The sequence below is a fragment of the Trachurus japonicus genome, chromosome 16 (genome assembly GCF_045865225.1).
Source record: "Trachurus japonicus isolate A0001 chromosome 16, Traja_1.0".
NCBI lineage: Eukaryota > Metazoa > Chordata > Actinopteri > Carangiformes > Carangidae > Trachurus > Trachurus japonicus.
Genome location: NC_140922.1, coordinates 24,794,297 through 24,938,475, shown reverse-complemented (window position 1 = coordinate 24,938,475; position 144,179 = coordinate 24,794,297). Strand labels below are relative to the sequence as shown.

The following is a 144,179-nucleotide window of genomic DNA, read 5'->3' as shown; positions in this document are numbered from 1 at the left end:
ACATGACAAGTCAAGACTGGAAAAAATAAGAATTTCCCCTTGAGGGGAAAAATACAATGAAGTAATAAAATAAACATAGAAACTGAACAGTGCTGATTCACCACCGCTAATAATTGAGGTTGATAAGACCTGGTCAGGGAGCGATTGTGGGTGTCTACATCAACATTTCCAAAGGTCTCACTTTTAGCCCGTCCAGTATGATGCAATGCCAGAGTTTCCAAAGGCAAACAGGGAAGCTTTTCCAAAATTCTCAGTTTTTAGAGTTTGAAAAACAATATAGTGTGAATGCAGTCTGAGAGACTCCAAATAGAGCTTTAAAGTTCAAATTTGCACTATACAGTCACTCTCTATAATCACTTCTCATTATAATATTTACAATGAAACAAAATCCAGCATAAGCCTTCCTATTCATGCATATTTTTAGTCATGTAGTGAAGTCTGCTGCAACACTCACAGCACAAACTTCTCTCAGTGTAATATACAACAGAACTTCTAAAGCATCCTTTCCAACATGGCAGTACACTCACTCTGCTAACAGGCCTACTAGCACACAACTCACCTGAAAGCTCCCACATTCAGACCAACACCCACCTGTCACACTCCCTCCTGTTGCTGATGGGGCCTGTTGAGGCCACAGCCTGCCAAATAACAACAGTGTGCATATGCTTCACTCACATCGTTTATTTTATGGGAGATAAATGTCTGTAATATAATCTATTATATGACTTAATATATTATTATTACCTTTGAGACATCAGCGCCACCGGTGACTGCTTGCCAAGATAAGATTTCCAGCTGGTCTTGTCCACCTTGAGCTGGCTCTCATATCCCAGAAAATGCTGGAGCGGAGATTGGAATCCAAACTGCTGCACATTACTTAATATGAGATTTTTAGAATAACTGAAATTTACCTGCATATTTCAAATTAGGAAACAAAATCGAGGGGGAAAAAGTAGAAAAAAGTTTCATTAATGCAATCCATATAGGGTTTAATTATTGAATTACCTCAATACAAATACAATTTTGCAGCACTGAGATGATAGCTGGAAATGATATAACCCTGGAAAAAACACCACATCACAATATTGTTGCCCCCCCCCCCCCAATGTACAGCCAACGTCAGTGGTCATAAGATCATAACATCCAAGACTGAAAACAATGATGAAATACATTTATCTGCTGACATTCAGTAGAAGTGGAGCTATTTTCAGAAAGAGTTACACGGTCTTTAACATTTAGATCAACAGGAAACCATAGTGCACTGACCTGTGTTCTGTGCTTCATGTTTCATTGAATGATACAATTATTCTCACATGCTCTGGGTGATATACAATACATAGAGTACTTCCAGTATAAATCCCCCTATTCTTATTTCTTTTCTACTCAAGGGGAAACAGTTAGAGAGAAAGCAAAAAGGAGAGGATGAAATAACATTTGCATACTATACAATAATGATCCCCAGGTTATGCTTGTCGAGAGACTTCTGGTGGAAGATAGATTGTGAGATTCCATGTTTTCTGTGGTCTCTAGATGTGATGAATCCAAAATGTCCACATATTTTCCCAGATACTCTATCTCTTTCGTACTGCAGTCCGACCAGCAGGCCATGTGTATGGGGCTTCACGCTTCCCAAGCCCCTTGCCTGGCTTCTACAGACCACGACTTCCTACCACAGGACCCCTGCCGTTCGGTGAGGCCCTTAGGCCAGACCACTCGTCTATTCAACACTAATGGCTCTGTTTAGTAACTCGGAGCCTTTCACAGTTGAGCCAAGCGCTCTCCAGGAGTCAAATTTGACATGGAGACCTGGAGCACATTCTCACAGATTCCACAAAAGTGAAACAGGTCAAATCACTCTGTCCACCACAGTCTGTTTATTCAACAACTTGCTAATTGTTATGTCGACTTTAAGGTTGAAATGTGTCCTGAAAGGACTCTTGAGGGACCACCACAACGAGCGAGAGTCAAGCTTTCAGCTCCAAACTGAAACAGCTGATTGCACCTCCTCATGCTTTGAGCCATACTAAGAGCATGTCTGGCATGACATGACTGTCAGTCTGTCATCGGCTGTTATCCAGAATGAAATATCATGAATAGCTGAACTTCTGTGCAAACATTTGTGGTCCTCAGAAGATGAAATTTGACAATGGTGATCCTCTGGTTTTTCCTGTAACATACCTACTGTATGAGGTTGACGACATTGTTGGTTTTTGGAGCAATATCTTGAAAACAGATGGATGTGAATTTGCATGACATTTTGTCGAGGTATGATTTCACAGACGCACTTTTACTGCAGCACCACAAAGAAAATGTTTCAACATCTACCAGATGGATTGGCATCAATTTTTGTTCAGCCATCCATGAATTACCAGAGGATGGTGGTGTGGTAACTGTGGTGATCCCTTGACTTTTCGTCTCATCTCATAGGTCTCAGTAATTGCATTGCCTTTTAATTACCGGCTTTGGTTAATTACCAAATAGGGGTAAAAACCCATGACACTCCCATCAGCCTCCGATGTACTTTGGGTTTAATTACTAATTACCAAATCTTACATTGCTAACATGCGAGACTAGGATGGTGGCCATGATCTACATTGCTCACTGAATTTTAGCATTGCCAGCTTTAGCATGTTCACCTCCCTGTATGGCTAAGCAGCCTCACACAGCATCTAGCCTAGAGGCCCTATTAGACCCAACACGAAGTGTCACAAAGCACAATGTAAATGTCTTTGCTAGTTTCAGATTCAAGCTTTTTTCAAGGCACATTATTACATTACATTATTAATATAGTGATATGTGCATCACAGGGACAACAGATGAAAATTAGCCATTGTGGCTAACTCTGGCATATTTACATTGATGGTAGAACTGACATGTTGATTGATGTGCACTGTCCCTGTTCAATAAATAAATAAATAAAAATAAATATGTGCCGGGACTACCGGTCAGTCACAATATGTATTCAGTTATCCACAAACAGAATTTATGGCTGACTTTTAAAATGAGAGATGGCACTCTGGTTGGTTTACTGCATGTTAACGCCCAACACACTCCCATGATTAATTAAGAGGCAGCCCAACCCGAGGCTTAGTCCTGTGCCAACCAGAGTTTGAGACCTGCCTCCCTTTGCAGCATGCCATCCCCTCTCTCTTTGCCTGACACACCGTTAATATATAAATAGAGGGGGGAAAAAAACTTTTTAAAAAGAGAGTAACCATATGTGGTACAGCAACTGTTTTTTTACCATTAAAATAGCTTAAGAGGATATGGACACGCCTAAATGCACTTTTTTTAGATGAAAGACTCTATTAACTATTTAAGTAACTGAAATCAATAAACTGTACACCATAGCATAGTATTGTCGTGAACATTTTGTCTACTGCTAATCTTTAGTGCCAATTAGTGCCCAATGACACTCACATGGTCATACTAAATATTGTCTAACACAGAATAAGGTTTGCAATTTTGAGAGTCCTAATCTGGATTCACATTCACACCATAACTGTCACATCTCACTTAGTCCAGCTTGGGTATTTCATTTTGCAGGACCACCATGATCAGACTGTGTTCAGTATGTGTGACGCGACTGCCAAGCCTCAGCAAAGAAAGCGTGACGAAAGTGTCTGGATCCAAGGGTGCATGAGTTTAATAGTGGACTATGGTTTTGTCAGCTCATCAGCACATGGTCATTTATTCTGAAGAAAAAGGAAAAACAAACTATAGAAATGTGCTCATATGGTCAAAATAAGCAACTGCTGTTGTTGATTCTCAGAAATATAATTCAAAGAATGTATGAACACAGTGGTGTTGACTCACTGCTTTAAGTCCGTGTCAACAGATCAAGAAAATTCTTGGAAACATCTTGTTGGATCCTCAGACAGCACTTTGACACTTCCTGTATTGAGCCATTGGGGTTATTGAAGGGGCCATGACGGATGTTGAATTGATTTCTCTGTGCGGTCAGGAACATACACACAGTTCCAGGAAACCAAAAATTCCCAGGAGGTTTACTTACTAATTCTGCTTATTACATGACAGCTTTTATTTATTTTGATGACACATCAAATCTAGATAATTATTTTCTGAGAGCATTCGTCAGCCAATGAAAGGTCCCTGGGATGGTGGCACAGTTTTACAAGCTTGTGTGGAAATGTGCTATTTGTTTGAGTCATTCCATTCAAAACTTATACAATCTGCCAGCGAGCAGCTCTGTTGGGTTTATGCTTGATTTCACTGTGTGAAAATACAAATATGGTGTCAAATATGCTACTGCTGGCACACTGGCTCTGATATTTATCAATGCACTAGAGTGAATGGCAAAAAAAGGCGAAATATGGATGACCATTTGATGATAGAAAATTGGGTTAGGGTTACACATTCATTTTTTTAACTTTTAACTTTGAAAAAAAAATTAGTCAGAACATGATATTTGATTCATCCAAAATGTAGCAGTTAAAAGCATAAGAAACAGAAGATTATTATCATCAGAAGGAGTTGCATCTGTTACTCAAACATCACTGCTGCTGCACTTTTTTGCTACAACTAAAAATAACAGTACCAGCAGCTGGGGATTCGCAGCCGCTGGCTTGTTGTCATTCTAACCCTCTCCACTTCGGCATCCATATAAAGCTCTGGCTTCCCACTTGACTGGCTGACGATGAGTGACAGCATCCCTGATTCCCAGACTCCAGAGCCAGCCAACAAGGAGAGAGGAGCGTGGGCTGAGATGCCAGTGAGCTGGATCAGGGCATCTGTTCTGGATGATTTGGTACAGGCTGGACTGGACAGCCATGAACAAATCACTGCTTCTTTGCCTGCTGATGATGGACCATTTGCTTTTCTTATTTTACTGTTAACAGACAAGGAGCATTCGATCCAAACTCCCCCCCAAAAAGAGGCTTAGTAACATTTAACCCTTGTGGCAATCGGAGTGGGTGATGGTGGCAATGACGTCTGTAGTAGCAGTGAGGAAAAGTAATGAGATGGAATGTCTCACCAGGGAGAGTTATTTATTCCAGTGAAATATACCTAAAGTGCCAACCCTTGATCTGTCAGGTTGAATTATGGTGGTGTCTGTGGGAGAGTGTCTGCAGGATTGAGCCTGTATCATTAATCTCCAGGGACCAGCTCCTAGCCAAAAGGGACCAGCATGGGTCCTTTTACCCTTCAGATGTATGGCATATGAATTCAGCTGATCAGTGGGAGGAAGAGGTCAACCCACCCCCTCATTCATTCCCCCTCAGACCAATTAAGTTCAACCCATTCCCCCATTTTTTACAAACACAAGTCAAATTCGGCTTTCAATTCAAATGTAGATATACCACAGTCCAAGTTTATGTTACCATCTGCTCTAATTGTGATTTAGAGAAGAGAAAGGCATTTTGTCTTTCCTGCTTCAAGTGTGCCCACCAAGCATTCAGGTAGACTTGCAGACTCTACTCCTTCCAGGGTTTGATAACACTCCAACAATGTATCAAAAGAAAATAAGAACCATAAGAGTGTTGACGCACAAGGGCAAAACAGTAATGCTCTTAGTCAAGAAACTTAATAGTTTCGGTTATTTAATCCAACTCGCTGAGACCTCTCGGAGGAAAAATAGTCCAATTTGGGCTGCAAGGAAACCGGACCGGTCTCGATCTTGGACTGAATCATAGCCTCCACAACAAAACAAATTTGCATCAATGATTATTTTCCAAGGAGGGAGCAAATTCGTGCAGAAAGTTTCCAGAGGTATATAGAGTGTAATTATTGACAAACAGTCACCACAAAGGTAACCCTACCCTTCTGACGAGTATGCATCACTCAGCATGTGATATGCATTACTTATACCCAGATCTTTACAAGTGTTGCGCTCGTGTAGGGTGCAGTGTTCTTAATGTGAGCGGGCAGTGGCAATTGAGATTATTGAGCTCTGCTAAAGTGTCTCAGTTGCCAAAGAGAAGGTAAACTTTATTGGACCTTGCAGAATTTGATCCCGTAAAGTGGAACCTGATCTCCGCTTTCTCTTTCTGTGGTGTTGTTGATACTCCTGGATGTGCTGATACATTGCTGCAATATCCAGACTGGTGTCGTGTAAGTGATTCTGCTTAAAACCTGGTGATAATATTCCTTCAAAAGATGGTTTACAGTCTAAATGTTGTTGTTCAGTGGCAGAAGAAGAAGTCTGATACAAAAACAGAAAGAAAAACTCTTTATCGTAAAACCCCTGCATTTCAAAGTACTTAAGTATTATCAGCAGTAAAAACATGGACATGATATATCCCATGTTTAAAATTATTTGATTAACATAGGCATAATGATTATTTTTAAACCTCACACAGTTATTATATTTATTATCTGATAAAACTTTTTCTGTCAGGTTTTTTTTTCACATGAACAATTGAGTGCAACACTATAAATGTGTGTCTAGAAGTGTAAGCCATTACCCTTATATTTGGTGATTATCACATCTTGCCCCGCATTGTTCCCCTCGCCCTCACGTTTGGCGATCCACAGCTGTCATAAACACGTCTGCCAGATATGGTGAAACAACAACACATCATATAAACAAGTTATTTTCCAACACAACGGAAATATGTCAGGGTGCCCGAACAAGCCAGTAAGGGGGCCGCTGGTTTAATCTTTAACGATGTGTTATTGTAAATAAATGTTTTAGATGCAGAAGTGAAATATTTTCCTGTCTGAACTGAAAGGTGGTAGAAGTATTAAGCATAAAAAGGATGTGCTGAAAGGGCGAGAAGGTTTAAATTGCGCATACTTTCCTACTTGCACTTACACCACAGTACCATGTACTTTGCCTCATAAATGGCCAGCTAACCTGTGGAAACATTTGCGTTTGTCGTGAAACAACAATGTCACATACTGTATGCTTTCTGCCTCCAGGTCGTCTATATTTATTCCCTTTCTTCGCCGCTTTTGATGCAAAACTGATGAATAATTAAAAGCGGCCAAAGTGGATCACTGCCAATATTGATCTTAATGCTTTATCTTCTCTTCAAAGTGCAATACAACAGCAGTGTTGAACATGTTAATCAACTGCAACGAGACGAGCCTGTGAAATCCTCCATGCAGCACCTTCATAATGTGTTTTCATGTGAAAAAACCCACTTTGACCTAAGAGGAGTGTGTGGTGAAATTAGACTCTATGGTTTGGCTCTCACAGAAAGTGAAGTAAAAACCTGCAAACTTCAGCCAATACTAATACTGGGGGAAGGTCACGGGGGCAACTGCAATTTAGCTGATCAACTGTGTCCTTTAATATAGGAAATGTAATGATTTATATGGGAGAATTTACACCTACTGTATATTAGATTGAAGAAACATGATGTTGGATAAATGCCTGTAACTTAAATGTGATCAGATTTAACAAGTATCATTAGTGGCCCTATGAATATCTGGATGTTTTAGTGTTCCTGAAATAGAGAAGTGCGTAATTAAGAGTGTTTGCTGTCTACAGGCCAGATGAACAAAGTGTCCATTAAAATGCTGCCATAGGTAATGGATTTGTAGCCTCGGCTTTATATACTCTGGCAGGGATTCTAACTATTCATTTTGTTGAGGACCCAGCTCATAAACCAGTTCTTTTATTTTGTTTTTCTGTTTTTCTATTAGTCTGTTGGCTATCGCTCTCAGTTTCAAGCTTCTCTCTGTGTTTCTGTTCCTTTCTTAACATGTCTCCAAGAGCAAAAGAATCATCCACAAGCAGAACTCTCCCCCAATTAGCATTTATTAAAAAATCCCTACCTGGAAGTGTTGTGCGGAAACTGGCTCTAAGATTTACATGGGTAAGAGCTGTATGAATAAGAGATTCTGTTTGGTTTACAAAAACTACGTAAATGTCTGAGAAATGTTACAGTAGCTGCCAGCAAACTGGAGAAGCACTTTGTCGTTGTGCCGTGGCCCACGTTGTACAAAGTCCAAATGCTGCGGACTGAAGAGTCTACTGCTGTCTGGGAGATAGAGACTGAGTGGAACCCATCACTATTACCTTGGCTGTTTGTGGTCGCCCGCCTGCCATATCCCTCTCCCCACAAGCAGATGGTAGCATCGCTAGCCTGCCAAGTTTACACTGACGAGAATGTGCGTGTGTGACACGAGTATCCGCTGGTGCATATGTGTGTGCGTGACCGCACATAAAATTGTACGTGGCAATAACACGGTAGAGTTCATTCCCATCCATCGCAAAAGGCAACTTGAAAATTTCCCCTTATCTTCCACAACAGAGGGTGCACTGTATGTTTTTCGTGTCTAATACAGATCATGTCACGGGGAAAGAAAGTGATGGGTCTTGACTGGATGTATGTGAGAAAGGATGTAATATGGTAACCTTACTATTTTGCAAAATGAGACAGCAAGTGAACGTCATGGAAGTGAATAAAGTCAAAGCAAGTCAGCAGACCACATTGCATGTCAGTATGTCCTGCAGATGGAGGTCTGAATCCCTCACTGATGCCATAATTTACACATTTCACACAACACCGGGCTGAGTCAGACCTTTTCACTTGGAGAACTTTGTGTTTATTAAACCCCTCAGTGTTTGCCAGTTATCATAGTTGGGGAAATTAACCAGACCGGCCACCCCAGGGGCAGTGGAGCAGACAAATGGCTACCATGAGGACAGAGGAACCAGCCAACTGATAAATTAAGCCATGCATGGCCGCAGCACACATGGATGCAATTAATAACAATATCGTTTGAATCGTATTGTCGATTAGCCTACTGAAAAGGAAAAACACAGAGGTAGAGCAAAATGCTTTGGAATAAATGGACCTGAGCCTTAAGCCCCAACCTCATGGTGTGTAACAGGTATCCTACTGGAGGGATGCTGAGTCAGGAGCTGAAAGCATGCAGTGGTGTGTGAAGAATTCACATTTGTTACTTAAATGAATAGTTTGGGAAATATTGACTCGCTTTCTGGCAGAGATTGATATGAGAAGATTGATACCACTGTCATATCTGTCAAATATAAGTCAAAGAAGCCTTTTTTTTATCAGTCTTTAAATATCCGTCTAAGTGTTCTTGGACCTCTGAATGATCTGTGCGGCTTCTCTACATATTTAGGGCAGGTGGGAAATTTATGGCCTGTCAGATCGGCCAAGGTGAATGCAAAAAGCGGTTTAAATGAATAGTTGGCCATTTTGGGGAAACACTCTGAGTCCCTTTCTTGGTAAGAGTTAGATGAGAATGATACCACTCCTGTGTCTAAATGTGTTGCTAGAGCCAGCAGCTTATCTTAATTTAGCTTAGCATAAAGATGTGAGACATAGCTAACTTGGCAGTGTCCCACGCTAATTACATCTAAAAACAAAGATATCTGAAGTTCATAAACACAATTCACCTCCTCACATTGACGTAAACTAAATGCAAAACTACAGCTAACAGAAACAGGGCAACAACTGGCCTGTTACTGCCCGGAGCCAACGAAATCTATCTACCAGCCTCTTTGCAGATCACTTACAAGCTTTTTAATTTGGTTTCTTGCTAGGGTTTATCTGAAAAGATTGATACCAATGCCATAGATGTCAACAAAAGCCTAGCAGTTGATTTAGTTTGGCAAGACTAGAAATGGGGAGCTGGTCTGGGTTTTTGTCCAAGGCTAACAATATCTACCGACTCTTAAACTCAAGCTCTTAACAAGCTCTTGGACTTGATTGTCATCTGCACAAAAAGTGAAATGCAGAAACACAAACGTCTGGCTTTTACTGGATAGTAGCAAGCTAACTTCACCAGCTTGCATCTATGTTCTCAAAAAAACTAAACAAAAAAACTCTTGCAGCTATACAAATGCATTTCTATAAAAAATTATAATATTTGTCAATCACATTTTCCTGTACTGTAGAGGCATGTAGTGCGGAAATGGTAAAGTTATGTACTTGAGTGTAGCTATTTAGTTGCAGTCATATACACCATGGTATGTGGGTAATCAAAATCTAAGAAGGAAAGTGTTCCCACACTATCTGTACAGGAATGTGTGTCCCATTGTTCCCAGGTGTCATAATGCCATATTCCTTTGACAACATTATAGTACAGTTGTGTTTACCATCCATGGATGGTATTATCAGTGTGAGATCTCACAGTGCCTATGGAATAAAATAACATGTTATTGCTTGTTTGTATTCATAAGCCCATGTAAAGCCTTGTCTGTACAACTCCAAGCCTCCCCTACTTCCACATACTCCAAGTCTCTGCTGCCTCCCTCTCAGGATATAAAATATCCCTCTGTGGTTGCCATTAACATTCACCCAGGAAGCTCAATCAGTAGCCAATTCTGGTTTTCCCTCCTTTTTGTAATTAGGCCCCGGGCCTTGTGTGGGGTAAGCTCGTGCATTCTGGCTGAGAAGACGCTCTGAGTGGGGATTTGCGGTTTGGGAAGCCTGGGCTGGAAAGAACAACTGTCTTTTGGAGCCAGCAACTTGCCCCTCTCTGATTTGACACATGCGCTACACTGTGACAGAGTCTGCAGGCAGGATGCAGCCTCAACATGTGCACGGGTCGAGGCCTCTGCCAGAGAGCCTAGAGCGGAGAAGCCGGAGCAACAACCAGAAAGGCCTGTGGAGGCCGCAGAATATCCTCTGGAAAGAGATCGCAGCAGTCTGGAGCCTCCTGGTCAAGAGGCTTAGGAGTACAAGCACTGCCTGAAGCCAATAGTTTTAATTCCATGGGCAAAAGCTCTTCATATTGCTGAAATTACCACATAGTCTCACACACACTCTCACGCGCACACAAACTCAAGCTGACACAAAGGCATGCCTGCACATTGTCTGAACATTTTATAATCACACTTTCATAACCACATATTCTCTCCCTCTCCCTCTCCCTCTGTCTCTCTCCTTCTCTCTCTCTCACACACACAAAATCTTTGCTCAGGGATGTTCTCTTGCCTTGAGAGGAAATTATTTCCCAGCATTGATGCCCTTGGAGAAAAAATTAAGTTTGCATTCATGCTGGTGCAATTGTGTAGGGGGGAAAAAAAAATAAGACAGAAACTACAAGGAAACATTGTGCAACGACCAGAAAGAAAAGCATCAGTTTGCCAGGTGACCGTACGGCTTTCATGGTGCATGCATCTCATTATGCAACACGAAACTCCCCCTTTCCACGTAAACATCCCACCTCCTTATCAGTATGTAGTAAAGCGGTTTAGATGATTTGAATGGATAAATGAAATGTGGTCAACTCTCAGCACTGTATCCAAAAGGAGAAAAAAAATAAACCTTCCTTTGATGAATGCATGCCTGTCAAACATTATTTTCCACAAAATGTATTCCATCATGAAAACCCAGTTAATATGACATGACAAGCCAAGCAAGTCCTAGTGAAAAAAAAAAACACCAAAGAAATGAATGTGCATTTATTGCGGAGTGCATGTGTTAATATTCAAACCTAATTGAAACGGATCAAAAGCTTTGAAGTGCTCATACTTGCAGATTACTGTGCGTTTGTCAAGCGAGTTCTGGATGGCCAATGGCATGACAAATGGAGCAGTTGCGTATCTGTTCACAACTCTCCTCTACATGTCAGGTGCTATTTGACTGATCCATCCTCGCCGATCCAACTCTCTGATTCTCCTGCATCTCCATTCCCAGAAAAGAGGGAGTGGGTCAGGCTGTCCCTACTCGCAGCCAAAACACTATTTCATCACCAGGCAAGTTTGTGTGACTGGACAGGGCAGGATTTAGCACTGCATGCCTCATCCATCTTTAGCACTCCCAGCATCTACCCCCTAAAACAGACAGAGACTGATGAGCTAGCTGGAGCCTTGTTCCCCTTTTCCACTCCACTCCTTCACCTTGGGAAACTTACTCAGCTTCCATCCTGAGCATCGTAGAGCAGCTTGTTCCTTCCTCTGTCATGCTATACTTTCTTGTTCCTTCACCTTTTCTCAAATCCCAACTCTCACTGAATCATCTCTTCTACTTTGAGCTTGCTTTTCCCCCCTCCTACTTCAGCCTTTTCCTTAGCACTGATTTCAAATAACAAGAGTCTACTTGCAGTGCTAGCACATCTGTCAGCCAGTGGCTCTGAAGCTCACTCAGGTCTGTGGTTTAAATCCTGGCGCTTCCTGTCTACATGTTCACATCTTGTATATTGTCCCAGTGCAAAACAATGATCCTATGATTCTTTGGATTAAAGTGCTTCAACACAGTCCCTTTAAGCCAGCGGATCACCAAAATCTTTACGATCCATGAAGACCATGAATGTCTGTACAAATTTCTGCGTCAATCCATCAGCAGATGTTGTCATATTTTATTGGTTAAGTGAGAGCGTTGACCTTCTGCTGGTGCTACAGGGAAAGTCAGGGGATAATCAAAGTCTTCAAGGGTCGTCCTGTGGACACCGTAGATATCCAGAGTACAAAGTTCAATGGCGGTTCATCCAGTTGTTATTAAGACATGTGACTGCTTTAATAAGCTAACCTGCTAGAGACAATGTAGTAAAAGTCAAGTGATCAGAAAATCCAGTAGAAACGTCTGTGCAAAATTTCAAGGCAATCCATCTGATAATTGCTGTAATATTTCAGTCTGGACCAAAGTGGTGGACTAACAGACCAACATTGCCATCCACAGAGCCTGAAATATGCACAGCAGCCTTCCAGGAGCATCTATTCGTGTGTGCAAATCATCCTTATTTGACAGTTGTGTGGTTTCACAGGAAACGTTACTTATTTCAAAGGCCAAGATGAAAACTTTTTTTTGCCTCCCGCTTCAATATTTGTCAGTCAACTTGTCCAGAAAATGGTAAACAAGACCAATGTGCAATGAGAAATCTGTTGTAATTTGACATGTCTCTTATAATTATTTTAATATTAAAAAGATTAATATTTCCAAAGAGAATAGACCTAAATAGACAAGTGTTTTTGTACTACTGGAGGAATATTTTAATTTCTGTGTCAATATAAGTCTTGGACAGATGTGCACTGACATCACCACTCACTTTTGATAAATAGGCTGATCAGGCACAACCCTATACCAGTGTAAGCCTATCATCCAGGGGCTCATCCTGTTCAGCTCACCTTGCCTCCGCTGCTGAGGACAAGCAAACCCTCTCCAGGGGCTAATCTCCCAGGGAATCCAGGATTATGGGCAGCAACTCCCTTACATACATTAAGCTGAGCCAGCAGCTTAGTGGGGTTAGACGGCTCTGTCCTCGCCTCGCCGTCTTTTGCGCTGGCTCTGTTGACCAGGTATGGACAAAGGGTGAAAAAGGCACTGGGCGGCTGAAGGTGCGAAGTGATGCTCAGAATCGTTCTTGACTCTGCAGTACATGCAAACGGCCAAGGTGCTGTTTTTCTTGACTCTACAAGGATATGTTTGGAAAGCACAGCTGATTGCAAGGAGATTTATGAAATGCATGACTGATGAATGGTACATAGCCCCCTTTTTTTTTTTGCCTTGCTCAGCAAATCAGAGCAGCACAGGCAAGAAATAGCATTACATTTAGGTTAAGTTAAGTAGTTGACAGTTGTCACCTGCCTCTGCATGCAATGCCGTCACTCACTGCTGCACACAGTTAAAGGCTTCACCCAAATACACAAGTTCTTCATCCCGTCTACAGATGGCACTATTGCCTCAGTATGGTTGGCACTCGAGTGCAGTATCTCATATTGATGACTCACCAAACTGATTGACAACCTTTATTCTTCCTTTACAAGTTCATAAGCGACCTTTGCAAGTACAGCAATATTTACATGGGAGCAACAACAAAAAAGAACCCACTCTGTTTGAAATCAAACAGCTTTCACCCTGCAACTCTTCAAACTTCAACTCTTCATTTAGTCTCAGCCCTTTTCCTGTAAAAATAACTCAAGTCAGTTTATGCTCAAACGTCCCCTGGCTTTCATTGGTTCCGCCAGATTGGTGAGGCAAATCAAATGCAGACACATTCATCCACTGACCACGGCCAGAAAGTATTAAAAACTTGAGAAAACGGCTTTCCACACTCCAGGCTTTGAGCTGGTGACCTCTCTCAATTTAAAGGCTGTCCAAAAAGGACCATAAACTCAACGCTCAAGTTTTCCATCAGCCGAAGAGTGAAATTACGAGACAATTGCCATGACTTAATAAACAAAAGAAATGGAAGTAACAGCTGACCCTGCACGGGTGAGCGACAACTTAGGATGATCATTTGGATCGATTCAGATTTGAGAATTACTGGACCGAGTGAACCGAGTGTCCTGCTTTGACGGCAGAGGAAACCAGGCCCGTCTCTCTCGCAGCACTAAGATGTCTTTCTTCCTCCGCCTGTCATGCGTGTTCCCAGATTCATGAATAGATTTTTTTTTTCTTTCCAACTTGTGGCGTGTTAATTACTGGCAGCGTTCTCCGAGGCTCTTTAAACTGAAATGACAGAGGTGTTCTTCACTGTGCTGAAGTTGGTTCAGCTGCTGTCCGGGGTAATTGAAAGGCAGGATTTCCCAGCTGGAATCACTAGGAATGGAGAGGCCCCTGTTGTTGCCACTGCTGCCTTCATAATGACAAATGTCTCTTATGCTTTTCCAGGGTAGTTATGACAGGTTCAAATGTGTCAATAAGCGTCACTGCCGAGGACAACGTGACTATTAAGATACATGGAAAACCAGAGAAACAAACTGCTAACTCAGCTCCTACATGGCTACGAACACTCACAAAGAAAATGCATTTTTCACTCAGCAATCAGTCCTACTTGTATTAAGACATTTAGATACATTTGACAAAAGAAAAAAAAGTGTTTTTTATTAAAGATGATTCATTTACAGATAGTATGGGAGGAAAAAAAAAGGACCTCAGTGCAGACAGGTACTGTCTTTATAAATATCAGTTACTGTACAGTTTGTTATCTTTTCTGGTCACATGGTAATAGCCTTGATGTGGATGCAGTTATTAGTGATATCAGTTCAAGGTTAAACTCAAAGACAGTGTGGGATGGGGAGGGGTAGTATAGACCTGAGAGCTAGGTTAATACTATGCAGAACTAGGTTAAATAAAGTTGTAGTAGTTTGATTCTATTGTTCTAAGTACCTAATGGGTGGGGGGAAAAAAACTTTACGCTCGCGGGGAAGACGTGTCTTCTATCGTCCATGTCAAGTTCACTCAATTACCGAACCAAACTTGAAGAGGAAAAGAAGATTTTGTATAAGATCTGGTTCTGGTCACATTAAAAGGCTTATTTGAGCTGCCATGTTGCTCCGAGTGACGGTGTGTGAACAGAAGGGAGGAAGAAAGGTGTGGACGAGGGGGAAACCTAGGACATGGTGATCTGCATGGACTCCAGCATCTCCTCCACCGCCTTCATGGAGCATTTGTTCTCCTTGGTCCCACGACCGGCCAGCTGCATGTCAGAGAGGGAAGGTGAAAGGCAGAGAGACAGTGAGGGAGAGAAAGAGAGCAGGGGAGAGGAAAAGAGAACATCAGCTCATTAGAGTTTCTGCCAACTAAAGTAACGGAGAGCCAAACTCACTTGAAGACAGCCTCATGGAGGCATCGATGCCCTCATCCTTCCTGTACCCAACAACGACTGAAGCCATGACGATAATTAGACCGAAATGATCAACAAGTCATGCAAAGTGAAACGCTATCTCTAAATTAAGGATTTTTCCTCCTCTGTTAAGTAACTGCCATTTTAGTAAGTGTGCATTGTGTATGTGTGTGTGAAGCCCACATTAGTCCACTTCCATCGCCTCTAGTACAGGAGTACATAACACTGAACGCTAATTTTAACACTGTCCACGGGGTTTCACCGGAAGTGCCGCAAATTATAATCCACAAACACATACATGATTACTCACGCATGCACATAACAGGCACACACTTTTTCTACCCAATTAAACTTTTTGCAAAAGGGATGTGGCATCCCCTGAAAACATACCAAAGAAGAAACACGACTTCCTGAACCTTAGGCAGGAGAGCAGGGAGATGATACAGGGTCAGTGAATCTGACCTCGCCTCACCCACATTTATAGATCCGACACGAATCGTTATGAAATCCTTCCAAAATTATATAAAACTATATTAGGGCTGACCCGATTATCATATTTTGATCATCGAAGCTTCGCGGACATAAAATCGATTTTAATCGAAGCTTCGACAGCCGGCAGGGTGCGCTATCGGGGGGGAGGGGGGGGGGGGGCGACCGTAACATCTGACCGGGGGGGGGGGGGGTAATGAAAGTAATGGCAAACAAACACTGCATATATCCATCTGGCAGGTTTCCAGGATGCCAAGTAGCCTATTCATTGTAATGTAACAAGTGCCGATGAGAACCGGTTTCAAAAAGGAAAAAAGGAAGAAAAGAAAAAACAATCGATCATGGACTTCATGATCGATTTTCCATGACAACGAACGAAGCTTCGAAGCTTCGATTTTTTTGGGTCAGCCCTAAACTATATGCTACAATATTATAACGCATATCAACATGCAGCCTTCATTATGATATGAGATGATATGGCCTGCAGTTCCACCATATGTTTTTCTTATTTTCCATTGTGGTCAAGTTTTAGTGCAAGTGAGATGGAAATTAAAGCTGCACTGAGAATAAACAAACAAGGCTATAATAACCACAGCCATGTACTTGAACACAGCAGTGCTTCAATCTGAAGGCTAACATGCATATAATGCCTATGCCAACATAATAATGCACTGATGCCATGTCTTTCATCTTCACTATCTAAGATTTGCATTTTATCAAGCCAACATTTTTGGTAATTGGCTCTAAATACAAACATAATAAAATCTAGAAGACAAAAAAATAAAAAATAAAAAGTGTAAAATGTCACTTTAAACTTTAGAGTCTTCTACAAATTGGTAGTATCACGAACAAGGTTCAGTGGCTGATAGCAGCAGACACTGATACATCGCTGGCAATTTAAGACCTGTGTAAGTAAGATCCCTGGAACAATTTGCTGCTCAGCTCTGACAGATCGCTGCAGCGCATCGGTCAGCGTTTCCCCCTTGAGGTACACGACGTAGAATAATATCTGCTGCTCTGTAAAGGATGTGTCATCAACAGCTTTGACTCAGCTGGACAGCAAAGGACAAACAGGAGGCAAACGGCATCGCAGGGTCCTTTGAATTAAATCATTATGAAAACACCATTACCCCCCCACCCTAAGTCCAACACAGGCGGGGGGGGGGTTCCGTTTCAACCACATGGCAACACTACCTCTGGACAACAGAGCACATTCTTCATGTCCAAGGTGAGAGATGAGCCCCAAGAGAGTGTGTGCACACTCGGTCAGACAGAGGCACCACCGGCACACACACACACACACACACACACATGCACACTCTAAACACAACAATTTCAATACTTGAACACACACAGCTCTTTTTATATTCCAACATAATCAAAGCAATCCTGCATTTATAACAAGGTGCTGAATTTAATACTGCAACACATTTATTCATTCAACCTTTGGCCCAGCCTCGGATTCTGCAAACAGGGACCAACTGTAGCTGAAACCAAACTGATACTCCATTTCCATCCATGGCAAAACTTTTTTTTTCCCTTTCTCTTTTGCCCAACTCCAGCTTAAGAGAGGGCAGCTGGCTAAGGTGTGCAATCGGCTACGCAATTTCCAGTGGTGACTCATTCTTCTAGATTTAGGGTGTGTGTGTGTGTGTGGTGGGGTAGCTATAATGATCAGTGCATTTCATTGCCTTGCTGCCTAATGCGCCATTACTCCGGGCCCAGTAGTCAATTATGTCCTCAGCCTGAGGTGAGACCACCGCATTAACTCTTGCCCTGTTCTACAACAGTAGGAGTAGACCAGACAGCTCCACGTCTATTTAGAGCGTCTGATAATAGAGTCATGACGCGATGGGAGCCCGTGGTCCGTGACAGAGGAGCTAATCAGAGAATCTGTTTAGAGAGTCAGGGCAGGAGGGCAAGTCATGTAGGGCTGCTTAAAAGACCCCTGCACCTACAAGCCACACATCTCCAGGTCTTTCACATGTCAGTTGACCCCCACTATGGCAATTACATTTTTTTTTTTTTTAAGTTAGTCGTGACCTCTCGCTGACGTCTGCTCCCACTTGCACTCACCTGCCCACCTTTTTCTCACACTGAGGTATGACAATCACCAGGTACTGGGGCCTAATAAAAGCGGACGACTGACACGAGCAACACTTTAAAGGGGCCATCAATCAGCCAGCGCTGGCCCACAGCAGCCTGCAGCTGTCTGACGGAGGCCCACACCGCCGCTCCCTTTAAAGATCTCTGAAGTCATTTAACTGGAGGTGTTGGGGGGGGCAAAAAAAAAAACGCACACCTTTTCATTTAACTCGTCTCACACAGCAACCGAAAAATAAAACACATCTACAAGTGCACATGTGCGTGATGCCAAGCTTGCATACGCATACTGTACAAACACACACCAGTTGAAATCCCAACAACTTCACTATTACTAGGCAACTTAAACAAATACAAGAGGTTGTAGACGAGCGCAGAAAAAAGGTGGGGGAGGGATGCAGCTCCCGTCATGTTTCACCGAGGACAAAGGTGTGACTGTATGTGAAGTATCTCTTTATTATCACCAGGGGATCAGAACCTCACACACTCCGACTGTTCAACACTTCGGCTTTGTCCACGGGTCTTTTACAGCAGCTCAACAATTTCAGTCTGTCATCATAACAACTCTGCCAAAACTATTTTCCTCTGGGCGACTAGAGCACTGACATCTACGCTGTTTCATCTGTTAATAACGAATATCAGCGTGTAAGTGATATACACTAAGATGTGTGCTCCCTGTCAGTGAGTCAACCATCTTCCACACCTTCCTGGCAACAAAGAAAATACTTAAGCATTGAAACACACACTGGTTAAGATACTGTCTCATCCCTTATGTACGGTAAATCCCTATAGTAAAAACTTTAAGGTTGGTATCGATACATTTCTGAGCGTGTCTTTCTTTCTAGCAACTGCCAATGATCAGAATTATGAACCTGAATTATATATGAGTTATTATAGATCAGTGAGTTTTATAAACAAATAAAACTTGGTGTATTTAGTGTAATATGTCCACAGGGAATAGGTAGGGTATTATCTGGCTGGCAGCCCTTTCTCTTGTCCTTCAAAATGTCAGCCATCCCCTCAAAGCACGATGCCTCTCGGATTTCATTTCTATCCTCCAGATATTCGGACCATACCAAGTTTCCTCCAGATATGATTTTTTATTTTTACCACTTTGTGCCATCCCTCCCCCCCTTCTATGGGCCTCCTGTCTTGTGATCAAAGGTTTCCACTTTGAGATATCCATCTTGTCTCCTGTTGGGATCAAAGACTTCATAGGACAGCGAGGTACGGTCAGCAAGTGTACTGATCAAAGTGAGGAGTATTGCACACACTTGATGGGCCAGTTTTGTTGGCCGAAGCCACCTCTGCATTTCTCTGTTTATTAAAGAGATCTATCTCTGTATATTAAGGTATAAACCTGATAAAAGAAATAAGTTGAACCTCTTTATTCCACCTTAAATCAAACCTAAATGAGCAAGCAGACGTTTAGAGCTTCTCTACGACACTTCTTCACTCCAAACGGGAAAAGCCACTAACTGTAATGTTTCTTACATGCACACTCACTTGCAACAGCACGCGCTCGACACGTGAAATGTGTCTATGAGGCAAAGAGAGCCGAGTGTGGTGAGACGAGGTCTTTAGAGGCTCAGCAGGGAACCTCTCTCTCAACAGGACCCACACATGCTGAGCTAGGAACCACTTATTACACGTTTTAACTGTCGATGCCCAAATAAGCAACACATATGGCTCGTATGGGAAATAAGTTTTCTCTTAAATATGCTTTAATACCTAGGTTGCCATGACGACGGCATAAACCATTTTAGTGATACCATCTGAGGCGCTCCTCACTTTTTCCCCTCTTTACTTTGCATTTTTGCAGATGCTAATATGCAGGCGTGTGTGCATTTTTTTTTATCATCATTTATCTGTCCTATTTGCCCACATTCTTCAAACTTTCTCTGGCAACAGGTCAGAGACAAAGCAGATACCTAAAGTTAGTCTGGTGTGATTGTTGTCCTCGGAGAATCAGATTGTGGTTTTGCGAGAGGATCATCCGTGAAGCCAGGGTGTGGGATAAAGTCTTAGCAGACATTGTGGCCCTAAGTCAACACATTAATAGTAAATGTACCCAGACACACCAGAAAGACACCAGGGCGGTTATTCCAAGACTGCGAGTCTAAGGCATCCTTCAGGATTGCGTTGCATTCAGGGGTCATTTGCTGGCGGTGAATGCTGTTTGCATACTATGCAAATGAAGGGGATTTCTGGACGTCGGGATGTTGTGTGCAAATATCCCACGAAAGCTAAAACACAACAGAGCAGTCCTATGACTGGTGGTTTCAAGTGTCTGACGAAATGAAGGCTGATGTGGGAAAAAGTAAAAAGATGTTTCTCAGTAGAGGACAGAGACACCAAAGATATGAAGGCAAGGATAAAATGCATAACAAAGCTAGATGCTTTTACATTAAGCCTCATGACGACAAACTATATGTGACTCACCTTATAGGCCCTATTTATTTGAGTGGCAGCCCAGGCAGCATACTTCATATTGTCCTTCTTCACCTTGGCACTGACTTTGGGACTGGCAGCGATGTGACTTGCAGACTAGAGGAAAAAACGAGAGGAAGAAACAAAATGAGAGAAGAGGGGAAGGGGTGTTCTTATATCAAAACTTGGTGAAACAGCAATAAAAGCATAATTGAGATGAATGTGCAACCACTCTTACCATCTACCACTCCACTAGTCATTGTGGCAGAATGAAGAGAAAAAACAGACCTAGGCCTGATGACACAGGAGAAATCATTTATGGGGGGAAAAAGTGAGTGTTTTAATGCTTCGTACGTAAATTGTCACTTAACGGGGCCTAATTTCTCCAACACCATTGATTCCTGGTGATGAAAGGACCTTGTATGTCTTCGAAAAAGGAAAACCCGGCGCGCATTGAGAGCAGAGCCGTGTGAATCACGGTCTCTGCCTGCACCGACAGCTCCCCTCCGAACCACAAATCCCATGTCTTTCCCATGTTCCTGCCATCATCTCCACACAGCAAACCCCAGAGGGCTTACCCTGCCTGCACTTCAAAGCCCTCCCTACCAGTGTGCTGAAACTTTAACTACACACCAATCAACCTGGCCCTGGTTTTTTTCTATAAAATGGTTTGGCTTCTGTATTTTTTTTAGTAAGCATTTTCTTTATTTCTATTTTTTTTATTTTTTTCAACTCGAGAGAAACCTCAGTTTAGATGATGTCAACCCAGACAGGCTATCCCCGAATAACAGCGTGCACCATTATGGAGGGGAATCCCCACGCAAGTGTTGTGAGTAACTAACCCACAACCAGACTGTGGTCAGTGCTACCAGGTCGTCTGTGGGACTGGCTGAGATGGTCTGAGATGGTGAAAGTTTCATGACCTCACACTGAACTTCTTGCACCTGTCAGGAGCTCAACCACCGAGACGAGCTGACAATCCGCAAAACACACACACACACACACGCATACACATACACATACACACACACACTCCTTGGACAGATCTGTGCCTGATAAAGAATAAACTCCCACCCGAAGTATCCACTAAAGAGCGGAGTGTCAGTAGATGACTTGTCAGGAAGTCGTACAGGGCCTGCTCTGTCTCCAGACGCATAGTGAGATTTAACAGAAGCGAAACGTCTGGCTTTGACCCTGCCCTGTTCCTCCTGTACTCTGCCTAGTACACCTCACAGCCGTTTCCCAAAGTACGGGCTGCTGTGAGGTGTTTGGAGTACCTGAGGAATACCAGTGCAGCATGAAGGAAAACACTGGGGCTCTCTGTGTTAGACCTGCTTCCCCTCTCCCACCTTTTATTCCCTGCACCGCTTTGTTTGTGTTTTTATGTCAGGTCTCACTTACATATGATGCATTGGCGCGAGCAGACAACATCCTGTTTAAACAAATATGTAGATGAAAGTGCTGTTCGGACCAAGACTGCATCCAACTGGCACCTGGTTGGATAATTTGCCAGTGACAAAATGCTTACAGCAGTTGTTCTGCTCTCTCTCTCTCTTTTCTCTCCCTCTCTCTGTCTCTGGTGCTTTTTTTTTTTTTTTTTAACTCCGTGCCTACTTTATTTATTCAAGTCATAAACATAAAGATGGTCTCACCAAAGGGGTATTATTACTTAAATAAAGAGCTCCAGAGGGGCAGACTTTTCCGATGCTGGAGTTCACCGTCTGAGTCAGCAATGAGCTGACCTGTCTGAGAGCCCCTTCTTCGCTCCCCCCCAAAAACACACTTACACACACACACACACACACTACAGTCTTGCTTGACACACTCAGTGGGCAGCCTCAACCTTGACAAACCACAGGGTTACAAAAAAGGTTCTACTGTTTTTTTTTCTCCTTCTTCTTCTTCTTATTTCTCTTCCCACTTTCTCTCCATGCAAAGCAGTACTCACCATGTACAGACCAAACAATGCCCTCATGTTTCGGTTGTTCAGCCTCAGCGCCTGGGCAAAATACTTTCTGGACAGCTCCAAGTTTTCCAGGCCCCCCTGAGTGTACTTCACCTGTGTTCGGGAGGCATTAAAACACGACCAATAAGCTGTGTTAAAGAGGCAGTTCACGCAATGACAGCACGGCATCTGAATAAGCAACACGTGACAACCCCATATAAACACATCTCCTTTCATGAGCCTATATTCCCAATGACGTTAAGTGTGCGTCGCTGACTCTCTGTGTTACAGAGAGGCACCATTCACAGAGAGCTAACATTTATTCCACGGTTTGCCCCCCCCATGCTTGATGACGGACGTCCAACCTACCTCAGCGTACTGCTCACAGTACAAGTGATTGTGAGGATTGGTCATCATCAGCTCCTCCAGACAAAACGCAGCTTTTCCATAGCTGTGGAAATGACAAGGGGAAACAGTAAGGCGATTGATACAGCTGTGGATGTCTCATCCTCTAGCTTGCTCAACTGTGAAGCACAACATCTATAAACTAGCAGGTATAAATCTTAAATTGAAAACTACACGGGAGGGATGCAGGTCAGTTTATACGTGACAGACTTATAGCCGATGTTGCAGATATCTGTAAAGATCTTCCACGTTACATAAAGTTTATTTAAAGGTTTACAGTAAAGGTTACCCTGTCCAGACAGCTGGCAAAGGTAGAAGCCTATCTAGTGTGGTGATTCTCCCTCCTTTGGGGACACCGAGGATCAATCTTGTCCGTCTGTGTGTTTTTTCAGCCTTTAATGTGTAGTTAACTACCTTCCTGAGGTCAGCACTACAGTAAAAGCTGGCACACTGTGCCTATACTCAGATGAGATCACTTCTCAGCAGCAGACTGCTGAGCTGTTGACCTCACACTAATCTGCTGCCACTCCACTTCTAATACACAGTTTCCCCTTCACGGTACCAGGCCAAGATGAGCTAAGATACAGTATATCATTGGAACACAAAGCCATAAAACGTGTATACACCTAACAAAATGGAAGCCAACACACAGAAACCGAGGCAGAAACAGTCCCACACGCTGAAGATGGGTTTCACAGGCTGTCTATCAACACATTTAAACTGATTTAAAGTCGAGTTGTTTTTTTCCAGCAGAGCTTTAAAGCCTCTTGAGTAGTCGATTTTATCATTCTGCAACATTTCATACACTTCTGAACAAACCATGGCAGTTAAAAGAAAGACCATAAGAGCCCTGTTTGCGTCAACAGGCGCTTAAAGATGGGGGCTTTTTTTCTCTACTTGTGAGAATTGAGGGAAATGCTACGATGCTGAGTTTTTGTGGGAACCGAATGATCAAAATGCTGCCTGCCACAACATGAAGAACCTATCAGTCTATTTAGAGTCTGCCATGGTAACTAGCTGAAAGATTAACAGCATAGGAGGGGAAAGGAAGGTGCGGACAGAGAAAGAAAGAAATAAACAGGGGGAAGGGGTTGAGTGGAGGGGGAGATCAGAGGGCTCGGATGGTTGGGGGCTGCTTACAATTACCACTTCCTCTCCATAAAGACTTTCAGATGTGCTCGTGCAGTGGCCGTGGCCTGCAACAGAGCCCGCTCCATCAGCCATCAACCAAAATCTTGTACCAGAGCCAGACCCTTACCTCTCCTGCTCTTCCTCCCCGAGCCATCTAACCCCGCCATCGCCGAGCTGCTCGCTATGGCTGCTCTTAAGCTCGCTCCTTACCACAGCGCTCGAGTAAGGTTGTAGCCACCATCATGTGCGAGACTGAGAGAATCGTATTTGTTTCTCTTGGAGGTTAGTAAAAACCATCAGCAGTGGCTTTCCCCCCATTTCAATACCACATTCTGACTGCATATAAGACAAAAATGGATTCAGACTGTCTAAAGTATGTTTGAAAAAATTATTACTATTTATCCTGTAATTTCGGATGACCAGTCCAATTTTGTTGAACAGTCTCATACGATGGCTCAGAATGAGAGCCAGCAGCAGATTCCAGCAGTGGCTCCATGCAATACTTGCAAACAGACAAAACAGTCTCCAGTCTAAACACAGTTGGCATCGGGGGTTGTTTTAACAGTGTCAACTAAGAGGCTATTAGTTACATTTTTAATGTGTTAACACCGATGCCTGCTGCAACCCCTAACAATGGCAGCGCAGACACACACTGCTTTGTTTATTTTTAGCTCCCAGGGTGTTGTGCAGTGAGGGGAGGAGAGTTTATTTCTCTTGCTCGCTTCTCCATCAGCCTCTGTTTTCTCTGGCTGGAGGGGGTGGGAAGGGTGAGGGGTGGTGGTGGAGGGGGGCGGTTATAGTGCCACCACCTTCTCCTGGGAATTTCACAGCAAGTGTTCTCTCTCTCTGCCTCCCGCTCTATCCCTTTTGGAAAAGAGTGGCGATAATGCCGGGCTATCCGGAAGAGGAGGAGGAGGGGAAACAGGGAGTTTGTAACCCAAAATAAAGAAAACAAAGAAAAGAAATTGACACGCCTGTAGATAAGGGGGCTGTGGGAGTGAATGGTGTGATATTAGAAGTGTTGGGATAAGCTGGGAGATAATCCGCTCACCCCTGGATTTCCTCTGACTACTACAGCAATAAAGCCTCCCAGACAAAAGCAAGAAATATCCAATAAGTAGCCTTCTCACCGTGCTACACATTCCTGCTGCCACTGCCTTCGTACCGGAGCAACCGGGCAGCCAGAGTCAGCGTGCCCACACACACATACAAAACTATAGTCCAACAACAGATACCGCTTCAGCAACTTCTGTGCCTCAGACAATTAAGGAGGGATAAAAGGTGACGCAAACAAAATTATTTTTTTGTCTTACAATGCTCTTGTCTTGTCTGGCAACTCTCCTCAGCGACTGAGATATCAGTGGGAGGCCGTGGAGTCTTTCTCCTCTCATATGCAGGAGAGGAGACTTAAGACTGAAATCCTATTAAACTACTCTTATGTGACAAACATGGACAGGGCTCCATTCAGACCCCTGGCTGAGTTAGGCATCTCACCGCCTTCTATTGTAGCCACCCAATGGCCCTCCAGAGATCAAGCCATCAGTCTGAAGCGAAGCCCCGTTAAACTGACAGATATACCCCAAACATGTGGCGGCCTTACTGGAAACAGATTACTTTTTTTTTTGGAGGCACTTTTTTTTCATGGCAAACATTTGCGATTACAGGAAAAGGTCTTGACTGACAGAAACACACAGCTGAAACACCTCAGACCGTATGAATGTTATTACAGGGGATGTTTCGTTATTTTCTTAAGTTGTTTTTTTTTTTTTTTTGCCACTATGATTGATCAAATAAAGTTCGGCATGATTGATGATAATGTCCTGCTATTTTTCTTTTCTTTTTTTTTTTAACAAATATGAGGTAGTAGGTGCTCCTTTGGCTTAACTATCCTTTAAATAAGGGGTGTGCTGAGATCTAACAGATCATTGCATAAGCTTAAAATATTGCCAATTTCCTGCCATCACCTAAAGTTTCAATTTTGCACTTGCTGTTTTGAAAGTTGTTGTTTTGACGCCAGTGCTGTTAAAACTGCTTATTATTCGTAAATGAATACTGACATGAGAACTTATTTTATGATGTAATAACCACAGTGGATATCACCATTACCAAAAACAGTGTGAGGTTCTGGTTCAACTCAGTATTATGAGCAGGCAAAGAAAAAAAGAGTTGATAATATACGCAATTTTGGACTTCCACATCACATCTTACAGTGTTGCTGAATGCATTGAATACAACAAGATGACTCAACTTTTTTCTGCATTTTAATGCACCTTTAAAAGGTCATACTAGCTTTGTTCATTGTGATAAATAACTTTTTACGAACTTCAAATTTGTCACTGTGGTGTTCTCTGCCATTAGGAAATGAAAAGTAAATCATTGTTGGACTTTGGCCTAACTAATTTTAAGATATGTTTGTATATAAAAATGTGCTTACTCATGTTCGTTGATGTAGAGCTCTGACAACTCATGCCATGCCTCTTGGTCGCCAACAAACCTATTAACACAAAATGACAAGTTCTCTTCCTCACTCATTGTACCATGCATCAAATCACTACAGCAATGCCAAAACAGAAAAAGCATTTGTAACATAGAAAAGTAAAAAATGCAAGTGTAATATTACTTATTACAATACCTATAATAACATTCATCCAACTTTCAAGGCAGGGGAAATAGGTTTTGAGCAGTTTATGCACGAGTTGTGCCAGCTCAATTGAAAGCAGACTGAGTTTTTAATTAAAATAAAGCCAGGAGAGGTTGAGAGGAGAGGGTGCCTGACCCTCTCCCCATGTTATAGAAAAACTCACTGCTCCAGATACTCGTTGAGCTCCCGGATGGCTTCAGTGCTCTTCCCCTGGGCCTTTAGTATGGAGATCTTACGCTTCCTTGCTGCCTGTAGAGCAGAGAGTAAACAGGATTAGGAACTCAGCTCCTCAAGTGTTTGTCTGAAGGGGGGTTAGAGGACGGGTGAGAGCAAGAGTTGTGAGTTTAAGTGTGTACATTAGTGTATTTTCAGTGTACCACAATCCTGCTTAAAGTTCTGCTATGATTCATCTTATGATAATCTATAAGATGAATCAGCACTTTAGTGCATTACAATAACAGCTGCGAAAATAAGGAAAGGACAAAAGGTGCAGATACTTTGTCAAGTTCATTCATATTATTACTTGGAAGTTTAAAAGAATCTACGCATGCCAAGATATAAATGGAGATAGTTCGTGGCCATGTACAACAGAAGATGGGCACACACATTATGAGTCAATGTTTGGGAGTTGGAATGAGCTCAGTGTCTGAGATAAAGTGGTGAGTCATCCCCTAACCAAGTGGGGAAAATGGCACACTTCCCCAAAACCCCAACGCCTGTCTTCCTGCCGGCACGGCACGCATCTAGCGCTGCACCAGCCCAACTTACATCAGCTGAAAATTGCTTTCCGCTTCGTTTTGATGTTGAAGTGACCTTAAGGTGGATTAGATTCTCATCAATCTGAATTAGAAAGTATTAGTCCTGCTGCTCTGACTTTTCCAAATGTTTTACCCCCCTTCCCCCAATCCTTTCCCCCCCCTCTTTTTGGTAGTAAGTGAAAACCTTAACAGGAGGCTGCAGCCCCATTAGAAGGGCACTACGCTGTCACTGCTTATTTTATTTATGGACTGGCAATTGATTGAGTGGGGCTTCCTCTTCTATACGCATAACCAAAGCTATTGAAGGCCGGGTATGACTCATGTCTCGGGGGCTGTAAATTTGGGGCCCTTCTGACACTTCCATCATAAGAAATCCACTTATCCATCAAGCCTGGACAGGGACCTCCAGAGACACGGCAGCCTCCACCACTGACAAGCAGTATATTCACTTCTTGGAGAAAAAAAAACAGGACAAAGCAAACAACGATTCTAACATCAACAGTAATGACTCCCAAACACGCTGCACGCATCCGAGGGAAGTGTATATTTTTAGTGTCTTGGTGGCCTGAAGGCAGCTTGAGAGCAAATTATTTAAATATGTTATGAGGTTATCGAGCAACAAGGAGCAGCGGAAGGTCAACCCATTATTTCCTCTTTTATGTTTTCTGACTATAAAACTGAGATCACACCACACTACATCCAACACATTTCACCAGAACTTGATGCTATGTGAGATTCAGGAATTTATACTCACTTCAGACTAAATTACAAGCATGTGGGAGCGTTCCTCGTACAATGCCAAAAAAGGGAAGCAGAAAAAAAACAAAAAAAAACAAACACTATAGTGATGTTGAATGTGGATTTTTGCACTTGTGCTCTCCCGCCATCACCACACCCACTGCTCTTCATTCCCAGCTTTTTTCTCTTTTCCCAGATAAAGAACCACTTGGGGCTCAAAAGGAACATATGGAAGTTGGTAGCCCAGAGAGTCACACAACACTTTATTAAATGAGAAGCAATTCCAAACCACTCCTCTCTCTCCTCCTTTCTCTAACTAATGATCCAGAAAAACCTGGCAGTGGGTCTGATCCGTCTGTTGTCATGATTCTTTTTTAATTAGCGCACTGAGGAGACCTTAGGAGTGAGGAGTGGATTATTTACATCACCCCTGGCTTTTTGCTACGACCTACCGCAACCCTCCTTTATAATAAGAAACACTGCAACCGGGGTGGCACACCTAGCACACGCCAAATACCTGAAACAGCTGCAAGAAAGAGTAATAAAGGGAAGAGGAAATACTTAAACCTAGTCTAGAACAGACAAATTAAAGGTTTGTTTACATTTGTACATGGCAGCAATGAAAGCATACATTTTCAATTATTATGATAAATCATAATTTTTTCTTGTGTGATAACACATTCCTTTTCTATTTTCAATCAAATTCTGAATTGAGGCATTCAATTTCCTCAAATTCCCTCACCCACACAAACCTAATTGTATCCTACAATGAATCTGTAATTGCATATGACTGCGGGTCAACCTCAGGAGTCATCCCTGTGACCTCAGTGGCTTATTTAAGAAATTCTAGCTTTATGTAGTAGACAATTTAAGGGTGAAATGAAAGCACTCAAATTCAATATATTACAACAATCGCTTGGGTCAGTTTGATGTTAAATAATTAATAAATTTGTACATCCCTGTATGCAAATGTTGTGGGCACTTCATCATCCAAAATACTCACAAGAAGAAATGAAAAGGTGGAAAAAATGCATTTACGCACGCAGACAAGAATTTTGCCAGATCATTGCTGTAGGTATTGGAACATAGCAAGCAATGGAAGGGCTAAGAGTTTGAAACATTTTTTGGACACCGCCATGGCAAAAAAACCTTGAGCAATTTTTGTTGATTCAACAATTTTGGTTAATGGGTACCACATCTATTCCACAGCCTGTAATTACAACAGCTCAGTTTCCAATCTCTGCTTCGCATGCTGGGATGCCTCGCAAGTCTTCCTTGTGGTCGCCAATTTTCCGCCATTTCTCAGGCCCATCCCTTGCCCAATTCTTAAGAGCATGTTGGAGAACATGCAAGCAGGAGATAGCCTCTCACTGCAAAACAGGTGACCCAAACAATGTCATCATATCATCGCTCCACCCTCCACCGCTACACCCATAGTCATACTGGACGAGGATTGTGGGAAAAAGGTTTCAAGGTTAAAATCCCATGGACAGAGAAGCTATTTGTCTGTTTTGTTCCATTCCCGGCCCCAGGTTTGACTGACAAGCCTACCCTTGCTAGGGTTGCAGTATCCAGCATTCAGACACCAGGAAATCAACCGTTCCCTTTCCGAGGATGTCCCATGAATTCCCAGAAGATCTTTACCACGTTGGGGTGGAGCCCTGGGATTCACTCAAATTACAACTCCCATTGTCAAAACAGTGGATGAGTGCAAACAAATTGTTACACATTATGCCAATTACTTGCACATACATTTGCTGGTGGGACTCACATCTTGTGTATGAAAATGACAGAGTTGCAAAAGAATAGCACAATTTATGGCTTTTGCTTCAGTCTTGTTTTACATGGTACGAATTTTTTTCAGATTATTCACTGCAGCATCCAAATGCTATTTTCAGACATGGCAGGGAACAAGCAACCAGCACAATTTTAGAAAGGAGACCATCACTCCAAAAAAATGTTTCAAAGTCAAAGATGTTTGAAAGACCACACTGAGAAATTCTGTTGTTGTGTGGAATTTGTTTTTTGGCAGCATCAGTGCCAATGGAAATCACAATACTTATACTACAAAAATTGCACATCTTCATTTTAATTTTCATAAAGCTCTCCAAGACTATATAGCTATCACTTGCCTTGAAATGAAGTGTGTCCTCCTGAGCACTTATTTTAATTGACTTATGACCAAAGGGACTAGCCCATGAAAACAACCCTATCCCATTTATTAAAAGCTGACCTGCCAATCTGACTTACAAACTTCCAAAAGCAATAAAGGGACAAAATAAACAGAGATAGTATTGATACAGTGATGTGGGAATGAGACAGAGCATGGTGGGAGGCGGCAGCTGTGGGTATTGACTGAGCAAAATAAAGATGAGGAGGCTACATCTCTATGTGAAAGAAAGCGGGGAGGGTAGGCCACATCAGAGCGAGGTATGAATTAATAGTTGTTGTTTTTTTTGTAAGGCTTCTATTTGTTTTAAACAGACAGCTGTCGATATGAAGGGGAGAGGTGGGGGGGTGGCCAAAATAAACGGGACCATGGTTTCTGTTGAAAAGTATAAAAAAGATGTATTTCCCTGCATGGCCTCATGTCCTTATGGAAACAATTTACAGCAGGTACATTATGTTTTGAGTTGGTGGTGTGGGATTGGCAGAACGCGAGCTAGACATGCTTCTGCAAGTCATTTCACAGCGATGAATAGTAAATTGAGAGGAGAAGATAGCACGGCGAGAAGATAGAGCTGTTCCCATCAGCCTAACTCACGTCAGACTTTGCACCTGAAGCCAGTGGATGAAATGGAGAAGGTGGGACACCCAGTCCTGTTCTCCCAGGGTGGTGGTCTGAAAGGTCCAGTAAATCACCGTCTTCAAAGACCGGGGGCCTTATTTACGCTTTACTTCCACCAAACATGTCTGCCACTGACTAGGACCATGAATCACACCCCCTCCTACCTCTTAAACACTTTTCAGTTGTGTGGGTGCTAGGCTGATCAGCATTGTGGTTGAGGTCAGAGAGGCCAAGGGGAGTTTAACTTAGCAAACTCACACCGCTAACACCAAAGTGCTTCAGCAGATTTAATGCCGTCCAAAAAAGCTGAGACCACAAAGTGAAGCAAAGTAGAACGCTAAGCAGAGGGATTTTTCCCTTTCTCCCCACTTTTTTTTTTTTCTTTTTCTTCTTGGTCTTACCGTGTTGGTGGGGTCGTCTTGGAGAATGCTATCGTAGTGCTTGCTGGCCTCATCGTACCTTCAGAGGGAGAGAAAAGAACATCAAGTTGCTTCTTTTTAATCGATCCCAGTCCCCGGTCGGTTAAAATTAGTTGGTAGGGAAATCAAACAGAGTTCAAGGTAATCGAGTTTCTATATACAGCATGGCAGGTTCCTATGATTACAGTGAGGCAGCACAGAAATCAGTGGTGATCCAAAGGAAGAAATAAACACTCGTTTAAGTTTAGGTTGCTGGTCACACAGCCAACATAGTGAGAGGCTTATATCACTTCACAGTCATGAAATCAATACAAACAGAGAGCACTATTTTAAAGACTGTATTTTAATTTGATTGGATCCAGTTTGATTCACCTTTAAACAAAATTAAATTGCTGCCTTTGCATCTGTCCAGATCCGCAGCCTAAGTTGTTGGTTCAGTTGTCTGTCTTTCTGCCCATATTTACCACAATGCACACATGTGAACCTGATAAGCAACAATATCCAACATGGCTTTGCTCAAACTGTTGGACTGAACACACATGACTTTGTTTAAAGGGGAAATTTATGGGCTGTAAATATCAAATCATACGGTAAAGAAATCTGGGAATAGGAGGCATGTGCACCTCACTTGTCATGTTAAATCAGGCGCTGAAGGATGATTTTTCAACTTTTTTTTTGTTTACAAGGGGCAATCTGCAGCGCTGACGTTTCAGCAGCCAAAGGCGGGGCTCAGCGATCACAAAGTGTCCCGCCCACGGCCTGCAACAGACAGAAGCAACTCTGGTTTCCATTAGCACTGAGCAGCCCCACTTCCAGCGCCGCTGCTTCCCTCACATTCACTTTATTACTCAGCCACACTTTGGGAGATTTCAGATGGCACCAGGCAACCACTCACGAGCCACTTTGATTTGCTTTATTTATTTAGGAACCAAGTGTATGTGCATGTGTGTGTGTGTGGGTGTGTGTGTGTGTGTGTGTGTGCATGTGTGAAGGGGAAGGGCCTTTGCCGTTTGAAGCTGTGTCATTCAAGTGTAGCTCTGTCTGCTGCCAATTAGATCCTAGTGTGCCGTTTATTTAATCTGACAGTGCCGAAGCAATCACTCTCAATTATCACATAAACTCCAACATAACCGATAAACCAGCAATTGTGATCTGGGTGGGGAACATGAGCGAGGTAGTAAACAGATTGAATTACCCTTACTTCAGCTCAGCACAGACTAAAATACCCCCCGTGTTTATCTTTCCTGCTCAGTCTCTCCATTCGGCTACCTTTTTTTCAATAAACTGGAGATTCAAAAATTAAATACACCATTGAGGGAGTAGGAGGAGGGGTGGGGGCAAAAAAAATTGAGATTATGGTGGCAGGTCAATATTCACAGGGCCAAGACATACTCGCTGCACAGAGACCAAAACAGGACAAAGTGGGGGGGGGAAAAGCAAGAAAATAAGGAGAGGAAAGAGAGAAAAAATACAGCGAGATGAGGAGAAACAAAATAAGGAAACAACGAAGGAACAGAAACCAGAGAGGACTGAGGGACCCCCAGAATAACAGTGGAATCTGACCACTTCCTTCCCGGGAATCCCTAACTCAGGCTGAAGTGCCACAGGACTACCCAGTGTTGAACCTTTCCTCTCCACTCCCCTCTTCTCTAAAGGAGTTCTGGGTGATCCAACGTAAACACACACTACCCCACACACATACTGTACTTACACACACCCAGACCATTGTACCACTTAGGATCTGCTAACAGTTTCTCGCCCCCAAGCCTCCCAAATTACCATACATAACAGCAAGGCTGTGCTTTTTTTTTGCCTCTTTACTCTCTCCCTCTCTGGAGCTTTTAGTACCCAATGCTTACCTTTCCAAAGCTTCCAGCCTCATGCCCGATAATCGCTTCACTCTGTGGCTATCTGGAAACTGCTTCCTCAGTTCCTGTAGACAGGTCTGTAAGGATGTGGGCAGAGGAGAGAGAGCAATTATAGTTGGCTGTAACTAAACTTTATGTTACACTCTTGCACTCGCACTCAGATACTCGTGATTTTCCAACACAAACCACCTGTCCTGAAAATGTCAGATTTTGCTTATGTTCCAGCTAAACAAACCTAACGCACCGATATAAAAATAGACTGCCAGCGAAAATCTGCTGTTTCCATGTTACTCGTTTTGGGCAACCACCACGCTTACTCTTCCCTCTATACAGGGGCTGAATTAATTCATTCAGCATTAGTCTGAATGAGATGCTAAAGTCTGCAGTGTGATCTGAATCATTAAGCCGATGTCTGGTCCCTCTGATTTTTTAAAGTCTGGGAGCAGGGCTGAGAGGATAGCCAACAGACAACTATTTCTAATCACTGAGTTCTGCCTCCTCTGTACTCAATGACTCATTCTCTATGCCAAAGGAGTCATCACTTCCATACTGATTAGAGATGAACCATTTCAATTATATTGACCTCTTTTTTTTTCCCCCATGCAGATTTGACTATTTTCAGAGCAGTGAACATTTCAGAACGTGAACTCAGAAGCATCACATTAAGCTTCAGGGATGGCAAATAAATCTTGAAGGGAAAAAAAAAAAAGTTGAAGTTGAACTCCATAAATGATGGCCAAGTTCAGCTAACACTTGAAGCATGCTTCTCCGCTCATTTGCTACACCCTCTAATTCCAACTCTCAGCAAATTGTTTTTCCAAACTACAGACAGAGTAATACCATTTGGCCAAATAAAAATCAGATTTTCACATTTGGCAGAGCGGGTGCTGCAAAACAGGAATGGCTGTGAGAGAATGAACGATTGCCTTTGAAGCTCCTGGGTGTGTAAGGAAGCGCGGTAAAAACTTACCAGAGCCAAGTCATCTCGACTGCAGTCCAGCGCAGCGATCATCACCTGCTCATAAATAATCCATACTAAGCAGAAGAGACACAGACAAAAAAGACTGTGTTAACGCCCTTTCCATTCCACTGTCTGGTGTAGCATGAAAACATGATAAATTGAACTGTACACTTGACGTACAAACTTAAGAGTCTGTCCTCAACAGCTGCATGTCGTGTGTTTCTTTTCTTTTTCTTTTTTTACACACACACACAAACAGGCTTCAATGATGTGAATCAAAAGCTTGAAGAACTTTCCCATTAAATGTAACATTTAATGCTACATTTAGTGTTTTCTGCGTGGCATGAAGTGAAGATAATGCTACTTGGTAAAAAAACATACGTTCATTTAAAAGTTGGACAGCACAGCAGTAATGAGAATCATAAATGCAAGAACATTGTGGAATGCAACGCCCTTATGTAAGCCATTACAGCCCTGTTATTGATTTGCCCCGCAATGAGGCGGTAATAAATAACTAATTCAATTTTAGTCAAAATGTTACATTTAAGGAAATTAAGTTTAACGAAATTAAGGGAAATAAGATGTTACATTTGTTATGATTACCTCCCAATTTCAAGCTGAGTTTGTACTCTCTCAATATTACCTTCCAACCTCCCATCCACTACTAAAAACAGTGTTAGGGGCTTTTTATTGGTACCAGAGCAATGTGATTTGGTTGGCTACATGAGACCTGAGGCTTTTTTTTCCAAGAAAAAAACATTTAAAAATTGTTAAAAACCCCAACTGATTTTAACATTTCTCTCTCATCTCTAACTCTTATTGCCTAGTCTCAGCGGTGTGACTCTGCAACTATTTTAACAGTCAGTGTAGTGGATCAAATGCCAAGAACAAGTTTAAACAGCTAAATGAGGCTGGTTTGGCAACACAACGCATGATGTGTTTGTACTAAAAATTAAAATAAATAAAAACATGTTCAGTATGCATGTACAGCATTATAAAATAATAGGATCAGTGGGTGATGGTAAAGAATCGCCAATAGGTTTACATAAAAGTTTTTAATATCAGACCACCATGAAGATTCTTTACATTATAATATCTTAAAAGCTTCTTTTTTTTCAACTGGACTTTAGTTTGAGTTTCTTGGAAGACTTCAAGGCTACGTTCACACTGCAAGCCTTAATGCTTAATTCAGATTTTTTGCTCAGATCCAATTTTTTTGTTGGGCTGTTCACATACCATCTAAAATGTGGCCTATATCAGATTCCAGCGTGAACAGTTTGCGGTTCCGAACTGACTCTCATGCGCAAAAGAAACAACGTCAACGAGGTTATTACAACCCAAAGTTTAACACCACGTGTCCTTTTTTATTCATAATCTCCTCTTATTCAGAGCTCATCTTCTCACTACAGCTGTTCTGTTGTCGGTAAACACACGCTGCTGCACGTCAAATTATCTGGCATTTTATCGAGCCGTTTCGTGTGTTCTTCAAACAAAACCTAGAGTAAACATTGTAAGGTGACATAAAAGTCGCATTAAATCCGCCTTAGCTGTTCACACTGGGGTCGCATTGGAAAAAATCGGATCTGAATCTGATTCAGGACTACATATGGAAGTGGTCTAAATCTGATGGGCCAGATTTGAGTGTTCACACTACTTTGAAAAAATCTGACCTGGTCACTTGACCCTAAAAAAAATTGGATCTGAGCCATTTTGCCTGCAGTCTGAACATAGCCCAAGTGACACCATGTCCTTGAGGATATTCAAAGACATTGTATACAATATTATAGTCAATTACTTCTTGAAAATTCTGAATTATCATGAAGAAACTAAGGATTGGCAGTTCAGCTTTTAGATTTTAAAATAAAGGAGCCAGATGAAGTCACTGTCTTTCCCTGTTGACCTAATACAGCATAGCTGATGTGTACATTTTGTTTGGCTGTAGCTGGTTGCATCATTTGCTGCACTAATATTAAATATCTATGATTTATCGACTTTCTGCTCCATTACGCTTAATGATATTGCCTTTGTGTTGAAACTTTGTGGTTGATATTGTCAAATGTGTTTTGTTTTTTGAGACCCATATAAAAACCAATATCAATCAAGTCTGAAATTTTAGCACTGTTATATGATTAAAGCGGCTTACATTATAGAGGCTTTTTGGGTGTTCATCATTAACAACAGTACTATTTCCTTAACTTTTTTCACTTAGTGGTTAGCCACATGAAATGTAATGTTTATTAAAATGCGTTTTAATTTACTCAACTGTAACATTATAACATACTGACTAACGGCCTGGCTGCACAAGCCAATTAATGGAATTAATAAAACATGTTAGACAGACAGCTTTGACAGGAAGAGTGGCCATGTTCAGCCAAATGAACGCCCCTGTTAATTGAGAAGAAAAATAAAACCAAACACCACCCAAAAACTGACAGGGTCTGCCAAAACAAACAAATGCCTGAAGTTTGTCTTGACTTTAATGATGCCAACTCTTGTTCTGATAATTGCCATCTCATTTCACAGCCAATTTAAGAGCTGGTTTCAATAAAACCATGGCATGTTAAGTGTTTATCCGCCTCTTTTAAGGACTGTATGAATCATAACAGCTGGGGAAAAGAGAGAGTTTTATGGGGTAATGCAGCAGGACAGCACTGTTATAGAGGAAACCATGACCTTTGATATGTTTATGGTAGGTAAAACTTACTGCTGCTTCGAGAAGAAAATCTAAAGAAAACAACAGTATACTGTACTTAATGCATCAGCAGGCAACAAACTACGCCTTTGATACACCTTTTACACCATTAAACTTGTCTTTTCAACTGTATCCCTCTTGAACTCTTGGCCCTATTCTCCTGTTCTCATTAAGCTGTTGCTCATTATATTATCTTTTTGTCTTCCTCTTCTTCTGCCTTTTGCGTTTTATTGGGGTCTGCAATGTGGTGCATTACTGCCACCAACTGGGTTGGAGTGTTGATTGGAAAATGTGCACGTGTGGAACCCCAGATTGATGTGGACAACAACTGTACGAACAACACTGTATATGTCTGTGTGACCAGAACAAAGTCTGAACTGTCTGGAGAACCTTCAATGCAGTAGAAATGTTCATAACCTTCCCCAGCTCTATGCCTCAACGCAATCCTGTCTCTGAGCTCTCCAGGCAGTTCCTTTCAACTTATGGCTTGATTTTTGCTCTGATATGCATGGTCAGCTGTACGACTTTGTGTGCTTTTCCAAATCATGTCCAATCAATTGGATTTAGCACAGTTGGACTCCTGTCAAAATGTTTAAACATCTCAAAGATCACCCTATCATGTAGGCTTTTCTCCCCTAATTGCAGCAGCCATAGGTACAATCTTATCTGCAGCCCTTTGCTATCCCTCTCCCCAACTTTCCTGTCTCTCTCCACAGTCCAAATAAATTGACCCACAAATGTTACGGCGCCAAAAAAAGCATTGGAATGATCTGGACTCCTAATGCATACATTATGAATACTTGATGGTTATTAGGCTATTAGCTACTGAAACACTATTTGACCTTTGTATTTTAAAAATGATGTCTAGTACACATCTATGGTGTCTGCAGCCGTCTGTTTGTATTTCAACAAACAGGTGCAAATGAGGCCTTAGATTCAAGGCCTCAATCCAAAAGACAAAATACACCTGTTTTAACTGAGGGATACTCAGTGGTTTTAGACTCTCATTCAAAATTAGATTTTAAATTTAAAACTGAAGGCTATATTTGTTCCCACTCTAACAATGTGACATGAAAGGTAGCACAAGGGAATAATGACAAGTTGCCCATTGTGTTTTTAACCAAAACAGCTTGTGCTAACAAGAGTTTATCATAGAGACTCTACAGTAACTAGTCTGTAGTTTTAACACAGAGACTGATACCCAAAGATATCTTAAATTCTTGCACTAACATCATTTATCTGAAATAACAATAAACAGCACTGCCTATGTTGACTCATGCTTATTTCAGCCACACTTACTGTCATCTCCCAGTTTTGATGAATGTTCACAGATGAGCTCTTCACCAACATCCACTATTTGTTCACTATTCCTGCAGTTATCTTCTCTCCATTTACGCAGCTTGTCTCTCATTTCTGTGGAACAAGATGTCAAACAGTGAGATGCAATCTGCGTCCGTCTACACACCGTGAATCAAGCAAGGTCCTCAGCAATTATGCAATACCATCGACACTGAATCCTCAATCTTCATCTTAACTCAACATGATAACTATGCCGGTGCGACGACTATACTCACTAGTGAACAAGAAGTCGTACTAACATATTAATTATTGTCATTGCCTCTGTTGTACTGCATTTATTAATCAAACCATAGACATGTTGAGACGTAGCCATGGCTAACGTTAGCCGAGGCATCATGATTGACTCGGACATTAGAGGTAGGCTATATCTCATGAGGGAAAAACACTGCGTCCTGCTATACAATAAACGCTGCATTCATGCAATCACCGACTGTGTTTAAATGACGGCTACCGAGCAGACACGGGTCCAGAGTGTATGGATGAACACGATGAGTTAGCTGACAGTGCTAACTAGCATTAGCTAACCACTTCACGCTGACTCGTCAGCTTGTATTTTTTTCAGTCTACGACAGCGACGATTCTTCCACGTAGTCTTACACGGAGAAAAGGACGAATGCTACCAGAAAAAAGAAATGCACGTCTTACTGACACTAAGAAAGTTTGCATTTTTATCGTTGATCTTACCTTCCCAGCCTACATCATACATTTCAGAGACCGACGCCATCTTTTTTTTTTTTCTATTGACAACAGGCGCTGTTCGCCGACGTCACGGACTTGGCCGGCTGGGGGCGTGGCCTGAAGAGAAGGGGTACTGCAGTTAGTAGTTGTGAACTGTTTTTTTTTTTGTTCGTTTGTTTGTTTGTTTTTTGCTTTGTCCTGAAATGGGCAGTGATGTCATTCATTAAAGAAACTTAATTATTTTTTTATATAGATAGTCCATGACTTTATTTAGGTTCATGTTATAATTTTGAATCTGAAGACCAAAATGCAGGTGCACTGTTTTAAACACAAGGTAAAATACAATTCTCGTTTATCTACTAGTCAAAAGGTTGAGCAGTCAGTGACACAGCATGACAGCTGGACTACAAGAGATCAAGATCATATCGTGCTCCTTTTACATTTCATAGGTATTTAGTTGGAGAATCAACTGGGCCTAGTTTCAGATTTCTCTAAAAATATGAAATAAGCCCATATGCACATCTTCCATTTTATCCTGATTTCCCCCAGGAGCCTCTGTGAATCTAATCCTCACATTGTGTCTGCTCGCTCACACACTTCCCTCTTACCACATTACACACTTGTTGATGTGGACTCTGTATAAACTTGCTTACAGAGACATTTCAGAGATCTGATGTCATATCAAGTGTCACTCACAGCACATAGCTGCCTGTAATGCACACTTTGCCGATTTTCTGCTGCGTAAAGGCAACAAGGAGATGTTTTCTTTCTAAAGGACACTTACAGAGTAAAATCACTTAGTAGCATATCATCGGTGCGCAAGTGCACAAGAGAATGATGAAATGCCATCAAGTTTTTTAGGAGTACAAATAATAATAATGTGTGCACAGTTTAAATTACGTTCTGCTTTGGCGATCTGTGCACTTGTAATTTTCGAGTCTGCACATGGCAGTCAGTTGATATGTGGTTGGGTTTTTGCTGAAGCACAAAATACCACACCGCCACATTAATACAATCATATACTGTCCTCTAGGGTAGAGGGCTTCCCCTGTCTGCCAAGGTGCCACTGAAGGCCATGGCCCTAATAGTGACCTGCAATAAACACTATAAATGGGTGTGACTCCTGGGATTTCAGGACGTGATGGTAAAAGCACTCTGTGAACAAGCTGTCTATAACTTTGAGATGCAGCTGGATGTGGTGGTGGTGAAAAAAGCCTCTTGACATAAGGCGTCTGTTTAACTTGGAGCAGCGCTCCTTTACAGAAATGTCACAATATGGGAGATCAATTGCAGCCATCTGAAAACCCAAATTGTACTACTTGACTGGTGCTTACGTAGGTTTCCATGCTCTGGAAGCCCCCACATATGGCACACGGGACAAGCATATATATATTTTCCTTTTCAGTCTCCATGTATGAAGAAAAAAAAAAGAAATATTCCAGTAGAAACACTTCACAGGCATTATATTTTGATTTCTGACAGAAGCAATCAGAGTTGGCAATCTCTAAAATGAACAGTTGTGGACTAAAAATTGAGGTAAGGTTGAGGTGCTCTCTGTGGTTTTGAAATAGTTCCTGTTCCATCTAGATTTCTTTTTCGTTGGTGTTGTACAGTGAGTTGCGGAAAATGAAGACAGATGCAATTAGCAACAATGTTTGGACTCAGCCCTCTGGAGCCGGCGGCACCGTGTTTACTTTGAAATCTGATTAGGTCCACTGTCTGACCAAGTTGCTTTCACCTCACCACGAATAACTCTGTACAGATGACTTCAGCACGCTTCGCCTCTGATGGACTCCCTCTATTGCACCTTTGACCTCGCCCATATCCTGAGCGAGAGGCCCTGAGCGGGAAATTATGACACATCACAATTAGGGCTTCTTCACTCTCTTGCTCTTCTCTCTTTTGGTTTCAGTGTCAAGAATAATATTCAGCCCCTTGTCAGAGCGGCACCATGCTAGGAATTGACATTACTTACACCGTACAAGGCCGAGGATGTATTGCTCCCATGACACCTTGTGCAGTAGCATGATTGCATATTGTGGATTGGAGTATTACCACATGTAGTATATTATGTGTTGCAAAATTGGTTTTAATAGCCAATTGTCCCATCTCATTCAATTTGAACAAGGATTTAACATCACCATGCATGAGATTACGTCCAACAGTCTCCAGCACAGAGTGTAGATGATGTGCCCCATTCATCATAAGAAATGATGGTAATTTGGAATTAGAAGTAATGACACCATAAATTGATTTCCACAAGAAATACATTGCTGTGTTCCTCCTGGAAATTATTACAGTAAAAAAAAAAGTGATATGAGTGGACTTTAAATTAGAACCTATTCTTACATAACCCTCATAGAGTCTTATTAAAGTGAAAGTTTGATGTCTTTGAAGGGAGAACTTGGCTGTAACGTAAGAATTTTCACACCTCTGAGCCAAACATTGAAATTTTTTTCCATGTCGAATCCAAGAATCACATCATCTTCATTTCTAAGTTGCGGCAGCTGTGGAAGTTCTGTCATTCCAGCAGCATTTTTTGTATTGGTCCAACTTGAAATCATAATAATATAAAGCACTTCTACAGCCTCTCGGGGGGTCTTAGTTGAGGTTTGACATTCATAGAACTCGTGGCTATTGTTCACTGGTCTTACTTTCTTTCCACTATTTCAAGAGTGGTTTTATTCAGAGGCCTCCACTTAGCTACATAAATACACACAATAGCAATTATTACAGAAATTTTCAATCCACAGGAAGAGGAATATTCAAATCCCATCCCCCGTGCAGTGGAAGCCTGTAACTAAACAGCATAATCTGGAGTTATCAGATTTCACTTTTCTTTACTGGTAAGAATACTCATGACCGCAAATTTGGAGATAGCGCCACATTCTCTGTAATGTCATGTTTTCAAGGAAAATTGCAGAGGAAAAGTGAAGTTATGCATGACGAGAGGAGCGAGCCTGGGAGCAGAGCTTGTTGAGCAAGGATTATAGGGGTCAAATATTGATCGACTTCCCTGTGTGCCTTTCCTCTGATATTGCTGATGTGTGTGAATACAAGTCACTCCCTATTTGTGCAGTGGACATGTGTTGTGCAGATGTGCTGCCATGCCCCATGCCATTGGGTATTCGCCGTACGTTTATGCTGTTTTTCTGGTCCATAGGCCTGGTCGATAACCTTCATCCCATTGCCATTGAGTGTGACAGTGCTGAAGTCAGCACTAGATTCTGTATCTGGAGTGTGGGCCGCTGATTTATAACCTGACACGCACTTGGAGTGAGGTGATGCATATCTAAAAAGTTTACAAAAGAATAATTTAAATTCATATGAGCTGCTGGAATCCGGATTCAGGGCAGGGATGCTTGGCATTGCAACATCCAGCATCGAGTCATTTGTCTTCAGATCTTATTGATTTATATTTTGACAGATATTAGTATGAGGCCAGTGGTGGGTGTCTTTGGCAGTGTCATCTCCTCTCCCTCTCCTCGACTCATTTGTTGACCAAGAAAGCTTTCAGGGAACTGGAGAGCTGAGGTTTTTCATGGAATATTTGGCCCATCACTCCAGCGCCCCTCTCAGTTTATCCCATTAAGGCCGTGGAGTATTTTCTGCAAGACAGACACGTAAGAATGATGGATAACTGTTTTGCATGCTCAGATGTGTTGGTGTTCCTGACACCATCCCAGTATTGAACCTGGGTATCATGTGTGGTCAAAGCCATCACTGCCTGCAGCTGCCTCAGCCAACAAAAATACTCACATGCTTTGATTTACAGAGACAGAAATGGTGGCTGACTGCTATGTTTACTCCGCTATTATGGACTTTGGTCATAGTTTTGATAAGTCTTTAGCTCAAACCTCTTCATTCACTGGCTGGGTATTGTCTGAGTGTTCCTGGGAACAAATCATTAGCTGCATTCACTCTGCTGGAGAGAGGAGCTATCAAGGCTGTCGCCAAGACGTAGTTATGTCAGAGAACAGATCAGCATAAACTGTATCCACAAACACACCAAATTTGATAAACAATAGTCCACCGCACAGTGCACAATAGCATCAGCTTTACCTTGCTTGACATTTTGGGAAATTTGTTTATTTGATATCTTTTCAAGGCTGAGAGATGATTGTTACCACTCTTTTGACTGTGGGCGTTACATTTAAACTACAACCAGCAGCTGGTTAGCTTGGCATTGAAATAAGAATGGAAATGGACGAGTCAGTTGGCTCTATCTGTCTACCAGCATCCTGTGAGGACCACCAACATGCAGACATCCAATTACATAATTGCTTGTAAAACACCTTATTTAAATACCTGTGGAAAGAGTAGCTTGTACAAAAGTGCAAAAATGTATTAAGTGCAAATAAAATAAATAAGACAAATAGGGTCAGGTATGGGAGGTATCTAACTTCTCTGCAAATTCCCAAACTGTCAAATAAACACTTTGTTTCTTCTAGATCTCAATACAATCTCAATTTAAGGCAACTCTATACTATTGCCCTAAATATTTCATGGTTTAAACCGATTTTAATTTCCCTCCCATATTTAATTCTCCAGATATTACTAGAAAGTGTCCTGTGGGAAACCACCTGGATCTGTCCATGGTTTTTGCTTTATTGATGGTCTCAATCTCCCTATGCCCATTTTCATTCATGGGTTTGGTTTGGCTTTGCTTTCCTCTAAGGGAATGGATGAGCAAGCTGGCACCACATGGTTTAAAAAACATTGGTTAAGTTCAGGCTGTATTGGTGTTCAGTGGCTAGGACTGTTTGGTTTGCAAATTTCTCTATCTAATTGTACTCCATCTGAGACTTCAGAGAATGTAAACTGACCAAGTGTTAGTGTATACCAGAAAAAAAATGATTCCAAGAGTCTGAAGTCTGGATGAGATAAACTGATTGAGCATAATTTTTGTGAGATCATGTTATCAGCAAAACAATATGACTGTGGCGTCAGCAAAGAACTGACCAAAATCAGGAGAAAGAAAAGAGAATTCCCCCGCGCACTTCTCCAAAAGACCACCTCCCATGCACCTCTTTTTGTGAAGATTGGCTGGTTGAAACAAGAGAAACCAAAGCAATTTGGCCTCGTATCACTGTTTAAAATACATGATTTCTTGTCATTTTGGATTTAGCTTACATTTAACTTATCTGAGAATGCTTATTGGCTTTGCCTGCACCAGTTAAGATCTTTCCTGCTGCTTCCTAATTCAATATTGTGTAATAACCAGTATTATTGCCTGCTCTTAAATGCCCACACACAACTCACATTACAATGGAAATGCACAATATGCCCAGATAGCAAATGTTTTGGCTGTATTTTGGCATCCTTGTGGCATTTTTGGCTTTCTTTTGGCTTTGTGAAAGGCCTTTGGCTCAAATGTGGTATGATTTTGGTTAGCCTTAATAGACAAGATTGGTGACAGCAATATATGGCTGAGTTATGGCATATATCTGGTTAACCAAGACATTGGGCAAAGAGCGGGATAAAATAGAAGGGTGGTATGGCACATTTATGGCAAGCCAAAAGATGAGGCAAAAGGCGGGATTCAATTCAATTCAATTCAATTCAATTTATTTTTAAAATGGGACAATGCGAGTTCATGAACGAAACAATCGTAAGCACGCCGGATTGTAGCCACAGGCTAATTTACATCCGCTGTCCCATACAGATCGGATCAAGTAGAGGGGTGGTATGGCATGTTTATGGCAAGCCAGAAGATTGGGCAAAGGGCGGCAACGTCCGATGGTTTGTTTTGGCATGTGTTTGTATAGCCAAAGGATAGCCAAAAGTCCAAGCAAACGGCGGGAATTTCTACACAGTTTCAACCGACGACAGCCCTCCTACTTCATTTTCTCAAGCTGATCAACACGGAGGTATGTACCATGATATTATACATTTAAATTTAGTCAAATCAGATTTTCTATCATTGCCTTGTTTAAATACCCGATAAGGTTTACGTTTTCTGCAAAGTTACGTTAATGTTTCCTATTTTGATGGGAACAAAACTGCTGTGAGCTATGAGCTAACTCGTAGCAAACAGCCAGTTCATTCAATTTAACTACATCAATGATATCACGCACAGAGAACTTAATAGATATACACTGGCAGTGAGTATATGAGATAGTTTAATGTAATTAATATAATTGGTAGCTGACTAACCTTTGCACAGATAGTAGCTAACTTAGCTAGCAACAATCAGTCATTCCTTTAGCCTACAGTGAATATCTGCTGAAAGCAGCATAGCCTACCATATCCACCAAAAAAGCATTGCTCATGTTGCTGTGCTTTTTAGCAATAATTAATAAATAATTTTAGCTGCCAGGCAGGAAAACACTAGCCTCGTAAACCAGCCTCTCGCGGAAGTTCATTTCATTTCATTCCGAGGGAGAGTCTGGCCTCATCCCCATTCTAAGCGTTTGGACTGAAACCCTCAGAAGGCCGAGCCAATCAGCGTCGCCCGCTGTGATTGACACAGCACGTTGGCCAATCAGGGACCGACTGGTGCAACGCCCCGTCACTACACCAACTTGCTGATTGGCTGAATGGGGTTGTCTGTCAACGCTACTACCAAAGATATTAAACCGTCTTTGCTACTACTCCCGCCCAGCTCCCGCCCACCCCAAACACTTAGAGGGGGGATGAGGCCAGACTCTCCCGAGAAATGAAATGAAATGCATTTCCGCGAGAGGCTGGTTTACGAGGCTAGGAAAACACAAAGAAAACTCCAAACTTAAGCCAAAGAGTATAGCAAGAAGCTCTAACTGCCACTAGGTGGTGTTGTGATAGTGCTGCCACCAATTTGGACTGAAAAGGCCTACTGCTGTGAAACCTTTTGTTATATTAAACCCACTTTATTCTCTGCCATATGTGCTTCTAGGGAGAAATCTAATTATCTGTGATTTAATTGCTTCGTTGCTTTTCAGTTATAAGCAAAATATCATATGCATACTGTATACTTATAATATTTTACATATCCTATTTTCCTCTGCAGAACACTGAGCAAATGATGGCCCTGGAAGAAGACCCAGCCTCTTCCTTAAATATAAAAAGGATTTGGTGAGCTGCCTTTGATTTTATTAGAGTAGGGTAATGTAATGGTTGGCTAGTTGATTTGAAAATCAATGTAGGTAATGATCTCAATATTTTCAGGCCATCTCTCTTGGACCTTCTGGGCCTGCCACTTTGAAGGTTACGGTATGGGGCATTTTAAAGCCAAAGGACCAGACAGAAAAGGACACCTGACGAGGGATGAATGGAAAAGTTACAACTTAAAGTGGGTGAGTTTTATAACTGTAATAAAGCCTTTAATAAAGCATTCTTAGGCTACAGTAGAAGTAATAAGTTAGGTTTGTTTTCTCTTTGTCTGTATCACTTTAGATGCCACAAGAAGAAACCCCATCTGCTCTACCACCACAGATGCAAGCATAGCACAGACCAGTGATGGTTTTACTGGGCTGGGGACCTGCAACCTGTCAGCCTGGTCAACAGTAAATTCAAAAATAAAAAGATGATGAAATAATATTAATCTTCCTATTGTTGTTGTTTTCTTTTTCCAATACACATAGACACATAGCAAGGTACATTTAAAGTTTATTAAGGGAAGCAATCATTTGGCATTATGGCTTCATTTTGGATCAGCTTTGGGTGGCAGGATTTTGGGCTTTTGGGACAGTTATGGCTATATTTTGGAAGGCCACAATTAGTTTTGGGTGAGTTTTGGCCTCTCTTTAGGTCAGTTATGGCTATATTTTGGAAGGCCACAATTAGTTTTGGGTGAATTTTGGCCTCTCTTTGGGTCACTTTTGGCTACTTTTTGGGCTCTCTTTGGGTCAGTTTTGGCTACTTTTTGGCTGGATTTGGGGGATTTGGGGCTCTTTTGGGGCAGCTATGGCTGTATTTTGGAAGGCCACAATTAGTTTTGGGTGAGTTTTGGCCTCCTTTTGGTTTGTTTTTGGCTTGCCTATTTTGGGCCATTTAGTGCCCGGAAGCCTGGCCATAATCTTGCCAAAATGACCAGCCAGATTTGGGCCAAAATGATGCCAAAAAATTTGCTAAAAAATGAACACACACACACAACATGTGAGAATAATAGGCCTACCGTATTTGTGTATCAAACAACCACAGGTTTCTACTCTCAGACGCTGCACATGTAGGCTACCTGACCTACACCGTCTTGGTAACAATAATAAACATGGTTGATGTTCTGTAACCGTCCCAGTTTGTTCAGGTTTAGGGACCAAAACTATTTGATTAGTTTTATCAATCACATTTGTGACCTTATTAGGTCATAGTTTGGGTTAAAATAATTACACTACACAATTAAGGTCACAGATTTTTCTTTTTTTTTAAAAGAAAAGAACAAAAACCTTTAACAAATCCTGCAAAGGCATACTAAGAAGGAATGCTGAAGAATGAGGATATAGCGGATGTATAAATACACAAAGTAAAAGGATTATAGCTGTTCACATTTATTTCATGCTTCATTACAAAACAGAAAGTATTTCATTGTGACCTTTTGAAGCTAATTTAGGAGCAACAAAACTGGCTGGGGCAGGGCTATAAATTATTTTAATCAAATCCATGAATGATCTAATAAACTAAATTGCCAAATGATACTTGCCAAAACTGATCAAATGATTGCATGGGTGACTGAAAGGAAGACGACGAGACAAAGGAGGCTTCAGATGAGTAAAGTTGTGTTTTCTCTCTTTCTTTTTCAATTTAAGCAAGCTGCCACTGAGCTGGAGCTGACTATGTCAGAAACACCCAGTAAAACAGCAACTGGCCATGGTGAATGGTGTCTGTTTATGACTCATTTCTACCTGCTGTCAGGCAGCAGGGAGAAGTGGAAGCGGAGGAGAGAGAGCCCAGTGGTAACAAGGGCAGAATTGTGTGAGGACACAAGACAGTGCCGTGTGGTTGTCAAGAAAACAAGGTAATAGTGAAACCTATTAGAGATGGGTCATTTAGTAGCTGATATTGGCTGTTGTCGGCCATGTATGGTCAACACATGGGCAGCTTTATGAGGCAGCTGCTGAAATGACGAAGGAGGAAAGAGGATGGTTCAGATGCACAGTGAAGACATTCTAACCTTGTGGAAAAGTCAAACGATTGGAAATGATCCGGTTGTTTTCATTAAAATTTAGCAGGCTGGTAGTTGGGGTTCATCATGACTATATTTACCCTCAAATGGTTTTCGTCTCATAAAGAAGTCACACACAGGCTTTTAGGAGAAATATTGGTGGTGTCTGGAGGAAAGCCGATGTTTTCACATTCAACAGAACCTTCACTTGGATCCCTCTTTATAAATGAAATGCTTCACTGTATCAACACCACAAGGAAATTATGGGAAGTCTGAAAGGTTTACAAGTCACAGTCATGCATCCTTCTCAGAAACCAAAAAAAAAAGAAAAAAAAGTAGTAGGGCACTTAGTGTTTAGGTTTTTATCCACAAGCAACACTATCAAAGGGAGCGGTCAGGGAGGGGTCTAATCAGTCAGTCCCAAATTTATTCTGCAGCATATACCGCCAAACATATACAACCAGAGGTATGAGAACACGTTCACTGATTAGGAAAGACATATTTTCATACATGCATTGTAGCTTATAGCATGGACAACCACCCATGTGTCTGCAGTCAACAAGGCTATTTATACCTGACTTTTTAGGCTCTGCTTCTCCACCTCAGTGACTCACATGGAATAAGTTCTGGTAGACCAGCCTTCCAACACATGGTTAATGTTGTGAAGGAGTCCATTTTAACCCAAATCATGCTCTTTTCCTAAATGTGAACAAATAGCTTTGGTGCATAACCTTACCAAATAGTACCTGACGACTGATTAGAATAAATTACATTATTTAAAAAAGGGGGATAGGGCAATGAAGCGTTAAAATACATAGGCTATTAATACCACCTTGTGATTTTCACAGAAGTCAAAACACATTATCCTAGAGGATTCATGTGTTTAACCTATTCACCCATCGCAAACTCAATGTAATGTAATGCAATGTAAAAATTGCCCAAAGGGGTTGCGAGCTAAGCCGCTCCTAATGTTTGCTCAGCTTGTTTCTCTGCTAACTTATGATTCAGGTATTCAGGAGTGTTTTTAAAAAAATATATATATAGCCTACCAGGGATCAAATGATCTGAACTGAATTATCATTCTAAAAGATGGACACAGTTAAACCTGGAAAAGTAAAATAAAGCAGATTTGTGTGTGTGTGTGTGTGTGTGTGTGTGTGTGTGTGTGTGTGTGTGTTAAAAAACTGTGTTTTTTTTTTTCTCGCAGTTCTGCAGACACAGCATATCTTGGAGTGGTGCCTTCTGATGGCTAAGATCCTTCATCTATAAAATATAGCCCAGTAATAGCTAAACAATTAACACTGGAGTTCTGTCTGCTTCTGGCAGACAAAAACAATAATGTCATATTATGTGTTATTATTAGGTTTTTCCACATTACATATTAGCTATGTAAAGTGGATAAAATGCCAATGATAAGTGAAAACATGAAATGACAAATGATTGTTTGATTACTCTTGTTTTGAAATCCTTTAAGATTTTTTTTTTTTAAATGCCTACACAGCTCAAAAACATACTGCTATCTAATATTTTTGCGGAATCTAAGTATTTATCTATCGACAAACTCATATTAGCACTGTAATATCGACATTACAAACCTTTTCATATCATTCTCATTGAGGATGCTGAGTGGTTGTCGCTGATTGGTCGGTCCCTCTCTACACAACTGCATCACACATTCACTTCCCTTTCCTCGGAGCAAAGATGGCGGAATACGACCTCACCACCAAGATTGCCCACTTTTTAGACCGTCATCTCGTTTTTCCGCTGTTGGAGTTCCTATCTGTCAAAGAGGTACGAAATATAACAACATGTAAACGCTTGCGCGTATTTTTTTGTTAATTCTGTCAGCTATTTATGGGTTTTAAACAGTTGTACACGCCGTGTACGCTGAGGAGTTGGTCACATTTTCTACAGCTATGTAAAATACCCACGCTCCAACCGGCGTGGAGCCGGAAACGGAGCGCTCCCCTTTCAAAACAAAAGCGAAAACGCGTTATATGTAGCAGGCCTTTGATAACAGAATACAAAAAAGTGTTACAAACACCTCGGCGATAGGATCAATCCACGTGGACTAAAACACAGTCGAAACGTTTGGTCGTGAAATATCACGACCCTCAAATGTTTTGATATACATTTTCATTTGAAAATACGACACCGGAAGTAGTGCATTGCTTAGTGATTAGCTTTACGTTAGCCGAGAGAACCACGCGCTTTTTCAGTTTTAGATGTTTGCAGGAATGCGCGTTAATTGCATCCTGAGTATTACGTTTTACACAGTCTTGTGTTGTGCTTATTTACACTTTACCATACCGTAAAACAGCGATATTGCTGCCCAAATGATGTATTACCGGGCACTGAGACGCTCGAAACATAGCCCTGGGACAATGCTAATCCATAGATGCTGACAGAGTGGTACAAAACGCACACAATAAATATAAATGTGCGCTAAGGTAACAGCTGGAAAGTATGGCTTGACAGCGGGGAAAAATTAATCCACACAGCTACGGGAAGTGAAGGTCCACGGACAATGGATATAGATATAGATATCCATCAGAATCGCTTAAACTGTTGTTAGCGCTGGCTAGCCAGAGAGAGCTAACATGGACGTCAGTTCATTAGCATTGCCTGCTATGTTCAGCCCACGTTGAGATTAACGTTGTCAAGTACAGTCAGCAGGTCTTTAATATAACAATTATTGTGTGGATTGTATATTACAACCTCAAAAATATGTATATATTAACAGTTAAGTGATAGATTAAAGGAGAAACCCTGAAAATGAGTTTAAAAATACGATACCCCAGTCCATATGGCACACAGAGTCACTGAATGGTTTGACTAGCTATTCAAAAGTAATGATAATCACATAATACACACCAGTGGGAGGTTTTGCACTGACTGGTTAAATAGGGCGTTTCAGTGCCATCATCAAAACATTTAACAAGGGAATATGTTTCAGAAGAACAGCGTTCATCCCTTCAATACAGTTCAGAGACTTGAGCACATTGAGTTTATATGCTCGCCATGTGAAATGTGCTATATAAATACATTGACATTGACATTGATGAATCAATGCAAAGGAACATTAAAACTGTTCTGGTGGCACATGGTGACTCTTCATCTTAATAAAACACTATATTCCCTTAATTTGAAACGCATCTGTACTTATTAGCCCATGAAGGCTGATTTGATCCACTTGACCAGAAGTGATGAATGAAGTAACTGGGCTAAACCTATTATCCACTAACTCGATGTAAAAGTGTTGGTATTGGTAACTTGGCTTGTTCAGAGTCTCCTGGTCAGGTAAAACACCTATTGTACAAACTTTTCCCCCTCAACTCTATTTTCTTTTCTTTTTTATTGTAGATCTACAATGAGCAGGAGCTGCTTCATGGAAAACTGGATCTCCTCAGTGACACAAACATGGTGGACTTCGCCATGGACGTGTACAGGAGTCTTTTTCCCGATAAGGAAATCCCCCATAGTAAGTGTTACACGCTCATCCTCTTTTCCCCAGAGCTAACTTGCACAAAAACAAGGAAAGTATTAATTTTGCCCGATATACATCATAAAATGCTATTTTGCTTGCCTGCCTACTCCATTTAGAATTGATTTAGCAGTAAACTTTGCTTTACAGCATTTTCAGTGCTGGGGCACAGACCATGCACATTCAGGTTTATGTTGTTGCTCTTGGTAATGACTTTCTTTATCTTCCCTGTGTCAGCCCTGAAGGAGAAGAGGACAGAGGTTGTGGCCCAGCTTAAGCAGCTGCAGTCAGAGACGGAGCCCATTGTGAAAATGTTTGAGGACCCTGAGACAACGAGGCAGATGCAGTCTACCAGGTAAAGCCTGTTATTTTTTTTTCTATTACAGAGTAGTATGCAATTTATTGCTGGGCTTAGCTGGCATGATTGGAGGATTAGTAAAAACCTGTTATTTGAAACAGTAGAGTTCATGGCAGCATTGCAAAGGGATTTTGTAAAGAACATGAAACTGTATTTTGAATGAATCTTTTTCAGTGCTTTAACTGAGCGAAGTCAGCAAAGACAGAAGTAAAAAGAGACAGACGCAAGATGTTGTGGTTAACTTTATTAAGACTGTTTTGTCATCTACAGTGATTAAAATAGTTTGGTCATATTCAGCCTTTATCCTTTCCTAATGTTTCTTGGCGCGAGCATGTATAGTTAATCAAAAACATTTTCCATTTTCATCTCATTTCAGTTTGCACTGCTTTATTATATTTTTTTAGCTGGGCTGTAGACATATGTTTATTTAAGCCACAGATTTGTAGGAACTGTTATGTGAGATTTGAGGCCTGATAATAGTAATATTGACTTAACACATGTCTATGTGATTGTTAGTTTGCTGTCAGTGCGGAGGGAGGAAAGGAAATCTACCTTTTGGATCAGGAATCGTGTGTCTGTCTTTAGTTATACATTATTTTTTCTTCATACCATTGAATTCGTAAAACAATGGGAAACTCATCTGGGGTCAATGAAGAATTCTCTGTATGGCCAACAGACTTGGACAGTTTTATTCCATCATTACGGCCCAAATTGCCCTTGATGCAGTTGCTTGTTTTCGACATTGAGTTTGGATTAGAGAATCATCCAGTGCTGAAAATCTGAAATTAGCTGATATTTCAACCCTGATACCCTGTCTATTGGGTTTAATACACACACATTCACTAAGTATTTTACTGGGTCACAGAACCTATTTGTCTCTTTACCTATAATTGGTTGGTTACTAGGCTTTGTTTGGACAACTAGGCCAGAAAAGAAGCCCAGCCATTATAGTAAATCATATTATTATTAACATTATTATTATTATTATTGCATTTATAGGCAGTATCACAATTAGATACAAGTCTGTGGATCATTATCAGCGTTGAGGGATCATTGAGGGATCATATGTTCTCATTTGTTGAAGCTTTGAAACCACTTTTTGAGTTTTTGAGTCAACATGCTGCAGATGGCTCCTTGGATTTTTTTCAGTGCAGAAGGTGGCAGTAATGTTGTGCAGACATTTTCATGAGCAGTTGCCACCAGTAAATCTCAATAGCTGGCTCTCATGTAAATCTCTCGACAAGTGCAAAGTAAAATGTAAGATGTTTTGTATCACTGTCAGGACATGGCGCAGATATTATTCTCTTGTTCTCTGTTTCTATATGAGGGATTTATATGCAGTGTAGACTGATGTGTAGACGGGTTTAAAAAGTAACAAAAAAAAAGATTTTGGTGTTGACAGTAATGGAAAGTGAGTGGCTTATACATATTATTGGGGTCAGTGTTTCAGCAGTGGACAGGAGACTGACATACAGCACTACTGGGAAGGCACCCAGGAGCTTATAGAGTCGATCTGTTATTAACTTCCGTGCAGGCAACGGAGTGGACGGACCCTCGAAAGCAGTAAAGAAATCCAACCTCAGACTAAATGAAATTCACTAAACACACATCTCAAATGTTAGCAAATGCACATTCTGAAAATGCACATACATACCCTTGATTGACATGCAGTTTCAGTGTGGTGTTTACAGAAATACCAAGATTTTAGGTCACAGGCACAGTTGTAAAATGCAGTTTGGACAGGACAGTTAAGAAGAGCCAGTGCATTCCTTCTTGACAAAGCCATAAAGACTCACAGGCTGTGCTGAGAAATCAGGATTCACTTTATTCACCAGACATAATTTGTTAGACAAGGCTAACATAGATTTGTAGTAGCCAAACCAAATGTAATATACAACCCATCACACTGTTTTAAATATGAAATGGACTTCATTTATGCACGGCTCTTGATTTAGACCAGAAGTGGAAAAATATACCTGAATGGGGCTCAAAACACCAGGACGTCAGCCAAATGGCGACTCAAGTTAAATGACCTCTAACTACAGGAACTGTCTTAACTTCTTTTTTTTTTTCTTCTTTTTTTGTTGCAGGGATGGACGAATGCTCTTTGACTATTTGGCAGAAAAACATAACGTAAGTTGGCCTGATTTGCTGACATCTCACTTCTTCCCTGCATTTCCCATGGCTCTTGTGTGAACCCATGGTTGTTTTAGGGGCGAAGTAGGAGGGGCAGGCTGAGCAGGGAAATGCAGAATTACTTCCCAAAACCCTTAACTCATTTTCAGGGTTTGTATGGCTTGCACAAATTCTGCGGACATTTACATTCTGTGGTGAATTGTTAAGAATAAACGGAGTAGCTCGGGACTCGTGGATAGAGCCGCAAGAATGCCGGAGGTTCTATATTTACCGTGATGTTTGGCTTCCTACCCTCCCCTCCATCGGTCCCCTCCCACTCCGGTATCCCGCTGACCTGCATGCTGTCCTCAGTGCACCTCCACACAGCCCAGGCTCAGGGTCCCACAGCCTGCTGTGGGCAAGGCCTGGTGCGGCCCAAAGCACCCACTGGCTGTCACAGTTAAACCGAACCTTAGTGAAAGACCTGACGTCAGTGCACACTGCTCTGAGATACTGGACAGCAGGAAGGACAGATAAATATAGGAAGACAAGTAGGCTTGAAATGATAGCCCTATATATTTATGTACGTATGCATTGCTAATTTAGTTCACATGACCACTTCTTGGCAGATTTGTTCCAAAAGTTAAATATTCTCTTGCTGTGGCAAAATACCACTGATATGATATAGCGGTGTTTACTCTATATTCATTTAGCAGTGGTGTGCCACCACAGTAGGGAAACTATGTCACTGCTACAAGTAAATATGAAATTAAATGGGATTTGTAATTTAGTCACAGCGGTCTACAATACATTTGGTGTAGACCAGACATATTTATTATGATTAAAAAAAATACAACACCCTGACTCTGAAGAAACGCCAACAGATACGACACAAAACTGGAATGTCCTTAGGCACCAGAGCTGCATAAAATTACAGACGAAGCACAGCACAGTGTTTCATTTGAAAATATGCTGAAGTATTGTTTGACTTGGTCTGTCAGCGATTCACATGTTCTCCGTTTGTGATATTGATACATCGTATTTCTCCTGAAGTTTCGTCAGGAGTACTTGGACACGCTATACAGATATGCCAAGTTCCAGTACGAGTGTGGAAACTACTCCGGCGCCGCAGAGTACCTTTACTTCTTCCGTGTCTTGGTAAGTTTTCAGATTTTTATCACACTGATTCAATGCCATTTAACATTAATAGTGCTTTTTGTTGATAACTGTACACATAACTGTGTCTGCAGTGTTTTACTGTCCTCATTTATATACTGCTTAAGGCATTCCTCTGACATATTAAAATTGAACATCACATTACGTCTGCCAGATTACTTTAATTCCTCAAAAGGCCAATGCTCGCACAGGATAGGAAAAGAACACTTAGAAGTAATTGAATGTGAAAAGCTTACGTCATTGCCTATTCAATTCACTGCACGTCTTCTGTATTAGGAGGAGACTGCTGCTCTAGGACTTGAGTAGGATCTTTTACTGGGCCAAGTGATCAGTGGCGGAATGCATAATCTGTCTGTAGTCTCCTCAAGGGGCGGGTCTCAGCAGACACTTTATTGATTTGAGTGCTGTGGCCAAGAGTCCCTTGTCACGACTTCTGAGCTTATGGTGTGCTTAGTTATGCGAGGCATCTGTTAGTTAGCACGAAGAGGGCTCCACACATTTTGCAAGGTGTTTCTGGAAGGGTGTGTGTGGGTGGGCGGGTGTGGGTGGGTGGGCGGTTGGGTGTACTGTATGATTAGAGCCGGGGGACTTTCATCTAATTTAAAGTGATGAAAAAGAAGATAGGAATAAGAACAGAAATGTGTATAAGTTTTGATTAAATTATTTTCAAGGTAACTGTTTTTTAAAAATCAGATAATTCCTAAGTTTTGTTTTGCAGTGGAAGATAATTACAGTTCACAGAGAGTGCTGGCAGAATTCTTGTTAGTGCCCATGCACACTCCCTATTTCCTCTATAAACAAAGAGATTTGTTGCCTGGGTTCTGGAGTTCGTGGTTTTTCTCCCGTTGCCCTCGGAAATGAGTGAAGGATGAACGTGGCTGTGAATGGGCTAGGTGCAGCTCGACTGCGAGACTGGGCTGCTGCTGCTTCCCAAAACTTGTTCTCTATGGCCCGTTTCTGGAGCCAATATGGAGCTATTATAGCAGCATCTCATTTCATAATGTGCTGTTTATTGTGTGGAAGGTACCACCTCATCTTTTTTATTTACGATTTGACCGTTAAGCTTTATCTTCCGTGTGAGGCTAGTCTTTAATTACAAATGAAGCTGTGCACTGGCACAAGCAGCTGCATCTCTGCAGTAATTTGTATTTTTAGAGAGTCGAAAATCTCCAGGGGTGGCGTACATGTTGAGAAACAACTACTACTGGCGAGGGCATTTTACATTAGATGTTTTATCAGGTGTTAATGTGCTGTTGACAAGAGACCATGGCTTTTCTCCAGTCAATTCAGAACTACTGTTCATCCCTGAAAATGGCATAATGAAAGGACTTGCCCAATACCCAGTCACAAGTCACGGTGGGTCTTGACATTATGAACTGAACAAAACGCTGCTCGAGGGACAACAGCAATAACTATCAATGGAACCATGAACTGTGAGGAGACATATAACCTTCCCCAGACTGACTGTTCGCCATGATTGAGAAAGACTCAAAGCTTACACTTTAATGCCTGCAAGTCCAAAGTAAGCCACGGAGGAACAAATACAAAAACTTTTGGAACGGCAACCTTAAAATCAGACACTTAAACCACCATCTCTCCACCGAGCATGTCCAATTTCAAGAAGCTAGCAAAGGCAAAGCTCAAAATTACAATCACTGTGTCCCAGTGATTCCTTCCAGATCGCATGCACAGTATCTTCAGGTTTTGTGTCCAGCTCCTTGTCTTAGATTATTGCTCCATTTGGAATAAAACCAAATTCCCAGCAGAAACGTAGCAATGTTTGACTCTTCTGGTGTGATGCTGTATGAAGTGTGAGTAAGTTCAACTCAACTGAATGGCCTATAATGACCAGTGGAACCAGCCTGCATAGTCAGTGGTTTCCAAGTGTCATTCACTTGTCCTCTTGCTTTTGTTTGTCTTTGTTTCAACATTTAGCTTTGCGGTAAAGCCAGGACCCAAGCCAAAACCAGCTTTGAAAGAATGGGCAAGAATAAGATCAACATTTTGTCTATTCATTAGAGTGAAAAACATTAAGACCATCTTTTGTTCCCATTCTAATTGGCATTTGATACTGCACTGTGTTGCCTCTTGTCTTTCGAATGTCAGTGACTGGCTAGTCATGCACATTCACTACGCCGAAGTGTCCCCTCCTGAAAAAAAACTTGGCAGTGACTTTGTGCAATGATGAACCCTCTTCGCAATAAACAACCCTCTTAACGCAAAGCAGTTGGGTACTTCATTTGATGGGTTTTTCACTGATCTGCCCAAATCTGTAGAAGGAAGAGTTGCATCCGAGACAAAATGACAAGTAATTCACCCAGGCTTTCCACTTCCACTCCCTCGCCTCAAAAAAAAAAAAAAAAGCATTAAAGAAAAGTTTTCAAAAGCTTGCAACGGATATGTCTCACTGCTCCAGCAACAGTTGTTTATGGCTTTGCAACTCAGTCTAAATAAACCAAAATTGCTCTAATTGAGGTATGTTGTTCGAAGTCCAGGAGAGAGGGGTTTTTTTTTGCTTTTACCCCTCAAATTGTGAGACCCCTCATTTTAAGTTCCAGCCAGATCGGGCTCTGTAACTAGATATCTGTTGCTTACTCTTGACAATGCAAGAGGCTTTTTAGATGGGGGGGGGGGAAAGGTAGAAATGGATTTCATTAGTGGGAGTCTGTGTACTGCTCTCCCCCCCCTTCCCTTTTCTCAGTGTTTTGTGGACCTCCCATCCTCACAGGCCCCTTGTCTGTCTCCCCCTCCCCCGTATGGGAGAGGTGAGGCTCCATAAAGTCATTTAACGTGGGAAACCCAGTCAATTAAACGAAGGAAGCCAGCCTTGCAAAATCCATGCCTCAGGTCTTGTTACAGTGTGGCCTAGCCCGAAAAGAGCAACTTATTCATATCATCACTTAATGCAGGGATTGAATGTTAAGAATAAAGATTGAGTATCCCGTCGGATCCCCAGCACAGTAAATTTATTGTTGCTGGTCAGTCAGTGAAATGTGCCCATTTCACAAACCAATGGAAACTTAAGGTAACTGCTGGAAAAACCCAGGTATTGAAACTTTTCTAGCGTGGCCACTAGTGAAAGCCAGACTGTGTGTGTGTGTGTAGAAGGCTGCCATAATGACCTGGAGGTTAGCCAAACATAGCGGGCAGGGACTTCCAAGAGAGGGAAAAAACTAACAAACAAAACAAAACACTTCAACAGATGAAACACCGACCTTTTATCCGGGCAGTGTGGCCGTTTTTTTTTTCTCCTCTAACTGTTACAATACTGATCTCTTTTCTCTCTCTCCTTTGACTTCTGAAAAAAAAAATCATTCATAATAGACCTGAGTTGTACCCTGATCAAAGAAACTGTGCCGCTCTTGCTGGGTTCTCCTCTGGTGGAATACCACAGGAGATTTTCCAAACATTTACCTGCCATCGTTTCATATTATAGCACTTTGTTGAAACGTTATCAGCGTGGAACTGGGCTTTGCCAAGATAAAAAGAGGAACCTTTATATCAGAATAATTTTACCAATTTGTGGGGTTCCAGCGGAAACCTGTTCTTTTTTTAGTGTTTCCTCCACTCGCACATCTGTCGTGTCTCACAGTCCACTTTAGCGGCTGTCCGTCGGTGTACGGGGGCGTGTGGTTAGCATCTAGGTTTCTCTGGCCGCTCAGCAGACACCCACCCTGACTTCCTGCTTGACTCATGTCACTGCGTCTGGTGTTTGGTGTTATCGTGAACTACTGTGGCGCAGAGTTTCCCATGAGCCCTAGGGTGTAGTCTAATGTCCGCTACAGAGTGATTGCGCCGCCGAGGTTCAGAGGAATTCCCAACCTGTGTTTCATTACCTGATTCTTTTTTTGTTTGTTTTGGCCTGTGCTGGAAATCAGAAACAGTAGCCTGCAACATTTCCAGGTGATTATCTTCACAAAGTTGTGTCTTGTTAGTGTCAGTTCATATTTCAGCCTAATTACCTTGTGATAACGACAAAGTTGTCCGCAGTCACTGAAGGTAATGTCAAGCTGAGCCAGTTCATGTGTCAGGGCATTGAAATTATTGCAATGTTTGTTCTCAAGTTGAATGTGTGTGCGTGTGTGTTAACACAAAAAAAATGAAAAACTTGCATTCAATGCACTGTACATATTAGGCATTGTTATTTGACAGGTTATTAGATGGCCTATTCATCGGCTTGACAGCCTAGAGCCAAGAGAAACTGAATAAACTTTAATAATAAACACAGGCTTGTATTACAATATCAGTCAGGCTTGCCAAACCTAATAATTAACAATATATTTAAGGGTAAATAAATAATAAACCATGGTGATTCTTTATTTTATAATGACAAACACTCTTCAATGTAGCAGATTATGTGATTGATCAGCTATGCTGTGCAGTTTCATTTCATTGCAATCAATCACACATTTTTTGGCGCTTTGAGTGTGGGCGGAGCCAAATATCTGGTTTTGAATTTTTTGTTGGTGATATAACTACACTCTATATTTAATACTTATCAGGATGGATCTGACCAGTGCTATGAAATGGCAATTTCAGAGATAGACTTTGGCATCATGGTCCTGTCATCTGATTCATACTTAGCAATAAAAGTCAGCATATCTGGATTTCTGCTGCACTAATTTGGGACTATGATACTAAATCACAGGATTATTTTTGACTGCAGACAAGTTAAATGACATTTTGAACTGTTTTCTGTAACTAGGCCCAAATTATAATTGGCATTGATTATAAGTCTATCATTGCTGATATGCAATTAGATTTGAGGACGTTCAACATTACTCAATCAAGTCAAGCTCCACTGCTATTAAAATGATTTAGTTTTTGCAAATTGTTTGGGCAGCGTAGTGGCACACATGCTCTAAACATGCCTTTTATTTGATCTGGTAATTTTCAGACTGTATGGTCAACTGCAATGCAGTGGCTGTCGTATCTAAAAGTGCAGCAAATTCAGTTTTATAAAAAGCTAAACAGTCTTTCATGATCCATTTCTCTTTTTCTGTCAAGCCCCATTCCCTTAGGATGACATAATTTAATCAGTTTATCCAGTATAAATAAGAAAAATGACTGCTCTTTGCAGCAGTGCCACTGAAGCCAAGCAAGTAGTGGCAAAGCTGTGTACAGAGGCAGATGTTACTTAATAGTCCGCCAGCGTGTATAACAAGATGCTTAATTAGCATCACGTCTGTCAAATGGTTGTGGAAAAAATTGCTGCTTCATATGTTGTAATGTAAGTTTTCAGCATGTGTCCCATGTTTTCTGTCCACAAGGTCCCATCGACGGACAGGAATGCCCTGAACTCTCTGTGGGGCAAACTGGCCTCTGAGATCCTGATGCAGAACTGGGAGGCAGCCATGGAGGACCTTACCCGCCTGAGGGAGACTATCGATAACAACGTAAATGCTCCACTTCTCAGAATTTGATACCTCATCTAGATTCCCTTACATAGACCTCCATATTGACATTTCACTTTGACTGCAGCTCTGCTGTGGCATTTTATTCCTGACCTACATACACGCTCATCCGACTGCTTAGGAACTTGTAGTTGAGAATGAAGTGGTTGTCTTTGTTTGATTGATGGCCATGTAGGGCACACACGCACATTTATTTTTTCTTTGTCTTTTTTTTTTAACCGTATACCCTGTTGGAGAAAAGGACTGGTCCAGGTGAATTTACAGGTTTTTAACTTCTTCTTTGTTGTATGTCTGTCTCGTCTTTGCTTTGTCACCTCTCGTTCCTCCTGCCGGCGTGGATTTCTGTCCTCTCCTCGTCCAGTCCGTCAGCTCTCCTCTCCAGTCTCTGCAGCAGAGGACATGGCTCATTCACTGGTCTCTCTTTGTCTTCTTCAACCACCCCAAGGGAAGAGACAACATCATCGAGCTCTTTCTGTATCAGCCACAGTAAGTACATTTATAATACAGTATTAAATTTGATTGTTGAAACTTTGAGTGCATAACATCTCTCTTTACTTACCGTATTTTGACAACAGCTGTTTCTGACAAATCTGACATTTTTTTCCAGTCCAGTTTTGTTACATTGTGACCACTTGTGTGTTTTCCTCTGTGTTGTGTTGATAGGTACAGCATGTGTAATTACAGTAATTTTATTATTACACTATATCTCCAGAAGCATTTGGAAAAAAGATTGGTCATTTTTATAGCACAAACTTGATTTAGAGAAAACCATTTGCTTTAATAACACATTTTTGGGTGGTGGGCTTCTTCGTGAACCCTGCTGGTATTTTTAAAGTGGTTTCAGAAGTGTGTGTTTTTCGTGTGGTCTGTTTACTCTCCAAGTCGAGAACGAGGCCATGTGTATTGCAGATCGGAAACTTTATACACTGTGTTAAAATTTGCACACCACCTATTTTGATGTATTTGCTCCCTCCCCCTGTTCTGATTGCAGGCTTGTATAATTGTACAGATGATTGGGCTCCACAGACAGTATGACAGGCTACCACAACACAGCACTCTCAAATGTCTGGTTCCCTGAATTTTACTCAGTTTTTAATTTTATTGTGGATGATTAAGGAGGCCAGCCCAATAATTACTCATGAAAAGCTCACCCAGCCATCTGTGTGGATAAACTGAGGTAGTTTTGTGTGCTTTGCAGTTTCACAGTCTAGAAACCTCATGTTTTCCCCACTGAGGCTTGGCTTGGCTCTTGTTTCCCATCTCTTGACCAGTACTTCCTTTGGCTGAAGTCGTTGACCAGTGGCTGGCCTTCGGCTCCACATTTGACCTCCGTTACCCCTGCAGTCAGCAGATGTTCATCCAACGTCTTGTTTGTGTACTACTGACAGACTGCACTGACCTCAGAGCAGATAATGCAAACTTAAGTAGGATACAGGTGCAAACCGGTAGCGCATACCGAGTCATTTGATTTGTCTATATCACTTGTTTGGTTGTTGAACATCATTTTCGTTTCCAGATGAGCTGTGAAACGGGACCTCGTCTGTCTGTCCCTCGTCTGTGTTCTCCCACAGCCCCCCCCTTCAACGGAGGAAATTTGAACTCTTACTTGATTCCTTGGGTGCATGCCTCAGTAGCATCTTCAGCAAACCAGTGCAGCTTTGCTTGTTGCTTCAAAACTCAACTTAAAAAAAAAAAAAAGATGAAGTCCCTTAAGTGGGGTAGGGTGAATGCCCCAAGATATGGTACAGTGACTCATGCAAGATTGCTTGCCATTGGACCCCCCCCTGGAGAGTGAGTAGGTGTAAGTTAATCAGGAACACAGCACAGAGCGTTGCGGTCTTCCACGGGAGTCAAGCAACTACAAAGGGAGGGAGGGGAGGGAGGGGAGCCAGCTCCCTAAAACCAGGCTGACGACGGCTTTGCCAAAGAGCCCACTTCTGTTTTTAGACTCAACATCACAACTGCCACAGGTCTCCTGTCCCTTTAATTGTTTCAGCTAATTAAACTGTCGTCGGCACTCTTTCTCTGAACCCCATGTGTTGCTCTGGACTCAGCTAAAGGAGACCTTAAGGGGCCCTCTCCACTTCCTCTTTTATGATTACATTTTTGTCAGTGGGGGTTCAAGTGCAGGCAAGGTGAAGTTCAGAGATAGGCATTCAGAATCCAATGAGGAGTTGTAGTGATACGGTCGATGTGTTGACCGATTGCCATCTTGTAAAAAAAAAAAAAAAAAAAAATTAAAAATGGCGCGTACTTCGCCTTGAGTCCATGTGTGTGCAAAACTTACACATTGTTTTTACAGAGCACCGTCTCCAGAGTTGGTGTGGGATTATAATCAGCCTGTAATGGCGTCCTGTCTCTTGTGTTCAGCCCTTAGCCGGTTGACCTGTGGTTGAAACATCAGTCCCTGATGGATTGGGTTTCAGCTACTGGGCAGGTCCCTGCTCACTGATCTATATCTTCTTGTCAGGGTTTCCTTTTCCTCCTCCTCTCATAGGACACTAATGAAAGAGACGGCTTAAATCTAGGAGCCATGTCCAGCAGTGAGAGTCCTGTTTGGACATTTATCTGTTCAGCTGCAAAGGCTTTTTCTCTGCTTTAAATGCCAGGAGCCCTATAAGCAGCCAAAATGTTATATTATGTGTCCTTGTAAAGATCATGTCTTTGCTCTGATAAGTGATTACTTTTATCCTTCCTCATTCCAGATACCTCAATGCGATCCAGACTATGTGCCCCCACATCTTGCGTTACCTGACCACAGCGGTCATCACTAACAAGGATGTCCGGAAGCGTCGGCAGGTTCTGAAGGATTTGGTGAAGGTCATACAGCAGGTAACGGACTTTTTCCTTTTCACACAGTTATCAGGTCATTGCTTACAGGCGGTACATACTTTGAAGGATGAGTCACTGACCGGTGTAACCCAAGAACAGTGCTAGCACTTCTTTTAAGAGCAGAGAGTGAATGGTGGCGTTTGGTTCCAAGCTGGAGAAGCCTTCAGCCTATTACTTCTGGTAAATGGTGGTGAACGGACTGAATGCCATGTACCTGCAGTGCACCTTCTCACTAATGGCAGCAGCTACTTCAGTGATCTGAGCACAGATCTAATCACTGCTATCTCTGGTCACTGGACTCGGGTCAGGTTGGGACTTGACATTTTCAAGTTCCAGTTCAGATTGAGTGTATTTGTTTTAATGAATGCACACGAGATGATTCCAAAACCACTTTGGATGTCGTCCCAGTAACTGTGATAAATCATGTATTAGATTTCAATGTGTCTTATATACAGTATGCTTGTCTGTGTAAATATACTACTTCTTCATTTGCATCTTAACATTGTTTTATAAATGTGTATATATATAAAAAAAAACAAGAGCTGCATAATATATATGTAAACATATACAGTAGATGCATGTGGAGTTGATGATTCGATTTTTGTTTTATTTTTCTCAGGAGTCTTACACCTACAAAGATCCAATCACAGAGTTTGTTGAGTGCCTGTACGTGAACTTTGACTTCGACAGTGCTCAGAAGAAACTCAGGGAGTGTGAGTCGGTGAGTAACCACTTAAGTAACCCCAACAACATTCAACTCAACCTTTTCTTCCCAAACTACGAGGAGGAGCTAGTCTTGGGTTTATTGTGCCTCTCCTTGACAATACAGAGGTCTTCTGAAGACCAGTGATTTGTGGGTCAGACTCCTGAACTTTCACATGGAACATGGCAGTAAACATGGTTAGTGACCATGTGAGCTCTACGTGACCTTCTGCCTGTTCACACAATGTTCCTATTCGCCGGAGGTCTGCGTGGGTCAGGACGGTGATGGCCTGCGCCTTGTTTCTTACTGTCAGATATAGAGGGCTGCTCGGACACTGTATGACTCAGGCTGCAGTCAGATTTTACTATGGCCTGTAATTGACCCACCAGGCTAGTAGTTAACAGTAAAACCTTTATAAGCAAAGGTCTCCGCAGAGGCGTGCAGACACTCATTTTCTGTGGGAGATTTGTCATAGCTCCCTCATTTAGAGTGTTAATTTCAATTTCGGTGTGTAATGGCTAAATGTAACTGTCATCCCTGATGTGAGAATGGGACTGAGAGCACACAGTAGGAGTCCACTCTTTATGTTGACAACACAGCTTAACACAAAAAATGTTAGAGGATGATATTTATAGCTCAATGAAAGATAAAATGAAAATCTTGTAATTTGACCGTTTGATCTTGTTATCAGTAAGTCCAGTAATTTTTGACAAAATTACCCCTTTTTTATGCCTTTGTGTCCACTTAGTAAACAGCTGTGATATAGTCACCACCTTCTCCATATATCTCCATAATATCAGTCGTATTACAGTTGCCTTTCCTTCAACCCTAATAGGAAACAAATGCATTAGAGTCCATGAGTCACAAAAATAATGAAGGGATGATCCTATTTCTTGAAGTTGAATTGGTGTTTATTTTCACTTTTATAGTGCACAGAGGCTTTAACCTCATCACATCCATATGTGGGTGTTTCTAATACTCTGTCCACCCCCTTTAAGTCAAAAAAAGCATCAGTATAATCTGACAATAACAGCTGAATACGATGTAATATTACCATTGTTTTGGGTCTACCTAGGTGGTGAACCTAATAATTTACTGGTATAAGTATTTAATATGCAATATATGTATTTCTAAACATATACACAATAGGAGTCATATGTCAGTACATATCCTTTTTGTTTAAGGAAAACTTAATTTAATGTGTGGGACCTGTTGTCAGTATAACAAGCAATTGTGGGGCTTTGATGTTTCACTCTACAAATTGCTTAGTGTGAATTCTCAGATACTGCAGTGAAAGTGCAGCTGGATAAACAGGATGGACACAATAACATAAATACCTATACGTGATCATAATAATGATAAATGGCAAATTATGTGTTGCGTTGATGGCATAAGCCCAGGAGGCCCTATTACGAGGGTCTGGTCAGATCCCGTGGACACAATCAGTGAACGCTAATCAGATTCAGAGAGAGAACAGGTGTCCTAGCTGGTGTTGTGATGTATGTATATTTTGTGTAACTCGATCTACTGGTGCATTCTTTGCATATGCACTGTAATTTGGTTTTCCCAGATGACATGATAATTTGGACCTACAGTGGAATAAAAGGCTAGAGGGTTATTTGGCCCCTTTTTCATCTTTTGCCTCTCAATGATAAACCTTCGAAATGAAAAACATCTGGCCTGATCAAATGGTTCTTTCCCAGGAGTAAATGTTTATAAATCATGTCAGCGGTTTAGTGAAGGTTCCGTTTCATTTTAGCCTATTTTCAAGCTAATACAAAGAGTCTTGGGCTTTAGCACTATTAACAAATGAGGAAGTTTAAACCAAACTCATTTGGGCAGATTTGTTTTTACTTAGTTATACCCTCAAAAAAAAAAAATCTGTTCATCGTGGTTAGAAAGAAATCCACAGCCTATTCCAAAAGAAAATGAGATTTTTCCTGTGCAGAGGCCTCCAGGGGCCATCTCCAAATGATGACATGTACTATCAACAATATTAGAGCTGTATCCTATTTCAGCTGAGACACGACACACGCCCTCAATCACCAACCTTGTTAAACACTTGCATGCACTTCTTAGGAGCTCTCTGGATTGGTCCTGACCTTGTCTCATGGGACCCTGTTTACAGAGACGCTTCTTTGGTGAAAAGAGATTCTCAGTCCTGGGCCACCTCCGAGGTCGAGGCCCAAGTTATTCCAGGTGCTTTAAACTCTGGACTACCTGTCAGTCTTAACAGAGCGTGTCCAGTAGGTACAAAAGCCCTCTATTGACAGGTCTAGCGAAGTGGGTGGTTCCAAAAGTGTTTAACAGCACCTTTAATGCATTGCCTGTGATGGTCTGCAAACATTTCCCAAAATGGTCCTGTTTGAAGTTTGTCGTGCAGTTTTTTTCCGCCCGCAGAAATTCACACGGAAGCCTTTAAAAAGTGCATTATTTCAGAGGTAAAAGGATGTTTCGGTGATTGAGGTAAGCCGATACCCCATTGGGATGGGCTGTTGTCTTGATGAGCATTTGTAATGCATCAATTTTGAGCCATTGAGAAGAGTGGCACCTATCTATTTACTGATTGCTGTAATGGCAAGATATGGGTATTGTTTTCAGCTCCCCTGTGCTCAGTTCACTGTACCCTGTACAATAGTTTGAGCTAAGTGCTTTCAGAGGGAGAGTTTAGCTCGGTTTAAATTGTCCTGTTCAGGCTGCATAAGTTTTCTTTTTGTTTCTTTCCCACTCCACCTGAATCTGGAATCACTGTCAGATGTTTGAATCTTGCATGTCAAAGACTGAAAAGTATAGGCCTACCTATAGTCAGGCCCTCAGATTGCACATAAAAGGGCTCTTTAAGCCCCCTTTCAGAATTTGTTTAAGCTTTTGTGGCTTGAATCCCAGATGACAGTAATTAGGGCACTTAACTCCTCAAAGTTTATCAGCCTTAGATAAGCGTTGTCATAGCTGAAATGCGTGTTGCCTGATAGCGCCATGTAGTTGGGATTTATTCAAGCAGAACTCAGGACAGATAGCGGCTTTCTAAGCTTAAGCAAACCAAGCACGGAGTAATTCTCGGAGAACTTTTGAAGATGGAGGTCTGTGATGTGAAATAGCACTCACTGGAGAGTTGGAATGCAGCGAGCACTGAGAAATGGGACCATTTCACACAGTGGTACCTCTGGGGCCATAGCTGGGTCACGAGCATTTACAGTAGATGAAGTAGATGAATCGGCCATATGTAGCAGACGTCAAAGAGTCCAAGCAGGGCCGTATTTCTCACTGGTAACAAGGCACAGGTGATACTGTATATAGACGGCTGAAAGGACTTGCTCTCATCTGTGAGTTTATTTGGACTGGAGGTGCTGCTGCCGCTGGTGGATGACTGTAGCTATGAAATTTGGTGATCCGGGACAGGAGAGTTGACACTGAACCACCAGACCAGATGACTGATGACGAGTCGCAGACAATGCAGCCGCCTCTGCGGTCGGCCCCTGTTTTTTCACTGTATTGTACACGGCGTCTGTAGAAGTGAAAAGATTTGTGGTTGATCTGAAGCACCGTGCACGGCCCGGGGTCACGAACAGACTTACCGACTTTGGCCAGGAACGCACTGAATGTGTGGCGTGAGCGTGGCAGCTGCGGAACATGTTTCATTTCAGTGCACATGGTAATGGCTTAGAGCTGATAGACTGGCTGCGTGACACACACTTCCCTTGTGTTTTGGTTGTGTGATCCAGAGATTCAGCCTCTCATCTTGTAGTAAAGAAAAGACCTGTTGATGTCATATTTACGTCTTAGCAGCAATATTAAACAAAACTGACACCTTACACTATATACAGACATCAAAAAATATGATTACAAACTTATATTTTATAAAGATAAATCCCATCAGTAACCTGCAAACTCTATGTAGAGATTCAGAGCTGCTACAGCAGTAAATGCAGCCAGCATGAACACACACACATCTCTCTCTCTACAGCAGTTAACGATGTCATTCTCCATGCTCATTGTCATGCTATGCGTGCAGTGTGTTGCTCGCATTTATAGAAGGAACTATTTAATTATAAAACTTCAGCCAAAACAAATTTTTTGGTGAGGTACTTGTTGACAGTCTGGTCCTACCTGCCCTGTTTACTGTGGACTTATAAAAAAAAAATGGATTGGACTGTTGTTTCACTGAATAGATTTTTTGCCTAATTGAATGAGACATTACTTTGTAGAGCAGACAGATTGAAACTTGTGACTCTCATGACTCTCAGACTGGGACCTTTAGGCCGGACAACAATGGATTGCCCTGATGAGTCTAAGAAAAGCTCTGACTTCTCTCTGTTTAACTGTTTGTCCTAACTTGAACCTTAAACTGTTGTAGGAGAACCTTTTGAAGTGGCCCTTGTAAAAAGGGACAGAAATAACTCTTTGTGTAATATTTACACTGCTTTTAACATAACATGGTTTTTGTTTCCTAGGTTCTTGTGAATGACTTCTTCCTGGTGGCTTGCCTGGAGGACTTCATTGAGAACGCCCGCCTCTTCATCTTTGAGACCTTCTGCAGAATTCACCAGTGCATTAGCATCAGGTTAGTCACTAAGTACAAACCTCCCCAAGTGAAACTAACCCTTGGGAGCCACTGTTGAATAAGCAGTAGTGTTATTGGGGATGCCGTATGGGGGATGCTACAGTTATCACTCAGCAGAATTCTGACAGACATCCTTAAAGGCTAGCAGGAAGTCATATTTGCTATCTCCAGACTATGTAAGCGTTCAGCAAACAGGAAGTGAGAACATAGGCTTAGCGATGAGTGGAGTCTCCCTCACAGATAAGTGTTTATTGCCCGTCCACACACAGCCATGCTGACTGCACACATCTTGAGGATTAAGCATTGTGAGCTTTAACTGGTTCCAGGGTCTCCACAGGTTGCTGTGCTCACTAAACTTTTAAGACCACCTGTCCCGAGAGCAATTCGGATAGGCTTCTCCCAGCAAGAGGTCAGGATTTAGACTGGTTCCTACCTACCTGCTCTAATGCACAGGAACCACTCAGACCAAGAAATGGAGTCAATCCCAATTACAGTGAGCATCAGCAGAGAGAGGAGAAATGGGTTAAAGTGATTGTTTACAATTAAGATAGATTACAGAATTTGGCTGCCTCTTAACATCAGTTTTAACGAGTAAGAAAAATAAAGAGGCATTCACCAATACCAGCCATTAATCCTCGTCTTTGTAATGGAGGATTTAAGCTTGTTGCTGAACCTAATCTCATAGCTAATGCATGTGTTATTGTTTATTCTTTTTCTCACTAATTCTTAGTACAAATTCCCCACTGCTGTATTCATAGTGTGCTGTTCCTCTGGCATACTATGAATGCTGAAGGTTTGAAGCAGGGTCTGCATTTCAAATATGGTCCACGAACACATGATGTTCAGTGGAAAGAGGGAATGAATTACTTCTGTTGACACGAAAATGATTGCATTGACTGTTATATAGAGCCGTGGAGGTCTGTAGTCAAGGTTGAACCGTGGAACATGATCAGGCCCTGTCGAAATCTCCAGTTGCAGATTGTCTGGAATTGATTAGGAGTCCTGGTTCTTTTTGGCAGACTTACTGCAATTGGATCCATTTACTTGTTAAGGACCACAAAGGTTAGTGGTAACACTGAAAGAGGAAGTTGAACGGTGATTTTTCTACTTTTCACCTTTTTCCTGTGTCCTCGGCTCGCTGTTTGTTGAGGTTTCCGAAGCAGGAACACTTATCAGGGTCAGTTTCAGGGATTTCCATCTTTATTTTTGGCGATGTTATGACGATGGACAGAACATGTCTATTTTTTGACAGACACCCAAATTCCATGTCATTAGTGCGTTGCCCAGAAGCCCTCTGTACCCAAGTGTGGATTCAAATGAGTTTGATGGCTGTTTTTAATGAGGACATTTTTACAGCTGTTGGCCATGATGGTTTCACAGATATTTAGCTCGCCATTTGCCCACAGCCTGGAACACAGAAGTGGACCCGAAGTCGGCGTAATTGAGTTATTTTATGCAATAAAGTCTTATGTAAAATGTACTGTAGGGAGTGAAAACGCGATTCAGCCTGCTCTCATAATTGCATACACACACATCCTTTTGTCTAGACTGTTCAGTGTCCCGAGTGTGTGTGTTTCCAATTTAGCTTTGTTTTCCCAGTTTGATTTACAGGGTTTGTTTCCTTCAGTCCTTCCATGAACGTTTCAGTGACGAGACCCTGCACTGACCTCAAACGCACACTTGTCCTTTGACATTTTGAGTAAATGCTTGAGACATGATCATTTGGGCAGTTTTTTCCCTCCCCATCACTAGATTGTATTTGTACACAACTGCTTACTGGTAGTTGGATGGAGCGTCTCGTGTATTTGGATGTAACACTGAGGATCTTTCCACCTCACAATTGAGTCATTAAAACGACCACACGATCATTTCGGTTTCCCCGAAAAATCAATTTCACCCCAAGCCTAACAGCAAGGTTGCTCCAAATGGCTTCGAGTCTCCCAAACGCTATCATATGTTAGTGTTTAACAATGCATTCATTTCAGGCAAGCCATGTTAAGAAGGGGGCTACTTTTTGAGAAGCAGCCCCCATCCTCCTTTCTCCCCAAAGTGCGCTAGACCCCAATCCCTGACCTCTCTCTTCAAGTGTGAGGTAGGTACTGAGACCCACAGGAGTCCCCTAGCCTCAAGTCGAAAGCTCAGGAGCCAGAGTGAGTAAAGGGTCGAAATGAAAGTGATCCCCTCTCCCCCAAGGAACGGGATCATGGTTGTGTAAAACAAAACCAGTCATGGAGGCTGTCTGCTTGGCTTAAGGGCCAAAGGATGTCAATAGTGTAGGTTGTTTGAGTCCGACCTGTTCCCTGCTCCCTCTCACATCTCCCTTTTTTTTCTCCCACTCTTTTCTTACTTAGCTGCTGTAGAGCTCTCTGAGACAATGAGATAAAGTAACCCTGCTCTGATATACAAATGTCCTTCCTGAGAGGAAAACATTGCCAGACTTTCTTTCATAAATTAGATTAGAGGACTTTGACTGGTACAGGCCGAGGCCCTGGGCCTTTTGGGGCACGCTCTGTTCCTGTGTTATGCTGCACAGATCACGTTTAGAGGGGTTAGGGGTTATAGCTTAACTCCCCTGTGAGGAAACCAGACCATGTTTATTTTGATCATCATATCTGACCTGGACTTGACTGACTTGTGCCCCCACTTTACCGAATTGCCAAACAAAACACCCAGTACCCCTGTGCAGCAATCACTTAATCATATGGGTAAAATCTGAACCAATAACAAATTTCATTCAAATTTGACCGAGATTACTTGATTGTTAGATAAATATGTGAAGAGTGTTTCCGAATGTCAGTGAGTATGATGGAGTGGAGCTCTTAACAGAAGTTGACTATTCTAGTAGTTTTTACATGATTGTACGAGAAGATGTTGGGTTAGGCATAACACAACTACCGGTATACATTGTTATGCAATCCATTATCATCCATTGCTTTAGCCCTACTATACTGTGAAGCTTGTAACAAGCAGCATTTATGCACTATATCAGACAGGTAACCTTGCAGTGCAGTGGGATTTCCCTTCTATTCACTTGTGGTTAGGACCAATCGGCATCTCATGAGAAAGGAACTGTTTGCAGCTAAGGAGAAATGTATGCACATTTTGTCTTTTTAAAGATGGCAGGCCAAGTAGCTTCCCCCTTTTCCAAACTTTTCCCACAAAACATTCCCAAATGGTTCAATGTAAGTAACCAATTGGCACATCAGGTTATCAGATGGATGTTGGTTCTATTTGAGGTTCATTTTTGACACAACAGGTTGGGTCATTAATTTGTTTTATTTCATTAATTTGGAATGTGTTTCTGTTTGTTTGACATAAGCTCATATCCAGTCAATCATATTGAGGTGCAACTATTAATAATATGCCACTTGCTCTAGCAACATGTAGGTCCACAGACTTAAAACCTTGGTGTCACTCTATGATTGCTGACATGTGGTATCCATCTCCAGTCAAACTTGAGTCATTAGACAGCTGACACTTTTCCGAACTTGTTAGGTCCCCATAATAATCCATAGGAGTAATTTTGTTGTCATGCGTCGTTTTCTCCAGGTTTTTTGTGACCTGGAGTGTAATCATCTGTCCACCAGAGCTAGTGTTACTAGTTTACTGATGTGAGTGACAGGTTAATCAGTCTCTCTATACTCCTTTCTCTTCCCTCTGGGCTGCTGGGATGAACATGAATCAGCTCACAACTGGTGTTTTTCTTACTTGTTATCCACCTCCTCCATCACTTCACTGCGGTGAAAGTGTTGAGAGAGATGCACTGTCACTTGGAGACCAAACCCCATTTTGCTCATTATGCTGAGGTAATGCTCATTGTTTGTTGTTTATGCTTTTAATGCCCCCATCCAGACACTGACATCATTTTACTTCCCTTCTTTATGTGGTTTTGCCACAATTTGGCAAACGTTCATGGGTTAGAAAGTGGTAGTCCTTTTTTTCTGTTTGTTTGTTTGAGCCTTGAGGTAAGACAGACATTATCGCAAATCCCAAATAAGATTACTTTCCACCAAAAGAATGTCTTCAAGAAGTCAGCCTGAGTTGCGATCAGAAATGACTGGTGGTGGGGTCTGTGTGAAGAGCCGTGGTGTGAGAAGTAGTTTTGGTCTGGGTAGATTCAAGCTTACTCACTGAGGGAGTCTCACAAAACATGATTAATGGACCAGGAAGTGATAATTAGTTGAGTAAATTGTTTTTATATAGTCCTTATAACCCCTATTATTTTGTGCAAACAAACAGTGACTACACACAATGACAAATTTGTCCCTACAGTATTTGTGTTAGGTTTTCCGAAGGGTGGGAGGGGCCCACGTCTTGCTTTTGAGGTAAGATTGCTGTAGTAATTGTGGGCAGTGCACAGAGGGGTTGAGGATATTTATTGGGGCCCTTATATGAAATGTGGTAGGCGTGGAGGGTGGTGGGGGTCAGACAGGAGGGGAGGGGGCAGGAAATGTGGGGCGGGAAGGGGGTCTAGATGGGGATATCGAGGGGGTCTAGTTATTTTGAAAGCCACAAGGGAAGCCAGCTGCACTGGGTAAAGCTTTGGATCAAAGAATGCCAGCCACCCTCATGCCTCCCCTCCCGACACTGTGACACATCCACGTCTAGCTGTATCAAAGAGCAGCCCAGTCTCCAACCTGGCTTTTATTTCAAGGGACAGTCACCGGTTGGACCAGTGTGCCATGACAAGCTTAAGTGGCCAGGTGTCCTGGACAGAGGTTCAAAAAATAAAAGGTTAAGTAACCACAGAGGCTCACAACATGGGGCAGTCCTAGCACGTCTAATTGAGTTATTCATACAAGTCTGTAAATCAAGCTCCCATTAGCAGAGGACCATTAGAAGTGTTTTGGAACGTGCTTCATATTATACACCTTTTGCCTGAAGCGCAATATGTTGGCCATCTATTAAAACTGTCAAATGAAAATCGTGACTAGTCATTTGGCAACTAATGTACAACATCCATCATAATGTAGTGTAGTGTTAACTAAGAGTTATTTGGTGCTATTACATATTTTAAGAATACATCATGTCCAGAGAGCAACCCAGTTTAATTGAAGTCACTGTTTGCAGAAGACCTATCATATCGACGAGCTGCAGAGAATATCTGTGCCATATCTTGTGTTGAAAACCAAGACGGTTCAGTAACATCAACAGTAGTTATTTTAGTTTGGTTTGATTTATACATTGAAATGTCCTTTCTATATCTTGTCTCATTAACGAGCCAATGTGCTAAAATGCTCACAGAGACAGTGTTGGTGTTTAGAGGCTATCATGTTTATGATATTAACCATCTTTGCTTTGTGTGTTACCTTACTAATGTTTGCTAATTAGCACTAAACACAAACCATAGCTAAGATTGAACAAGTGTCATTCATTTTCAGCCATTTGAAGCAGATTTGAGGGGGGGGGGGGTGATGACGACCTCATGGCTTTGCTCAGTCAGAAGGTCACCAAAGTCACCTTGATACATCCTTGAACCATGAATGTCTGGACAAAGATTTGTGAAGGATGTCTTGACATTCATGGTACAAGGCCGTCTGAGACCAATGGAGTGGACAAACCTACACATCAATATTGCCATCCAAAACTGAATGCAATGATAAACATCAAGTTTTTTTTACCCCATCATCCTTCAGAATAGCATTAATTCACTCATTCATGGTGATTCATGCATTTTGAGGGCCTCATGTACGGTAATATTACAGTGCTGCAGACCCAGGTTAATCCGTTTTTAGTTTTCAGCAGAACCTGTACACCGCTGAGACGGACAAGCCTTTCTGTTCACTCCTACCCAGACCCAGGTCTGAGCCCCACATCTCTGTTTTCTCAACAGCATGCTTGCAGACAAACTGAACATGACGCCTGAGGAGGCTGAGAGATGGATCGTGAACCTTATCCGCAACGCCAGGCTGGATGCCAAGATAGACTCCAAACTGGTGAGACCTCCTGTCTTCTTCCTTAATCAATCAGCTCAGCACTTAACTGCTTAATCAAAGCTTTTCAAAAGGACCTTTCCAATCCAGATGTGGTTGTGATTATCACTTAGCTCTTTACAGGAGCTCCTCCTGAACGTCCTCGGGAAGATAAAGAGGCATTATTTGTGCTGTGACTTTGTAATTGAAGGGTAAAGACTGCTGTAAGGACATCGCAACCACAATATCTCACCCTTGTTAGGTCCCCTGCATGTTTTGGCCTACACATCACAGCAGTCCTCTGTAATCAGTCCTTCAGAATGACATGGAATTATGTGGATGAGCCTACAGTAGATGTCAATGGGATCTTTGCAACCTCTGGTTGGTGCTTGTAAGATGGTGTGTCTGCGAGATCGAATTTGATTGGCTCTTTGGAGTAATTGTGAATGCATGATTCATTTTCGTCTGTGTTTTCAGGGCCATGTGGTCATGGGGAACAACGCCATATCTCCATACCAGCAGGTGATTGAGAAGACCAAGAGCCTCTCATTCCGCAGCCAGATGCTGGCCATGAACATTGAGAAGAAGCAGGCCCACAGCGCCAGGAATGAGGTGAATAATGCACACATACTGTAAATTTAAAATGCACACATACCACCTCTCCCAGCTGGAGGCGACCGTCCCTCCCTTTACCAATCGGATCGCTAGAAGGTCAACATGAGCTCAGGGCAGTTCAAAGTGTCTCAAATGATCAGCTCAGAAGAACAAGGCTGAAGAATGTTGATGAACAACCATCAACAAAAGCTCTCTTTACACGAAATAAGCCAGTAAGAGCAAGTTTAACAGAGCGAAGGCTTTCATCCCTCCATTGCTCTTCAAAGGTCTAATGACAAGGTAGATTCCAAACAACCATAAAACGAGTCCTGAGCTCAGTGACTCAGCTCAGCAACGTAAATAAGGTGGACCCTCACCGGCTTTTGGTGAACATTACTCAAAGCTTAGAGTTCCCTGCACTTAGGACCTGTTGCAGATGTCTGGCTCAGGGTCCAGTCATCCCATTTACGTGTGTTTTTGATGTTGACCTTGTGCATTTTAGTGGTATGTAGACCGCTCAAGCACTACAACTACACAGAATGTCATGATCACACGCATACTCTGAACTGAAGCTGAGAGCTGTTGCTTCACACCGCATGAAGACATGACACGTCTGTCAAAGCAGATTGATGGGCCGGCTCCCGCACCCGACAGCCCTGACAGCACCAAGGCCACAGAGTTACAACTGACACGTTAAATGTTCACTTTTTAACTGTGCCGCTCTTGAGTGGCTAATCTTTGATGTGCTCAGTTACCCTCCTTCCTATTGTTTGAATGTCTGCAGCAGGAGTGCTGCCATAACCCTGTCCTGTAAAAAAAAAAAAAAAAAAAAAATAGCAGCGGCCCCACTCATTAAGAAGTTTTTGTAATTAGACAAAAGAGGCTGCAAACAACTCACAGAGCACCACTACATCCTGCTGTCCTCAAGGCTACAAATCACTTGCATATAGAGAACATTTACTGCCTGCCATCTGGGCTGGCTGCTTAGGGTCCCTGTCAGCCCTCACCACCACCCAGCGCTCACCAACAGAGCACACACATTACACATTCCCGACGAGGAAAAACATCAGCACTTAACTGCTTGCACATGTATGATGCTTTTTCACATTTCCGGCAGAATTTTGTTTTGATCGTTTTCAGTGATCCTCAAATGGTCTAACTTGACTTTTTTTTTCTTCACGCCTTTCTTCCAGACACCGAACTGGGCAGGTCAGGAATCTGGATTTTAGTGACACAGTGAAGATGGAGCCATCCGACTCAATATTTTACATCCTTTTTCCACACTTGTCTCTCAAGGAGCACAGTACTGTTTTGCACTTGGTTCAAGTCATCACCAGTTCAATAAAAGTGACCAACAAAACCATTTTCACCCATGATTGCCTTATTTCTGGACATTACAAATGGCGGTTGAGGTTTGAGTGGTCAGACTTTTTTGTATCGGTAATACTTGATGAAGTTTTAATGTGTGCATTGAGTCACTGAGTGGGACAGTTAAGACTGCTGTGTGTGATGCGGCTCATGTGTGCGCAGTAATGATGAATGGCTGTTTAGTCTGTTGGTTTTATGGTGTTTTAGTGGTTCGCTTCACCGTGGCAGGCAGTCTCGCTGAGTGGAACGTCAGCTGAAGGGGGCAAACAGAGGTGATGTACAGTTACCAGTGGTCACACTCTCTGCCAGTCATCCTGCCCATCTGAGGACATGAGGGAGCCATAAAGCACCATTAGCCAGACGGACACAATCTTTTTAATGTCCCACCCCACCCCCGCTTTTCTCTGCTTTCGACCTTCTCATAACTCAGTGCTCTGACTCTCACTCCCTCTCCCTCCTTTATCGCAGTTGCTCACAAATAGGTCTTCATTCCTTCACGTCTTTAATTTTCCTCCTCTTATGTGTAATTTAACCACCAAACAAGGGTTTTGTGTAAAAATGCACCTGTTTTTATTAGGCTCATCTCAAAAGTGCCGAGTGTCTCATCAATTGGGATCTTCACTCATAAACCTTCATTTAACAAGAGGTATCATATTATTCAAAGAAGCAGCACAAATGGTGTTTTTCCCTCTCTTTAGTTTTCCCACAATGCATCACAGCCTTATGTGCACTTATCACAAGAGGTGAAATGTAAATGCATGCTTCATCACTGTATTACCCAATGTATTTTTCAGTATACTTTTAAAAACAGACCCTTCTCAGTCCACACAGCCTGATGCTCCATTTTAAAAGGAGGAAGGTCCAGTTGCTCAGCACTTACACTGTTTTTGTTTCCATTAGTTTTGTCTCTTTACCTGCAGTAAATCATTCCTGGCTGCCAGCAGCAAAACTTCAAAGTACGTTTGAATGGTAGAGCACTCTAAATGTGTGCATAAGGCAATTTGAGTGTATAAAAAAAAGAAGGAAAAAGTAACAACTGAAAGCCTCAGAGAACTTGCTGTGTTTTCTTCAAAAGTAGATTTTATGATAAAATCAACACTTGAGGTTTAGAAAGACAGCACAGGTTTTATATAATAAGAGATGATCAGTTCAAAACCGGTTCACTCTGGAACTTCGTGCGATATCATGTTTGTCCAACTGAGGCCATTTAAAAAAAAAAGAGAACAAACCCAAATCACTAACGTCAAACAAACCGCAACTGGTCTAGGAGTCAAAAAAATTTAGATATTGAACCATTTTTAATATTTTGTGTTCGTGTATAACCCAAAGCACATTTATCTCCGGGGCCTTTAAAGGAGCATAAACTTTTACTTCAAAAACTCATTTTCACACCGTTGGAACAAAATTTTGACGATTTTACACAGTTTTGGAAACTTGGAGTCCACTCGACAACAATCTCGCCCCCAAGTCCATTTAATAACTTTGTGAGCTTGTGATCATGTTTTATGATCTTCATCAAGAGATAAATTATACCAATAAATATTCAGTCCACTTTTTAGTTCAAGGTCCAGAGCAACTAAATGCACCTTGAGATGACTAGACTTGGTATGCCTGTAAAATTGGTGTTTGTACACGTGGCCCATAATGTATCAGTTTTGTTTGCGAATGTCATCTTAGATTATTTCTAGACACTGAACTTTGCTTCTTTTCCATTTGGAATCACAAACATGGAAAGTTGCTAAGTATAACATGAACTTTCTCATTTTGCCTTCAGTCTCATCCTGCCCTTGACATTTTGGAGTTTCTGACTTTTAAATGACCGGTCTGGGCTGGGACTTTTTTTTCTCTTATAGTAAATTGTGACAGCATCCCACGCCGAAGACCATCCAGTCTGGAGCTCTGATGAACAGAGTGTATAGCAGCTCCCCTCATTGCTGTTATGGCACTGAGGGCTCGGAGCCAGACCATCCAAATGCTGACGTCACCCCCCACTTCTGTGCACTGCAACGAGTGGGAGGGAGGGATGGAGAGAATAAAGTGATTGGTTTACCGGCCCCCTTCTCCATGACACATCATGAAAATAAAAGTGCCTCAGGCCTAAATTATCACATTCACCTTAACCGTGCACTTTGAGATGTTGTTTTAGAGAGGAATCCAAACCAGCGGCACTGCCTGTGGCTAACAGCCCTCCTCACCACAACCTCTGTCACTGCTCTCAGGATAAATAAATAAACAAAGTCAGGACAAAGGTCACTATAGGTTTTGGCAAGGAAACGACCATAATTCCTCCTCATCTTTATTTTTTCTTATATAGGTTTTCCCCCTACACACTTTTCAATCAACTCATGAAATGGAAACTTAAGTTGTGTGTGTGTGGATGTGTATGTAGCTAGTGTCTAATGTAAAACCAGCGTTTGAATTAACTTTTGTCGGTTTAACATGTGAGGTCTGAGTGATCTACATGAGCACAACCACACTAATAAGTTTTTTTTAACTATACAAAAAATAGTTCTGTTTCTTGACCAAAAAAAAACAAAACAAACTTATATAGATATTATTATTTTAATACATTTTTGTCATACTAATGGCTTTGTGCTTGTCCTGGGTTTACTCAGGACAAGTGTCACTGCCATGGACCAAACAGCTCTCACATGAAAATAATTTCCTGAAATAAATAAAAGATTAAGTGCCACACCTAGTGGCTAAAGGGGGTAGGGCATTCACAAGTTGACTTCTAATCACGCTGTGGAGCAGTGGGGCTGGGAGGGCGGGGATGATTGATTAAGTTGATGTGATAAAAAAAAAAAAAAGCTCTGTATTGTTTGGTTTCGGTTTTCTGGATCACCTGTGTCCTGTCCACCCCACCCCCCCCCCCCTCCCTGACGCCCCTGCCTCACATTTCATCTCTGATTTGCAGTGATTCTCTGCACTTATCTGCAGAGTTGACGAGCAGCCAGACTCTGAATGTCACAGGGGGGAGTGGACGGCTGCCAGCCCCCCATGCCCTCCCTCACCCCTTCTCTCTCCACACACACACATACGGGGTAAGTTGTTAGGCTACTGAGTGAAGGAGAAACTGCCTCCACACTGACCGACTCACGTCTCCGCTGATGAGGTCACGCGGGTCAGTGTGAAAGGCTCGAGCCCTGGAAAAGCCTGAAATTATTGAATGATTTATTCATGTTCCACAATTACAGCCTCTCCAACAGTTATCATTAATTTCAAAGGAGGGAGGAGGAGGAGGAGGATAGGGGGGGTTGAACTAGGCGTGACGAGATGGCTGACTTGTGGGCCCTCCTCATTACGCACGTTATGCAGATAATTGCTTTTTTTTGGTGAACCTCTAATTATTCAATAGGGCTATCATCAGTGGAGGGAAGCTGAACCCAGATAGTAACCGGACTCACTGTGTAGCAATTACTCAATTTCCATTTCTAAACTTTAATTGGAAACTTGTATCGAGACATCCAGAAGAAACAGAAGCTTAATTATGTGATGAATTCCTGGAGAATTGGGACCTGCGTTGGAATATTAAAGGAACAGTCTGGATGTTGAGGTAACTTCTCGCCGCCTGCCGCCGCAGACACGCTGCAATCTCCTTTTAGAAGAAAGATGACATGAACTTTTTTCTTTCCTGAGGGATGTTTCCAGCTCTTTCCTGCTCACTAGGACCCAGAGGCAAACTCGTACCGGCCAGTTGTGGGTGAGCGCGCGCGCGCGGGGGTGGGGGGAGACTACACGAAATGTCATCTTCAACATCTTGAATAAGAAGAGAAACACAAAACTAGAAAACCTTCACACGTGACAGCCGCTCGGCGCTATATGAGGAGGAAAAAAAGGGCAGCAAGCATCAGGACCAGTGAGGAGTCAGTCACCGCTCAACCTCAGCAGCGCGCAAAACGCAAAATCACTCAACACACTCGCCGGCCCCGGTTCTCTGCTTTCAAAAAAAAAGAGGGAGGGAGAGAGAGAAAGAGAGAGAGAGAAGCAACACATGTGAGTTTGTTTCTGCTGCGCTGTAGGACACGGACAGGACGAGCTTGAGGCAGGAAACGCAGGTAAACGGAATCTAAGCTTTTCCAGAGAGGAAGAAAAGGAAATCCCCCCCTCCTCCTCCTCGTCCTCCTCCTCCTCATTCACAGCTACCACCTTTTTCCTCCTCCTCGGACCTCTGCTCTCTTCAGGGGGACACAAGTTTCTCACACAAAAAGGGATGCTGCATGTTCCCGAGCCACACTTACACTCAAGAGGGAACCTAAAGTGGACCGGAGCGGAATTACACTACATCTGATTCAAGGTATACGCTCGACCGACACGTTATCTCACGGAGCGTTTTGGCTACTATTACGCACGGCTGCGCTCATTTTTGGAGGGGGCGTCTGAGCAGTACGCATTGCCTTTGCATCTGCGATTGTTCCAACACATTTAAACACAGAAGAAGCTTTTTTTTTGTTTTGTTTTGTTTTTTTTGTTTCAATCCCCCCACCTCTCCTCTGTCCGCTCCACGCATCATCAGTATTTGGGAAGGTGTTGATTTTTTTTTGTTCCACTGTTATCACAGTAACCTCCTTTTGTCATTCTCCCCGCAGCGCACCAAAACGGACACTTTTACTGACTGGAGGATCAGCGCGCTCCATAAAATGATCCCAGTCGGCGACGTGATACCATGTCGCATCTCGTCTGATGTTTGACACATTTGAGGAGCGACTAAAGAAACTGGAGGAGGACATTGCAAAGTCAGAGAATTCATCCCAAGCCCCGCTGGCACCTTTTTACTGGAGTCCGGACAACAGATCGCCGTCCAGATGCAGTTTCGACTCTTCTCATTTGCCCTGATCGTATTGAACTGTATGGAGTACAGCAACTGTCAGGCGCCATCGCAACGCTGGAGGAGAAGCAAGAGAGGTAACGCGGGGTTATAACCTACAGGTCTCACAGCAGCAGCATCCAGGCAGTGACTTTAACAGATGGTTAGAGAGTTTGTGCGGGTCACGGGAGGCAACGCTCCTAAGTCTGAAACAAGGTTTTCTCACGTCCTGAGAAAGTCTCAGTGTATCCTCTGCAGGTTCTCACTGAGCACGGTGCGCGTGGAAAGTCAGGGAGAAAAGAAAATGACACCAAATAACAAAAACAGTTTGTTTTATATTTGAAATCGCACAGGTTAAAGTTGTCGACGCTGGTTGTAATTCATGAAAAATTCCGGTAAATTGAAATTTTAACACACAGTTCACCTCCGTGGCGTCTGATTTAACTTATTTACCTACTAAAAAAGAACATTTATCCGTATTATGTAACAGTTTCAGAGCCGGTGGCGAATGCGTAAAATGTGCGCAAAATTAGCCGCGTGTGTTTTGCTGTCTGAAATTCATATTAACACGCGTTGCGTCTGTGGGTTGGCTAACCGTATAGCCTATGTAAAGCACGTTGTCAGGCGCGCTACTAACACTACTTCCCGGTGTAGTGGCCCCCAAACAAAGGGCCCCCTGTATTATTTACATGTGCTAAAAAAGCTGCTGCTGCGGCGGGTCGATCTATAGAAAGCAGCGGCTTATAGGAGGGGAGGAGGCGGGGGTCGTATTGTTGGAGTTATTTAATGAAAAGATACGGAATCCCTTTCCCCTGACTTATGAATTGCACATCTCCACTCCAGCTACCCCCTAAGCTGGTTTTAATTGATCTCATAACCACTTTGAACAATTGGTCGGAAACCCGCATGACAATCGCTCAGCGGAGGCGCGGGGAGTTGAGCAGGAGATCAGCCCCTTTGTAAATACTACTCTATCCTCTGAATGAATGAGGAGACAGTGGGATTAGGAAAGTGGCCCCCGCCGAGCCCTCCTCAGACCTGTGACATAACGCGTCGCCCAGATCCTCATGGACGACCATGAGGGGGAGACCGTGTTGAGCCGAGCCGGACCCTGAGGTGGTACAGTAGAAAAACTCATTTAAAGTCGGTGCAGAGGGGAAGGGGGACGGGGAGGGGAGGGGGGTGTCTTGTAAATTGTAAGGCAATCACAGATTTAATCATATGCGCTGCGTGCCAAGGGGGAACCTCCACACTCTGCAAGTCCTCCACTGCCCATCTGCAAATAATCAGGCAAACACTGCGGGGTACTGGCACACACACGTTTTTCAGCCCCTCTGTGTGTTTCTTTCTCTGTGGACTGTGTGATCTTGAGGTGGTGTGCGGGAGATAGAATGCACTTTCCTTACTGTGATAACTCTTCCATGAGAAGCCGTGGATGGTGTTGTATGTGGATGTGGATGGAGGTGGCAAATCCAGTGTTTTCATTTGTCTTCAGGGTGTCTGTTTATCTATGTGGTGTGTGCATGTGTGTGTGTGAGAGAGCGAAAGAGAGAACAGGACAGAGAAAGAGAGGGAGAGAGAGAGGAGGGTGGCGGGGTGGGCGAACCAGTGGGGATGAGATCAAGAGGTTAACTTACACATTTGACCTCAAGAACAGCTTTAGGCTGAGCACTATAAACTACACATTGTTGCCGCCAGCACTCAGAGCGGATGTTACACTTGTCAAACTAATCCCATTCAAATATGTACAGGTTCAGGCCTTACAGTAATGCTGAAAGTGAATGTGTGTGTCTGCGTATGTGTGTGTGTGTGTGTGTTTGAAGGAGGGGAACAGGACTTTGGGCCAAAAGTGCCATTCTCACAAGCAGTGGCAGCCGGCCAAGTTTTCGGTATTTGCTTCCTTCCTTTATTTATCACGGTTATATTGAAAGAAGCATGTGTAAGAGATCATTGTCCAATAGGCCCAGAAATGCTTGAATATTTTTCTAGCCCTCAAGGTTCCTGTGACAGCTTTATATACAGCCTGTCTGGCATGCACGGGGAGCTATCCAGTCCGATCAGGGGTGTTGAGACCCAGACATGTTCGAAACTCAATTTGGCCACACTCCGCTCCCCAGGCGTAACAATTTTTTATGCGTAACAAGGCACATCCTGTGTGATTTCACAAATTTCTTTTTAATTTTAGCGTGCATAAAAAGTTTTTGCCCTTGACATACAGTGTGCACACGCAGCCACATGACTCAGTGAGGTGTAAAAGCTGCCGTTATAATTAGGGGATGTCAAGGGGGGGAAAAAACAGCCATCGCCTGTGACTCCAGCAGCTCGCTGAAAATGTACTGTACGGGCACAGCTGAGATTGGGATCTTTGTGTGGTTTCTGGGCTGATCTTGTCTTGCTCTCACGCTGCATGGCATGACCAAATCTCCCACTTGGCTGTGGTAATTGTACATATACATTTTTTTTAATGTAAAACAGATGACAAAACATATTAAATTTACACCTCCTTACCCCCTATCCTGCCCACCAGAAACAGGGAAATGATGCCAATGAGCCCTGCTATGATATCATAGTTAGACACAAGGGTATTGCATTTCATTTTTATTCTCTGGCTAATGATGCCACCTGCTGACTACATAAAATCAGGCTGGAGTACCAGTGCTGCCTGAAGGAACAGAGACACACAGTGGGGCCCTAAGACGTTTAAACAGGTAATGAATAGCTAATGGCAGCGGAGAGTGGTGAAAAGTTGCCATGCGATACTGTTAACCCTTCCACGTCTACCCAGAAATCCCAAATTTGAATTCCCAGCAGGCCCCGGCATGTTTCGGATCACATTCGGCAGTGTAATCTGTTACTCAGCTCCATTCCCAGATGTTGTTTGAAGGACAAAAAGTGATTAGATGAAACCAGTGCAGCAGCCCTGCAGGGTGGAGGGAGTGAGGTCAGAGATGCATGACATTTTGTGCTGCTGGTGATAGTCAGTAACAAGGGCGTGTGTGTGGCATGGTTTTGATGCCAAAACACACACAGAATAGTCCTGATTTGTGGCTGATTGTGGCTTTTTGTCAACAAAGAATCACATAGAGTGTGTGGAAACATAATACTCTCAGGTATTAGTTGAGTTGTTGTGAATTGACTCTCTGTTTTTTTTTTTTAGTTTGCTGATAATAAGGCAAAAAAAGATGATTTGGAAATACTTTCATGTCAGATGGGCTGCACAGATCAAAGAAATTATAGCATTTCGGGACGCACACGCTGACCTCTCTCTTTCTAAAGCCTTGGAAATTACCCCTGTGTGCTGAAAGCTCATACAAAGTCCCAGGTTTGTGGGTGTAAGTGTTAATGTTGGAACCCGGCACCTCAGCGCAATATAATATGTTGATTAAGTGCCTGACGGGGAGAAGAGGGAGCACTCCAAGAGGCTGCTTTTAAACCAGCATTGCCACTCTTGCCTTTGGAAAAAGTGAAAAAGCTCTCAAGATGGCACGTCTGCTAACAAGGTCTTCTCACATGATGCCGCAGCTTTAATCCAGGTGGTGTAACCCCCCCGCATCCCGACCTTTTCTTGTTCCATGACACTTAGACAGTTGGTTTGTTTGATTTGTGTGATTGATTAAATGCTGAAGTTTGACAGTATAGAATAGCCGTGGTCCTAAATCCTCTCCTCTCCTCTCGTTGGAGGGTTGTGCTAGTTGAAGTTGAAGGTGGGGGGCTTTTTAGGGGATGAGGAAGGCATATTTAAGCAGATCAGCTGGAGACGGCTGAATGTGAACAGCATCACCTGAGAGGGATTACAGCGAGCTGAGTCTTGACCTGAGCCCGAGCTCTGGCGTCAAGGAACAGAGCTCTGTCTTTTCTCTCCCAGGCCCCATCAGCCAGACCTCGATAAGTGTAAATCTGTGTGTGTGGGTGTGTGTGTGTGTGTGTGTGTGTGAACGACAGAGAGAGAGAGAGAGATACACGGGCACTCTGCAGGTGCATGTTCCCGATGCTCTAATCAAGACATCAAGTCTAGAAGAGCGTAGACACCCCCATCAACTTTGCTCGCACACCCCCATTTCTCCGACCAATCACATCCACGGTCTGTCTCGCGGATTATCGTGGCCATTAAGTACAATGATTCACTTATGTGCCGTATTGATAAATCACATTAGTCTGACCCAGCCTCCGAACTCTGTCGAAAGACTAGCTCCTTGTTTGACCTACTAACCCATGCATGTCGATCCTGGCCTGTAGCGCAGCTCCTGCTCCGAGTCACAGCGGTATCAGATGAAGCCGGTGAAAGGCTCCTCAGTGCGCTCATGCCATGCTACACTGCCGAAAACCCCAGCAGAGGAAAAAACATGCAGTGGCATGAACTTTCTAGGGGAGAGAGAGACACACAGAGAGAGATTCTTTCAGGGGGGAACCATGTGACAAAGAGTGGACAACGATCTGTTTCACTTTTTCATTGTTACATTTCAGGTTAAAAAAATTCTTCTTCTTCTTCATCTCATAATTATCCTAAAACACTAAATGCATCCTTATGAGCTTAATTGGACAAATTATCCTCTCTCTCTTGGCTTTTCTGCAGTAGGCTTGTGAATAGATCAAGACAGGGAGGTGGGAGGCAGAATTCAGACTCATCTGTCAACTCTTTGGGTGTTGCAGGATCCATTTCCCATGGATGACAAAGCTTGTTTTGTAACACTTCACACTTCCATCTATCACATCACATCACAGGGAAAAAATATTCATTGTGCGGCGATCCGGTCCCTCCTTTTCCTTTTTCTTTTCGGGGGAATACACGAGGGTATCTTCTCTTCCACCCTCAATCACTGTCAGCAGAGGATCCCTTGTGCTGGCAGAGCTAAATGCCAAACAGATGTTTTTATTTCAGGCTGCATTTTACCACACTGTAAATGTTCATTTTTTCGGAAATGTGAAATAAAACGAACTTATTATGTAAAAATCTTATAATACACTCCATGTTTCCTCACGGTGATCGGAAACTCCCGAGCAGCAGACAAAAAGTGCAGTGTCCCTCCAGAGCGTGAGGGTGATTTTGTAACCCTCACCTATGCCCGTTCCCTCAATTGCACACTCCCCTGAAGCAATTACACCTTAATACGTTTCCTTATAAAGCTACTAAATATGACCAGCCAATTTGGTCCGATGCTCTCAAGTTTATTGGGCTGTAAAAATTCTAATGTGGGAATCATTTCTAAGTGCCACACATAAAACAACAACACAAAAGGAGCATTTTTTGAAAAATGACTCATGCAAGGGCTTCATAGGTAGGAGAGCTGCCCAGAGCCGGAGATGGAGCCCCTCAGGCGTACACTGAAATGCACTTCCAGACTACTTACCTCTCACATTACTAACACACACCTCTAAAAGAATTCAGTGAAGAGCTGTTTAGAGGTAATGACATGGACACAATAGGCATCCATTGTGTTTTTTCCCCCAGTGAATGTGACCGTAGGGATTGTTAAAAATGACCAATTTCCCCTTTTGTTATTTACAAAATAAAGCCACTAAATTGCACTTCAACTTAAATAGGCTCAGTTACCAAGGTAAATGCAAAACAGTTGTTTAGAGCAATAATCCTTCCTTTTTATCCAAAGTGTATAACGTGAAGATTGATATGACTGTGATATGATGCTATGACCAACATCTGTTTGTTTGTCTTTGCATAAAAGCTGACGGCCAACATGGTTCTGGCCGAAGCTCACATTATCTAATCTGTGCAAAAGAACTGCACGATTATGATGATTTGGTGTTTTGCGTATTGATTCTTTATTGCTTTCTTTACTCTTTAGTGTATGCACGGCTGTACAGTAATGTGGCTAGGTGTTCAGACGGCTAGGTTAGCTGCACCTCCTTTTCCAGTCATCATGCTAAGCTAGGCCAATTAGCTGCTGGCTCATATTTACTGTACAGATCTGATCTTCTTATCTAATTAATTGCATTTGTAACATGTCACCATCTTCATTGCATGCAACTTTGGATAAGCTGATCTGACACGCTGTGAATTTGATTCCCCTCCATCCCTAAATATGATGATGAAGAGCTGCAGGGATTCACTGATCCCAGAGTCCTTGGAAGGAACCTTAATGTCTAATGTTTCTAGAAAAGGCAGCGCTCTGTAACTGCTCTTGTTTGCCTTGTCAGTGTGTTTCTCTCTTTGTGCGTGCCGACCAGTACCTACTTTGCATCGATCTGCAAAGCCTGGAAATCTGAAACTCAAGGAGGCCCCTTGAGAAAATACACCATCGTGTGCAGAAACAAACACACATACACAGAGAGAGAGAGAGAAACACACACACACACACACACACACCGACTTGTTTGGCGCTGAAGGCTGTTTGCATCAGTGCCTCCTTGACTGGCTGCTGCTCGACAGAACAGGGAGGTGTGGGGCTCTGATCGCGACCACGGTGCCCACCCCTTAACACTCGACAGATGGACAAGAGTCCTTTTTTCCCCCTCTCTCCCTGCTTTTATGGGACCTCTAATTATGCTTACATGCCACATCAAAATAAGGCTCAGCATGCAATGCCTTTGGTATGGAGAGGAAGTGAGCTGGTCAGATGCAATAAAGGGTCTCTGCAGAGCTTGCCTGTAATTTGGACATGCAGAGGTAAAGGTAAAGGTGCTGCAGCCCCCTCTGTCACTGACTGACTGTCTGATGCTGTGCGTGTAATTACAGCACATTTGTTGCGCTGACAGTATTTTCAATAAGCAACAGGAGCAGCTGAGGTGTTTTGCGAATCGGGCCATGACGTTGTAAGAAAGGTAAAGCATGCAAAATACATGACAAGATATTATAGCCACACCCTTGATGTATCTGAGCCAGCCTGTATGCACCCTCTGTTATGGCTTTGTTATGGTTTTGGCAGAGGTTGGGGTTACACTTAGTAATTGGGCACCCTTAGACTAAATGAAGACTTGCCTCAGACTAGTTGGGACAAGAGCTTTGAATGCTACAGCGGGTAAGGCTTACACTGGATCTTTTTGTTTTCCTGGGCATGGAGCTGTGTTGAGGCTGGCTTGTGCTTCTATCTCTGAGCTCTCAGGCCTTGCGGTGTGATGAGGGGAAGGCCTCATGGCTGCCTACTGAGTGCAGAAGCACCCGGCGTGTTTTTAATCAGGAGCAAGGCTGGGAGTCATTACTGGGCCCTCGATGCTGAGCTCATTGTCTCCCTGACTCCCTCTGTGGAGAGAGAGGAGGACACAGTGAGGGGAGGAGATGGTGTGTGTGTGTGTGAGTGTTTGGTGTGTGGGGCCAGCATAATGTTCCTTTTACATGTAAAGAGGTCTTAAAGGGGCATTCTCTATAGATTCATATGGTCAGGAGAGAATGACCAAAGAGGAGAACAGCTACAGAGAGAGAGGATGCACAGAGCAGTGGACTGATTGAATGAGACATGCATGTGTCTGTTACCAGACCTTAGCAATAAGATTGTAGATCAATCATGTAATGGAAGCTACAGTCTACGTAATATTTTTGCCTCGAGGCAGGAGAGTGTATTGCTTCAAGCTTACACCCTAATTACGAGCTGTGTGATCACTTCTCGGATGAGAAAGCGCCTCCGTCTTCACACAACTTTTCGCTAACGCCGCCTAGCATCCTCGTTGTCGAGCTGTAAGCACATTAGCCCGTCTGCTCTTCCCTGTCCTTGAGCTTGAACAAACTGCACAGATGTTCACTGTTCTTCAACATGCATTATGTGGTGCACATTAAGCTGTTTTGTGTTTTTTTCCCCTGCCTTTCTTTGCTGCTGCTGCTGCTGCTGCCGTGACTCTCCTAATAGCCTTACCTCACTAGGGACAACCAGACTGACCACAGGCCAAAAAAAAAAAGAAAAAAAGATGGGGGGCCTTGAATTCTTACTGAGTCTCCCAGGTAACAATGCTCCAGGTTATTGATGTTTAACCCTGCATCACAATGGATTTCTGTCCACATGGGGGCAGCCCAACAAGCCGTTCATAAGGGGGAGTTGCTCATTTGCACATCCAGTATCATTAGCCTTCATTTGGAGTGTAGTAGTGCAGATGTTTCATATCCAAACTAAACCAAAACAATGAGCTCAAAGTCTGTAAAATCTACTAGTCCTACTGGTTCATAAAAGTTTCATATTACACATGGGCATTTGATTAGCTGTTAATATCTAAGTATTTATTAGGGATTTTTCACGGTTACGATCAGTGGTGATGTGTCTCTGCAAATTCATTCATTTTTTCAATGTGTGCACACCCAGACTCAGTGGCAGCCGTGCCGACGCCTCTCACAATCAGCCCTTTTCTGGGTGGGGCCAATTTCTTGTCAATCCAATTACAGCTCACAGTTTGCGTCCATGGTTGTCACTGTTGGGTCTCAAAAGGGAGACTCCCCACGGACAGGTGACAAATTAAAGGAAAGACATGAATAAACGAGTGGAGAGAAACAAACGCAGTTGCAGGGAGGGCTGCTGAATAGTTTGATGACATTTCTTGAATGTGTCCAGCTTTGTTTTGTTTTTGTTTGTTGAAATCTCAGGTTGCTTTAAATGAATTTACAAGAAATACACTCACATGGAAATCTGGCACCATTTTCACAAGTCTTAGTTTGAACCTTTGTCACCTGTTAGACTTGCACATTGGATCATGCCTCTGTTCACCTGTCGCTGAATACATATGCGCTGTAATTTGTTCTTTTGAGCCAAGAAGTTTCCCCACTCTGCACCAGAATGGGCCCAGATCTGTTCAGTGTAATACAATGCATGACTGACCCAGCATGTCCTGTGGTTGTGGTCTTCGTTGTTGTTTGTCTTGTTGTTGCCTGTGTTGACTTAAGCTCGTGCATGATTTTTGTGCTTAGCTCTGGCTAAAAAGAGAAAGAATGGGCCAAATTTGTAAAACTGTGTTATGATTTTAAAGCGGAACATTTTTTATGCTGCGCCTTGTCAAAGAGCACATCAATTGTGGTGACTTTTCTCTCCCCATCAGGGTTTCTCACTAATCTTGTTTTAGTATCCAGACAATGAAACAAGACTGCGGTAGAGACAAATGCTAGACAGAAAAGTATAAAGCTTAAAAAGAAAAAGAAGTCCATTTACATTTCTCACATTCCTTCACTCTTTTTTCCTTTCTTGTTATGCACTTGTATTACATCTTGGCTGACTTCTCCTTAACTGGATATTATTTTATTTGGACTGGAGCCAGGTCTCAGGAGCAGCGGCCTTAGCTGTGTAAACAGCTGTCACCAGCAGGAGTCATAACTAATAGATAACTGTAGGCAGGGGTCACATGTAGTTTACATGTTTACCAGCTAATGGCTTTAGAGATGGTACTGCCTTGGCGCGGTAATGGACAGTAGTGAAGTGTAATGGACAACGCGGGGCTGGTTATTATCATCAACGGCTGCGAACACACACACATGCATATTCATAAGCCTATCTTCCTAAAAAAAAAGAGTTTATATAACTGATGAGATTAGAGGTTATTTTTGGAGAAGATGACAATACATCCAGCCTGTTTAGAGAAGAAGAGACAACTCCTGTGGTTGAGTTATTGCATGGCTCTTTGGCTCATCCAGCACCTTGGAACATTGTTGGAAGAGCAGCCAATACATGACAACCCAATTTGCTGCTCATTTGTAGCAGTAAACACTGCGGCATGTAGACACAAGACAGGTACAGCTCTGTGCATCTGACTCTGTCGGCTCCATGAAATAATACACTTAGCGACCTCATGCCACCCAGAGATTTTGGATGCAAGTCATCGTGCTTCATCCAAAAGTTCTTTTTATCGCAACATCTAACACCTTCGTTAGACACTCGCACACCTGCATACCGAAACTCTGCTTCGTTTTTTTTTTTTTTTTTTTTTTTTTCCTTTTTGTTATTTGGGCAACAGATTGCATTTCAACACCCACCAGGGCGTGTGTGCTTTTACTGAGAGGAAATTAACTTTGCACCACAGTCATAGTTGTTCATTTTGCCTTATGTGCCCTACTGAGGCCCTTGGAATAAACTCATCCTTCATACTTTATGAAAGCATTTATTCCAGGGTACTTTAGAAAAGAAATGTGTACTCTGGAGGGTTGAGGGCAGCCTTTCAGAGCCAACATGAGCCGGTTCCTGTTAAGAAGCTCAGGCGGTGCCAGCCATTCAGGTGCAGTTTTGTGGTTGTGTTTGACAACATGAGGCCAGATGTGACCCAGACACCTGCTGGAGGAGGAGGAGGAGGTGGTGGCTCTCTCATCTGGATGCAGAATAACCCGTCTAAACAAACTGTATATCACAGGCCCGTGAAGAACCTCAGATGAACTTCTCCTTTAAGTACTTCTGTGTGTTTGTGCGTGTGCCTGTAATAACCTCCACGTTTTTGATCAAGACATGGCAACATTTAAAGACGGCTGAAACAACACAATGGCTTGAGTAGAAAAATATCAGTATTCTCCTAAAATTTAACCCTCTAACCACCGCAGTGATCTGATCGTGGTGCGACTGTTCATTAAGCATGAAGCAGACTTCAGTTAGGTGAGAAAACAAGCAAGGTTGTCTCCTTTTCCCATGAAAGACATCGTGTAGATATTGGATCCAGTCTGTTTTTTGGGGGGTGAAAAATAAGGCTTTGATGTTTAGGAGGTTTTTTTAAGTGGCAGGCACCATGTGTGAAAGTGAGACCAGGTCTTTACCATCTGTCCCCTGTGGTGCACTCCACTTTTGACCCAGGCGATCACCTCAGATCTCCCTGCAGGCCTGTGTGGACGAGGAGTGTGAAGTTGTATCTTGTTAAAGGGTTAATGAGGTCGAATCTTTGCGGCAGACATTCGCATCGTGCCGCCTTGAGATAGAGGGATAATATCACAATGATAATCAATCTCTAAAAAGGATCAGGTTTCTGCATAATAAGTAACATTTACAGTCAGTATTATTTTTGCTGATATTATTATGCTTTTGTAAATCTTTTTTTTCTTCAAATATTCTAAATATTAAAATCCCAACTCAAGGGCCACTTATTGGCTTTTTTCTCTAACATTTAAATCACACCCCATGGTCATCATCAGCAGATATATAAGTGGTTTAGGTTCTCGTAGCAAACCCCATCTGCTGATAAAGGCCTAGAGCCTGATGGAAGCTCTGGAAAATGTTACTAAACTGAAATCTCTCTTTAAAAGTAAAAAAAAAAGGAAAGGAAAATTATTTCAGCTGCATTTCTTTACATTTGACATTATTATTTAACCATTTTAACGCACATCTTCACTGCTTTAATAATGCAGCCTTTTCTAATTTTAATTAAGTGAAGAATTTGGCTGCTTCTGCAGCAAAAGGAACTGTTATTAGTATAATTCCCCTGTACATTTCACATTTTCTCCGTTTACACCCTGTTTTGCGTGACACCTCTGCAAGAGATGAGTATCTCCATCTGGATCTGCATATAGGTTATGCTTTCTGGCAAGTCTGAAAAATCCCGATCCAACTCCTTTGTTTTTCAGATGTGTGAGCTGGAAGTCGGGATGAGTTTAGTCAAGGTGATGACAAATGGGGAAGGGAGAGCGAACACGGGTTAGGGTGGGAGAGATGGAGCAATCCTACATGGGGTGCAAATATGCCAAGCATGCCCGCCGACTTCACTGATCCTGGCCTGTGATGTCCTCGTTCTCCTTCAGCGCCGATAGGAAATCCACGGCCAAGCCCTCGCTCAGCGGCGTGTGCGTGTGGCAGGAGTTGCGGGTGTGTGTGAGTGAGTGAATTACTAGACTTCCAGCACGTTGAGCTACAGGTGTGAAAATTAGGTGTGAGGTTTATGTGTGATAAATTACCAACATGTGGGCTAATGGGAGCCACTCCACCTTTCCCTCCACCCACCTTTTTCCCCTTTTTCCCTTTTCTTCTTTCTGTACCGAGGGGAAAACACATTTCTCCCACAGCTTGACTGCATTTGAAGGAGTGTAAATATTGAAAAATTCAAACTTCCAGAGCCTTTCCCCTGATTCTGGGGCTCATGTCTTGCTTTGCTCTGCGTGCACTTCATCTTCAGGCTGCAGTTTGATTGGTTACTGTCCTTTTAGATTAGATTAGAAGTTTTTTTAGATTTATATGAGATATAACACAGAATAATCACAACACCTGTGTTGACTCAACCTTGCCCTCCGAGATGATATATTACCCTGCAGTTTACAGGATTTCTTGGAATGAAAAATGTTTCTTTAAAGTAAAAGGTTTCAGCTGAATTTCATGGAGCATCATTCACGTGGCAACCATAGTTTATTTCTGTGCCGTTCTTCTTTTTAATTCGCTGGTTTCATCTAATTGATGTGGGTGGTCTCTGCATTTTGATGCCTGGTCATTACCAAAAAAACTAACTAACTCTAACCATAATACATTGAAAATGCAGTCTCCTGTTTTTCTTCTGCAAGTATCTAAATCTTAAAAACCAGAAGACCCACAACAAACAGATTCCACATGAGTTAAACTGCTTGTCATTATAAAAACGTCTTCTTTGTCTAGAAATTTGGACACCAGCTCAATCAGTTGCTTGTACAGTAAATCTACTATATTTTGTCATTTTGGAAATTTCTCCAAGAATTTGAATTTCCTGAAAAAAAGAAGAAGAGAACTCTGTATTTTGCAAACACCTCCTGGAGAGTTGAACTAATAATTTCCAAATGTGGCGTGCATCATCCCTGGCCCTTCATGAGTAAACGCTGCAAAAGGATTTATTATACTCCATATAGTTTTGCAACTTAAGTCCAATGTGTTTTGGCACAAAATTACAAAGCGAGCCATGATGTATCCCATTCATTCTTCAAGAATCATATGTATGTCATTTCATCATCTCACTTCCGTAGTCAAAAGCGTTCAGTTTCTTACACGGACTGAATCTGAAAAGTCTTTAGTTGATCCGTAGTTTCCATGTTGCTCTGAATTATTGTATTGTATTGTAACATTTTAATACTAAAATACAGATCATGTATTCGTGGCCCAGTGCAGGTATGGTATGAGCTGCTGAGAAACGATAAAGAATGGTGGAAATTTACGGAGGCGTTTCACAAGAACGTTAACATAATTCTTTGAAAGAGTGAATAAAAATGGGTGAGAAGAAGAAGAAGAAGTTGGCAAGAAATATAATCCACATGCTTGTCTTCTGTTGTCTGCCCAGAGAGCGATAAAGCCCGTCCTCGTGAGTGCTTCCATTCTTGAGTGTCATAAAGTCCTTTCTGCACCTGCGCTGACCAACCACGGTGTAAAGAGTATAAAGTGAGAATCAGCATCAAGAGAATGAAAGACAGATGCTGAGTGTTGACCTGCCACTCAGCAGGAAGTGCCAGCTTGAATTTAAAAAAGAAGAAGAGACAGAACAGTGCGTATTTCAGTTTTAGTTTTATCGTATGTGCATCTCTCATAAAAGAAGAATCCCAAATCCCACTCTTCACAGCTGAGCCATAAATACATAAATTACAACACCAAAAATAAAATTCTCCCATAAATGGAGCCACACTCGTTGCTATTTTTAAAAGTGTCAAAACTGTGTTTGGATTTTTCCTCCACTGGAACAACAGTTGAACGGATTAGACGTTTTCATTGTTTTAGTGCATCGCTTGAATAATGTTAACACTATTTGTGAACAGATAGTTTGTTGTTTTCAAGGTCAGCCTGGACCGTAAAACATTTTATGGGACCGCAAGCCACAGTGAAGAGGCAATGCTATTACTCGGCCACCACATCAAGGTCATTGTCTCGGTTTTTTTTGTTTTGTTTTTTTCCCCCCTCTTACGTGGCCGTAGGGCTTTCCATGCTGGTCAGATGTCTGTTATGGTCAAAGGTTTTACGTGTCCATCAATGGGGGAAGAGGGTTTGAAAAGACTGCAGGGCGTATCGCGAGGTTAGGTCGGCCAGGTCGCCTTTTATTTCTAATTTTCCTCAAACAGGAATTACGAGGTCTCTTTCGCATCAGGGGATCCAGATGTGGGATCTGACCCAGAACATGGGATTTAGGTTATAATCCATCATAAAGATATTAATAAGGAAGTGGACTAACCTGGGGTCCTTACATAGACTTGGAAAGAGTGCAGGAGGGAGAGGCATGATGAGTTCAGCTGGACAGATGGATGAAAGGTGCAGAGAATCGTGAGAGGACTGAGAGACAATGATCAATACGCACGTGCAGGTTAGGTTTCCTGGGAAACGTAGGAGGAGTCGGTCCCAACAATCTTTCATTTAAACTCCCGGAGGTAATAAGATTTTCTTAGTAAGCTGGTAAATGTGGTCATCCGGGGAGTCGAAAGCACTTTTCTCACCTGCATGTGTCTGCGGCTCGACCTGTTGAATCACACCAAAGTAAATTACCCCGCGCTCGTGTTTTATTGTGCACTAAAAAAAAGTGGAGCTTTAAATTGGCCCCCAATTTTCCAGTTGCCTGTTTGAACCGAGGCTGCCTGTTTTACCCATTCAGCGCTTTTCGAAAAACCACCGCCCTTTCAAGTGAGGGTTCAAATCTCCGCGCTGCCCGCCTCGCCCGGTGGATCTGTGTCGCAGGAACACGCTCTGGCCGGGCTAATATGTCTGACAGCAAATGTGTTTGCTCAGTCTCATGCTGCAAAATCATTATAAGCAGCAGGACTGTCCTAAATTATAAACATGTGCTTACAGTATGATCTGTTAAAGTAAACTGGGGAGAAAAAAAAAATGTAGATCCTAAAACCTGACTATTTCCAGCTGGAAAAGAGTCGGAGGCAAGTCCAACATATTTTCTGCTAAATTGGAACAGAAATGTGCCTTCAGCGCACGGGCCCGATGTACCCCCCTCTTACCCCTTCTGTTTCTTCTCCACAGTGTTTGAGCTAAGTGCGACCTCCAGATCCATGACAAATAAAGTCACGGGCCTGAAAAAGCGGGGCCGGTTTGATGTCATTTTCCATGTCCCGCCTTTTAACGAGCTTGAACAACGTTGAGACGTTACAACAGCTGTTGAACTCCGGGTGTGAGGGTTGACACCGTTGGCTGTCCTGCCCTTCACAGCCACGGAGTGTGAACCTGGATGGTTTTCGCCGGTTTGAACAGAGATCCAGAAAAGCTGCTGCTGCTGCTGCTGCTGCTGCTCCTCAGCGGTTCATGCCGCCATCAGTCGGCCGCTGGCTGCACCGCTCCTCTGTCCCGTATCTGCCCTCTCCTCTCTCTTTCTCTCCCCCTCTCTCTCTCAAGCTTTCTCTTTCTCCTCAAAAGTGGAGCAGCAGTAAGCTTATACCATCATTTAGGGGGAACAAGGGAGGTGGACAATAAACAATAATTGTCTCAGTGCCACGAGGAAAGCGTATAATTCTGCTGGTGACTGTGATGCTTTCCACATGAGAGCACAAATCTTCATGACCTGCTGCTGCTATGTAGCTCCAAAACCTGAGGTTTGTCATCGCTGCCTCTCCACTGTGTGACATTTATGGATTGAATATATGAAGTGAATAAAGCAAATCACTTTTTTTGTTTTTTCCCTGTCATTGTAACTCGATGACGCCAAACTTTCTCATGTGTGCTGTACTGTAAGAGCCTCTTCCTAACAATGGACAGTGTGGCTGCTGGTTAGTTGCATTCAGTTTGTATTATTAGATTTACATACCAGGGGCCCTCGGAGAAATGGAGGAGAACTGTGAGAATAGAATCTGTTGTGTTTTAATATAAGCTGTTGTCTTCACTTTGCTGCGTTTGTGATTCTTCTTGCATTTCCAGACCGTCTCGCTGCGTCTCTAGTGGCCTGTTGCTATCGTATGTGCTATTAAGATAATACAAATGAGACACATGTCAAATCAAAAAACAAAAAAAACATGAATCCTTATTACAGTGGTTGTAGCAGATCTGTAAGGTGATGATAGATGGAGTTTCTTCTTTGAAAAAGTATCACGTCTGCTCACTCAAACTCTGTGACTGAAGTGAGCAGCTGAGAGGTGAGAAAGAGCCGCGCAACCACTTTAAAAAAAAAAACTTCTTCACACATGCCAGACTACAAAGATTCCACATCTGATAAAAGTATCTACATGTATATGAATATTCTGGCCTTACTTCATCATCCTATTTCGTCCATAAAACATGAAACAGGAGGAAGCGTCGCTAAACCCGTGATGATTTGTTTTAACTTTTATTAAAAATCCAACAAGTGTCGTCCACTTCTGATGTGATGTTTGATATATTTCTTACACGATAATGAATTTTCTCTCTGTTATTTTCTTAGAATCACAATCAAATAATCACATTTAAAGAGCTGAAAATGGTCGCAAGGTATCAGTTTTCAGCAGCGCTGGCTTTAAAATGTTTTTATTGAAGTCAGCCTGCAAGAGCCCAACCTCAGTGAAAACCCTACGTAAGAATGTCTTCTTGTTCTCAATGTTAAGTTCGGAGCTCTAAAAGAAACACAAAAATTATGTGCAATTTGCCTTGTTAGGGTTTCGGGTTGCAGAGAGTTGGAATGGGTCAATGTGAATGATTTCATGGGTAACGGTAGGTGAATGGGAGGCAGGAAGTTAGCCGGCCGTGGGTGGAACCCCCTGTATATGTGGAGGCTTTTGGCAGCCCTGAGCGCAGTCTGTCACGCTTGCTTTGGACTCATAAAAACGTACCTGAGACAGAGTTTGGGTTTCTGCTGGATCTCTCCGCAGCCCTAATTGCTCTTGAGCTGCGTTCAGAGCAAACCTCCCTGCAAGCTACACGGCTGCAGAGAGCGCTGCGCTCCAAAACATGCTGTTCCTCTTCACGTTGTGAGTGACTGTTTCACGTGGGGAAAAAAAAACTTCACCTGAACAGCTCAGATACTTATCAGTGAACATCTGCAAGGCCAGTTTACAGGGTGATGTTGATGTCATGGCTTCAATTTAGGATTTCTGAAACTGTCATGAGTAGTGTCAAAGACAACGATGAATTTAAAAAGGAAAAAAAAAGAATAAAAACATTTATTTGTCGATCGTCTGATGAATTAGCTTTCTTGCTGATAGTTAGATCAGTAGTTTGAAACCACTTTTATATCTGAACAGAAAATACATATGTATTGGGGGTAGAGGAACCCAACCTGGCTTTATCTAAAGTAAACGCTACATCTTTCTAATGAAGACATTATATTTATTTTATTTTAATTTTGTCTTAAGCCAACTGACTGACCACAGTTTAACATTTTTGCAGGCTCTCAAGGATGCAAATGAGAAACTGTCAAAAATATTCTTTTAAAACACACACTAGCTAATTTAAAAATGGATTGAAATGTATTTTCATCTTCTGTCTCGGTGTCACTATATATTATTGATAAGTGATGCAGGATATGTAAAGCATTATTCATGTGGTCCCTTTACAAGAGCAGCAGCTTCTCACAGCCCCCCCCCCCCACACTCCTTGCCTTGTAGACATGACACACTGAGACACTTATTAAGTCTCTGTGTTAAAAAGTCCTTGTGGAGGCTTCTTCACTGATGTTCATCTGGACTCTGGCTTTTGTAAATACAATACCCGAGGCTCAGAGGGATTTTCAGTTAGCTGTCAGAAGTGGGAACTGCGGATTTGTTTTGTTTCACGTAATATGTATTCTGTGGTTGAAACTATAAACGGCATTGGTTTATCGTGTTCAGGGAGTGGCACGTCGAATGACGTGTGCGTCGTTCTCCTGTCTTGAGAGACATGTATGGTGAACCTGATATCCATAATCTCACAATGCACTTTCTGTGCGGCTTCTCTATATGTCTGGGTCACTTCTTTTTCAACGTGATTGACAGAGGAAACACTAGAAGAGCCGAGGCATTATATGATTTGTGGGGGGAAAAGAAGAGGCTGTAGAGGGCAGTCGAGCATGTGTCAAAACACAGTAAGCATTCAGATAGACGGGGTTTGAAAGTATCCGCTGCTTGAGAACGGGAGAAAGATACAATATTCAAGACAAAAACCACATCTAGAACTGAGAACACAGCCCCCAGCATGCTGAAATTACAGCTTCATGTTCCTGCTGTATTAGGTTAATCTGCACTGATCTATAGAGACTTCAGATCGTCATACACTAAACGCATTTCCCTTTCATTTTCTCCTCTTTGGTGCCACTTAAAAACATGGCTGTTGAAAAGCTTTGTAAACTGCTTTCAATTTTTGTGCAGGCTGAGGTAAAACTTTTTTTTACTTCTCTTGCAATTACTGTTCCCTCCGATTGTGAAGGAGCTGCTCCTCTGTTTCGTCTGGTCTCAAAAATCAGATTCATGTGAATGAGTGTTTCTGTAAGAACAGCTGAAACCTACAGGCCGTCGACAGATTGATGTAAAGTGCGTGAGACGTTATGCCGGTAGTGTTGGATGTGAGTTGGACAGCGTTGCTCCAGACACTGTGAATTGTGGCCTCCTTCCTGACATACCTGTGGCCTGAAACCTCCAAACCTTTCCACAGACGCACACACACACACACACACACACACACACACACACACACACACACGCTCACACTTATCTCCTTAGATCAGGCTTTCTCTCCACCATATACAGCCTTCCCCTCCCCTTCTTTTCCACAAGTTGTCTGCTTGGTCCAGAATGTGGGATCGGCTACATTCAAACGGCGTGTGATTTTATTCTCCTCAATCAGCGCGTGTTGGGAGATTAGCAACCAGCAAAACAAATGTTTTAGCAACAAAAGAGTTGAGCGTGATCTCTGAGGCAAGGCTCATGAAGAGGCTTTTCAGCGACTGTAAATTCTCTGCTGATTGACCTGCCAATGATCTAAGATGACCACAATTCCTAGATTTTATTTTTCTATTATTGTTTGGATAGTATTGTTAGCACACTGTTAATAGTTATGTCGAGTCTGCCCCGCTCGAAATGAGCTGGCGATATAAGCTTCCCGGCCTCACGGCTCTTTACTCTTGCCAAGTTGGCTTTCCTCTTCTGTCAGTGTTGTGTTCAAGTCTGGCGAGGGCAGAGGGAGTAAATATGACCAAATTAATGTGAATGTCAGTTTGCTGTAAACACATCCAGACTGTATATTCTACAGAAACATATGGTTAAGTATTGAGGTTTGGTCTGAATTTAGTTTTACTAAATGGAAGGACTGACAGAATGAAATTTGAGATTTATTAAAGAAAACCTAAATGTGTGATGTTACCTGGCAGGAAAAATAAACACCTTCTCAATTTCCATGTGTGAAAATAAAATACAGAATGGAATATTTATCTAATAATTATATACATTACTGTTTGGGACATGATTTAAAGTATCAGAAAGTCGTACCTCAGTATCAGAAGTATCAGAAAGTCAAAAAGACAGATGATGTACTTGATAATCAGCATCTATAGAGCCAGCTTACTGAAAGAGAGACAACCGGCATTGTCACAACTGACTGATGAAATAATATTTCACACGCTGGATTGACAGTTGAACAGACGACAGTTTTCCATGTGAGAACCGGAGGAGCCAGAACTACTTCATAATTTGGGGGTTTTCATTCCTCCCTCATGTCGAACCCAGCGAGTGTCGACTGGAGATGAACAATCACCAGTTTGTGTGATGAATAGGCTCCGAGTGTACGTCCCGGCGCTGCTGTGATCAATGGGGTGTCACTGTAAAACCTCATCCCTACAGACCATCAGAGACACATTTTGATTAGCACTTAATCTTACTTCCATCCACCCCAACTCAGGAGAATGAGCGTCGTTTGGCAGAACCGGCGCACCTCTCTGAAGACCGTCTCCCAGCGCTCCAGCAAAAAGAAATGAAAAAAGATGAGTCCAAGGCAGCCACTGACATCTGCTGACTGATTTTCACATGATTACAAACTGATGCTTGCACTGGGCCCACTTAGCGCTCACTTTCGTCTGGGTGAATCTGTTCAGAGAAATCTAATATGTGGATCCACGGCCAGTAATGCCGGCATGCTCTGCTCTGTCTCTCAGGGTTTGTCCAGTTTGCTGCTCAGTGTTTTATTAAGCGTTGTGGTAGGTCGCTCAGTTTGAGCAGCGGCTCTTACCCGGTCCCTGCTTGTGATATTTAAGACTTGGCTTAGATCAATTGAAGTGTTACTCTCATTTGGAGAGATTGGATTCGCCCAAGGACATTTTCCTGTAAACGGGACGGTAAGGAGTTTACACTGAGAGTCACTTATTGTGGAACGGACTGTCTCTTTACTGGGTCCTTTGTCTTCCGCAGGCAACTCGAGCTGAGGCCACAGCCACTGCGGTTTTGGGGGCTTTCATCGGCTGTCTCAACACAATCGTTCCGGTGGCCAGCTCTGACCAGAATTAATGCAATATTCACATTCATAACCAATCAGCATTCGAACGCCGAGAGGGGAACCAGAGTTTGCATGAATGACAAATTGTTGAATTGGACATATTTACAATGAATTAGAGAATATCCTGCTGATATATCTATTATGGTTGTTTTGGTTTTATTCTTGTGCTGGGCTTGTTTTCTACTGGTCAGCCCTCCCACAGTCGACTCTATCATCTCGAGTTCAGTCTGTTCTTGTCATCGGGTGAAGTGAGGGTCATCCACAGATGACTGATGGTCTACAAGAGTTCAGCTTCTTCTGTTGCTCGCGCAGAATAAACAGCCTTCCGAACCACCGTGCTAGATGCACTTTCCAGTGCGTAGCAAAAACTAACAGCAGCTCTGACCTACATTTTAAAATTGCTACATTCTCTCAGGCCCAGTATGAGCTATGCTTCCTGTAGCATAACACTAACCTGGCTGCACCACAGCTGGGTTTGCCCCGACCTTGTGCACCAGGTAGAAAATCTGAAGAAAATCAACCTGTGACATCTGTGAATTTAATAATTAAATTTAACAAAATTGTGTTGAATTTGAATTTAACACAAAAGACTGAAAGAATAAGGAATGAGTGAAGTTCAATTCTCATTCTTTATTAGTGGTCATCGGTGAATGATGATGATTATGGGTCACTGCCTAAGGTACGAATGCTAACTGCTATAGCTAATCGCTAAAAGCATTTTTGACTGAGTCCTAGCAAAAATCTGGAAACCAGAAAGTGTTTGTACTGTCGTTACTATTGATGCACAGATCAACTTTGATGTCATCTGAATGCGTGAGTGTGCATAAATCAGCCACCCGCCACCCACCCAGACAAATTACGTCTCATCACTTAGAGACATGCGCCAAATCATAAATTTAACAGCGGGATGTTGTGCATGTTGCTGGTTTAAAATAAGCAAATATATATTTGAAGGAAAAGTTTTCCAGTGAAGTAAAATGAACATGACAACAGGTATTTCCACAATAGCTTGAGCACAGTCTGAACATCTGATCAGTTCAAAGTAAAAATGTGAATGCCATGGCCACTGCCTGAACAAAAACTATTTGAAAACTCATAATGACATTTGGCCAACGCTTAAAATGAAGGAAAAAAAACGTCCATGAGTTGAAGGGCAGTTTGTTTATCCAAGGCTGTTGTGATCAAGCGCATTCAAACAGGTGAATAAGGGGTGATATGCTATAATCATTCAGATTTTGACAGTGCTGGACTGGTTTAAACTGCCTGTCTGCACACCTGGTCAGTCGGTGCATCAAGTGGATAACTGCTGGGATTGTTGATGTCAGAAAACTATGTGTGGAGGAGTTTTTCGATACTTTGTGAATCATGCTGACACTTTTATCCATTGTATCAATGTAATCCCATCTTATTAATCACCCTCTCTGTTTCCTCCTCTGCAGCTAGCTATGGAGCGTACCCCATCTGTAAAGGCTGCACAGTGTGCTCCAGGGACAACGGCTGTGTAAACTGCCAGCCCAAACTCTTCCTGTTTCTGCGGCGGGAGAGGATGAGGCAGTACGGGGAGTGTCTTCACGACTGTCCGGCCGGATACTACGGCATGCGAACCCCCGAACTCAACATGTGCTCCAGTGAGTCCTCTCCTTTCACCCAGCCTCCCTCTCACACTGCACCTCTCCCACCACCACATCCTCCCCAGACGCACATATACACCCTCCCTCAACTTCCCACTCTCCCACTGCGAATGATTTATCGTCAATTACCCAGAGAAGACACACATACCTCACAATTTGAACGGCTCATCGGCTCGTACAGGTGTTTGCAGGGGAACTCTCGTCTTAAAAGTGTCTCCCTCGGGAGTAGACAGAGAGCCGGGATGAGCGCTGTTTCTCATTTCTCTTTAACACTCCCTTTACACCTGCATTACCCAACTTCCTATATTCACCAGGATGTATCAAAGCATGCAGTCCGGGTGCAAATTCAACCAATATGTGCGGAAGATTCAGTCATATACACTCCAGAGGCTTCAGCCGTCACATCAGGAGCAACACGTAAAAACCAGACCTCTTGGCCGTGACACTCAATATCACTTACTACACTACAGAGATGATTATATATTAGCATTAGGCCATGAAATTAACCTCTTTTGTCGACTGTCTGCGGGGGCTTGTGGATTGAGACTCTCACCAGACAGTGTAATTTCTTGGCAGTATTTTTTGGCTTTGAACATAAAGCCAGTCACAACCATGCGTCCAGATCCTCCAACATCAACTGTGCATTGATTGAAGTTAGATAAAGGAAAATAGAGCATTAACCCTAAAGATTAGCACTATTTTTACAAGGAAGGCAAATATAATTAAATTGAATTTTATTTATTATTACAGTGGTAAAACTTTCTAGTCGTCTTGCTGTTACACATGTTACTGTTATGGACGGCAGTAAAGGTAGTAAGTTTCTTTTTTTTTCTCACAATCCTGTTTCATGGAAAAACATTGTTTTGGTTTCATAAGCTGAAACAGACTACGCCTTCATTCTGAATTATGTCTTACTATTAAAAAAAAAAAAAAAAACGGCAAATACTAACATTTAGAAATTGAAATGTTCCCATGTTTCTTGTTAAAGAATAACTTTAAAATCCAATTAATGAAATTTCTCCCTCTCCTCCCCATGTAGTGCCCCGATCTCATGTCATAAGCTGACCCTAACATGGAATATGTTCTGATGAATAGAAGGAGAGAGAGTTATAGGTTTACACTCAGCCCCGAGGTGTTGGCTGAGTGTTTCATATAAAAACACAGAGGAACTTGAACCCATTTGGTTCCCTGAGCCAAACTCCTGACACACACTAAAATGAAGCCCCAGAGGAGGGTGTCCGGACCCGAGGCTTGATATGAATATGAACATGTAGCGCAGGAAGAAAAACGAAACAAAACAAAACAATGCGTTGTTATTTAGATATTTCTGCTTGGATTAAATCATTTTATATAATTTCCCTCTCTGTGTACAGTTATATAAATATCTATTTTTCTTTTATAAAGAAGCATTTTATGGAGCTAATTTATTCCCTCATTCTGGGGAAGACGTACTGTTGTGGGTGGAGATGTGTTTTGTTTAGACTGGTTTGGTACATATTAGCTTCACACAGGTGTGAGGATATAATTATCTCTATAACAAAGTGATATTAAAACATTGATATGTCGTCACGCAGGAGGATTAAATCTGCATTGATGCCTCACATCGATACCAAATTATACTTATTATGTCTGATGTTGAGTAAATGTCAGATTTTCACAAAAATGTTTTAGTTGATTCCAGATTGAAATCATGTTATTCGGCTCTGTGTTTTGATATATAACTCAACGTATAAAAAAAATTTGAGGTTAAAACATCTCGGTAGTTTTAACGAGTATAAGTCTCTTTAAAGCAAACTGCTGGTATTGATTGGGTTCCCCCCAAACAATACACTTGATCACAGCAGGCTCGTTCACTCCTGCGTATACATGTTGATCAAATCTCCCCACATCAGGGGCAAAGTCCGAAAGGCCCCCACAGTCATTTTGTCCTATTTTCGTAACTCAGGGAAAATTGGAGGAGAAAGACATCTTGTTCTCCTTTTTTTTTTTTTTTAAATTTAACCCTGCCATCCTAACCACCAGTGTATCCCCATGCTGGGTGAGTTTTGACTTAAACTGATCCTGATGTGTGGCAAGTTAATCTGAATCCTTCTCCCAAACTGCTCGTAGAGCAACATCTTGTATTGTCACGTAGCATCAGATCTCAGAGCGAGACCTACTTTGATGTGATCGCTGCTTCAGTCATGGCTCTCTAATCCACTTCCCTATTTGACCCTCACATCTCAGCTGCGCTCTGCATGTCATTTTCACTACACTGTTCAAGTCCAACTTCCATAAAGGGATATTTTATTGGGTCGGAAGCTAATTGTCCGGTCGGTGAATATGTGTGAGTTGACACAGGGGACTGGTGCGTGAGGGCTCGAAGGCACAGCGGACAGATAACGGTGAGGGGGTTCTCCGCCGACACAGTCAGAGCTGCAGTGTGCTCCTGGTTTTCCAAAGAGGCCTGGAACGTGGCATTACGTCTCTGTTATCATGAGCTTTTTAAACACAGGCTCTGAAATCACTCGGGGAGCAGCTGCTTATTATTACACCAGAGTTTGTCTGTGTGATCTTATCTCATTCAAGAATTTTTCATGGACTGCCTGGGTAAAGGAAAACATGGGCTAGACAAGCAAAACGCTTATACACTCAGCCACTCGCTGGCTGGAGCTTCACTCTCAGTTTTTCTGAAGGGGCTCCTGAGGATTCACAGGCATGTGACAGAGGGAGCTATGGGTGGAGAGATGAATACAGTTTTTTAACAATCTACTGTATACTGACAATGTGATGCAATTTGACGCAAGGAGAGTCACCGGATAACTATAGATTGAGCAATCGGGACATTAAGACCAGTGCAGAGCTGCTAAATTTCATCTGTCATGATCAGTTTTTTGCTCATACGTATGAATTATTTTAATTGAGTGGAAAACATTACATTAACTTAAAAAAAACACACACCAAAAAAACACTATTTAGTTTCTTTTCCGTATGGCTAAGCTGCAGCTTATCCCAGCATACACTGGGTGAACAGGAGGGGAAAACTCTGCTAAAACGTGAGCCGTCTGATGTATTTGGCCTCACCGTTCCTGCCAGTTGTTCACCATGTGTTGATGTGAAATGTCACAGACTGTAAATTAGGTATCAGATGCACTGTTCTATCCAACATAGGTCAAATTCCTGCTCATAAATTGTGGAGAATTATGACTTTCAAAGACCAGAAGCAGCACAGTATGCCCAAAGGCAGCATCCTAATCTATGGTCTTTACCATATATATAACCCACTCATTTCTCAGAAGCATTTAAGAAACTGTGCCGTGCATGATGACGGCTAAATTTAAGGCTCACTCTTCTGGGGTGGGGGGTTTCCCTTTCACTGCAGAGAAAATAAACCATAATTAGAGCCAAAAACAATGGGAACTATACTTTCCGCAACATAACTGGACGCCCGTTTACAGCTACACTTCAACTGGATTTCAACGAGGCCCGAGATGTGGGAGCCGCAGCGCCATTACTGGGATGTTGCTGGTTTGTTACCAATGCCTTCATTTGTTGCATAATACCTTTCCTATATGTCCACGTATTATATTCCTCGGGCCGTGCTTGGCAAGGACTCACTTTCAGCGGCTAATGGATGGCTTGATGCAAGCCAGAAACCATATGCAGCAGCTCCAGTGTTATCCACAGAGTTTCTTATCAGCCCCCCCTAGAAGAAGTCCCACACCAGTGTCTGTGGGTGTCAACCCGCCGCTCTACGGGGAAAGACTTGTAGCAGCAGTCACACAGTGTACTGCGTTATGTACAGCCAAATCTGTCTGAATGCGGTGCAGTCATGCTCTTGCCTCAGTCACATTTCATAATACCTCGGTTTTAACATACGTTTCCAAGCCAAAGCGCATTCAGTCATTCTGTATCGCAGGCGAGCTCTCTGGCTGAAAGAATTATGAGCTGAAAGGCGACTATCAGAGCTGTCTTTTATAAGAGAGAGAGTGTTGAGAGGGTCAGCACGAGAGCAAGGCTACATTCAAAACTTCCTCCCTCGGGGTGTATTACGGACCCCCCACTGCTACACACACATACATATACTTAAGCCACCAACCCTGTTTTGCCTTACCCCACTGCAGTGGCTTTAAAACACATAGAAACCTCAGCTGTGTTCGCTGCCAACCAACAAGCAGCCAGATCAAGGCCTGAGATTGCCAATATCCTGGAAGCACGGTTTAAATATCACAGCTTCATTCAGTGCCAGTGTAATGTGCCACTGGAGACTCTCCCGTCTGAGGTAATTTAGAAAAAATAAATTTATCGTGATTTCTTTTTTTTTCTTCTTTTTTTTCTCTTCTTTTACAGCATTTCATAGACTAAGGGAAATCTGTTACCAAATCCCATTGTAGTCCTCCGAATTGGTTTGTCACATAAAATTAAGGCTGGACGCAGAAGCCGGTTGGATGTATCTTTTCCAGGATCGTTTTAGTTTTTAAGGCACATCATGGGATATGTCATGTTGGAGGTGGATACGAGCCATGCATCATGGGCCTCGGCCAAAAGCGTACCAGGGCTGTGTAACAAGTTTTTCAACCTCCCGTTGGCAGCGCTGGCGGCTCTCCCTCTCCCTCCCTGCCTCTCCACGTCTCTCATTCAACTTCTCTCTTTTCTCGCTCTAATTCTGAGCTTGTGGGTATTTCCATTGCACAGTCTAACCAACAAAAAGACCAGTTGCTTTTGGCCTTTGAGTTTCACCGAGGGACATTTAATCATCACAGCTTTAGTAACCGCACTTTCAGATTTGCCAGACAATACAATGGACCCACCAAACCAAGCCCTGCTCCCAGGACATTACAGCCAGACCCAGAGTTGAAGCGGGTTTTTTCTCAAAACAGTGCATAATTGTGCATGCTATAGTGCGAGAGGAGGAGCTGTCTTGTGCTTGACCACTGTCTGAAGCTTGATCTTCCTGTGTGTGTGTGTTTGTGTGTGTGTGTTTGTGTGTGTGTGTGTGTGTGTGTGTGTATGCGGAGCTGCCTGAGCAGATACGAGAGCGTATCCCGGTATATCGCCCACTGTGTTCCTTGGAGTGCAGGAGGTTGGACGGACGCTGACACATCTGTCAACCGCGATCTCTCACTGGAAGCAGCTGATTGACAGGAACACCACCTCTGCTGCACCTAGCCCCTACACCACGAGCGGAGGAGCACCCATGTGGAAAGAAAACTGCCTGGAGAGAGCTGGGGGAGAACATGGCAGCTCCAGCCTTTACCATGAACTCTTGCCATCCGTAGCTCCACACGACATGGCTGGGTGGCAGCGAGCAAGCCAAAGCTTCCATGTCGGCCAAACCCAGGGCCTAGAGAGTAGGTCAGAGCTGTTCGACGCAGCTTGGAGGCGAAGGCTGGAAAAATAGGGCTTGTTTTCCCCCTCACACTGCCAGGCCTTTTACGACATGGACACCCTTGCTGCGCAACATCGGGTCTGGTTAGCTTTCTGAAAGAGGCTGAGGCTCTCGGTGCACTGATGAGCAAGTCTCACAACCCACCTCCGGCTCGGCAAACGTATGAGAGACTCCGCCTGGAACATGAGAGGTTCATTAATCTTCATGAAATGATTTAACACCCCCTTTTCCGCACAAAGTGAATATTCATGTAAAGAAATGGCGAGGTGGTGCTGTCAGTCCTGCGGAGGAGCAGCAGTTGACTGAGGCTGACACGATGCTTTGAGCGTCCATGATAAAAATCTATCTGCTTCTCTATCCAGACCACAGATGAAGGATTGGCTCCTGCCAAGCATGCGCCATTAGATCATAAGTGACTCATCTCTCAACTTCAAATGCACTTGACACGCAAACCACATAGTGTAAAATCAAACAAACAAAAAAAAAACGGCAATACCGATAATGGTAACGATGGAACTGTTGCGGCGCTGACAACATCTTTTTCAATCGTGCGCCCACTGACAGCTGAGGCATGAGGCTTTTTTCTTCCTGCGTTCATAATGTAACTCACAGCCAGAACCAGGCTGGGAGATAATGATGATAATACGTTTAAGTCCCAGGAACAGTGGGCCTTCACTGGGATCTGATGACCTCATTATTTCTCATTAGTCTCCCTCAGGCACCTAGATGAAGACTTTAAAGGTGGTCCAGAGGTTAATCCTGCAGGGAGAATGAACCCGCTCCCCTGTATCTGTTTCTGTAGCTGCCTCGCCGTCCACTTGGCCAGCTGAGCGCCCAGCGTCCAGTGGTGGGAGTGTGATAGCCCTCGCTGTCTTAAGATAGCCTTTTGCCTGATAACCGGACACAGGGATGAACGTCTGTCACGGTGATCCCTCTCCTACCCACCTCGTTCTCTGATGACCTCCGACCCTCGAGCTGCTCCCATAGCCTCCCTGCGTTCTAAATCCCGCGGAGCCGCATTGATGTGTCGTTCACCTCATCCATCACGCGCGGTGACATTATTGCTTATCTTCTATTTAGAAAACACAATTTCCCAGCATTCGAGCCGTTGTCTGACTTCATCTGAAACCGAAACCAAGAGTGATGTTTAAATCAAAAACCCTGTTATGTGCTACTGCGGCTGCAAGGATACAGTGTTTCACACATCTGCGTTGCTCGTATTTACTGTCAATAACTGTGGGTTGCACAACAACCCCAGTTCTTCAGAGTACTGCCAGATGTTCTTGGCCCCCTCCTCTCTCTCTCTCTTTCTCTCTCCTTACGCTTTTATTTTTTTGTTTGGGAGCTTAAAGTCTCTCAGGTGATGACAGGCCTGGGAAGTGTGAGGGGTAAAAGACAGCTTTGTGCTTTTCAATTAGCTTGGTGATTTATTAGCCTGCTGCCTGTATTGGGCTCGTCTTATATCAAACACAAGCTCGACTGAGAAGCGAACCAGAGGCAGAAAGCTATAAAAGAAAAAGGACAGCGAAATATATTTATACCTCTTTTGGACTCATGCATTCCACACCGAAATCTCTACAGCGCTGCATAGCTCCAGAGATCCAAGACATATGTTGAGATATAAGATAAAAAATGGAGCAAGAGGAATACTTAGATAAGCTAAATAATATCAGATGATTGAATTAATAACACAAAAATGATGTGAGAAGACAGGAAATTGCTAAAGACATCGGTGATTTATGATCAGAATTATATTTACAAAATGTGGAGCACAGCTTTTATTGCAGAGAGGGTCTATCTCCGGCCATATCTGATTGGTATGTGCGCGTGTTTGTGCACGTGTGTGTGTGTGTGTGTGTGTATGTGTGTGTGTCAATGGTTTGTTTAGACTGGTCGGGAAAGCGTGAGACCAGAGTGAGTGGGCAGAGGCCATACTTTAGGGTTCAAAGTAAAGCGGGGAGGGACCCCCTCGTTTTGCAGGAATGTCGAGGAGGAGGCCTGATGGTTAGCTGGAGATGGTGTAATTAAGGGGTGTGATTGTGAGAACCTTCCCTTCCCCGGGCCTTGCAAGGGTCACAGATAAAAGAGCAGCAGCCCTCAGCCTGTGTCGCTCTCTCACATGTGGAAAATCACTGCAGCGCAGGTTCGACGCGTGGAGAGACGAGCGTAAACACTGATGCTCGGTAGTGGTGGTGGCGGCGCTGGTGCTGTCCTCGAGCGAGATGCAATCGGAGCAGCGAATGACACTCTACCTGGGGAGAACCCTGCAAGCACAAGGAGGGTTTTGCACTGGAAGCCTATTGGGCAACAGGGCTGCATAGAGCTTCTGAGGAGCGTCATAAATTAGACAGCACTAGGAGCCTCCTTCTAATCATGTGGGCCTGTGTGTCGCCGTGTTGGTGTGGTTGTTGTAATTTGGCCCTGCCTGACGTGCTATTTGCAGAGTAAGAGCTTGATGACACATTGCTAGGCCTTTCTTTGCGAGAGCGCGGCGCAGTGTGTCATGCGCAGTGGCAGGGTGTGGCGTGGGAGGATACTGTAAGTGCGCCGTTGTGTTGGTTGTGTGTTGGTTAAAACGCGTCAGCATTTGTTTGGCAAGGCTGCACAATGTTGTTGCCCCCGCCCCCTCTTTTCCAAACCCACCTACCCCCTTTTATACCAGAGCCAACAAACTTAAAGGATCCGCACAGCAGGCGTGCTTTGTGATCACTATAGCCATCAATCATTCTTTAATGACAACCTGACACCCCATAATAATCCTCAGTTAGGGAAGGACTGAGGACTGAAGCAGAGTGGAGTGTGAAGACAGCACATTAGGGACAGTATTTAGCTCTAATGGGATTTATTCATCCTGTTGCAGCACACCGTTAGTTAAAAACATGTGCGCTGTAGTGTGTTTGGATCCAAACTGTTGCATGTCGGTGCAGATCTGTTGAAAGAGGTCAGTGTGACATGATTCCTCTCCGTCTCTGCTGTTGTGTTTTCACACTGTTTGCTCTCTCTGGACAAGAACAGGAAGTTTGAGAACAAAAAAAATCTGTCAGGCAAAACAAGTTTTCTGAAACACATTTGAGCCCCGGAGAGAAATGATCCACAAGGCATCGCTAGCTTTTTTTTGTGTGTGTGTGCAGGAGAGACGATCTAATCCTCTGAAGAGCCCCCTTCCCCAAACCCCTTAGCTCTCGATCAACTCCAGATGAGAGGGCTGCTCAGACCCTGATGACTCTCCTCTTTCTCTCCTTCTTTCTCCAGGATGCAGGATAGAGAACTGCGAGTCCTGCTTCAGTAAAGACTTCTGCACCAAGTGCAAGTTGGGTTTTTACCTTCACAAAGGGCGCTGCTATGACAAGTGCCCCGAGGGCTTTGCTCCAATGGAGGAAACTATGGAGTGTGGAGGTATGTGAAACAACACAAATATGCACAAAACATAAAAAGATCCGGTTTCAAGAGAGTAAATAAACTTGTCTTTTACACCTTTCTTACCTGCGCACAGTATTCCATAACTTCTCAGTTGTGCTGCTTATTTTGGACCTAAAACAAGCAGTTCAACAGGGACCACACACTTAGAGGTTATAGTATCCACAGTAAAGCTCCCTCACCCTGTATTAAAACTTGACCTAGGGTCTCTTGACTGGCCCTGTGCTGTGGTTTTTCATCACTGTTCCTGTGCGTCTCTGCAGAGGGCTGCGAGGTGGGCCAGTGGAGCGAATGGGGAGCCTGCACCAGGAGAAACAAAACCTGTGGCTATAAGTGGGGTCTGGAGACCCGGACACGGCACATTGTTAAGAAACCACCCAAGGACACGATACCCTGTCCCACCATCGCCGAGTCCAGGATGTGCAAAATGGCCATGAGGCACTGCAGGAGAGGTAAGGACGTCAAACAGCCATATGTTGGTGTGTGAGAGAGATATTCTGTCAGTCCGTCCCGACTCCATCCACCTTCACTCCCATCCAAGTTTACCCTAGTCTGGTGAATATTAAAGAAAACAGCCCACTCATCCCAAAGGAGAACTCCTTCCCCCTCTCTCAGTTTCACCTGTCTCATGTAACCCCTGTACCTTGCACTCAGCCTTGTTTTTTTTTTCTCTGTCTGTGTTTTTGAGGTGCACACACTGGCGTTTCTGTGCATGAAATATCAGTATTTTTCCATGACAGCCTTGTTTGAGCCAGAGGTATATTTTCCCCCCTCCCTCTCCCATCTCTCTTACTCTCCTCGGTGGAATTCTTCAAAGTAAGAACTTCAGGTTTCCTCAATGGCCGTCTCTGTTTCCTCCCATCAGCTTTAGAGATATTTGCGGTGCACACAGCATGTACGGCGGGCCATTAAATGAGAAGTCAAATCTGGAATTTCTCCGTGTGTGAATACAGCTAAGGGAAATATTTTTTTTTCTGAAAGTAAACCATTTCTCTCAGATGGTCCAAACACACCATTTGGGGTGATGGCCTCAGTTAGCAGAGCTTTTAAAATAAATGTCTTTCCCCTTAATGTCCTTTTACATCTCTCATAAACTTTGGATTAGGATAGGCCAAGTGTAAATATTTAATTCACCAAATAAGGAAGCAATTACAGTGGCAGATATCATTCAGTCTGTCGAAAAAAGAAAAACGTTGTTTAACAGAAAGAGGAAAATATTGTAACCTCGAGGATTTCTCTCCATCTTTGGCCTGGAGTGTTGAATGGGAGGATCATTTAGTGAAGTGGTGAAAGAGTAAATAAACTTGAAATAAACCCTGATAGTTTCTCATATTTCAGCACTACCAAGGCAGTGCCTGCTCTCTGGGTTGGAAACTGTGATTCCATGGCACATTTAGTTCTTAAATCCCTGTCCCGTTTGTCAGGGGGGGAAAAACACTCCGCAACCCCCACGCACCACTTCATGACTTTACCGTGCCTGCTTGACCTTTTCCGAGGAACTTTTACGGCCTTCTTTAATTAAAATTTGGCATTGTTGCACATGGTTACTGCCGTCCATTATCTCAAGCATGAAGCCGGTGGGAAGTTGTTGTGAAGAAATTGAGCGCAAAGCAGAACCATTCGTCTTCGCCCCTTTAGAAACCGACAGCGGACTCCCCATGTCCATCTTACTTAGAGCTACTGTTCCCTGGCGATGTGGTCACTGTAAACCTCTCAGTACAGTTCCTCATCAAATGACTGTGGAGGATCAGTGGCCTCAGCCGCGTGATTAAATGCTCGTGTAAAAGTGTCACTGTGTTGTGCATCTCTCTGGGCTCGTGAAGTGCTGCAGTGGCCTGTTTAATAAAGGTAAATTTCAGACTTAGGCATGTGTTGTTAATCCCCCGCCCTCCCCACTCGACCGCTAGTGAAAAATCCCCACTTGGCAAAAGCCAGTGAAATGCAACACTCTTCAGTTCAAATAAATACAATGTAAAATGTAAGCGGCTGAAGTCAGAGGAGAGGAGAAACACTTCACAGATCCAGCGCCATCGCATGGGAGCTCGACCGTCTGACATTGTAAAATAATCACTCGCTGCGAGAGATAATAAAGCGTAGTCCAATGGGAGAGGAGGTCAACCTCTGGAGCACAGGTGATCAGGAAGTGGTCGGAGATCAAGCTGCAGCGTGGATGAGTTCATTCTGAAATATCTTGCAAAGGTGGCTCATAGTTAACACTTCTCTGGTTTTATTTGAAGTTGTGTCCATGAGAAGACACATTTGAGGCTTTAAACACCAAAAAAACATCTCAGTGGAGTTTCACATCTCCTCTCTCAGGCCTCTCTCTGGAACAACAGGTCGGTGAGACAATCGATTGGCTGACTGCTTTCTGAGTGATGAAATGAAAAATATAGAAGATTTCAGGAAAAACACTCAGTAAAACTGATGGTCGAGGTCAGCTACTGCTTTGTTGTGACATCACAAATTTACACAACTCCTGACCTCATTTTGAGACCTGTCATTTTCAGACTCAGTTTTGTGAATACAGGCCATGCGCCTTTCTCTGTGGACTGAGCACTTTGATACAGTCAGAGTATTGATATCGAACCAAGACCTGATATATAATCCAAAAAAGACATGAACATCTATCTTTATATAATATGAGATCTTAGAAATGTAGACAAATATCAAGGTCTTTGCCACTTAGAGTCCCTGAGTGCTACTTACAAATAAAAGGGACTGTAATGCCGTATGGTCAATGTCATCTTTAAATAGAGTTTAGAAAACTGTAACCTCAATGTATAGATTGTTCAGTCAGATGGAAATATAAATATAAGAGGTGGGTGGAACTCAAGATGTCTAAAAATGGAAATTTTTATCAGCTCCTTTAACCAGACACCAGATACCAATGTTTAGGATCGGCATAGGATTATATAACTGCAGACCATAAAGATGCTGGACACGGAAATAAGAGGAAGCAGTATGAAGGTATACACTATTTATGGCAATGCTTATCAGATCACCCTGCTTGTGTTTCTACATTTCTATGAATTGAAATTACACTGGACGTCAGTGACAGATCCCCGTCTTCCAGCTTATAGCTGAGGCGCACGAGTCAATGGGAACGAGCTCCTTTCTCCTCTGTGTGTCTGCACTGATCTAATCCCTCTGTAAAACGTAGCAGGGGAATAAAAAACGAATAAAAAACACAGATCACGTCAAGAAAGCGAGGTGTTTTCACAGAGGAGGCGACGCGACGAGTGGCGTAAACCGTGTCTGATGCGTTCCGTACAAGCCATTTGCTGTTCTCCGCCGGCGTTAGCCAGATCAGCACTGTCCCGGTAACACACTGGTGCATGGACTGACAAAAATGTGGTGGTTGCACCGTCGAAAGAGCCATTTCCATCCAACTGTCAACTTAATTCGAAGCAAACGTTTGAAGTTTGGCAAACATAATATGGGAATTCGGTGTGTGTGTGTGTGTCCACCAGATGCGTTTGACTCAGATGCACTGAGGATCGCTGCACGCCAATAAAAATGGACATCTGCCTGTATGACAGAAAGGCTGTAGTGGACAAATAAAAAAAGTATTTGAAAGCATCTATCGACCTGCTGTTTGTTTCTTGGCCTGTAACACTATTTATAGGAAAACAGGCTGCTTGTGTTATTATCCGTATAACTTACGTAAAACATCAAATGAAGAGGAAACTGTTCGTGCGACGCTGATATGATTATTTCCATCCAGCTGTTTGAATTCGCAGCATCGTTTTCTTTAATGGACGATCTCTAGAGGAGTACGGGAGCTTCGTCTCATGGCTGCTCGGCTGGTGTGTGTGCCAGGCGTTTTTTTGCATCGTACCCTGGAGACAGTAAAATGCTCGTCTATCATCCCCCGGAGTGGCGTTCTGAGCAGACCATAAACAATAAAGAGACTTTATTAATAGCTGCTTCGGCCCTATCAGCACTGACAGACTGGGTTCCCCCTCCTCTCTCGCTCTCTCGCTGTCTTGTGAGCTGATGGGAGGAGAGGAAAGGTGAGGAGAGTGATAACGCTGCAGTGCCTTGCTGTTCCATATTGATGCTGTTAGGGAATTCCCTACGGAGATTTCCCAGAGACCCCCTGTCATCAGATTCACTGGTTTACAAACAGACGTGTGTGACAAGTTTAATTCCTCTTCCGCTGCTTCTTTTTTTCCCCCCTCCCTGTTTATCAATCCATCTGTGTTGTTTCCTCCAATTCTCTCTTTCCCACCCACTCTACAACTGCATAATCTCTGAACAACAGCTGCCTCTGCCATGTCACTGACATTAGATGTTGTGTAAACAACTTAAAATGTTAAAGCCCTTGAAACTCCCACTCTAAATGTAATCCCTGATTTGGGATTTAAGAGGGTGTAAAGTCCAACACAAATGCACCATTGAAACCAGGGGTAATTTCCGACAGTTTTACAAATCGGCTTTCAGATTCTTTTGACGGACATAGAAGTCTTTATAGCAGCAGTCGGGAGTGACATTTGTGCAGCGCTGCTTTGCTTGATTTGTAGGTGAAAGTATTCCTCAAAGGGTCGTTTTGCAATGGAGGGGGTGGCAAGGCCCAAATGTGAACCCAAACAAGAGCAGGGGTTTTACAATATGAAGTTATGAGTTGTAAAAATTTATAGCTTAGAAAATGTTGGAACCGATAACAGAAACATATTTAAGACCTGGTTTTCCAGAACAATGCAGTTCAATTTACACTTCTACGGGCTCGTGATGACTCACAGTCGCCCCGCTGAACACATGGAAAGAAACAGGGGAGAAGCAGAAAGAGCGGAGGAATACACAGTGCTCATAGTGTATTTGGCTGTTGGATTATGTACCTGTACTGCACTTGGTGAGCTACAGGTCTTTGTGGGGGAATTGATCTCTTGTGTGTGTAACCAGAGAAACCCTTACTGCTGTAGGGCCCAACTGGGGCCAAGCCCTCCATCCCATCTGTCATCTGTGTGCTCGGCTCCAGCCACCACTAATACTGTATGTCATAACTTCTGCGTGCCGTTTGTGTTTATACTGTAACTGTGATAACCAGTCACACAGCTCACTCCGTTCCCACTGCCATCAATTTGAAACTCTGGATAAACACCTTTTGTTTCACACTCTGTGACGGCGGTGTAGAGGAGGATAAATCCACCCAGACTCAGTTTACCTCCTCCTCCTTCCTCCACAGTGAGAAATCTGAAGGCCCTGAAAGCTGTTTGTCTGTATTTAAGGACATTGGACGTGACAGAGAGGCGGGCGTTTGATTAATTTACTGCACAAGCACCTACAGTCTGGTGCATAAAGGACCAAAGTGAACCCAGATCCGCCCTGAATCGACCAGACCCCGGGAGGGTTTGGTTGGCTGGTGGGATTTACGCCAGGTTCTGTCTGAAACCAGTCTGGTTCTGCGGTGAATCCACAGCGCTGTGGACCTCCTGGTCCTCACCGTCTGCGAACCATCTGCTGCAAAGTCTCTGCTCCTGTAAAACGATGCACAGAGCAATGGTGATTGCCTCAAATCCGCTCTGGAGGAAGCGCAGCCGCCTTGTCTGTAGCACATACCGCTCGACACGCCAAACAATTCCGGTTTCTGGCAGTCCTTGCATACGAGCGAGCAGTTAATGCGCATGCATGCGTATGAGCGTGTGACACACAATTTTGGTGTTTATACTCGCTGAGCCAAGAGTTTTAAGCTCTGGCGAAAGATGCCATTCACTTCAGAGCATTTTAGTTACGCACTCAGCATGATCACATCTGAGTCTGGCCTGTGTTTGGCTTGGAAACCCAACATCCAAACACATTTCTGGATGTATTTTTGTCAGACGTAGCCCTCTCCCATCAGGCCAGCTTCTCTCTAAAACAGACACATGCTTTCAACTTGAGGTTAATTGATGGAGCATGTTCTTCTTCTGTCTCAGCAGAGGAGCTCATGGTGCAGTTTCTCCAAGCCAAACAACAATCGAGCGCTGCCTGAGCCACCACTCTGAACTCTGCCCAAAGCAGTTGAGAGCGGAGGTTTGCACTTCTGTTCTTTCGTGTACTTATCTCATTATTCCGATTAATGTCCGCCGGGTGTGCTCTATCTGAAGTCACTTCTCTTGGATGGAAGAGCTGGTGCACAGATGACAACTCGCGCTCTGATTTCCACCGCAGTGGAATGACGGGTGGGTGATTAACGGCGATCTCTGGCCCGGGTAATATCACGGACAATCCGGATCAGTTCTTCCCGCCAGCGGGAGCGGAGTGAGGAGCATTTTCCCAGGACAGAAGGAGAGCACTAATTGGCAGCTACCCTGTCATGGTGATTATGTGCGCCTCACACCGCAGCCTGTTGTGACTGGGGGAGCCACGGCTTAATCTTCATTTAATAAGGCCGCTCCATAGGGGCTGACACAGTAGCTGGTGAGAAGGCCTCAGAAGTGGCCTGCCTCCTTTGGACAGCATGGACGGTCTGGCTGCGGACACAGAGCCCGGGCCAGTGTCCGACTGGGATGACCCCCTCCTCCCCCTGCAACCACCGCCCGCCTCTAAGACTTGCAACGTTCATTAATTTAATTAAACACTGCCCCCAATCTGGTTGTGAAGACAAAGAAACACAATGATGACTTCCTCATGCTGCACACACGCCTGTGAAGCTGCAAAGCTGAGATGACAGAGAGTATTTTGGAAGCTTTGCACTGTGCTCTAGTGAATAAGAGTATGGGTGATGAGGAAAAGACACATCAACCTGTCATTGACTTGGCCAGGTCTCCAACATCCCGGTGCCAATGGCAGTTATGGTCACCGCTGCGGTTGCAGTCACAAATTAACACAAGTTCTGTTTCAGCTATCCCATATTTGTGAAATCTCTGCCATAGATTATTCTTTTTTTCCCTCCCGTCTCCACGCTTATGTTTTATATCTCCTCCAAACCAGATGAAAATTGATTATCTAGGCTCATGTCTGGACGGGCAATCAACACTTGCTTTATGCTGATAGTCTCAAACCAAACTTTCGGGTTTATTTTTCTGCCTCTCGTGCAGTTTAGTGGTGTTAAATCTTCCATCGGAGGAGAAAGTCATTACCAGTTGTCTCTGAGACTTCTCTGTGCTGGGTACATTCCTCATTGGGGGTGGAGGGGGCGAGGGGGGGGATGCTGGAAGCCGGGAGGAGGAGGGAGGGGGGAGGTCTCTGATTAACTTCCCACTAAGTGCCCCTGCTCTCTGACCAAAATAAATATGGCTGCTGTCATTTTGTCAGCAACTGCCTTCAGAGAGCAATATTTGAAACACCCCATGATCCTGCTGGCTTTTATATGGAGAATCCATCGTCATACCACAGGCATGAGCCATAAACACGTGGAGGCCTTTCAAAGACCATGGTGGGGGGGAGGGAGGGATGGATAGAAGGAGGGAGGTGGAGGAGGAGGGGTCAGCGGCGCTCACTGGGGCTCCGTGCTCCACATTACTGTCATCTGGTCTTTTCCAAAAGAGGAGGGTGCTGCGAGTGAAGGGGTTTTTTCACACTCTTTGGCCCAGTCGAGTTTTGTGGTTTTGCTGAACTGCCTTTTGTAGACTCATGTACACACATTAGATACAGCCGCTCTTATTTGTTTGACTCTCTTTGCTGTGGAGTGTGCATCAGTGATAGTGTTATCCCAGTAAATTCACACCAGCAGATGTGCAGCTATAGCTCTTCATCAAACAACATTTTGATGTTGAAAAGAGCGTGATGTGTTTACACTCACAATTTGCACAAGTTTATAAAATAACCGCCCAAATCAGTCATTTTGCGAGTTTGAAAATCTGGATGTTGTTGCACGCATTGTTCCAAGTGTGACTTTGTTAAAGCGGGAGGAGGAGGAAGGCTGCGTTGTTGGTTGCGAGGCGTCTTCTGGCAGAGGAAATGAGGCATATGGGCCGACATCAACAGCCCCATCAAAAACAGACATACACAAACAAACAAAGTGGCAGCAAACTTGAGGGGTGGGGGGAGGGGGGAGATACTGTACAGAAGTGGAATGTTTTCATGTTCTCATGCCCCACAAACAGGAGCTATTTCCCCCCGCTGCGCTGTATACGGGGCTGATATTGCCCATGACACGGTCGGGGCCGTAAAACAGACCTTTTCGGTGAACGTTCCCTTGATGGGCAGTTTGTGCTGTCACACCCTGTGAGTTTTTACAGCAGTCGAGTCTGTGTCTTTACAGGGATGGATGGCAACAGCTTGTGATGACATCTTTAAAGTAGGGTTCAGCTCCTACGCAGGGCTCCTCTTTGTCTTTTATGAAATATCTGGTGTCCGCCAGCTAGAGATGTCCAAGACGGAGGTTTGCCCCTGAACCACAGTTGGTGATTATTCCCTTTATTTTATAGCAGATGACCGAGCTGAGAAATCGATACAGTGAGGTGCTAAAGGATTTTACAGAACAGCTTCAGGGGTGGCAATCTGTAAAACCTGCAATGAAACCTGCTCACCCTGCTTTTAAAAATTTCATTAGTATGGATTTGGAGCGTGCCGTGGCCGTCTAAATGTAGCGTTAGCAGCTCTTCCCCTCTGACAGGCGTAAAATCCTAGGAAAATGTTGAATTTTGGTCTTTACTGGAGGTTTTTTGGAGAAAGACGATGAAATTTTTTGCAACACGAGTGCAAAGCATCATCTGTTTTCTGCTTCAGTCCAGCCCAAAAAATATCAAATACCCATTTCAGTCTAACCCCAAGTTTGAAGTGTCAGGGTTTCTCACCTCATATTTAGATAACTGGAGCTGGTCAGAGTGGGATCCGTCTGATCGTGCTGTATCCCTGCACCTCCTCTTTCTGTCTGCCAGACCTCCAGTCCGGCACCGCTGCCAGCTCTCCTGTGGGCCGCAAACGCTTTCATCTCCACATCTACACCGCACCAGGCAGACGGAGGATGCACGCAAACACGCACGCACACACAAATTTACACAACCCAGAGTGTGAGAAACACGTAATAGACACAGACAAACAATAAAACAGACCTCACAAGCAGAACGAGTCACCACATTATCTACTCTTTTTCCTCGTCGCTGTTTCCATTCTCTCTTTCCTGTCTCGCACTCGAATGACACTCTTTCACTCACGTATCACATATCAGAGCGCGCGGCTTTTTGAGGAACAATGTGCATGCAGAAGAGGGATGTGTTCGCGTGGTGCACATTGTTTGAAGCGGTGCTGCGTGCACTGGAGTCCTCCCTCTCCAGTGGTCTGGCTAGAGGAGCAAAGAAGGAAGGCTAGAAGCCGAACAGGGGAGCCTGAAAACATCTGGTGCACAGTTGCACTGGCTCAGCCACCAGAAGCTCCTCTCCTCTCCTCTCCTCTCCTCTCCTCTCCTCTCCTCTCCTCTCCTCTCCTCTCCTCTCCTCTCCTCTCCTCTCCTCCCTTCTGTCCCCCTCTTGCTCCATCTCTGGTGGGCATCTCTATAGAGACATCACGGCTTTTAATTACAGCTGGTGATTCAGAGAGAGGCTGTGGCTTCTGACCCACTCATGTCCATGAGCTTGGACCCAGTGCACAGACATGCAGACACAACAAAGTAGCAAGTATAGGCCTGTTGGCCCTTGGCTGTGTGTCTGGATGTTTTTCTGTGTGTGTGTGTGTGTGTGTGTGTGTGTGTGTGTGTGTGTGTGTGTGTGTGTGAACCAACAGTGACAAATACAGGGGGGGATGCAGACTAAAAACAGAGCCATTATAGTGGTAAGTAGAGGCCAGGGTAGCTTACTAAGGCTGTAGAGCCCTACTCTCCCATCAACACAAAAAAGCAAAGGTGATGTCATAGATAGGCAATTTACTGCAACTAGCCAACCAACTCCTAAAATGTTAGGCAAAGTGGGCAAAAACGTATTACTGTGGAAACATGGCATTGATATATTCTGATCTAATAAGCCACCTTTTGTAAAGACTTACTTTTAACTAGCTGGTTCCTCTTCTTGTCTGGGTTTTGATGGTGTACAGACTGTTTCTGTAAAGCTTTTCTACTTCAACACCTGATTTCTGTGCCTGGAAACAACTCTGATAGGACAGAGGAGTTGCTGGATGAGGCGATGCAGGTTCAACAAGTGACACTTTTCACAACAATTACTTTCATTTGCCCTATTAACAGTGGATAAACATTGATTCAAGCAGCTTTTATCATACAAGATGAGACAAATGTGCTTTAAAGTAACTTCAGTCCCCCTCTAAACCCCTCCGGGGGTTTAATAATTATCATTGTACAGTCAGGTTGTACCCTCAAATATATGTAGCAAATATTATCACCATATAACTTATTTTTCTATAGACTGTTGCTGAAATTTCACACAGTTGTTGCTCCAGTTTAATAACTGATTCATTGTACATATTCATTTTAATTGATTTGAAAGTAGTGAAATAAATATGTCATATAAATAATATACTGTATAATAAGTTTACTTAACTTGGGAAATTCACATATGACAAGTATTTTCCCTTGTCTGTAGTTGCTCAGTATTTTGATTTAATTCCTTCACATTACTTTTCAAAATGCATTTTTAAGATTCTTTGAGTCTTCTGTCATCTGAGAAACTCCCTGTCTGTTGCCTTTTCGGTGCACATAACATAATGGCTCTCCAAGGACAATCTCAAGACATGATTAAGTGGTTGGTGTCATGAAACTCAACCCATTCCAGGTACCATATCAAATCCCTTCAAACATAAATGCTCCTTCCCGCTGGGTGGCAAGGTTCAGGACCGTAATCCCAACAGGCCTTGAGACAGTTCTTTCGGATTAGTGGGAGCTTAACTCTCCCTTTGATTTGATTCCTTTCTCCTTCCCCTGCTGCATCTCTGACAGATGCTGCTGCCTTCTGGAGTACACAGACCTCTCCTCTGAGAGGTGAGACCCTGAAATGACCGTTGAAATTGCACTGTAATCATACACAGCTAAAAACAACAAGAAAATGTCTGCCATATGCCTTAAAGCCCTCTGTTTGTGTTTTAGTGAGTTGAAGGGGGATTATTGACAAGAGCGGGGAGAGCGCTGCCTGCCTAGAGGAGCTGAGTGGCGTTGACTCTTATTGCCTATGTCTGTGATCAGATCTGTCAGAGCCACTCAGCTGTCCGTCTGCCTGGTGTTTGACAAGTGTTTGATGCAGCACAGGCCTTAGAGAGGATCAAGCCCTTCCTGTATTGGCTTTACCTCTCTCAGGAGCTCTGTGAACACATCAAACATCACCCCTCCCACCCTGCCCCCGTCTTCCGCCCCTGAACTAATGAACTATTTTTATCAAAAAATATGTGCAGTGTGTTGGATCATCAGAAGAATCTGAACAACGGTGCCCTTGGAGAGTTAGCAGAACAATCAAAGAAAACAAGAAAGCGCCAGCCAGACTTGATTCCCTCATCACTGACCATTGCACGGGGATTGCGCCATGATCCTGATGGCCCCTGTCTCTGTTTTGGTGTCTAAGCCCGTCTGACTTAGCTTGGCTCCCCACTCGTTAGGGCCTGGTCCTGTTTTGGGACAGTTGTGCTCCATGTCCAAACATGTGAGGGATTTCCTCCTGGAGACTCCCAGTAGAGAGAAGGGGGGATGAAAGGACTTGTGCAGAAATGAGATATAAAGAGGGAATCATGCTGGACAATTTCCTCCTATATCCTCCCCAGTTCCCTTCGAGACCCACAGAGACCAGGACGATGCACACCAGGTGGAATTAGAGAATGAACATGCGTGTGCATGAGCACGCACGCTCCAAAATACTAAACAAGAGCAGATATAGTTGTGCACATGCACAGTGGAAAAGGTGACTGTGTGGATCACAGATGGTCACTTTGTACTCTCCTCATTTAGCCATAATATTTCATCCCTCCTTAGTTACTGTTGCTACACCTGTCAAGGCTCCCCCCTCTTTCATGGCACATAAACCGTTCACAAATAATCTTTGCAGATTCATTGCTAAAAGTTCTTAGTAATTCACAGATGACAGATATGACAACTGTTGCTGGCAGTTTTATTAGCTGGCCAGCTAACAGAGCTAATGTTAGCTTCAAGTAAATAAGTCATAATCCAGATGTTCTAGTTGTGGTCATTGTAGCCTGGAACTCCACAAATGATGTTATTGATATGCATCTTGGCTTTGGAAGTAACTCTGTCCCTAGGTAATAAGCTTGTTAGTTATTGAGAGCAGCTTACTTCAGGCACGCACTGGTTGGCTGAGTGTATGCCAGTAGTTTACAGTGTTGACAGTTTACTTATAGAGACCCTCATCTGCCCCCCTCAGCCCCCCACTCCCCCACCTTATAACCTCAGAGTTATAGTGCAGAAAGCCTCTTACTCTTAGTGTAACTTATTGCGCTCCCCCTCACGACTGTGTGAATTTACAGCCATTTTATTCCGCTCCAGAAAATGGTGCGTTATAATGCAGCGGGATTCTTCATGAAGACCTGGAGGCTCATGGGTTGAGGCTGAGCTGGGTAAATCCCAGAGCCAGGGCCCTTCGTTGGGGGTTGACCCTCCCCCCACCCCCCGTTACCTGAGGCTCAGACTTAAAGTATACTCAACAGATTCTGGAAATGCAGATTCACCCCCACAGATAAATAATAGTGTTCCACATGTTTAAAGCTCCAGTTGGTAAGTTGATGAAAGTGAAAGTAAATTCCGCAACTTGGTCAGAAATTTCAAGACAATACTTCGTCAGGTCCCTTTATGAACCTCTGCCAAGTACCCCACACACACAGACACACACACGTGTAGGCGCACGCACACAAAGTAGCCATAAACGCACCCACAAAAGACGTACCGTATCCATAGCAACCGGAGACTCCAAAACGATCTCACATCTCTCTCACCAACACACTCTTCTTGTGTGTGTCTGCGTGTGTGGAGGGGGGGGGGGGTATGACAGAGGTGAAAAGAGGGAGCTGACGGTGTATTGTCTTAAAATTTCCGACCAAGTCACAGACTTTACTTTCACTTTCGTCAGTTTACTACGACGTGTAGGAACGGCGATTGGCTGCTCCTCCTGCTCCCTCTACCTGATTGGTGGAGAATCGTCGGGCGCGGTGGATTTTGGCAAATACGATTACAGGCTGTAGGTGGAGCCAGAGGAGTTGGATTTTGTCCCAAATTACTCATTTAATGTCTGACCATCAGAATATAGTGTCAGTTCCAGCAAATATGACTGAATAATTGTTACCAACTGAAGCTTTAATAGTGTTGTTGCAGGATGTGCTTTTCACAATGCAGTCAGATCGTAGGATGGGCTGCAGGATTAAAGAGAGAGGGGACAATTGGTGAAGTCCTGTAGAGTAAATTTCAGTCTTTTAGTCAACTATGGGAAGCCTGGTCTGCTGTAAGAAGTTAGAGTGTGTGAAACCAGCTTTTTATAGCTCTAGGAACCATATAGGAACTATACTGAGCTGCAGTGGCAAGTAACAGTACATAGAGACTTGAGGATGTAGGTGACATTTATCAGAAGAGCTTGCGAGCAGCTTGCTATCAAAAACTGAATAGAAGAAGACATAAATCCACGCCATATCTTGTGTCTGTTGAAAATGATTAATTTCATCAGCTCAATGCAATACACTTATCGGAAACTAAGATGGATGACTATCATAACTCTGCAAGACACTTCCTGCTTTATATCGCAGCATGTGGGAATTATAAGATGGATCAAAGCCTTTATAGCAATCTCATCTTGATATAGAGGCTGTGGAAATCAAAGTGGAGTGCTGTGACCCTTTCTATCTTTGAGTAAAGACAAACAGAGTTCACATCTGTAATAACTTCCCAGCCAGAATGATGAATTTGCTACTGTATACCCCTGCAGGTTTCCTGATCTTTGGATCTGCGGTCACATTTGAAAACCACTCCCTCATATGCTGTAGCTATCTTCAGCTCGCTCTGTCTCGGCCCCATGCATACAACAAATACAAAAACAAACAGACCCACACCCGCGGCAAGCCCTCGGGAACATCGGCGCAGAGGCCTCCCTTTGATAAGTGCTGAGCTTTATATTTTTCTCATCAGAAATGAAACACAACATTAAGCCATTCATTAAAGTCAACTAAAACTAATTATCCCTCATTTACCCAAGAGCCCGTGGGGCAGGAGAGCCCCATATACTTAAGCCCAGATGTGTCGATGAGTCAGTCGGGAGATAGCAGACCGCAGAGGGGGCTGCTCACTTCTCTCCGAGACCTGTGGTTTCAAGGCGCATCAGGCCGGTCGTGATGCCTGTTCACTGCCTGGCTGCTGACGTTAGCCTCGTCGTGACACCACGGCCTGTGCAACACAACAAGGTTCCATTTAGCGGAGAAAAAAAGTCAATAATGATCCGTTATACGCCTTAATTCAAAACTGAAAAATGAGGAGTGACTATCATATACCTCATGAGCTGGCACAGGTTCTAAGTTGCGCAGAGACTGAGTCACATAAACAGCAGGCTTCCATTCAAATGACCCTTTGTTGCTGCAGGGGGCGACAGCACGCATGTAGATTCCTGCTTTTAAGTTAAACTTTCAAGTCTTTACATTTTGGCAGCTCCAATTGGAAGTGGGAAAACTGTAACAGTTGGCAAGATGTCACAGCCCAGAAACCATATAACGTCATGTGATTTAACTCCTCAGACTTAATTTCTTCTTCTCAGTGTCTGGTATACCCCCACCAGACATTTCGAAATAATGGCTCAACCACTTTACCACTAGGATGATGAAATCTAGCCTTTGTTGCTCAGACCAGTTGTCTCAGCATGAGGCATCTGCTCACTGCAGTTCATGTTTGTATGAACCTCTTTCTGCGTGTGATGAATGTGAAGCCGTTACTAGACACTGATTTGGGCAAAAAGGTTACAACAGTGACGGGAGGGTATACACCCTGTTGAACCCTCACTTTGCAATTTAGGCTAAAACGCCATGCAGGCATAATTTCTCCTGTAAATCATGCTTAGCACAGCTTTAAACTAATAAATGTTACATGGATTGATAAGAAACCATCTGGTCCTGTGTGGATCTACTTTTTAAGTTTCCCAAATCAGAGCTGAAGTATCCTGCAAAAGTCTCCTCACAGCTGTTGTAAAAATGGCAACCAATGAAAAATTCAACATTTATACATGGTCTACTAAATCTTTTGTCTGTTGTTGCGAATGCTGATAGCTAGAGCAGAAAAAAGGAGTGTGAATGTGCTGTGAATGTGAAGAGTTGCAGCGCTTATAAAAATGTTCTTGTTTCCTTTCATTTGACATTTGCGCTTTTTATTGTTTTCTTATACCATCCTCATGTACAATGGCGTAATGCTGTCTGATTGGACACAGATTATCTTGGCATGCCCTTACTGTGATTGATTACATTAATTAATATTCCTGGACTTAGAGCAATATGTGCAGTCACCTGGACTAAGGATAAGCTGACTGTAATACCTGCTTAAATACCTGAATATACTGTGGACCGGCTGTTTGATAGACCACAATGTCCCATCATCTGTTTTGAAGGCTTAGTTGTACTATGACTTGTGATGGAGTTGGACTAATTAACAATATATTTATTAATTATAAACACACACTTGTGTGATCTTTATAGAGTTTTTGCTTTTGTTCAACACCGAATATTAACCAGAGATGTATTTAGGGAATTACAATACAGTTGCATCATAAAAGTTTATTTTGGAAACCTGAGAAATCATAACCCAAGTTTCCAACTTGGAAATCTGACCTACAGTAAGAGATCCTTCCATTGCATTTTCCCCTGTTCCCGGTAGGAAGAAGTAGTCCCTAATTTTCCAACATTTCTGAAACACTGTGTAAGTGTTTTTAAGTGAAGGTATGGTGGAGGAAACAGTTCTGGAAAGCCAGACCTTACTTTGGAGTTTTTTTGGACAATGGCCTAATTTAACATCTGTCATGGAAGGTTTCTACTTGATAACCTACCTCTGAGCACTCCAGCCAGAGGTGGTAGCTCCAGACAGCACAAGGGAACAGTTACCATATTGTGAAATGCAGCAGAGCATGACTTTGAACTCTGGGTAGACTGATGGAGAAGAAGTTTAATGTGCTGGGTCATCATCTGCTCTGTAACCTTCCAGGGCAGGTTGTGGCTGCTCCTTGCTGGTGTGATTGACCTTCTCCAGAGGGGGAAAATAGCACGCTGTCTGCGCTGACCATCGGCCGTATTAATCACCGTGTCAGTCATGCATGTTTTTGCCGGGGACTACTCCGCTTAGAGACGTTAATCTCCGAATCAGGTTTTCGCTTTAACTTATTGTCAGTGAAAAGAAGCATCAAAGAGTGGAGCGGTGAGCTAACCTGCTTTTTTAATCTCCGCGCAGATCCTCCACTGGGTCGTAGATGAGAAGATAATGACCGACCTAATCCCAACATTAGCTTTTTAAATCGGAATGTGTATGTTTTAAATCATTCTCGCCTAGCAGCGCGGTGATAGTAAGCAGAGCATGGGGGAAAGGGAATGACAGAATGAAAGAGTGAATGAAAGAGTGTGATCCAGAGTAACCTTGTTAGGGCTAAGTGACACTGTGCAGAGAGCCTCTTGTCAGTTGGTTGGCAAGATGAGCTTCTTGTAAATGATTGTCCTCTCTGTCAAAAGGCTGATTTCTTTTTTCCTACATCTGACGTCTGTGTCTCCTTCCCACTTGTTTTCTTCTCAAACGCTGTAGCTTTTTTCACTCTGTCCAGATCCGAGTCTGTTACAAATTTCAGTTTTTTACACTTTAGCTTTATTTTCATCTGTATCATGTTCTCCTCTTCCTCTAAAGTTGAATCAGCCTGCTGCAAAAATTTCCCTTCAGGCCAGACAGCAGCACAAAGCGCCATTAAAAGTTTTGGCCTACCTCTGGCCTACGCCTTAATGAACTATGGGTGACTTGAGGTCATACAAGTGTGTCCCACCTATAAATCAAGCGAAAACTTCGTTCAGCAGCGGTATAGATCAGTGTCAGCGTCCGTAACCTTTTCCCAGACAGAGGAGTTGTCGGTGTGTGAGTAAAGAGAGCACTGGCTGGCTTCAGATCCTTTCCCCTTCACAGCATTATAAATGTATGTGTGAGGAGGCCCTTAATGGCTGCTAATCCAATTTCTGCCACTGAAATCAAATCTCACTGGCGCCAGTAGTTCTCTCCTTCCCTCACAAATAATGGCCTCCGCTTTGGCCTGTTTATGAAAAAGACGAGCCGCCAAAAATTCCGGCTTTACCTTCCTTAAGTCCACCCGAATCTTCTTCAAAATTGTTTGGATTTTTTTTCTGCCTCCTTTCCCCCACCTCCCTCCCTTCCCCCCCCGCCTCCCTCCTCCGTGTCCTACGAAAGTTATTAATTGACCGTCTGCGTCGAGTGGAGGGATGGGGTAACAGGAGAGCAAGGGAGAGTTTTCAGCAGTATAGGATCCCATTTACCGTATGTCTTAATGCCTTCTCGAGGTCAGCCATCGATTTTTCTCAAACCACAAGCAATGGAGATAAGATTAGGCCTTCAGTTCCTGCAATACCGTCGAAGCTGTTAGTGGATGAAATCACTTGGCCTGCGCCGACAGTCGGTGCGTTGCTCTTTTTTAGCAGGTCATGGCCTCTGTGATTATAGGGTTACATTTAGATACCCCTACAGAAGCCCCAGGTTTCCTTTCTCTGGTTGAGAACTCTTCAGTGACAAAGAAAAAAGAAAAAGAAAGAAGAAGCCTGATTTCAGAGGAATACGACACTGTTTCATGACGCAGACTTTCTCTCATGTAAACTTATACATTTTCTTGAGTTTGGTCCCCTTTTCCAAAACAAAGATATTAGCTTTGACACAGATGATGGGAGCTTTGGCTTTGGCTTCCTTCCCCCTGGATATGGATTTGACTGATTATCTTTCAGTGCATCAGTTGGACAAGTAGTCATATTGCCGTTCCGCAAGGAGATATTATTCTGGAGTGCAAGCCTAATAATATGATACGTATAATAGCGCTTAACTCTTAGTTGGATCTTCACCATGCAGTCGGCTCAATTATTGCTGAGAGCTTCAAATAGCATCGCAGGGACACGAGGAGAGGGAAAGGGAAGAAGGAGAACGATGGGGAAGAAAAGGCAAGAGCGGTGGATCCCGACTGGCTTTGAGAGGTTATTGAGGACCGTCCACCACAGTGCGTGCAGAGGAGTTTAATATTTCTTTGCTCTCTGGTTTGGCGGCTGAAAAGATTGGAAATGACACTAAGTGTTTCTCAAGCTCACATAGGTGATATAGAAACTTGCAATCACTGATGCACTGGCATAAAGAGCACGTATATCATTCACACATGCACATGCACATCCACACACACACACACTTGCAGATACATAAAAGAATTCCTCAAAGGTCATATTTGACAGCGGTAAACAACCACCCCCACCGCAGACTCTGCTTCTGATTCAGAAATACAAAACATTTTGATTTGCTCTGGAGATTTTTTTTTGTTTGTTTGTTTGATTTACTTTTAATTCCAAACATCAAGCTGGCAGAGGAAGATGGTATCTATGAGGGGAAAACTAAACATTGGTGAAATTATGGTTTGTTGTAGTGATAGTAAACGCAGCCAGAACGGAAAGAAAAGTATAAAGAGGGATTATAATTTTCTGATAAAAGCCATACTCTTGATTTGATCCGTAGCGTGCCAGTTACGACGTAAAACAAAGACAGAAAAATGATTTGAAACCTACTGTGCCTTCCAAGACAAAATTATCTTTACATGCTCTAAGATTTATGAATTTGTTCTTGGTTTTGAAAGCAATTGAGATGACTTAATCATTTCTTTCCAGGCAAATTAAACTGTTTCCTCTGTGAACCCTGGTAATCAGCTTAAGTGATTACATCGGTCGTAAATATGAGATGATGAAAGCTCAGTGTTCAGAGTGCATACTGCCCTGAGGAAAGACTAAATGGGAGTTCTTGGGTAGATATGATAGACCATCTCAATAGGACTGTATCAGATGCAGGGGGAAGGGGCTTGTGTGGGGATTGGTTGCCCTCTAGCTGTCAGCACCGAGATTGGGTTATGAAATATGGTCCAACATTTGTGAGGAGCTGAGTTTATAGTGTCATCAGTTAGTTTGGGAGAGTTTGAGCTGAAGGTGGAAACACATAGATAAAGCTGTTGCAGTAGAGAGAAGTCTGATTAGTATTCAGTTTCTGCAGGAAAAGTGGTCGATCATACCAATCTGGACTTTGTGGTTATCTTCTTATCAATATAAATCTTTCAGGAAGAGTAAGAGTAATAGCCTGTGATGGGTAAATCTCCTGCAGGACTGGAACTGTCAGCGCTCCTGGATATTGTACAGTATCTTTACATTATCCAGAAACTGGTCATTTTATAAGGGTGCAATTTAAAAGTAATGACTGGAAAATATCAGGGATCAGCATAGTATATTTTGGTTCCAGCTATAAAGACCTCCATAACTTTGTTTTGTATATTCCATATGTAGCATGATAATTTGACCTATACGCTTTCTTGACAGCTGTTATCAACTTACAGCAAAAAAGACTCAACAAGGAGCAAAAACAAAGCTGCAGACAGAGAGCAGTGCAGAGGGAGTGAGGCTGAGGGGAAAAAAAAGTTTTCAGATGAAAAGCTTGTAATGCTTTAAAATCTTCATTTCATGGTGTTTTTAAGCTGATTAGAGCAACACACTACAGTACCAGCACCACCAGCACCCTGTCCCCCCAGTATCACTGCCATACAACCTACATAATAGCTTATAGATAAAGATTCTGTTCCCTTTAATCTTTAATGGTATGTATTAATTCAATTATATTTTTTCATCCCCATTCTCTCTGGCAGGCTTAATTTGATAGAGTCCATATCGTATAAAATGTTCTCATGAATTTCCACAGCAGTGGACAATAAAGATTTTCAATTCAATTCTTCAGGTGTCTATCTATAGACTATACTGTATATGTAGATATAATTAATACAATTTATACATTTACATTTAAAACATAATTGAAATGTGTAATTTTAAGCTATTGTAACCACATTAAAATACAATTCCCGCTAAATTTAAAAGATGAGATGACAATGAGATCTGCTAGCCATTTTATCTTTAGCATGATGTGACTCGATCAAAGCTTAATTTGTATCAGTATGAAATTATTTATCAGTGAAATTATGAAATCTGTGTATCATACCTGTTGACCTCAGTAGCTCAGTCTGTGCTGAATTTATTTCTTTGCTGCAGTTCTGTCCGTGTGTGTGTGTTGTGACTGAGCACTGTTACAGAGAGCGTAAAACTCTTTGGATTACAGATCTCCTGCCCAGTCCTGATCTAGCCAGGAAAACTACTTTTTTAACTTAACTCTCACATATTTATTTGTGTTTTAAGCAATTGCTGTAAATGCAGGCCTTTTCAGTTTAAATGCAGCCTTGCGTCCAAGGAATGGCCCATGAGGGCTTTGCCCGTTTCAGAGGGAGTTTAATGCTGCACAATGTACTTTATTGCCGTCAAATGTAATTCATCTTGAGTTGATTGCTCTGAAAGCCATGTTTATCAGGCACCTAGCAACACTGTTTTGAATGAAAATTACCTCTTTAAAGAGCAATTAGGAAAACGAACCTATAGGCCAAATGCCTCTCAGCTCCAGATTTACTTTAACAAACATTATCGTACCATAAGTCACGCAAACAATCTAAAGTGGCATCAGCAAAGCAAGTGTACAAAGTCCACTCGTAATACGTTTCAATTGAAGGGCATGAGATTTTTGGTGGAAGTGATGTGAAAGTTGTTTTCACAGGGAGAGTTAAACTGGGAGCTGTGTGCGAGAAGCTTTATTACCATGGCTCAGATTGGCAAAGTGACTCAAAATAACAAGATTAAATTAATTGCAGGAAATAGCTCTAAGATGGTTTTGATGTTTGCATGCATCTGTATTATTCATTGGGAGACCTTATTAGCAGAGCAATATCTTGCCCTCTCATGCGTGTCGGCTTAAACGAGTGAATATTTTCAAATCTACCTCACAGTGTCGGCCTGAGAATGGGAAATAGGTCTTTTGTTGGGGTGCTTAAAAGGCCACCACAACGCCAGCACTTATGAGAAGGCAATTAGAGATAATGCCACATTTTACACTCGTACCTATTTTTCGTGAGAGAAAATGCTTGAACAAGTGCAAGTAATAAGACTCAGAGTGAGGCAGCGAAGGCCTGCGTTTCAGACTTGTTTTTCTGTAGCACTTTCCTGTGCTTCCCCCTCAACGAACCATAGCGGGGCTTGTTTCTTTGTGTTCTAGATCAGGATCCAGATAGCGTCTCATCATCCAAGCCTTACTCTACTTTTCCCCCCATTAGATTTTCTTTTCCCTTAAATTCCCTCACACTCACCCGCCCCCCCCCCCTCCCCTCCTCGCACACATACATCTCGCACACACACCTCGTTATCTTATTTGTGGCCTTGGCAGCCAGATTGTTGCTTTGTGGTTCGGTAGCCAGAGTTTTCTCTGTCGCAGAAAGCCGTGGGTGCAGAATCTCCACCACACAAGCTTCCATAAGAGTAGGAAGTCAGTTCCCAGCATGCTTTGCCCATCGCAGTGAAACCTGGGATGTATTAACCTTGGGCTGGGGGGCCTTTCCAACTTGGAAAGAGAGTTATGCAACTTCCCATAGTTATCTCCCCTCTCCATTGCAGTGACAGTGAAAAGTGTTGCTCTGAACAGACAGTTTTTTAAAACTGAGTTTCAGTCCAGGTTGGAGCAAACAAGGACCTGATATGTGATGTTCCCTCATAATGTATAGGTTCATTTTCTTTATGTAATTCAGTCTTTTACATTGGCAAAAGTTACATAACATAACATAACATAACATAGGGGCTTTTCAGAAACCTTAAGCGTCATCAACTTGCAATCCTACGGATTCTTTTAGGAAACTTGCAGTTGAAGTCGGTTTTTCTTTTTCCAAGTGTTTATCTTTCTATTCCATCACCTTTATCAAATTTAAGTCTTGGTTGGTGTAATAAAATCCAAGCTCAACTCTCAAATCTTCAGTTCTCCAGCCCAAAATAAGCAGGTTGAGTTCATGAGATCCGCCACCACAGCAGTCTGTTGCATGACTGTGCTTTTATACGTAGCCCTGTTTTACAGAAAAATCAATGAAGTGAAGCTCACAGGTCATTAATCTGTTGCTTTAAAACCAAACCTCTGCACCCATCAATATGTTGCATCACCCTGTCAGTGGCTGTTTTTTTTACGCAAAATATCATGTACAAATGAAACACAGCATCAAAAAAAAAAAAGCTGTCCCAATTTTGAGCCCGACTGATTAATATTCAAGTGTGAGTGCCATGATTAATACCACAGCACCGTCCCTGGTGCACTTAAAGCAAATGTGCTTAGAACAGCACCGAGCAGTTGCCAAGAGTCTCTTTATAGTAAGGCCAGGTCAATGAGGTTATGAGATGAAGCTGTGTTTCTGACAGAAACACAGCTCTGTGCATGGAAGAAAAGCCCTGCATGAATCTCATCACAAGTAAAAAAAAAAAAAAAAAAATCATGAATTCCTTTTTCTTATGCAGGCAGGACTTAGTGGTACATTTTTATTATGTAAAAAAAGGCAGAGAAATGATTGTAAGATAGGTGGATTACATGATAAGCGACTGGTTTTATAAGAACATCATATAAGCATAGTGTTAGCACAGTAATTACACAGTTACCACACAATAACTGATACAGGATGGTCATTACTTGGAGAAGTGTGAGTACTATAGTGCTGAGTAAAAGGCTCACCATTTTTCTCTTATTCCCTCTTTTCCCAGGTGGCTCAGGGAAGCACCGACCCAAAGAACCAAAGAAGAAGAACAAGCAAAGGCTGCGGTTTCGGGCCCAGAACCAGCACAGCGACCACTTGGCCTCTGCGCGCTCCAGCCAGTGAGGGACTGAAACTACCCCATTGAACAAAGAACCAACGCAAAGCTGCTAGCCGCTGCTGCACCCATATTCTGACCGACGACTATCACGAATCCCACCACCACCACCACCACCTCCCCTCTCCACCTGCCTCCCAGCCCTCTCTCCCACCTCCCCCCACCCCCCCACCGACCGCGCACCAGGACACGGCCATGACTCATAAATCTGTCACTGCGAAAAAAAAAAAATATGTGTAACGTAGGATATCAGTATCAACACACTAAACACATGCTTCATGTCTCCGCCTCCCGCTGCTTCTCCCCCCTACTGCAGTGACCAGCCAAGTGACTCTGCCCCCCATACCCCAACCACCCCACCCCCCTATTCCCAACCCCTTGCCTTGTGGACCTTCACAGTTGACATTACTGAACTCATTTCCCATCATTAACAATGTCATTAACCCATCCAGGGTGATGGAAGATGGACGGGCAAACCAGAGACTGTGGAGACGGGAGAGCCGGATGGAGGGAGGTGGATATTAGAGGTAGTGAGGGAAGCTAAACCTGCTCGCCAAAATGCAGGAGGTGGGGGGGGGGGAGGCTGAACCAGGGAGGATGAACAAAAAGATGCAGGATGAAGAGGCAGAAGAAATTAGGCTGAAACAAATGATGCTGATGGACAAGAAAATGGCATCTTGAACTGAAAGAGACTGTTTTTTGTTCCTATATTTATGTCAAAGCTACCCTCACCTTCCCTCTAAATGGAGACAGAGTGTTCCCATGTGTGGCCTTTATGTTATGTACATTTTTGAGAGTAATATTAAAGAAATTACCATGCATAGTTGCAAAGTATTTTATTCTCAGCACAAACTGTTTACGTTCAGACCGCTTTATGCTCTAACTGTATAGTGTGGATAAAAAAAAAGAAGAAATTTAGTTGTTCGACTAGCATGGCAACAGACTCATGTACATAGTTTATCTAATTATGAAAGCTTATTACTGTATTTTCAGTATTGACTCGTTCACCGTTCTAAATGTTTTAGAGATAAAAAGGTTGTAATACCAAGCTACAGATTAAAATGATTAAAAAACAAATAATAAACATAGCCGCCACATAGCTATTTCATTTATATGGTATATATTTGATTTATTTATTAATTCTATTTTGTACTTTTTTTTGTTCAGTGAGAATTTTGCCTCATACTGTTACTCTTATATGCTGAAATATTCTTTGAGTTCCTTATAACAGTGCATATCTTTAACATGTGGAAAAGGTTTCTGTCTGATGTCACGCAAAGTGTTGTATTATTCATTTGACCTCATCTACTGATTTCTATGTTTTAAAGAATAAGAAAAAAATGACAAATAAAACCATGCTTTGACATATTCTAGGTTTAATAATTAGGATCCAGCAAATGTATGGTCATAGGACTGCATATGTGTACATTGTGTTTTATTAAAATACACTCCATGTGACTGTATGATGAAGCCTTCATTATTGTCTATGGTTATAATATATGTGGCTAAACTCCGAATCTGCTGTTTCCTTGTCTCACTCAGTGTACAATTATGTGATTTCGAAAACATTTGTGAAATCCATCATGTCGCACTGCATGACACAAGCTCTGCCTCCAGCCAAAGGATTGGATATGCTCGATTGGGCCTTAACTGCATGACGGCACTGTTAAGGGTTTGTAATTCACTATGACGTAGCCTCATGAATGCTACAAAACCAGCGCGTGTCGTTGGTGGCTCATTCATTTCCACCATCATACTGTAATGCCCTAACAACGTGTATTTGGCGGTGACACTTGTCTTTCATCACGCACACACATTCGATCACCTCTTTATGTGATGCACGTCGCACTTATTCACTTTTATGGTCCTCAAAACATCAAAAAACCACTTATAAAAGTCTTATATGAGCAAAGAGAAAATGTTTTAATGCAAGTCACGGCTAATTTAGCCCAAGATCCACACTGTATAATTATTATCCCAAAGGAGAAAAAAATCCAAATCTGCCAGACAGCTCATGGATGCACAGTAACAGATGAATTACATTGTGTCACATATATATCATCCTGGGAGTCACAGACCACAGTCTTCCTGCTCTGGTTAACCCCCCAAAATCACACATGATATTTCCACAGGGAGCCCGTCCGTGTTGAAAAATCCCATTCTCTCTGTGCTCCGTCTCTACCTTGAGGCCTAATACTCTGCAGTTTTAAGTGCCTGAACATCTTTCACAGGTGTTCAAAGCAGCGCGGTGTATGTTACACAGGAGGCCCTTCATTTTCACAGCTTAACACTTCCACTGTGACAGTTATGCTATGGAGTCCTGGAACTGACAAAAAGGTAGTAAAATTTTTTAAGACAAGTCAAAAAAATATAACTGAATACATCATAAATAGATATTATATATAAAGCTACACTTTTAAAGTTAACTTTCAACATTTAACCTCACCCACAGGTGCATGTTATGTTTACTGTCTTTCACTGTATAAAGTTTCTCAGGCCTCAGGCCCCATATTCCACTACACATGTTCTGCTCCATCTGTACATATTTGGCTACCTATACATGCATTCCTCTATTGTGAGGTACTTCAGTATTTCTATTCTTCTATTGTACGGTATGTTAACTTTATACCCAGATACCCAATACTTTTACTATTTTTGCTACATTTATCCGAAAGAAGCTTTCATTATTTACTTTTCAAATTACAGTTGGAAGCCCAAAAAAGACTAAATTATGAAATATTTTACATAAAGTAAAGACTGGAGGGATATTTTCTTTCTTTTTAAAAAAAAAATTCTGTTGCCATGTGTTTTTCTCTCTGAAGCCACTAATCATCTCACGACCTCTGACATTTATCATGTGACCCTTTGAGGATGACACACATTTTATGCTGGTAAACATAGACTTAAATTAGTAACTGCACTGAATATGACCATAATATATAAAACTCTAAGTAAATATAAAACTTAAAAGTATTTATTTAGATGAAGGTTTTAAGACCCTTTTCTACCACTTTAAAATTGCACATTCTTTTCAAATAAACCTTATCATTGCACAGTTGAGGTCAATGAGCAGCTCCATGTAGCCGGTCAGGGCCGCCAGTGAATGAGGCAAAGCAAGACTGACTGCAGCAGGGAATGAAATAAGGCGTAGATGTAGCAAGTTGTTTTTAAAGCCATCTGCTGCTGGTTACAAGTTAATGAACGATTCACAGATGTCATCCCCTGGGCCAGACTATCACTGCTCCAGACTGGGGGATTAAACCTAAAGGCTTACGGAGAGGAACTGCACTGAAGTGGATTCATTAAGCACAAGACCACCACTAAAGCGCACATTGCAGCGTCAATGGAAAAAAAAAAGAAAGAAAGAAAGGAAAAAAAAGACAGGGGTACAGAAAGAATCACATCACAAATTTCGGATGAGTGGGTCTGTTTATTTCCCCTCACCTTTCCCCTTTTGACATCAGTCCTCTCTGTTTTTTCTACTGCTGTGAGAAACGGGACACTGCTGGTATTCTTAGTGTTGTTAAGAGGGTTAGCAGTCATCCACACATCAGAAGGAATGGTCCTCCCTGTGTAAACCACTTCTGTATATGTGTGTGTGTGTGTGTGTGTGCATGTGTGTGTGTGTGTGTGTGTGTGTGTGTGTGTGTGTGTGTGTGTGTGTGTGTGTGTGTGTGTGTGTGTGTGTGTGTGTGTGTGTGTGTGTACATTGTGTGTGTTTTAATGTTTGTGCTGCATGTGGTTAGGTGGCTGAGACTGAAGCTCCCTTTTAATCTGACAGAGAGCATTTTCATTAGTTCTGTTGGGTCCTATTATTAAGGCCTGCTTCAAAGGCACAACAAGTGAAACCGCTAACAGGAAACGACCCAGTGGGCTCCAAACTGTATAGATCAGTGATAGCAATCTGTGCTTTCAAAGCAGGTTGTTGTGGCACATTCATTGCATCTATTGTACGCACTGTACGTACTTCACATGACAGTAAGCGGATAAGAGGAGGGGCCCGGGGACCTCTGCTCTATATACTGTAGCTTACTGTGAGTGTGCAGTTGTGGCACATGTGACACATTCGTTCCGATGCAGATGGCAGAAATGGAAGTTATGACATTGGTGGGGCAAATAAGATTGCCCGGGATAATAAATGTTGTAATAATTTGCTGTTTTTAATAACTATATAATGAGCCATCGCTTGCCCTTTGAGTTGAGGGAAATCTGGAATCATTAATCCTCATATGGGTTAGCCGTGGTGTTTGGCATGCGGGCCTAAACAGCAACGAGCAGGAACAGAGTGGTGTCAAAGGACAAGCAGATCTTAATATTTTGAACAAGTTTGCCATATGTTAGCCATCATGGTGTGTACAAACCCGCTAAATGGTGGCATTAATGGGTGGCTTTTACTACTAAACTTGCTCCTAATTGCAACAATGCAATCCAAAGTCAACTCTCAATGCAGATTTTGGCTTCAGTCGGAGTTGCTAGGTAACAAGTTAATCCCGAAAATAAATATGTTCTTCAATAAAAGCTAATTGTCTGTGACAGTTATTTGCTTTGCTGCAGAAACGTTTGAAACGAGAAACCGTAAAAAGAGACTCGGAGCGGTGCTGGAAGTACACAGCTCACGCTGTGTGGATGTCGAGCGCAGCCACGAGAGCCGCTCTACATCTGCTTCACCTGCTGCACAGGAAGAGGAAAAAGATTCATGGTCTTTATGCTCACCTCACACGTTAATATGACCATGCTGTGTTTGACTTTTTATTCACTCTAGGACGACGAACGCTGGAATATTTATGAGTCATGGGGCTGCGGTAGCGTTTCTGTGATTAGGCTTCATAACAGCAGGTGCAGTGGGTAACATGGGATTTCCTTTTTATCACCATTCATTACATGGAACGGACAGGCATTTCTATACCAACCCAGTGTGGTGTGTCCTATGGGTGCTGTAACTATTATTTTTTTGTCGTATTTAACCCCATGTTCCTCGCGCTTTTCCTTCTCCACTGACATCCAAACACAACACAAAGCCATTGTCCCTGTTCACCTGAGGGGAATACAGGCAGAACGACTCTGTCCTTCCACTCAGGATGTGACACGCAAGGGCTTTATGGCCTGAGCTGAATCATACTGCGCACCTTAAACACATTACAGACTGGGCAAATATTTCCTCTTACTGGTGCTCTGAGAGCCATGGGCACAATCATTATATTGGGCTCAAGAGCCAGCTGTTGAGGACAAATCCACAAGGATTCCTATTTTTCCCCCGCCTGACTCTCTGGCAGCCTTACTCCATTCATTCAATTTTTATATGTGCCTAGTAGCCGTGTTACTACCGGTTTCAAGGGAGAATTAATCAAGAACAGGTCTTATTAAAGTATATTAAGACCAGTTGAATTGGGTATAATATGCTCAGTAGGGGCCCAGAAGGGTTGTATCTGAGCCATAGCTGACACTTGTGGCTTTTAGGAGCTTTCTGTTCAGTAGTGGCACCGCACCGCTTCCGGCATGAGGGGCTGAGGGGGGTATTCACTTGAGCCAAGTGTTGCATTGTGGGTAAGCAGATTTTAAGTGGGTATGAGTACAGCAGGGGGTAAAGGAGGGTCTCATTGTCCAGGAATGTTTATCTTCCCCCCAGCCTTCATTCAGGACCGGATTATGCAGTGCCATGCTTCAGAAGCAACCTTTGCCTCCAAGTGGAGGGTCTGCAGAGGAAATATTCATTCATACACATACACATCTACAAAAGGGCATTATCCCACTCATAAGAAGCCAGGTTGATTGCTCTCCCCAAGGCGAGGGCGAGTCGTAGGTGGAAGCGGAGCAGTGCATCAGGGTGTTGAACCTCAGCCTCTCTCACACACTGGGCCGGGATCTCTGGGAAGACTGGAGCCAGTGATGCTCCCAGTGAGTGCAACACAGTCATCATCCCTTAGCACAGCAGATTTTATTGGGCAGTGTGTGGGTTGTAGAAATGTGTTTAATCAACTCAGCTGTAGGGGAGGTCTTGACCTCATGACAGTGGTTCCCAGCTTTGATTGTGTGTGTGTGTATGTGCGTGTGTGTGAGAATGGCTCCCAGCCTTTGCTGTGGAGTGTGACCTGCGGTGCAGCCTCTGGTTCACACTCTGTGCTCTGCTGTTGCTGGTTTTAGAGATTAACTGGAGAAAGTGATGACTAATCTGTTGGTTAAAAGTCTGAAACAATTGCAGTCAAACAAGATATTACAGCCAATATTGTATGAAATGTGTCCCTCTGGATCCAATCAAGAGGAACAGGGATAGAGAGCTATTCCAACACTCTGCTCCACAGTGTTAGACATCCAGTTAAAAAAGTATTACTCACAATACATAAGCCACTAAATGGGTCTGTGTTGTATTGTGCACAGTGTAAGTATGTTCATATGATTTGATAGGAAGTAGAAATTCTTTAATTTTGTGTTCTTAATTATAGTTTTTTTCTTACATTTATTCACAATTATTTATAGAATAGCTATTCCATGTAATGGTGCTCAGGCGATGGAAGCCTGCAGACTTTGGTGGTCCCCTTACTTTAATGACATTTTGGACTTTTTTTTTGGACTATCTGATGAATTGCAATAAAAGTTGGTTGATGCACTTCTCATTTTCTCCGGTTGGTTATTTTCTGACTTTTCCACCATAATCAAGTCAGAATTCAAACATGTCCAAGTCTTTTTTTGATCAAATACCTGCACAACTGATGGCATTCACATCAACCTCAGCTGTAGCCTACTTTGTACTAAGTGCTGTCTGAGTGTATCCAGTTAAGAGTGTCTACTAATCAAATAAATAGCAACAGCAACATCCTGTGGATTTCTCTGCTTCCCACCCAAGCGCTGTAGATGGTGCACTTAAAAAATGCTAGCTTGAAGATTTATGGAGCTGGTACACTGGAGTTCACCGATGAACAGGCCCCTAATTGCTGCCTGCATTGTGATTCGTGTGTATATATGTGGGTATGAGTCAGATAAAATAAACCACATGGTATGAGTGTGTGTGTGTGTGAGTGTGCATGAATGTGTATGTGAGTGAGGAAGTTGAACAGAACTCTGCTCTCATTTACTATCTCCTTGTGTGGTTTTGGCAGCAGCTCTGTTGGTATGGGGGCGTACAACGGGCATCCGTCTGGGCGTGAGGCAGGCCTGGCACCACACTCAGCCCCCTGCAAGGCTGCGTGAGGGTGGGATCAGGGCTGGAGTCCGCCAGGCTCCAGACTGCTAGTCTGTGCATATGTAAGTGCAAGCAAACGTTGTACGTACACCTCTGTGTGTGTCTGTCGGTAATTAAATCCTAATCACAGAGGCTTAAACCACAGGTTTACCATTGTTCTGCTTGTCACTTGCATGGCCTGCATATGTTGACCTCTCTGTAAGTTGTTTCACTGTTGCTAACTCTATCACGGAGTCCATCTGAGACTGTGTGTTCCCTAATCATTTTTTCACTGAATTAACACCAGACCATTTATATGACCTCTGTGGTCATTATACTTGTGGGGCGCAGTCCAGCCATGCTGAAAGCACAATAGCATGCATACCACCATGGCCGAATGCCATACCTCCCTGTACTGTACTGGATAACGAGTGAAGCACAGCAGAGCTGAGCTGGGCCTGGTGAGCACTTGGACAGCAGACCACCCTTGGAAAATGAAATTGCCTCTGAAAGTGTTAGAGGCCAGTGGAGGAAGTTACTTCCTTAACAGTATGTGGGCCTGCGTATGAGTTATGTTATTGACCGTACATCATAGCAATTAAAGCACTAAGCTGACAGTTCATTCACAGCAATTGGCACTTATCTTGATGGCATGCTATTTAATTGACATTCAAGTTAAATGTGATCATACAAATGTTTAATATATTGATGATGCAGCCACATATGACCTAATCCAGTGACATCAGAGTTTTAATTTACAACAAAGAGCAAAACAAGTTGGATTTTGTTGCTGTGGGAACTCAAGGCAGGTGAATTCCAGTTCATTTATTCAAAGGTTTCATTCTAAATGATCACTGAGTTTGAATAAATAAATATAAATATGTATTATTTCACACAGATCATAATGAAACACACTTAAAATACAAAACATGATCATAGCAGTTTGTGAAAAATGGGACACCCTGATAAGAACTTCAGAAGCTTATGAACAGGGGCCAAGGTAGTGCATTTACCAATACAATTTCAGCCACAAAATATCTAAATCCTAACAACTCAATACATACAACCATCCAAATAATGGCTAAATGGTTGTTATTAGTGCAAACATCCATCCATTATCTATGCAGCTTATCCGTGTAGGGTTGTGGGGGAATTGGAGCTGACACTGAGCGAGGGTGGGGTACCACTGATAGGTTGCCAGTCTATCACAGCCTCATATGCTCCGTGGCAGAGAGAAAGCCGGTAGAACAAAATCCACAGGCCTCAGGTCCAGAGGCTACCCGCTGTGAGGTGGCAGCGCTCTTCCAGAGTAAACAAGTTATACAGCGGCGACTGTTCCTTTAAGTTGTTTTTTTAAATCCTCACTCACAGCAGATAGCACAGACACCAGGGACGCAGCAGTCACAGCACAACTGGCATCTAATGGGGTCACTGTAATTGTTCTGCCCGATGTCGTATGGCATCTGTGAGAGAGACAAGAGATCAATCATCAAGGTCAATCATCTTTGGACTCAGGGCACTTTGTAGGAAAAACAAATCCAGTTACATTTAAACGGGCTCATGATAGATGACTTAATTTATCTAATCAAATCAACATACCATCCATGTTTCTACTGATGTCTCATCCTGTTCTGTGGATGAACTGTCATTGTCTGTTGCCTCCTCCGGTTGTTCCAACTGTAAATGAAATGTGCACATTGAGCAACATGTTAGCATACAAGCAACACACTTTAATAACTAATAAGCAATTTAGATACACTTAATAATGTTCTTACCCAGATGAATGGGAAGGTATAGGTCTCCTGAATGTAAATAAAGCTCAGCACACACACCACAATGACTGCAACATTGAGTTTCTTCATCTTAGGTATAGGATAGGTGATGTAGCTCTCGTCAGTCCCTTTGATTTTTCCTGTTTGATGGCTGAGTGGGTAAAACATGGTGCTATTTATACTCATGCGGGACAGCGTTGCCTCATCACTGGCAGCATGAATGTAGTAAATTCCTGGGAAGTGACAAAGGGGCGTTCTCTAATTTTGTTTACTGGGCACAGAGTTTGCTTTGCCGGGAAGCTTTAAATTATATTCCAGTAATCAGATATGATATTCTTTACACAGTGTTACAATATATATAATGTATTCAGGTAATTTTAATGCTTTAAGCAGTATTTTAAGTAAGTATTTTTATTATTAAGAGGAAAGAAAGAAAAAAAGAAAGAAAAAAACAACACATGTCCAATAGAGTTTTATTTGTTTTTGAGAGAGACATGGAAAAACCTTTGTACAGCAAGATACATGGGTCCACGTGGTTTTGTACGGCTGCAC

At 42.8% G+C, this 144,179-nt stretch overlaps 4 protein-coding genes across 4 annotated transcripts; 2 read left to right on the top strand and 2 right to left on the bottom strand.

Annotated features, from left to right (window-relative positions):
- Positions 1 to 13,617: 13,617 nt before the first annotated feature.
- Positions 13,618 to 38,911, bottom strand: emc2 (ER membrane protein complex subunit 2). Its single transcript, XM_085802766.1, has 11 exons — positions 38,865 to 38,911; positions 38,121 to 38,234; positions 34,139 to 34,203; positions 33,160 to 33,245; positions 31,283 to 31,340; positions 26,761 to 26,846; positions 26,391 to 26,450; positions 22,790 to 22,871; positions 22,424 to 22,534; positions 20,488 to 20,592; positions 13,618 to 15,306 (listed from the first exon to the last, which is right to left on the bottom strand). Exons 1-11 carry the CDS (start codon positions 38,902 to 38,904, stop codon positions 15,220 to 15,222), a joined length of 894 nt encoding a protein of 297 aa, XP_085658892.1. The 5' UTR covers positions 38,905 to 38,911; the 3' UTR covers positions 13,618 to 15,219.
- A 10,708-nt stretch (positions 38,912 to 49,619) lies between these two features.
- eif3ea (eukaryotic translation initiation factor 3, subunit E, a) lies at positions 49,620 to 76,446 on the top strand. Its single transcript, XM_085802765.1, has 13 exons — positions 49,620 to 49,728; positions 51,301 to 51,418; positions 51,659 to 51,776; positions 53,870 to 53,912; positions 54,948 to 55,052; positions 60,341 to 60,466; positions 60,846 to 60,970; positions 63,190 to 63,316; positions 63,936 to 64,037; positions 68,471 to 68,580; positions 74,414 to 74,516; positions 74,970 to 75,104; positions 76,280 to 76,446. Exons 1-13 carry the CDS (start codon positions 49,639 to 49,641, stop codon positions 76,313 to 76,315), a joined length of 1,338 nt encoding a protein of 445 aa, XP_085658891.1. The 5' UTR covers positions 49,620 to 49,638; the 3' UTR covers positions 76,316 to 76,446.
- Positions 76,447 to 80,503: 4,057 nt separating this feature from the next.
- On the top strand, positions 80,504 to 136,162 carry rspo2 (R-spondin 2). Its single transcript, XM_085802762.1, has 6 exons — positions 80,504 to 80,751; positions 81,044 to 81,359; positions 102,905 to 103,093; positions 111,717 to 111,860; positions 112,145 to 112,333; positions 134,592 to 136,162. The coding sequence occupies exons 2-6, from the start codon at positions 81,260 to 81,262 to the stop codon at positions 134,705 to 134,707; spliced, it is 738 nt and encodes a 245-aa protein (XP_085658888.1). The 5' UTR covers positions 80,504 to 80,751; positions 81,044 to 81,259; the 3' UTR covers positions 134,708 to 136,162.
- Positions 136,163 to 142,535: 6,373 nt separating this feature from the next.
- On the bottom strand, positions 142,536 to 143,835 carry LOC146972475 (hepcidin-like). The gene is made up of 3 exons (XM_085802759.1): positions 143,631 to 143,835; positions 143,455 to 143,532; positions 142,536 to 143,318 (listed from the first exon to the last, which is right to left on the bottom strand). The coding sequence occupies exons 1-3, from the start codon at positions 143,811 to 143,813 to the stop codon at positions 143,217 to 143,219; spliced, it is 363 nt and encodes a 120-aa protein (XP_085658885.1). The 5' UTR covers positions 143,814 to 143,835; the 3' UTR covers positions 142,536 to 143,216.
- Between the last annotated feature and the right edge of the window lie 344 nt (positions 143,836 to 144,179).

Excerpts from the sequence above, each read along its gene's own strand:
- emc2 (XM_085802766.1), bottom strand. The coding sequence starts at position 38,904 with ATGGCGTCGGTCTCTGAAATGTATGATGTAGGCTGGGAAG. Across the intron at positions 20,593-22,423 it reads CATTGTTTGGTCTGTACATG|TCTGCAAGTCACATCGCTGC; the intron begins GTGAGTACTGCT and ends TTTTTCCTCTAG. Across the intron at positions 15,307-20,487 it reads AAATAAATAGGGCCTATAAG|CTGGCCGGTCGTGGGACCAA; the intron begins GTGAGTCACATA and ends TCTGACATGCAG.
- eif3ea (XM_085802765.1), top strand. The coding sequence starts at position 49,639 with ATGGCGGAATACGACCTCACCACCAAGATTGCCCACTTTTTAGACCGT. Across the intron at positions 53,913-54,947 it reads ATTTGGCAGAAAAACATAAC|TTTCGTCAGGAGTACTTGGA; the intron begins GTAAGTTGGCCT and ends TTTCTCCTGAAG. Across the intron at positions 68,581-74,413 it reads CACCAGTGCATTAGCATCAG|CATGCTTGCAGACAAACTGA; the intron begins GTTAGTCACTAA and ends TTTTCTCAACAG.
- rspo2 (XM_085802762.1), top strand. The coding sequence starts at position 81,260 with ATGCAGTTTCGACTCTTCTCATTTGCCCTGATCGTATTGAACTGTATG. Across the intron at positions 81,360-102,904 it reads CTGGAGGAGAAGCAAGAGAG|CTAGCTATGGAGCGTACCCC; the intron begins GTAACGCGGGGT and ends CCTCCTCTGCAG. Across the intron at positions 112,334-134,591 it reads CATGAGGCACTGCAGGAGAG|GTGGCTCAGGGAAGCACCGA; the intron begins GTAAGGACGTCA and ends CTCTTTTCCCAG.
- LOC146972475 (XM_085802759.1), bottom strand. The coding sequence starts at position 143,813 with ATGAGTATAAATAGCACCATGTTTTACCCACTCAGCCATCAAACAGGA. Across the intron at positions 143,533-143,630 it reads ATACCTTCCCATTCATCTGG|TTGGAACAACCGGAGGAGGC; the intron begins GTAAGAACATTA and ends TTTCATTTACAG. Across the intron at positions 143,319-143,454 it reads CATCAGTAGAAACATGGATG|ATGCCATACGACATCGGGCA; the intron begins GTATGTTGATTT and ends TCTCTCTCACAG.